The sequence below is a fragment of the Acanthochromis polyacanthus genome, chromosome 6, assembly GCF_021347895.1.
Source record: "Acanthochromis polyacanthus isolate Apoly-LR-REF ecotype Palm Island chromosome 6, KAUST_Apoly_ChrSc, whole genome shotgun sequence".
NCBI lineage: Eukaryota > Metazoa > Chordata > Actinopteri > Pomacentridae > Acanthochromis > Acanthochromis polyacanthus.
Window position 1 is genome coordinate 37044205 of NC_067118.1, and position 137759 is coordinate 37181963.

Genomic DNA, 137759 nt, shown 5'->3' on the forward strand with positions numbered 1-137759 from the left:
ATGGAGAGGCTAGTGTAACACCTCGTGGTAACTGTACCTCACGTATTTAGTTTTTTAACAGGAACAGGAACAGAAAGTAAATCAGCTGGCGTGCAGCATAGTGGTCTGCCATTATCATTCCCCCTCACACACAAAGCAGAGGAGACAGAGTTAAGCCAGACCGGCCACACTAAAATGTTGTCTGCATATGGATCTACTGTTTATTGATTCAGTAAACACTTTTGGAAATCATGGTCAGTCGGGACATTTAATGACGATGCATTTGTATAAAATGTAGGGTAAATCACAAGGCAAACTCTTCCTCAGGACATTGAGAATGCCAGGTCGGGATGTTTTCAGACCGGCAGCAACAACAGTTCCATCAACAGCTGCATAGAGAGGGATATTATAGTAGGGCAGCACATAAACATCCTCATTATAAAGATTAATGCATATTTGAGAGTTCAGTAGTGCAAAAACCGGAGGCACTGGACTACTAGAGATGCGCAAGAAAGTGGCACGGTCAGATTAATCATCTTTCTCCATATTCTCAAGACGTGGTTGACTGCATGTGTGGTGTCCACCAGTAGGACAGTAAGGGCCTGAAATTCCTGACCTCTATTGTGACATGATGTGGGGAACATTGTGCTGGCATGATTAGGGTCCACTTATCCTTTTAGAGAGGACAGTCAGTGTAAATCAGTACAAAGTTATTCTGAATGATCACCTCTTTTTTTTCTATGGTGCAACATTTCTATCCTGATGGGAGCGGCCTCTTTCAGGATGGCAACGAACCCCATCCATACGGCATGCATTGTACAGCACCTTTTAAAACTGGATTTACAAAGTGGTTTATGAAACATTAAAGATGCAAAGTACTGACAAGCAATAGTAAAACAGTATAATGAAACAACGGAATAGCAGTAGAGACAGTAAAACAATAAAAAGAGCAATAAAAACTGTATCTAAAACATCAAAATATTTTGCAAATGTCAGTCTGTGCAGGTGGGTTTTTAAAAGCTTTGAGAATTGATGCACTGTTTGAGCTTTTTTGATTGCAAGGTGGAGATCATTACCAGACGTCTGGCAAAACAGTAAAACGTGTTTCCTTTTTATTTTTAGCTTTGATGCTGGAATTTTTGAACAGAAACTGATTCTCTGATCTGAAGGGTTTCAGTTGCAGAATAAGGAGTTAAAGATGTAGAGCGGAGCCAAACCATGTAGAGATGTAAACAACAATAAGGAATAAGGAGAACTGCTCTCAAATTCAATTCCATAATCAGTGACGATCCATCCTTTTAGTTCCAGAGATTCCAAGGTGTTCTAGCAGCACATGGTGGCTCAACACCTCACTAAGACACAGCATGTTTTCCTTTAATTTGTCACCCCTCTGTACTGTATATGAAAGAAGTATACTGTTTATTCATCTCAAACCACTGAAGCTCGTAGCGCCTTTAGAGGAGTCATAGGTGTCTTGGTGGCCTCATTTACTGGTGTCTGTCTTGCCTAATCACTTAGGCCCCGTCCACACGAAGACGAAACGCTGAACAGTTTCAAAAACGATCGCCGTAAAGACGAAGGCGTCTCAGAAAATGTATGCGTCTACACGAATGCACTCGATACGCATGGAAACGCTATAAAACACATGCCAGACCTTTAGGGGCGCTGTAACGAATATGACGGAAACACGCGCAAACAGAAGAAAAAAACTGGGCATGCGCACTTGCGGCAAAAGTTGTAAACAGAGAGCTTCATCAGCACATTTGCTACACTGTACGCCGCCATTGTTGTTGTCGTGGCCGCGTGTGGCGCATGCGTGTCAATGAAGATACGAAACTATGACGCAAGCGTTTCTGAAAAGCAGCGGATCGCCCGTACACACGGAGCTGCGTAAACGGCGTTTCAAAATCTTTCCACTCTGGAACCCGTTTTCAAAAATGATCGTTTACAGACCCCCAAAACGCCGTCTTCATGTGGATGATACGCAGATTCGGCAAGAAACTTATGCGTTTAGACCTCATTTCGTCTTCGTGTGGACGGGGCCTTAGTTTTTGAGGACAACTTGGGCTAGGCAGATTTGCGTATATACCCTATCCCTTCGGCTTCTTGATTATAGATTTAAATATACTCCAAGAGATATTCAACAACTTCTTCTTTGTTGATTTTCTTGTATTTATCTCCTGACCTGTGATTTTCAAGAGTCTTTTCGCTAAGTTGTTTGGAATATTGCGTTGTCTTCTAGGTAGTTCTAGGCAGTGGTACTGATTCACCAGTGAATGGACTTACTGATACAGATGCATAAGTACTACAGTCATTGGCACATTTCCTGCACTCACATGATCCCCATTTCACTGATCGTTTGACTTGTTGCACCATTTGGCTGCGCATCAACTTAAAGTGGATGGATTCTTGTGCAGCCATTTATTTTACATTTTGTATATTTATTTAGTAGGGCTGCCCCGAGTAGTGGTTTCTGGCCTCCGGATATTCGGGCCCTATTAAAGACGAATATCCGGATACCGCCGTAGCGAACGAATATTCGGATATTCGGGATATTCGGGTCCAGCCCTATTATTTAGTTGACATTGCTTTGTAGAAATCTGGTTTCAGAGTCTTTTTTTTGTAAATTATTATCACAAATTAAACTGACAAAGAGTCAAGCGGGTTAAATAGTTTATATAGGAGCTGTATTTGACACTATGTGTGCAATCAGGAAACTCATGTTGAGAAAATCTTGCTTGAGGCGGAGATTTTCATGTTGCAACTGCTTCTACTTTTTGCCCCTGTGTCCTGCATTTCGAGGATAATTGTTTGCTTATTCATAATGCTATTTTTGAGTTTTCATCAAGACTCACTTATTTCTTTTCATACCTTGTAATTTTTATGATGTTTGAGTACTTCATCAGTGTGCAAGTGAGATATTGCTTTGGACCTTAAGGAAAGGGAAGGCGCATGTGTCGGAGGACAGAAGGATAATTAGTGACTGGCTGTCACAACAGGATACTGCTGAATGACAACATTATTTGTTTCCGTTCGTCAGTAACTCATCTTCTAATTAAAGGTGGCATCCTATCTTTCACGTTACATCCACTGTCTGACCATCAAGCCTCAGTGTCACTATTTCTCTCATCTCCCTCTCGCCCCAACATCATTTTCATCACCATCATTTCCTGAAATGCTTCAGGGTTTATTGTTTTCATGTATTATGGGTGATTTAAATAGCACACTCTTTGAAGGACATCTGTGACTCACTGTGCCTTTTGGGTGATCAAACAGCGAGCAGCAGTACAGTATGGACAGTAGTAGAGTGCTAGTGTGTAAAGTGATACCTTATCACAATCTAAATGTTTTTTGTTAATTGTAGATTTTTAAAAATAGATTAGAATACAGTTGAACTTATGGAAATAATTTGAGATGCTTTTGTGCTCTTTGTTCTGCCTCTGTTTTCTCTCTGCATTTGTTTCCAAACTGCCACTTATCCAGTCTGAAATCCATTGTGCTGTCACGTACTGCCAAAGCTGTTTTCCATTTGTCTTATGTATCTGTGTATATATATATATATATATATATATAGTACTGCAGTCCAGGCCAGGGGATTTGTTTACTTCATTCCGACTGCCTTCTAGTTGCTGACTTCATGTCTCTTGATGGGCCTTTTTCCACAGAAGACATTTTGACATGTCGCAGTAGGAAAAGCACAAATGAATTTAATAAGACTGATTGATGGCTGGATCACATTTAGATGCTTCAGTTCCATGTTGGCTAACTGTCACACCGTCATGTCCTACTGTGACGTCTTACTAATGTGCAAAAAGTACAGCGTGTGCTTTCTTTGGGGTGATCACTTTCCCATTATCATTTTTTTGCAGTCAACATAGGCAAACACAACACTCACAAAGCATTTGAGGTTTTATTTACCAATTTACCAGTTAATAAAAATATGAACACAAAGACTAAGAAAGCAGATAAACAGTAGAGGGTTAGCAAAGTTCTTAACAGGCAATGAACAAGTTTGTTATTTTCTGATTTCTGAGTTAAAGTTAATGAAGTTTATATTTTTGTGCCACCATGCTTTCATAGCAAGAATAGCATAGATGTCAGCCACTTTATGAAACTGAATAGATATACATTGAAAGAAATTAATGAGGAAATATAATTTTTTTTATATAATATTTTTAATAGAGAGACTGCCTAAACATTCACAGATCATGTTTTCAAGGGAGCTCATGTGTTTTTTTATAGTTCTTCTATAATTCTGACCCTGCACTTGACTACAACAAAGCCATTTATAATGTTAATATTTACACCCAGACAAACTGTCTAACTTGAAAAGGGCACAAAACAAAGATTGTTTAACCTTTCGAATTCTAAAACAGGAATTAAATCATATGTTTTAAAACTAAAGATAACTACACTTGTTTTCCTAATTTTAATTTAAATTAACTAATGTCTAGTTTTTATCTCCGTTTTAGTGCTTATGAAGAAGCACCTCTTTCTTGATGTCTTACATGGAAATAATCCACTGACTGAATGCAGTGCAAAGAGATCACTAAGCTCAAAAATAGGCCACTGAAAATTCATTCAAAGTCATTCATACATGTTACGATAAGTCATGGTTGTTTCTTTTAACAATATAAAGGGCAAAATTTCTTTCATCTAAATGGTATGCAGTGTGTGGCACTGGTCAGATTTTTATTATGTGTTAATTCACAGAATTACTTTCCTTTTTTTAAGTCACAATCTCACTCCAGGGCAAACATCAGTGTAGACACACCATGTAAATGTTTTTATCTGCCACGCATTTTTGTTGAAATGTCTCATTTCATTGCTTGAAAACGGTTAATTAAATTCGCTGGTGCCATGGCCTGTATAGTACAGAAGACAGTTTGACTGGACCACCCACTCCTGCATGAAGGACTCCAGACCATTCATTCACAATTATGGCTTTTGTCTCAAGATGCTGCTGTGCCAACACAACTGAGCCACCGAGCTGCAAGCTTCAAACTGCTGAGGAAAATATTGGACATCTGTCACTTTAGAGCATAGTAGACTCAGGATTTAGCTCCTAAATGAATGTTGGATGACATGGTCCGCTCGTGTCCACAGATTACATGAGGGAGTGTTATTTTGTGTGACTCTGAGTGGTAGTTTGGTTATTGTGTGCATTGTTGAGAATCGACTTAATTTCCCTGAAGAGAACAAGATATTAGTCAGACAACTGATCCCTCTATCTCATGTCTCACTCAGATGCCTGCGGTGTGGCTGGAGGTTTTAGGAATGATGAATGTTGGAGGATGTTGCATGTGGTGGTAGCATGAATGTAGAAAGAACACGTACGAGGTAGACGTGACACAGGTGGACAAAATGGAGAAGGAAAGTCAGGTCTTTCAAACCAACAAGAAACAGATGTTTTCTTCTGGGACGGTGAAGCTAACACAGGTGTAGCAGCACAAACGTCGATAATGACGTCCAACATTTGAAAAAAACACCAAGTTGCATTGAAAAGAGCACAAGCTCCAATCAGTCTCAACACAATTTTGCAACTACTCAAGGAAATGAGATAATAGGCTCATTTGCACCACTGTGTCCTCTGTCTCTCCTCCCAGACTGTCTATGGAGCCTGGACTAATTATCTCCTCACTGATGCACCTGAACCTGCCATCTCATGTTTGTCGAGGCAGACAGTACAGCGTACGCTTGAATTAACCTTAGCCGCAACACTGAGAGCTATCTCTTTTCATGCTGATGATGTCCTGTTCCACTCACTTTGTCTGATACGGTATCATTTGGGGTTCTGAAAATTTTCATTTTGATCGCTCGATTGAGTTTAATCACCCTGTAACTGAAATGCATCACAGACTGTGCAGCAGTTTGAGGTTAGTATACGTTTTCATTTTAAAACTGTGTTTAAATGGAGACTTTAGGCTATGTGTACCTGCTCCAGATGTTAGCAGCCCATTAAATGACCATTATCAATGCATATCATCCCAATAAATATTGGCCTGTAGGGTTCTCCTCCTCCTTTTATTAGGCTCAGTAGACCGTTATCACCCTGTATAATGGTGTTCTGTTCTTACCTCATTTAACGACAATGGAGCTTTGATTCTGTACTTCTTAAAGTATACATCTGGAGGTTGGATGGGTTGGTGGTGGTGTGAGCAGGCTTTCAGTTAGGACACTTAAATGCAGATCCCATCTCGGAGCATTAATGCAGTATTAATTTCTGACTTAAATTTCATTTTCACAGTTTTTGTTTTTGTTTTTTTGCAAGTACCAGCAAAGTTTCATTGCAGAAATGCATTGACAGTAAATATCCTTGAATCTTTGAATCCTTTTTCAACCAGTGTTTACTGAAGTCTTCCCCTTTGGTTGGGTCACATGAAAGCACCAAAGCTGCTTTGTTAGTTTTAGAAAAGACCCATAATATGGATTGAAATACACCCAGTCACTATATTTACCACATGATGACTGCTTTTTGTACATTTTCATGGTGATAAAGATTTTATATGCACTTATTCACACGACAAGTAATGGTCACCTACATTTCTTAGGTTGCTTTCTGTTTATTTATGATCACAATGGATGATAAGTTGCCCTTTGGCCTTCTAGATGGTGGAAAAGGTCCCTGCTGATACTGACCATTGACTGTGCTGATAATGTCCACAATCAGGTGGCTACATAATGATGTGATGGATGGATGGTGGGTGTTGATGACGTGGGTGTGACGTGGGTCCGACATGGGTTCTGCGTCACTTTGAATGATGCTGGAATTGTAGGAAGGATTTATCTCATTTCCTTTGTAAAGGACACACTACTGTATTCTTTGCTAAAGGAGATAAGAAAAAGGAGGCATTGAAGCACCTTCTTCTTTGCATTTAGAGAATTTGACCAGCTCTTATCGTGGCTGCCATTTAGACACTTCCAAGTTAAGAACCTTCCGAAGCAAAATAGACTAATTAACTACAGCATTAGTGACTGAAAAGACCCAATCAGGAAGCCCAGATAGCTGCGTCATCATTTACAAAAGTCTCAGATTCTCCCTGTACATACTAATTCTGCAACAGAATTTCTGAAAATCTTCCCCTTGAATTGAGTTCTTGCAAAACATCCTATTTTCAGTGGCCTAAATGTGTGTTTGGTCAGAACACAAAACAGTATGTAAAAATATGCAAAAGATTTGTGTACGCAGCTATAATACTTAGATTTATGTGTGTGTGTTATAGCTGTCACGACCTTTTTCTAACTCACACATTTTTGCTTATATTTATGTAGCTTGAAGACTTAACTTCATCTGAACTCTTCTTTATTTTCTGCATTCAGCATAGAGACTAATATCCTAGATGATTCATTCAGAGCTTGTTTTTTCTAGTTTCAATGTCTCTCACCAATTTAACACCTACACTCCAATATTCTGTGTAAGGATTCAGTCAGAGGTGTAATACTCATTCTTTCCATTAGGCAGCTACGCCCTGGATAATTCGCCATGTCCTTCTCAAGGCCAACAAAAAGAGACCGAAAACCATACACTTTCTCACTCTTTTGGCTGATTTGGAATCATTTACTAGTCCACCATTCATGTCCTTGGCTTGTAGGAAGAAGCCAAAGCATCCACAGAAAACTATGAGGACATGCAAAACTGTGCACAGAAACGCCTCAAACCATCCAGCAGGTTCAAACCCACAACCTTCTTGTTGTGACACAGCAGTGCCAACAACTGGCACCACTGTGCGGTTGTAATTCTAATGCAAATTTTCTGAGCTTATTCCAACCTGAAAAGACTGGAATGTTGATTAGATTGGCAGTGTGTGCACAGCATACAATGATAACATTATTTGTGCCGCACTAAATTGTATATTGAGTATTTTTGTCCTCGTGTCTGGCCAAAATTCATTTGGATCCTGTTGGAAAACAAGAATCATATTTCACTCAAGAAGAAAAGAGACTGTTGCTGTCAGGTCAGCACCAAACATCACGCATACAACGTGTGATGAAAAACTCTTTAAAGTAAACTCTGGGAAATAAGAAGACAGTGAGGATGGAAGAAAGGCAGAGCAAAAAAGCATGCCTCATCCACTCAGGTGCACACTTCCATTTTGAGAGAAGTGCAGCTACATATCTGTACCTCTTCAGATTCCATTTGAAGACCCCTGTCTGACCAGCTCATTGTGTTACTGCCACATCTCAGTGCTTGGAGCTCTCAAGAAAAGAGCTGCCGGGTGTGCCTCTTACAGCTGTCTAGTATAAAACTAACTCATGCCATTATGCTTTGACTTAAAAAAAAAAAAAGAGTGAAACAAACAGGAACAGTGTGAGGGCTCTGTCTTCTTTCTGTCTAACAGTAAACTAATTAGTGCTACAAATGTCTTGCAAAATATGATTCAGTGGTGAAGATATTGAAATTAGACATTAAGAACTATGATTTGAGGATGTAAAAATATAGCACGAGTCAGTTAACTGTAAAGCAGTCCAACTATAGACATTGAATTATATAACTAGATTAAATATAGACTAGAATCTTTTTCCTCAAATTGAATAAAGTCACCACATCTTTATTTTTTCCTTTTAGTCTTTTCATTTTCAAGACGGAATACAAATTTGCAAGACTTGCCTGTAAATGCCTATGTCAACAGGCTAAGAACTTTATAAGTACGCGACATTGTGGCAATTAAGATAACCACATGAAGGGGCCTTTTTGAGGGGTGGCATTAAGTTGCTGCAAAATGCTATGGATCATTTAGTTTTACAGTGTCACTGACAAGCACGGCAATAAAAAGACCGATAGCATGGCGGCCATCTGTCCCACTGAGCCGTGGCCTTTTCTCTGCAATATAGTTTTATATTATTTCTTGAAGTGATGAAAGGGCTGCTCTATGTATGTAGGCTAGTCAGAATAATTGGTGCTTATGAATGCTGGCATTATATATAATAAATATTTTTCATCCTTGGTTCTTATTATATCAAAAGCACTGCAGTGTTACACAAGCTTCACGTGTAAACACTTCTGAGTGCTTATATATGTAGAAAGAAACAGCTCTTTTCAAACACACTGCATTCTCCAAGGGGATCCAATTCCCAGTCATCACAGTGGGACCATCTAGTGGCTAAACTGTGTATTGATGCAAAAATTAGAGAACTGCTGCCAAGCTGTCGTTCAGTTTAGGAATGCTTGGAGGAAAGAAAAAACCCCAGGGGAACAACATGGGGGCTGTCTTCTACAGGAAATCAGCACTGCTCTCCAGACAGTACAATCCTGCTCTTCATCAGTCAGTACAATGCAGCACCAGTCAGCTGCTCCTCCTCCTCCTCCTCCTCCTCCTCCTCCTCCTCCTCGCTGCTTCGACGGCTCACAAAGGAGGCTCAGCGATGCCCGATAGCAGCTGAGATGAATGACTCGCTAAAAAGTTGCATGTTTGTGCTCATGTGGAACAAATGCTCAATTCAAACTCAAAGAAATGCGTTTTGAATAGTAGTTTTACAGATTAAAAATACACTCAGATGACGCAAGTAGAAACAAATCTACTTTTTGGAGGCCTAGAATGTTCTGTTTTTTACACTGTCATTGAATTGATGATTATATGTTTTAGATCAGAGCAGTGGTGTACATTCTGTTCAGTCTATCGGCTTGGTTTTAGGCTTCCTATGTACTATCATGATGAGTGTGTGAGTGTGTGTGTGTGTGTGTGTGTGGGGGGGGGGGGCGGCCACTGAGTTTATTAGGATGCATTATGGAGAAAAAATGTGTATTTCATGCTCAGAGGAGCAGATAGTGGAATTACCAAAGACTCTGTGGAGAAAAAAAAAAGTGCTTCCGGGCAGTAATTTTCACACATTTTCGCTGGTGGCCTTTATAAAAGAGGTCTCTCTGTGCTTGTGACCCCTTCACACAGGTTAATGCATAAGATATGAGTTCATTTAGGTGCGTTTTACAGGCCTGAACAGCTAAAGCTATCTCGCATTTTACAGTACATTAGCAACATTTAAATAAAAAAACCTGAAAAAGAATCTAAAATTGAATAAGAAAACCTTTTTTCCTCCTGTTCCGTCTAATCAGTGATCTTCTAAGCCCTCAGATTTGTCTTGTGGCACCTTGGAGGGAACCAAACCTGAATACTGGGAACCATTTTAAAAGGAAAAATCGTGGGAATAATCAGGGTGAATTCTAATCTGAAGAAGTTTGCCAAAAGCAGAAAAAAAAAAGATTGCAACTCTGATCTCATCTTTGAAAACCCTGCAGCAGGGCAAGATAATAACAGGGCAACTCCTAATTTATGAGCGTAGTGATTTTACTGCAAGAAATATCTATGTAATATATCATTTTATGAGGCACAGCTCGAAGCGCTGCATTTACAGCCTTCAACTCTTCTTTGAGACACTCAGAAACAGCACGTTCATGAATTGCAGATGAGATATTTATAGTATTTCTCTGATGACAGAAGGAACTGGACCACACGGATTGATTCATTAAAACTCTGCAGACAGTATCATTTAATGATTTATTGACATTTACTTTTTTCCACCATGGTTTCTCTTGATACCAATAGTATTTACCATAAAGTTTCTTTTTCATTTAAATTACATTTATAATGTTTTACTCACATACACATTTATTGTTTAATTTTCTTATTGCAATAAACAAGAGTAGCCAGAATGAGTCAGGTATTGCTACAATTCGCCATACAAACTCTTTTCCCCCTCTGATAATGGAGTTCAAAAATAACTTTATTGGCAAGACAAAAGTACACCATAGCCTCTCCATCTCTCTCGCTCTCTGCTCTGAGAGAGACTGAGGGCAAAATAAGGCTAAGGCTAGTAGCCTAAACACAGCTAACTTGAAACACCTGCCCAGAAAGTAGGAATCTAACATTTATTTCCCAAATGTGAAAAATGAGGATGACTCGATGGGAGTTACCACTTTATGAACATATCAAGGACAATATGAACATATCCGTGGTGCTACTTGACTGACCTACCAGGGACAGCATTGCAGTACTTTAGTTCGGTGGGTTATTGATCAAGTCTCTGAGAGAATCCAGTATGATTGATCACCCAGAACCAAACCCACGCAGGCTCTTGTCTCCATTATTATGTTTTAGGCCACTTTATAGCTCCAGGTTGCCTCTGTTTCTGATTGGTGGGAGGTGGAGGAGAGAGCAGATCCCAACACACACTAGAATACATATGGTACACACACCAACAGGAAGGAGAGCACGGATCCTGGAATAGTATCTCACTCACAAAATGAAATCGTAGATTACGTTCAGCAACAGAAAAAAGAGCACAATGGTGGAAGCCGACTCCAAGCCAGCCTCTTCTTTAAGTAATGGCATTGATAATGTTCCTCAGGATTTTCACTTAGACACATTTCTCACACAGAAAAAAAAAAATAATGCAACTCTGTAAATCCAAATGAACAACAAAAAAAGCCAGATCTAGCTTTATTCCCTTGATACCTGGTGTTGTACCCTGTTCCCCAAGCAGAGATAACCATAGTAAAAAGGCCCTTTAATATGAAGGGTCGGTCCCTATGCCCAGCTACACCTCTGTCTCTCTTTACCCCTCTCTCAATCCCCTAAAGGACTTGACTCCTCGTGGAAGAACAGGAAAGTCTGTCAGCTGGCGTGCTCCCAGTTTACACATGACTCCAGACAATATGTCACAACATGTCACAATGATAACAAGTCACTCTGATAAAAATTGCTCATTGCATTGCAATATTCAGACAAAGGTAAGACATTAGAGCTCATTGCTTCTCAATGAAAGGGCACAGTGTACATCTCGTTCAGAAAAGGGTTTTAGTTTCAAGCTGTCAGGCAAGATAGGTCTGCTGCTGCTTAGCTAGCTTTTTGTGGCTCCCCACTGAGTCAGTTCTTCTGCCTGTTTATCAGTCTGTCTAAGTCACTTATATGATCCACAGTCCCCTTTCTTTGTTTCCCTTCATGGATGAAGTTAACATTTTCCTACCTACAAAAATATTTTTTATTGTTTTCTGTTTTGCTGATTTTTAATGTGTGATATAAACGCAAACCAACAGTCCGAACCAACCAAAACAAAGTGCTCACCAGTCTTTGTAAAAGAAAACAAATCATGGTGCGTTTCATGGCTTTCAGTTGTAAGACAGGAAGTATCAATAGATGCCTTGGGCTGGACGTCTTGGCTCCCGCTCCGGGCGGCTTCCCTACGGTTCTGGCTCGGTTGTCACTCCAGCTCAAGATCATTTCTCCAAGAATGTGTTTGGCTTTCATCTTCCTCTGTTTAATTTGTTCCCTTTCAGCCTTATGGTCGCCAGTATCGATGTGGCTTCCACAATACACCCATACGAACCTTTGGATCTCAGGGAGGTGAGGAGGAGGAGGAGGAGGAGGACCGAGCAGGAATGGAGGAGGTCAACTCAGTGATGCAAAAGCCTGTCCCTGCAAGACCTTATTGTGAGGTTGCATGCAGAAATAACATTAATACATCAGTACACAGGGTCACACCAAGGTCGTAACCACCCGCCTACACAGTGAATCAGCCAGGGAATGAAGACCAGGGAGATGTGAGTGTGCCGGTAACCTTTTTGGCGTCTTAATCTAAACAGAAGTCTGATCGAATATCACCTGTGCTCTCTACAGTACAGTATTTCTATATTACTGCATGTAAAGGCACAGGATTTTTTTCCATAAACACCAATCTCTGCTACAGATTGTGGGCTTGTATTAAACAGCAGTACGGTATGTTCCAATGTGTGACTTCCGCTGCTTCTCCCATCCCCTCTCCCCTTTGGTGTGGCCGATGTCTGACTGTTATGCAGGTTGGCAGATGTGCCCCGGAGCAATTTTTGTTGGTACAGTCTATTTTGAAACGCAGATTTGCTTGGGCTTGCGTGTCTGCATGCTGCCTGTGGTCAACCCATCCGCTGACCCATGCCAGCCCTCCTCTCACCTCAGACTCTCAGGAAATGACAGGGGAGAGCAATCCCCCACAGTCACTTTTCTGTTCTCCTCCCCCTCCTCCTCCCCCTTCCTCAACAACCATCAGACGTGTTCAGATGCGGCTACCACCTGCCTGTCAGCCGAAGTCATGTTGTATCTAGCGAGGACCTAGTGTCACAAATTGAAGAGCTGCTGGCCTCCGGCGCAGCGCAGGCCGTGTACAGTACCGTGGAGGCCGCCACAGCTACATGTGGCGCACAGAGCAAAGACCAATGGAAGCAGCTACCCTACTGACATTACATTATTGTCTTGGTTTTTGAGGTGCATAGGATGAGAAGAGCATGTTGAGCCACGATGACGGGAGAAAAACCAACCTGGCCCGCGGTAATAATGGAACACTACATGTGGCTTAATGTTTCTAGAAAGATCTGTACGTGTTTCTTCTGTAGCTATTGAGGCGGCCAAGACCATAGGCCACAGTGCAAGGGAACAGGGGAGGTGAGAAATGTACAAGGGAGTTCAATGCATAATGAAAACCTCTCCTGTGCTCGTTCCATCTGCAGAAGTCTTTTGAAATGGAGGGCGAGTGAATGGAGAGTTTCAGGTAAAGGGGAAAAAGAGAGACATACACTCCTTTCCGCTATCCCTTTCCCTTGCTATTCTCTCAGTCAGATATTTAAATGATTGGATTTTTTACCCCCCCCCTTTGTCAATTGCTGTTTGTTGATCGTGTTTGTAGCTTCACAGTGTGCTTTTTGGAGTGGATGCTTCTGACTGGCTGAAGTCAGAGGGTGATGTGTCAGTAGGGAGAGAAGAGGATGGGCCCGTGGGTGGTGCGGATGGGCCCCGGGGCGGGTCTCAGGATGGCGTGGCTGAGAGGCGGGCCTTGCAAGAGGTGATGGTGTGGGTGAGGCGCAGGAGCAGCTGCACGGAGAGCCAGCTGGTTCGAGGACGCCGCAGCGGCCATTGCTGCGGCAACAGCCAAGGGGTTGGGCAAGAGGCCGGCACCCAAAGCTTTGGTAAGATCCTTGGAAAAGGTCAAAGAAGACTGAAAACAGAAGAGATAAGAGGAGGAGGAAGGAGAGAGGTTATACATGATTAGTTTAAGAAGGTCAAAACAGGCAGGAGAAGCAGATATAGACTCCTGTAACCTGTCATAATGCAGAGGGTTCAGTTCAGCCGCGTTAAAATTTTCAAGAGGAAGACTCGGCCAAAAACAAAGCTAAGGTTTTGTGAGGCTCGAGTCACACATGCTCTGACTCCAGGGCCTTGCAGACGTCACGTTCTCGGGTATCACCGTCTATCTGATCCGTGGATCTCAGGTTAACTAACTGTGTCATAGGAGCCAGAATGCAGCAGTGAAAGGTTACCGTCAGATCAGCTCCCCTGTGCTTCTTGTGTCGGCTGAGGAGGGGGTTAGGCTTGCCTGCCATGCCATCCCGGTGCCTTCGACTTGATATGTGCTGAAAATAAAGAACACAGGAGGATGAATTATTCACTTTTTCTGTAAGTGAACATAAGCTATTAAGTGAGCATAAGATATTTGGACAGGCTTTGGTTGAACAAGTGTGAACAGTAAGACTTAAATTAACAAAACAGACTAAGTGTGCTTTAGCTCTTGTGTTGTCCTGTAGGTGAAAACTGACCCGTTTTAAAGTTTGAAAATGTGGGAAAAAATATACATTTTCACAGTGAAACTTCTGATGTCCACATTTTCAACATTTCTGGGAAATCTTTGAACATTTATTTGGTGGAAAAAAAAAGTTAATGTTTCTTAAGAACATTCACATAAAAATCAACCAAAATCCAGCGAAATTCGCTGGATTTTGGTTGATTTTTATGTGAATATTCTTAAAGAAAATATTAGAAGTTTTACTGATATATATGCAATCACTTTAGATATTTTTTAGGATTTTTTGGGAAGATTTTTACTCATTTTTTCAAAATATTTACAAGCATTTTCCTTCCAAATTTGGGAGATTTTTTAAATAATAAAACTTTCAAGGAATTTTTGCAATTTTCTTCCTGAAGGTTTTTTACAAGTTTTCCGAAATTTGGGGAATTTTTTTTGCTGAATTTTTGGATTTTTTTCAGACAAGGAAACAATATTTTTTGGTGCGGGTAAATGAGGACAGCAGGAGGGTTAAGTCTCAGTCTAAGTGTGCTTGTTCTACAGTTAAACAGTTATTGTTTGGGAGGAAATGCTTAACATGAAATAGGTCCGTTTCCCTCTTCTCTTATCATAATGTTTTGGGTATTAGAATGGTTTCGTGTTCCTCTTCCTCCTACCTGTTTGAGTTGCAGTTCAGAGTTGACCCGCACATTGCAGATCTCACAGTGGAAGGTTCGTTCCTGAGTGTTGGGGTCCACTGGCCCCCCTCCCTGCTCTCCGCTGGGCTTCGGGCCCAGGCGAGGATATGCCTTGATGGGTCCCAACCCGCTCCGTGCCTCCAGGATAGTTTTGTGTTTCGTACCTGCAGGCGGACACACAGACACGAGCGAGCAGAACAGCGGGTCAGCAGTGCCATTAGCTCAAGACAAAATTACAAATTTAGAAGCTAATAGAATAGAATGAAATAATACGGTGGAGATGAATCACTATTTATAACATCTGAGTCACGCTGCTTCCACCTGTATGAAGTAAAATGAGATTGGACGGCGTTTCTCCGTAGCTCGCATTACTGCTGGAGGAACAATGACATTGACAAATGTCAGAGGATGATAGAAAAGAATATGTAGCGCGGGCTGGATTCTGTGATGAAGGACCACACGTGCACACCATGATCTACTACATATAGAAGGTTGTACAGCTGAGCTTTCACCACAAGATGGCAGCAGTCAGACAGCTGTGCAGGCACTAATCTGTAAGATGAATTCTATTGTGAGGATAAGTAATTCACTAAAGTGTAAGTGTTTTCATTTTATGCTGTGTTTTATACACTTACACTCCACTGCATTTCAGAGAGAAAGTATTGTCCACTCCACTCCACTCCATTTATTTGACAGTTTCAGTTACTTTTTGAGATTGACGTTTTACACGCCGGATAATATAACAAGCTTTTAAAATTCTACCCACTTTGTCAAAGATTAAAGCAGCAGTTTCCAGCCCTTTTTGGATTCTGTTGTCTTACTAAAAACCACTGTGTAGTTGGGATCACATTTCACATGTCTTAACAGCTCCACAAATAGTGGTTTTCCTCTTTAAACTTCGCACATGGTTTGCTTTAAGTAAATGCTCACATGATCCACTATCTTGCCAGATATAAAAGATTACAAAAAAAGTCAATAAACAGAAACAGATTTGTCTACCAGAGCTTGTTTTTCTTCTTTCCTCTCATTAATTGTCTGACAAAACCTCAGATTTATCTGTTGTCCCTGCATATAAAACTGCATGCAAACTTGTTCACACTAGCTCCACCTGCAGCAGAAACAACATAACATGCTGCTTACATGCAAACACTTTAGTATTAATAATTCATCATCATATATTAATCAGACTACATTTTGCTGCTAACACTTAAGTACTTTTACTTAAGCGGGATTCTTCTTTCTGCCCTTTCACCTGTACTGGATTATTACATAGCTCTTCTACAAAAAAGAAGGATCTGATTACTTCTTCTACACTTTTGATTTACAATGTTTGAATTAGTGGAGTGGGGAGGATAAGGCCATACAGTATGCACTGTGAAATATTATATCCACCATATGTGCCAATATCAATAATAACGCTGGATGACTGAACCTTCACCTTCACTATCAATAAATTAGACTGTAAATGCCAAAGTTTGGAAATTTAAGGACATCTTATTATGAGATGCAGGTTTTATCTGGTCTTGGAATGGATTTACAGTCAACATTTGCTATTGTGCTGTGTGAGAATAAAAGCCTGTCTCCCTAGATATTTATGTGATAAAACAGTGCTATTTTACAAGCTAATAACCGCTGTTTTAACATACTGGGAGCAAATCAAAATGTCTCCAATCTGATTTTGAAAGAGCTTTATGCATATCTGTGGTGAATCAGGAATTCTTTCTGTTGCCAATTAACACTACTGAGTAATTAAATAGGCCCTGTTCTATTGGAGATGACACTAGACACAAAACACCCAAATTCAATGCACAATAAATTTGTTGTCTTAAATATAAAACAATACCAAGTAATGACACATCTAGACATGAACTCAGGGGTCTTAATTGTTTGATTTCCCCCATGATTCTAAAAAGAAGAGCAACCCAAATTCATCTGAACCTTAAAGCTGCTGTCCGGAGTTTCCGTTTGTTTTCAATTTATGTATCATTTTTTAACAAAGCTTAAATGTGTTAGTCTAGTTCGATACTATAATATAAAGTTAGTATAACGCGATATGAAAATTTATTCCTGAGCTCCGCCTTCCTCTCATAGAGCCCCATGTTATTCCAAAAAGCACCGGTCGCTGCCGACCAATCAAGTTCGAGCTTCAGCTTTGTCATGCTGTCAATCAACGGTTACGCGCACAGCAAACAAGCCCATGCAGAGGTGTGCGAGCTACGCACTACGCAACCGCGCGCACATTTGTTTTGCTTGTGGAGGAGAGAGCATCAGGGATCAGCAACTTCCAGAAAAGTTACCAATCCCACGGCTTGTCAGGCCAAGAGACTGCAGGACGTTTTTTGGCTCGGGGTGCTCGCGTCGCTCCCCGACCACGGCCTCCATAGCCCGCCTGACGGCTTCGTTTAGATGCCCGACCTCTGGAGGAAGATGTTGGGGCGTCTGGGACATACTCTTCGTCAGAGGAGTCATGCAATTCTGAACTCTAGATAGAAATAAATAAACAATGTAACACATATACACGCGTAAATGCACTAAGTTTGATAAACAACGTCATCCAGAGGGATACACGAGTGTAATCACATATTGAAACTTTACTCGTTCGTCCTAGCAGATTCATGTTATTTTGGTATTAGGACAGGTTAGACTCAATACAGCATTCTAACGTAATTCCTTTATTATTTACTAAATGTACTAAATGTAGAAGAGTGGAAAACAGCAAAACAGGCAAGATGCTGCAGCACTCCGGGCACTTCTCTCATGTACTGCGCGCGTGCACAAATAAAGGGGCGAAATCAGAGGGAGGGAGGGTGGGACCAACAGTGTTTTGGGAGACGCTGTGATTCAAACTCCGGACAGCAGCTTTAATTCTGTGTGCAATATTTCACATATATCCTTAACTTGGCATTTCTCCAAGCACCATATGGCTGCATTTGCATAGAGGAATGTGTTCTTGCATGCTGCATATTATTAAGAGTGAGCCCGAATAGTTTCTCATTGAAGAATCAAATTTTGTTCTGTAAAAAAAAAAAAAAAAAAAAAAAAATCATCCCACTCCTCCCCCCACATGCTTCTTTACACTCAGTGGGGAAAAAAAACACACACACATTCCACCGTCATTGGCTCTGACTTTGAGATATGAATTTGAGTCACTCTCTGAAATCCCTTTGAATAGAGTTAAGGTTACAGAAGAGCGAGGAATCATGGGGGTTGTTGGTGGTGGGGGGGACATGTAGGCTGCGGGCTACACTGGGGAGGAAGGGGGCTACAATGACAGGTTTTGCTTGTGGCCAAAAATGTGCTCTTGGGTGTCTGTTTTTTGCCTTTGTTCTATTTTGGTCTGACAATGGATGGCCCGGTGGATTTTGTGCCTTTGTGAGGTTGACTCACAGCGTTAAAACTCACACACAGGCAGACAACATACATTCAAAAACAGAAAAACAGGCGACGGGTTGACAGGAAACGGTTGTGTAAATGTTTAAACTACATTACATCATTTTTTTCCCCCTTTTCTTTCCCATCTTTGCAGTTTATTCTATGCCACGCACGCTGCTCACGTCTGTGTCTGCGTGACATATGCTTTTATTTTTGAACCCTGCTAATATGCACAGTTTTGATTTTGAGAATGAGTGAGGGTGATTGCTTCCAGATTGTGTTCCTCTTGGAGTTTCAGCTGTTTCGGCTTTTAGTCATCCAGAGGTTGAACTGTGGAGCTGACAGCAGGCTGTGACCCAGGATCTTGTTTAGACGCTGTAATGTACCATGTGTAATCTTTCTTTTACACGTGTATGTACATTGTAAGAAGTGTGCTGGTAGGAAGATACAACATAAATTTATGTGCCATTGTAAGACTGATAAACCATTAATCAGAGCAAGAAAACGCATGATTGTTAAAAGCCTTACAGAGGTTAATCTAGCTATAATAGTGACAGTGATTGCACTGTTATTGATTAAGACTTCATCTCACATTAAGAGGTATTTGTTGGCTGCTTTCATGTCTGGCTGAGCTGGCTGGAGCTAAAATCACTCAAGGCAAATAGGATACAGTTACACTGATAAGGAGTCGGTACTACTTTATGTTTAGTGAATGTATGCTTAAGAGAATTCATACATCTCCCAAAAACAGCAGCAGCAGCTCAGCAGATGAAGCTATCTCAGAGAGGTTAGGGCCAAATGAAAGGATTAAGACAACCGTGAGAATGTGTTATCATATGTAAAATCTGCCTCACAGAATGTTTAAGCTGGTATTGTGGTGAATTCACCCACATAACAGCTCCTTTTTCTCTCTTTTATTTCCCCATTTAAATCCCCCATGCTGCGGTTGCACGCCTTAACCGTCCTCCTCTGCAAATTCTGCAAACCGAAGGCCTCGGGGCATGGGAAATATTGTTCATTGCTGTGTGCAGCGAATGACAAGACAAATCATGAATCTTTGAGTGGGTGAGAGTTTTCTTTTAAGCAATTATGTCTTGTGCAATGGAAGAAAGTGGGCTGAGGTGTGGGTTCGTTCGCCGTGTAAGATAGTGGACGAGTGAGGCGCATTGACGGAACTCTGGAAACCAGGAGAGCAGTGCACAGTTACAGAGGTCAAGCGTGTCGGTGTCAAACAGATCGTTTATCTGCTGATCAGTGTTTCTCTTTGTGCCCTCGACTGAATCATGCTCCTACCAGGAGGCATCTTTTTTCAAAGTCTCGAGACGGGTACACTTACAGCGAATGTAGTCAGGTTTGATCAGAAGCACAGTGTATATATCAAATATATATACAAATCTTGCATATTTTTGTGTGTGTGCAACTGTGAGGAGCCCAAAGTAAGTTGAATAAATGATAAATAATTTCAAACACAGCTTCCAGTAGAAATTTCAGGATAGTTTTAAGCATGTTCTATTGAAATAATCCTCAGATACTGTAATAATTTAACTTAATGTAATCTTAGTATTCCACTTAAATATTTGTAGTTCACATTAAGACTAATTATTGCACAAATTCCTACATACAGTGTGAAAATATACAAAGTGTATGTAAAAGATAATGTAATGGCAAGTTTTAAAACTACCATGTTAATATATTGCATTATTTATGCGGCTGTATTTTGTTTTTATGGCAAAAAACTGAAATATCTCACATGACCTCACAGTACAGCTGTTAAACTTTCCAAGCTGTAAACTGGAGTTGATAAATGTCTTTGTCTTTGCATAACCTAGAAGGGTGTCACTGAGCAAGACAAATTTAGAGTCATTTTTTTGTATTCTATTTTAAAAAGTTATGACAGCATCTTCAGGAGTGCTTGCATGCGTCTCTCTTGGCAAAATTCCTTGAACTCACAGAATGTGATTTAGTCTCTAACGGCAACCGTGTGGTTTGAATAAACAGAGAGGAATCCAACCATAGCTGCAAAGATGAGGGACAAAGTTCCAGAAACTTCACCTTTATCAAAACAAAATCTATGGAGGATGATGTCACAGTTAATCCCAGCTGGTAGCTTTGCCAGCTACTTTCTGGAAAGTGCAGCCGTTTTAAAAGTATGACAGCTCACAGATTACCCACCTTTGTTGTGAGCTTCCAGCTGTGACAAGGAATTGACAGCCACCTTGCACAGTGAGCAGTACAGCAGTTTCTTGGCTTTATCCTCCTCCGTCTCCGGGTTGGACGGGCTGCTGGACGCCGAGGTGCCAGCGGCTCCTGAAACCGGAGGTCCGGACCCGGGCTGCTCCGAGCTGGTGCTGCCGCAGCCCGGGGAGGAGGAGGCCGGGGGGATGAGGGGAGGTGTGGGAGTGGGAAGGAGTGGGCACACCGAGGGCACGGGGGAGTCCATGGGCGGGGTAGGTGGGGTCGGAAGAGGTGGAAGGGGCCCCGGGGCCAGCAGGGGCCCATTTAACTGTGGCAGAGGCCGTGTTTCATCTGGAAAAAACAAAGAGAAACAACATAAAAGTTGATTTTATAGTGCAAAAAGTTCATAACTCAAGCAGCAGTTTTATGTTTTATTATTCATTGTCTTTAAACAGTGAAGCAAAATGCCCCTAAAATTAAAACAACCACATCGCTAACCACTCCCACTTGGATATAAGCGGCATGGTCTGCTCCATAGATCAGACAGACCAACATAAAGCGTTCAGAAGTGCTTTTTACAACCTATACTATAGGCCATAATTGGTTCATTTAAGTAGATCAGAGGAAGAAAACATACGACCCATGTGTACAAAGAGATGGCCACGTGTGTTTCTTAGCTTTATGAAGTTTTCCTGCCAATCTTTCACTGATGTGGTCTCATCTGACTAAAATCTTTCCGAGTGAAACAGGAAACAGATACCTCAGTGTGTTTTGATTCCTTCCCACACACCTGTTGTTTTTGGCCAGAGTTAAAGCAATAATGGCACTTGGTTTGTCACCAAGCAACGCATGAAGTCCAAAGAAAATATCATTAGCTCTCCCCCCTACTCTATTCTCGCATCTCCCGTTGCGTGCTCTCTAGTTTCTTCTTTCTAAATGCTCATTGTTGCGTGAGTTTGAATATATGATGTTCTGTTTTCAGCACAGATTATGTTTATACATACATTTCCAGACACATGTTTCTGGTCAGCCACTCCCATACGCAAGGCCTGCGGTATTCACTAAGCAGTGGGTGTTGGCTGAAAAAAGACCCCCTAAATTTGGGTGGGGTATTCAGAACTCCCCCCATCAGCAGAGACTCAGAGGCCCTTCTCCAAACTGTACAGGATGTAGCGCCAAAGGCAGGCAGCAGAAAAAGCCTCACTGGATTATTGTATTAAAGGGATAACATGCAGTATTTCTGGGAAGAAAACAAATATTGACCTTAACTGCTTAATATCCTTTTCAGGATTCCCACATGTCATTTTGTCATATGACAGGGACTGGAGATTAATTTTTAGTTTTTGTTCCACTCTGAATCCCATTTGACAACATAATAATTTGTATATTTTGGTTGAGCTTCTCCATTGCATCATCTCTGATGAAGATGACATCGTGAGTGCTTTCCATTCCACTGCTTTCCAAGATCAGAAATCCCTCTCTTTCCATATTGGAAGTTTCCAACTGCAGAGCTGCTCGCTGCATAGAGCATTTGTCAAACAGATGCTTTGTTAAAAAAGAAAAAAAGAAGAATCTTACTGAGTCGACATGGCATTGAAGAGTCCATAAAGCGTTCCTGGATCAAAGTGCTTTTTGAGGGTATGTGCTCTTTGCAGTGCTTTATGACTCATAATATGTCTACTTTTTAGCTGCACCGACTGAGCTGGTTAAGTGAAGTGCGGAGCTTGTATCTGTGAGTGCAGAAAGGCTGAGTTACTCTTGCTGGTGTTGTTGATGAATTTTACCCACACGCAGGCATGCACGTACACAACAACAAGCCCATGACTTCTTTGCAAAACAGAAAAACAAACCCTGAATCCGCAACATTCTTAACATGTGGTTTGAGTTAAAATCCAGTGAGAGGGAACAGAGGTGGTCCGCCAAATAGTAATGAAGGATTTCATGATCCACGATGGCCTGGAGGTCTGCCACACCAAACCACCAACCATCACCTCATACAATACCACAGTGAATGTCTACACTCATCCCCCCTTTAGAACAAGTTCAGTGTGGGGCTGAACCCACAGGGCCTTTGTAGCCACAATAATTCACAATCTGTCTCAGCAAGTTAGCAACACAAATGTCACACATAGTTTTTCTTTTTGTCATACTTACTGATGAAAATTAATCGCACAAAGTATTCATTCCATACTAGCTATTCTGCGAGAAATAAATTATTTTATTTTCGGCATACTGTCAGAGATACTTGGTTCTCCAAACGCTCAGGCTGTTCTGTAAGTCTCATTAAACACTGATGAAGCAGTTAACTGACCTTTCTCTCTGCTATAGATGACCTCATAGCCAAAACAGAAGAAGGTATCATTTATGGGGAGAGGTCAGCAGAGGGAGATAACTCAGTCCAGATGCTTTACACTATAGTGTGGTGTGTATGTATGACCCTAATCCACTTCAGGAAATTAAAGTTATGTACAGTATGCAGTCCTGGGGAAAAGTTTTGTTGATCGAGCTACGAGAAAAGAGACTAATTCCGACCTGAAAAAGTTGTTTGCTGCAAAACATATATATACAATAGCAAATTCTGTATAATTGTGGGAGAGATTAGGGCCTCCTATATAAGCAGAGTTTCTTGTTGTACACAAAACGAAGTTTTGTTTTATGAATCCTGCGTGTAGGTGGAACATTACACAGAGATGCATGTGTTTTGTTTATACGTCCAATGAAAGCAGTGCAATTTAAACTGAAGTAAACACATTATAGAAGGTTGCAATGTTTTGAGATACATGCATTTATCCTGCAGTTTCAGCAGGAATACCAGGAGGTTCACCAACGGACCGGTGTATTCACTAGGTGTGGGAATGTCAGTTGTAGATGAGCTTGTTTCTGTGTATGTGTGACAGGGTCCAGCAGGATGACTCCGTCTGCCACCAGCGCCCCCACTGTGCCCATTCTTAATGATTAACAAGCTACGAAACCCAATGCTGGCCTTACAATAGCCGAGCCACATTCATAATGCATTTGGGTGCCTTTTCCCAGTCTGGCCTGCATCCGAACCCTGACTCATGCATTTACACACAAGCACAATCACGCAAATTGTGTTTACCAGGTCCTATTATCTCGAGCTGATTTTTGCAAATAGCCTACTAAAAAGACTGAAAAAATGGTAAATTCCCAAATTTCAGCTCCAAGACTGAACAATACATAGACAGAGCAAAAAAAAACAAAAAACAAAAAAAAGGCATTTCAGCTCTGTGTAACTTGATACTGGAGTCACCTCATAGCCATGCAACCCAAACCCTCACATGAAAGTCATCTATTTAATTGACCTTGGGTGTGTGCGCGCCTGTGAGTGTTTGTGTGGACTAAAGAGTGCTATAATATCAGGGTGGTTTTAACAGGGCCCTTCATTAGAGTGGGAGTGTCAGCAGACAGCAGAGGGATAAGGAGGGAGGGAAGAGCTTCTCTCCAGCCTAACAGCTGCCTCTCCATCACTCGCAGGCCTGGCCAAACCCTCAGCTCACCAGTCCAAATCCCCCAAAGCCAACGGCCTCCTCTCTGGGGGCAACTCTAACTGCGAACCCTTTGAGGGCTGTTAAACCCTCATGACCTGCTCTGAGACCCGTAAGGTTGAAGAAGCAACAACATCCAAACAGCCTTCCATAACCTTTCACTGTTTTAGCTCCCAGCAAGGTCTTGGAATGTCCAGTTGATGCTCATCACTGGTGACTGCGTTTGATATGTTTATGAGATATGATGCCGTATAAAACTGAAGGTCAGTGATAAACTGGGCTATGGCTGTATTATATCTGAACGTTTCATAAGACTTGGATTCTGCGTAAAATCCGATATCAGCAATCAGCCCATTAACAGGAAAAATGACTCAAAAACAACAACAAATGCTGATCTGTGTTGTAAGAGAAAACATCTCCTCGTTCTTCCATTTGCGTGCTTTCATGTGTCTGACCACACTGTTGCGTACGTGTTTATATGTGTGTATAGCTCAATCTGTCTTAGTCATTTTCACAGGAACTAAGTTGCGTTAGGCTCCACAGTCCAAACCACAGGGTCTGTCCCCCAGACACTGCTTTCCCAGTCGAGGAAACACACAGCTGCCTGCTCCCAGAGATCTGTCGCCCTGCCATGGAGCACGGGATCACACTGAGGACATGCATACACACACGCACGCACACACACTTCAAAATCAGGAAGAGACGAGGCTCCAGGGTCACGAGAAAGACATTTGGACGGAAAAAGGCATTCTTTCACATGTTGCTACTTTCAGATCTCGATCATGGCAGCCTTGTTTTGGCTCCACATGCTCCTTGACTTTGCCACAGGAAGTCTTACTAATGGGGTTCTGGAGCTGACCTCAGATCCCCCACGAGGGAAGAAAGTAAAAAGGACTGGCCCTGGTACTTTTCTGGCACCAGCTAGAAGTAAATCTTGAGTGTCATTTTTATGCAGAGAAAAAGACAGTACAATGCAACAGCCTTTGCTCTGACATGTTGCATTCTGGCTTCTATTGGACCTGAGTTTCATCTTTTCATTCATGGTGTTTGCCGTGTGCTCTCCCATCAATAAGGTGGAAATGTCTAGTAAACAGTCATCTACAGAAACCTTTGTAAATGTCACCAAAACATGGCGGGTCTATTCATTGCCCGGTGCTTGAGCCAAGGACGGAGTGGTGACACTGAGGGAATGGAAAATTCTGGGAGGACAAAGGAGAAGGGCAGACGCACACAGTAGCCAGCCTCTGAATTATAGCTTCAAGTATGAGGACAAGCCAAAGAAGGAGAGATGAATTAAGACAGCGCTGAAGACGTTCTGCTAAAGAAAGACCTACTGCGATCGTCCCTTGCATCCGTACCAACTAATAAATTAAATCTGCCGACAGTACATTACTTTTCATTAAAGTCAGATCAGCGGCTGTCTCTGTGCTCTCAGATGCTGGCTTAGGTTCTGGTCTATCAGGCTCCACAGTGGTGTCATCTTTATTTTTCGCAATCAGTCTTAGCACTCATTACCGCCATGCAGGGGCTCAGGCAACGCGGTCTATTTTGATTCTGTGGTAAATGATGTGGTACCTTCAAAGTAACTCACTCAGGAGTTTGTAGAGACACACACACAGTGGGAAAGCTGCCAAGAAACTGCCATGTTGTGTGGCAGCTCATCTCCTTACAGTCGAAATGCTTGGACACCAATCCTGTTGTACATTGCTTGGATGAACGATGCATAGCTGTGGTTAATCTGGACGAATACAAAGGATTTTCTCTGGCACGTTAATCATGTTTCCTCCTTGATCAACCTGTCATTCACACTCCTGATGTCTCCTTCTCCTCGCACTAGTATTTTCTCAGAAAATACAAGCAGTTGCAATGAAGAAATACTTCATAAAAAGTAAAATATTGGGTCAATTTTATGCTGAGATTTTTAATTTACAGTGAAATTCTCATTCTTCCAACTTCTCAACCTTAGTGGAAAATGGGGTCAGATTTCAAGTCGAGTGATCTTTGGCCGTTTCCATCAAACACTTTCCAGCACTGAACTGCAGCTGCATTCAGATGGAGGCACTGCTTTGAAGTGAAGGCTCAACTTAATTTAATATAATAATGCAATTTAGTGTGTCCAGGGCTAAGGAGGGATTATTTGTCTCCTTACAGTCCTGGTATCAACTAGTTGTAGTCAGCTGTCAGTCTACCAAACAGAAGTTTTAATTTTCCAATACAATAATAAACAGCCCTGTCATAACTAACTTCTGCAGTTTGTGGGACAGTGTTTTCTGTTACAGTGCAGCCAAATCAGACCACACAGAGAGCTGAGAGTCTCACAAGAACAGCAACATACTGCAGCGCCACTGTGATTAGATGCCTTTGTTATTCTGGCATATTTTCCATTTAATTTTCCAGCCAAACCTGAAGCCTCTGAACATCCTGCATGGATTGAAATGATTATTTATGCAAGACTAGCGCGAGCACTGTTTTTGTTTTTACTCCTGGTAGTATTTTGTGTTCTCTCACCCGCTTTGCTGGGCTCACTGTCTGGGGCCGTGCCAGGGGCTCCAGGCGGAGATGGTGAGGAGGTGGGGGGCAGAGCATGAGGCTTGTCCCCCTCCTGAGGGCGACTCTTTGAGGTCTCGATGCCTTTGACTCTCCTGGCATGGCGGTTCCCTTTGTAATGGGCTTCTGCCTGGCTCTGAGGAAGGACATGGAAAATAAAACAAGTTCATGTTGCAAGCAAAGACCAATGCCAACAGGTAGACAACAGGTTGGATTAGTCCCACCGTGACAGCTGCACGACCATGCATGCATGTCATTATGATAGCATGGCATTCAATATACTCTGGGGACTGGAACAGGCAGCAGGCAGGTTTACAGTGGACAGATAGATGGATTACATGCAAAAAAAGGTGCAGTGATGGACATATCTGAGACAAAGACGTGTCCCTTAACGATCATATAGTCAAGTTTTCAAATTAGCGTTATCTACATTGGAGTGCCTGGCTTAAAGTTCTCGAGTATCGTAGAATTTAAGTGGTATTGGTATCGACTACTAAATTTCTGGTATCGTGACAAGCCTAGTTCTGACATACGTCTTCTGCAGTCTAAACCTCACATCGCACATGCACTCTGACAGCACTTGGCTCTAGCTTTTATTACTACAACCATTTTAACAGTCATTCCAAGGGGAGTTGAACTGGGGGTCAGTGGGATGCCACATCTGCCTGGAGGGCCCATTATTCCATCCCTGACAACACCCTCCCTCCTAGAACAAACACACGTCATTTCAGTATACACATTATCAATGAGAAACTGGCATAGGTGGGTTCTTGGAACATAAATTGCTTTCAGCTGCTGGCTGGACGGGGTCGAGATTTCACACAATCTCTGCTTTAAGTCCGTATCCGTGGAGTGGTGAAAATCTAAATATACATGCTACCAGGCAGCAAAGTCCCTGCCTGGTGTATCTCATTGTATAGATAAAATGGGGATCCACACTGTGAGTCTGGAAGTTTTGGGGGACTGAAAATCGGTCTGCATTCCAGGGTAGCGGGAGAGTGAGAGAGAAATGGTGCAGAGATCAATTGCAGAAGCCAGTGTGGCTAATCTCCTGATGAAAGGCTTGCTACTAGCTAATGTGTTTGTTCAGAGAGTAAACAACAGAGGTGAGTCATTTGTCAGGAGAGGCTACTGGGACATCGGGGAGTCTGTCTCTAGTCTCTGTGTTTCTGCTCAGAGGTATGTGAGCCAGGGACAATATGGCGGAGGAGATGCAGCGTTGCTATACTGAGCTGTCACCAAGTGTCTGGCTTCACAGTTTGCATGGTCACTACAAAGCAGAACATTTCACTGGCACAAACAAGTGAGTAGGGGAATTTGTGTAACCCTGTTTAATAATTGTTCATCTTTGTTATCTCCCCTTTATTTACAGTTTACATGCCCCTCAATGAAAATGTCAATGTTATGTTTTGTCAGTACTGCTCTCGACTCCATGAGTGTGTTAAATGAGCTGTTAGGCTGTGACACGTGATGCTTTGGCCAAATAATTGTATCAAGGGGCCAGTGACAAAGATATTTATTAAGTGGCTGGATTACAGTTAGTTGCCAGAGAGCGATTCTGTCTCGATGAGTGGCTGACAGCTGCCATAGGTGCTGAAAGGCTTAGGGACTTTGACTGACACTTAGGACATTGCACTGACCACAGGCTCAAGTGTGGATATAAACCAGCTGGGCATAGCAGACAGCGGGTGATGAGTAATGTTACTGAGCCCGGTTATGTATGTTTGTGTTATGTGTATGTGTCTGATAGCATCTGGGACGTGAGCTGGCACGGTAAACATGGGGGAACTGGCTGCAGCGGGAGATCACGTTTCACGTAAATCGCGGTGACACTTCGGGCTGCAACTGTACCCCGTCAAAGGGCTCTTAAGGAGCTGCTCTAGCAAAGCCTGCAGATCAAGGTGGAGAGAGCCAAGGGAGGAGGGGAAGGAGAGAAAGAGAAATGATCTCTCAGGTGAAGGAGGTAATGTGCAAAGATAGAAAGGTATATTTTGGTGAAAAGAGCAGAGGGGATCAAGTGCAAGCAGCTGAGTGTCAGTGTGAGGTCCTGGATGGAGAATGAGAGAATGAAAGGAGGATGTAGCAGACATGGTGGAACAAGACAAGGAAGGTGGTGTAAAGAGCTGTACTGAGAATGGGAATGGTGTATAAGAGACAAAAATCACAGAGAGATGCCTCTGTTTCATTATGCAGAGGGTTCCAACTAAACAAGCGCCACATGAATCTGAGGGGGAGGCTGCGATGTTAAAGATCGCTACTGTACAGCTGGAGCTTCACATGACACAAAGGGAGAGAAAAAAGGACAAGCAGGAAGCAGAGTGAAGGGGGTTGGGGGAAAAAAGAGGGGAGAAAAGCAGTAAGGGAGCGAGGAAGAGGTTGAAAATAAGAGATGCATATCATCTGCTGCAGCTGTGACGCTGTTCAATGCAGCGCCACAGAGCCTGTGATGTCACTAATGCAGCATGCCACCAAGGTTATTCTGCATAAACCACAATTTAGCACCTCACACTGTCACACAATGCAGGGACAGGGGGTGGAAACCTACCCTCCCTCACCCACCCTTTCCTCCTGTCCTTCCCCTCCAAGTCCCCTCTATACCACTTTCCCAAGATGCACTGGGGCTGTCAGAGCCAGACACTAATCCATGTCCTTGACGAATGCATCTTATAATAAGTAGTGGCAGGCAATTTTAGGCATTTCCACACTGTAAATAATGCAGCATGAGAGAGGAAGACAGATAGAAATAAGGGGAGAGGGCTGCCAAGAGAGAGGGAGTCAGAGAAACAGAGAGAGGCGCAGTAGCGAAAGATCAAATGGGATGAATGAATGATGGCAAAATGATGTGTGAAATGAGGGGAGCACTGGGTGGGAGCAGGAAGGCAAAGCTGGAGCTTTTGAAGACAAACGCAATGATGACATTACATAGTAAGACCCCACTGCTTTCTCTGACCTACGGGGAACCCAATCAGCTCACAGATGGCAGATAAAGACCGAGAATGTCAACATCAAGGGCAATGCGTGAACTGCAAATTGAGGTTGTAAATGCAGTGCAGACTTTCTTGGAAGTGTTTCTCACTGTATTATTGTTTGATCCATGAAATATTCACCCTTACTCAACATTATGCAAAAGAAAACAATGTGGGTGAGTAGTGATTCTATGGCAGTAAGGGGGACACTTTCTCTCTGGCCAAGCTTAGCAGATGAGCGCAAACAACAAACAGCTGCAAGTCTGACATTCTGATATACTGCTGCATGTTTTCTTTCCTGTGTTTGCTGGAAGTAGAAGTGACAATGACAGCAGAGAGTCGGTGCCGTCTTACGATCACAATCCGAATGATTCACAGGCTTGAATGCAAAATGAGCGTCAATGAGGTGACCAAATGCTCATAAATATCTTTATGTAATACCTTCTACATTTATTTCTCTGCCAAGGAACGGTGGAGTTCTGTGACGATTGGCGTATTTTTCTGTTTGTCTGTCTGTCTGTTCGCAACATTACTCAAAAACTGACTATTGGATTTGAATGAAATTTTTAGGGAAGGTCAGAAATGACAGGGACCAACTGATTAGATTTTAGCAGTGGTGTGGCTTATAGTCTGGATCCACAGATTTGTAGCATTTCTGTAGCATTGCAAGCTAGCGGTACAGCGTCACTGTAACTATGACTACAAGTGAGCACTACATCAGCTGCCTACTGACGATCACATGATTGCGATTCTACTACAAATTGACCATTCTGGACTTACCTGGACTTATCCATTTGAAATGAAACAAGGAACAACTGATTAAATTGTAGGGGTGTTTCCGAGTCCCATCAGTTCCCACCGCCCGCTACATATTTAGGTCACCCGATTCAGTATGCGTACATAACATACGAATGCATAACACACAACTGTGCTCAGCGCAAGGTGTTTTTGTTCGTGAGTAAATCTACATTAAATGGCCACATTCTATAGTGCCGTGATTTCTGCCACGATTTTTTCAAGATTTCAGCCGTCGGAAATGATAGAACGACTAAGCAGCCTGGGCGAGTACTGCACTCTCTGAGTGCTTTCTTGTTGATTTACTTTATTTATATTGTCTTGGAAAACCAAGCCTTTTACATCTATGCATCTTACACTAACCAGTTTACTTGTGTCTACTGTATGTTTTTATGCTGCCCCTGTGGCCAGGTCTTGAAATAAGAGGTTTAACTGTTAAAAAGAGAAAGCTTCGCTTGAATATATCAAGCCATCAAGTCACAGCTTGAATCCCTTTCCTGATGATTCATACTGTTAATGGCTCCATGAGGAAGAGTCACCTCTCTGAGAAGGGAGCAGACCACAGCCAGATATCCCTCTCAGGTTCGTGTCAGTGAGTGATAAATAAAGGGAAGTATTCTCTGACATGTACAGCATAGCCAAATGCAGTAAATAGTATTTCTTTTTTCACTCTGCATATACTCTCCAGATATATTCCTCTATGTATGGACAAAATAGTGCTTGTTTTAGTTTTAATATTTTGGCGTGATGTGGAAAAAAACACTACATTCTGTTCTGTACACTTAAGGTGCTTCTTCTGTAGCTTGATGCAATTTCCTTTCAGCTGTCATCATAAAAGCACAATTTTAAGCATGAAATCTAATATTTAAAGTCTTTAAACTCTTCACTGATTTACTGTCCTTACTTGATCCAGCAGAACACGTCTTCGTTAAAGCAGCCGGTATTTGATCGCTAGCCGTAGGTCTCAAAGTATTTCATTATCTAAACATTTCTGTCTAACGGTTTCCTGTTGCCTGTGAAGATATACAGCAGAGAACCCTGCAAAGAGGAGGCTGAAGATTACAGCCCTACAGCTCCCTGACCACATGGAAACCATGATTGTAGATGTGAGGAGTATATATAGCGCTGGTCCACTCCTTAATGTTGTGTATTGTGGATGGATGCACGCCCTGGCCCTCAAGTCTGTACCACTGAATACGGAGAATCACAGCCAAATTATACACTCCACACATGACATTTGGCGCTGACGCTGTCATGTGTCTATCCTATTTGTCTGTGCAACAAAGAAAAGACTGGGAATAGTTTGGCATCGCTAATCATAAAACACTTCCATATGATTTTTGCTTTCATTAAATTGTCATCAGTCATGTATGCAAGTTGCCCAAGGGTATAATGTGCCATTAAACTCCAATTATGAGCTTAGATAAACTACACCATCTGGGCTAACAGATGAAACTGCTGTTATAATTAATTGACAGCTCTATACAACATCTTGAAAAGAATAACTTGCTGCATTTAATTCTAAAGAGATTCTGACTTCATGGCATGCTAATGTCAGCAAGTTCGAGATCTTCGTCAGATTTATCGCGTTCTTATCAATCTGGCTCTCGCTGCAGCGATTATTACTTCTGCTAAACTCTACACTGTTTTGAAATAAACTAAAGTCCACCGGGGTCCGTCGCCAAAACAGAGCCCAAACAAATGCACCACGTCCTCTGGGTCAATATCCGCTTTCAGTAGAGCAAACCAGGACAGAGAGGCCTCCAACACATTCCCGAGGAGAATGTGTATAAAGAGAAAAATGCAGCGTATTTAATGCCACATGGGAAATGAAGAGAACATGAGCGATGGAGGGAGAGCGGAGCAGTGTTTGTGTTGCTGCACTGTACCTCTGAGTTGAAGCGGATCTGGCAGACGTTACAGGAGATGACGGGCCGCTTGGTCTTGACCAGAGGAACTCCGAAGGTGTGGTTGATCACGGCCTTCTGCACTGGATCCATCTGCCAGAGTGAATGACATGAGAGAGAGTAGAAATGTGTGAGCTATGATTCATACTCTGCAGGATGGGCTCTCGAAGTCCTGCTGCTACAACATGATAGGTCAGTCTATCATACTGATGAAAGAGGTGAAAGTGCTCCGACCTTCACCCCTGACTGTAGAGGTCAGCGTGGGGTCAAGCGTGCACAGTTTTTCTATACAAGAGACTGATTTTGAAAGTCTAAAAGGCCTCATGCAGGGTGGATAAAGTGCACAGACAAGAGTGTTTACAGAGTCCGTCCAGTGTTTACCCCATGTCTGTGTTTATGTTCAGCAAACAGTGGTGTTGACAGCATGTTGCTACAACTGGAACACCTGTTGCACCCCTGAGCTCAGGCATCTGATTGTTCTGATCCGGACCAGATTGTGGCATCATCAGGCCCCCGTGCTAATTGTTTCAGCTGGGATGTCCATCATCTGTGTGGTGTTAAGCACCTTGTACAAATTTAACTAACTCGCTTAGCGGCCATCCAACATGTCGGCGCTTAATCCTCCCAATATAAACTGTGTCCCAGACACAAAAGACCCTGCCTGTACTGATCTAAAAGGGTTCCATTCCAATTGTTTGTCTGTGTTTGAAGCTGAATTGATCTGGTAATCACTGTTAGTTGACCTTAGCATTAGTCTGGATTCAGTGGCTGGCACAGATCTTCACCACAGGCAACTGTCTGGCACATTTCAGTGGCTAAAGCAGGCTATGGTGATGAAAATGATGTGGTAAAGTGTGGTTTCGCAAAAAAGAACAAAGAAATCGAAAACTTGTAGCCTGAAAAACAAAATTGCGAAGATGTTTTGTTTTGAATTCATAAGGCACTGAGGGAATGTTCCAGTTAGTCCTCCAAGTTTAATGCAAGCCTGTTGGTTTGAAGCCTGACACACTCCCAGTGATTCAGTTTGCTTCATGCGTTTAATTTGGCTAATCACCAACCTCTCCCTAAAGCTGTCTTACACTCAGACACATAGTCTCATCTAATATACAAATGGCTCAATGGCCTGAGGCGTGACCGAGAAAAATAAAGTCGCAGAAATGAATAGTCTCAAGAACTAGAATTTTTGCACAGTGCTTGTTACTTGGCAACTCCAAAATAATGGTTAAAAAGAAAGAAAGATATGGGGAGGAGCCCCAGGACATTTAGCTGGGTGGCAGAACAGTAGAGAAACACACCATCTGGAGTAGTGGATGAACTGGGATGAAAAGAAAAGGAAGGAGAAATGGGAGAGAGTCCAGTTAGAGACAGAAAGAGAGCAAGAGGCCCAACCCGGACATCCTCACATCGCACATTCTTATCTTATTTGGCTCTCTTTCCCGTACTCCACGTTCCACAACTCCCTCTATTTCTCTCCCCAGAAACAGCCTAAAGCAAGCTCTGCGGCTGCTGCTGTGAATTCAGATGGAATAGGGAGTTTGGGGGTGGAGGAGATACCGAGCAGTGACGACTGATAAGTGTCTATGCAGCTACACAGCAAGAACTGCTCAACAAGAACATGCATTAGCCAATCCAAACCAACAAAAAAATTAAACACAAGGACTAAAATAAACCACCCTCATCCCAAATCCTTCTAATATCTGTCATATGTTACCGCAACTCCATGCTCTGGGTGTCCGTAATGTGACCCGCTAGCCAGTCTCTGAAGCAGGTTTAACGAGAGGCTGAACAGGCCTGCTGGAGTAACTGTACACATGAATCATGGGCTTCTCATCAGCCAGTCAGTCCAGTGTTCTGGGTGTGGGTCAGCTATGATCCTTCCAGTTGATTCAGCTGTTAAAAACACAGTCCATCTGCCAACGAGGCTTTTTGGAAGGCAGCTCACATGGCCCCTCACTCAGATACTCTCCAAAACATGTTCTCATGAAATCGGAGCAACGCACGATGATGTAACTGCAGGGGGATTTTCCAAAACTCACTCACATTTTTTGAGAACACCAGCGACTGTACTCCAAATTGACTTTGTCCAGTAATATCCCTAAAATCCAATAAGCAAATGAAATATATATATAGTCATCTTGAAAAATAATGGAAATTTCCTGTCACTTGAAGTTTGAATGCGGTGAGAGCACTGGCAGATTTAAGCAAACCACACAGACCGCTGACTTTTGAATCACTCAGTGAACATGTCAACAGCTTTAAGAGCATCCAAGTATCAGCTGGCAGTGCACACAGACATTCACCTAAACTCACCAGCATCCTCTTTTATGGAGCTAACTTTGAACCTTAAACTATTTTCACCCACTCTTTATTGCTTACCAGCCTTTCTGCTTTCGCGTTTGATCAGTTCTCCGAAACAAAATGTTTGGAATGGTTGATTTCCACCCGTGAAGAATGCACCACTCTGTGATTCTCAGTAGAACCACTCTGGCAGTCACAGTGAGCTCGACGCTGTGCCAGATAAAAAGCAGCCTTTGAAGCACAAGTTCTGCAGAGCTTTTGAGTTGTGCCCAGATGAAGGCACAGTTGGGTGGAAAATAAAGAGGGGGGGGGGGGGGGGGACTGCAAAGAGCTCCAAGAATTGATGCTACTCACCTTCTTCTCCTCCGTGTCTGTAGAAGCTTGAAGCTGCATTGGTCCTCCTGTGTGTGTGCTGCGGGCCGAGGTGTGTGTTTGGGTCCCAGCATATGCGAGGCTGAGAGTGAGTGGTGCACCTTCCTCACTCATTCAGCTAACTGGTGGGTTGTATATGCTGAATACAGACTAGCTTACAAAAAGAAAAGAGAAAAAAAACACCACTTGTGCCTAGTGATGCATTGCAAACTGAGGTTTCTTTGCTTTTCCTCCTTTAAGCACACTCTGCTTCTCTTTAAGATGCTGCAACAGAAAGCTCTCCCTTACTTACTCCCTTACTTACTTTTTTTTTCAGCACATGATCATCGAGTGCCTTCCCTTTTTGTCCAACCTCCTCCTCCTCTACTCTCAACTATTTTCTCTCTGTCTCACACTTCCCTATAGTGCATTTCCTCTCATTGCTTTCCAGTTTTCTCCTCCCCTTCTCTCTTTCTCCCCCTCTCTCTCCCCTTTCTTCATGCATACTCAATCTTCCCCAGATGCAGCCAGGATCGTGTGTCCTACTGTCCTCCTGCTTGACTCTCACTCTTCTTATCAAATGTCATTATCAGCCACCGGAGCCTTTGCATTGCCCACCAACCCCCCCTTCAGTCACAAATGAATAAAATGAGATGCTTTACTTGCAACAGCAGTTGAAAGGCTTACATATTCAGCCAGGCCTACCTGCACGAAAGAGGTGTTATGACTAAGGAACTGGATCGAATACATTCTAAATGGTTGATTGCTCGTGCTGCTGAAACCTGCAGAGATGATCAGTCAGTTGGTCTGGGGAAAAGTGAGTGCCGCAAAAATCAAGTCTTTCAGAAAGAGATTGGAAAAAGAGATAAACGGAGGCTGGATGACAGATGAGATTCAACAGGTGTGCTTTGCATGATTAGACTCGATGGAAATTCCTGATTTTGCAGCCTTGTAGTAGCAGGCCTACGTCAATGCAGGCGTCCAGAGGTGTGCGAGCATGCGTCTATACCCGAACCAACTGCTGCAGATAAATAATTCAGCCTCGTCACTGTCTACGGGCACATTGAGCGAGACAGGCAGGTAGAGGACAAATCACATTAGAGGACTATTAAAGCTGCATACGGCTTTAGGAGAGACCATTCCTCTGCTACGGGGCTAATAACCCTCCATGTGAAGTGGAGTCTCATTAAGACTAGACAAACTCAGCACAGATCACTTATTAAGACTGAATGAAGGAATAACTAGCTGCCAGTGCAGCGCAGGCTCATTTCTCAGTGTTATTGCTGCTATAATGCTGCATCTTTATGGAAATATTATGCGTATTAGATTTGACACAGTGTGTTGGTGCAGTAAAGGCAGTAGGAAGCATCTAAGACACCGGAAATGGTATGTAAAATAACCCTAGCTCGCCCTCTGTTCAAGTCTAACAAGCCATAAAAACACAGTCTGCGATGTAAACAGAGCCGCAGAAGCTTTCTCTCTTACACAAGGTCTTCCTCTATAAACACACTCAACTACACAACACTAAATTAAACATAAAGCATCTCTGGGAAAAAGCTGATGGCTATCACTTCCTCCATAGCAAAGACATTGAGACGGAGCCTTCATTTGCAGCATCCAAAGTAGTTTCCTTTTATTCTCCATTTTTACAGCATACTCTACACGCCGCAGATTCAGAACAGCTGAAATTGTACACTTCAGGCACCGAACGATCTTTTCCTAGACCTTTAAATCAAATACCAACTGTACTATTAGGGTGGGTGTCCCAGTCTATCATTTCTCTATTGTTTTTAATGCATTGCAGTAAAATCGTTGAGTCCCGTTTACGTTTGTGGTAGTGTGGAATGAAGCTGTAAGGTCAGAATGTCCTCCAAGCCACTCCTATGGCCCCATCTCCTGGCCACAGAGCTGTAAAACACCAGTCACTGGGGGCTGCCTCGCAGTCTTCGGCAGCAACAGCTATTAACATTCACAGCGTCCCTGTGGACCTTCAGACATAGTTAACGTTCTGAAGAGGAGGATGGGGAGCGGAGGCATGTTACAGAATGAGCGAGACAGAGATCCAGAGGGAGCGTTGCGGAAGCAGCAAGACAGAATAGAGAAAGAGCAAGCAAGAATGATTTTAGGGCTGTGCTAACAGAGGAAAGAGTGGAAACCGAGTGCCTGCCTAATTTCAGCATCTCCATTAATCCCTGTCTGCTGGGTGTAGTGCAGTTTGGTGGAAATGCTCCCACTTATGTCATGGCCCACCGAGGGCTATTAAAATGACTTTTATTGTTCGAATGTGTTTAACAGTGTCTGGACTCATGTTACTGTAGCACTATGCATGGTCAAAGCACACGCCAGATATTTCTAATTAGTAGAAGGAGGGTTGCTATTTTGCCCTTTTGGAAACTGCAGCCAAATATACCAGTCTGAGACACGCAGAGGATAAAACTCTGCTGCAGACGTGGCCCAGGAATAGCACTGCCCCAAAGAATACATACAAAGTTTACATGTATTGCTGACGAGAAGTGTGCCAACAACGGTCAACAGAGTCTGGAGGGGAAAGCCCCACATTACGCTGAGCTGGTGAAATAGTAAAAGTCTCTACGGTCTAATCTGAATGATCAGATGTTAGTTAGAGCCTGAGGAAGAAGGAACAGGAAGATCCCGCTCTGTTAAAATAAATACCACATCAAGCAAACTGTGGTGTTTGAAGTACACACAGTTATAAGGATGGCCTTAAAACTGCTCTTTAATTCTTAAAGCTTTGATTTAAGGAAGTCCAGAGTGTGTGCACATGAAATAATGCAGTCTTGGGAATGCCCTGCCTCCCCAGTATAAAGGCCTGACTGGCTCAGCATGCATTTTTAATGCAGCTGTAGCAGCAAAACTCAACAATTTAAAGGCACACTTAAAAGCCAGCTAATGTATTTAAAACTAAATGTTACACACATTTAAATATAGTACTGAATGTGGAGTCATAAAGGAGGTAATAATAGTGTAACCTCCTGCACGTAGTAGGCTGCAAGGTTCCTACATTTTGTGGTGGAAGAGGTCTCTCATGTGCTTTCCTTACTGCAGTGGATGACTTAAAAGACTGCAGTGTGTGTGTTTGTTTCTGTGTCTGTGTCGACTCTCACCGTGTTGAAGTTGTGGAAGAGGCTCATGCTGTGCGGAGGAGGGGGGGTTTCTATGGGGAACTGCAGGAAGGGCTTCATGTCCAGGTGGGGCTGGATCACCGTAGGGGTCCGCAGGAACGTCGGCACTGCTGCCCCAGCCCGGTTGATGCCTCCTATACAGAGAACAAGACAGAGGCAGAGATACATAACTATGCAAGCTATTTACTCATAGGTATGGATCATAAATAAAACAGACAGAAAAAACGTCATGTGTAGCTTATGGCAGATCAGGTGTTGTTGTTTCCCGACACATGCGGCTGAATTCCAAAAAGCACAATGGGCTATAATTGCGCTGCAAAAAGCAATTACTTCTCTGCGGACAGAGCGAAGCTATGTGACACCCCAGAGCAACATGCAATCTCCTAACTGTGAGAAAAAGCTTGAGCTGTTGAGGACGTTCCAATGATTGCTGTGGACAGACAGTCTGGTTTTCCTGACAAGCTGACAAGACTGAAGCGTCAAAGTGTGGCATTACTGCGCACAAAAAAAACGGTGCGGCTTTGCGGACTCTGTAGAAATCACCTCGCTGGAACATTTCATTATAGTAAAACATTCACATCAAATGAAGCAGGAATGCCGAGGAGAAGAAAAGAATGGCACAGAGGCAGTGGGGATTCCTCTTATCCACCTGCCTGCCAGTCTGCTCCTCTCTCCTCTCCTCTCCTCTCCTGGGAGGCATCTGCAGCTTGATGATAATGACTTTCATCTCAGCATGTGTTGCTTTATGTCATCCCGACTTGTGCACTACAGTTGGATCTCTTAGTTGTTTCTAATTATGCTACGAATGAATCATAGACTCTGATTCCTCTACTCGTGCCTGACACATGCTCCCCGGCTTTGACTGTGCCTAACATGATGGTGACTTTTGAGTTGAGAAACACATTACTGCAAGAGTACCCTGCACACACTCACCCACAAGCACACAAACATGCACTAAGCTAATGTTTAATTCTCCTTTAAAAGCACGTGAGGCTGTCTTAATGATACACGGCTCCCTATTCTCGTCATTGCTCCCATCTGCCTCCTCTTCCTTCCCTTCTCCTTATCCTCCCTCGTCTCCTCTCTAACCTCTGTCAAGGATGATAGTGATGGGGCCCACACAGCAAAACTCAGCCTCAGCAAGCTCTTAGATTAAGCCTCTTAATATCCGCAACTGGATTTCTATGGCTTTCAAATTCCTCCGAGACTTAAAGCTCTGCCGCTCTCCTTTTTGGGATTGCTCTAAGCTGCTCCCTCGCTCCGTTACTTGCTGTCCCTCGCTCTGCTGCCTACTGCAATGCAATTCTACCTGCCTCCACACTTTCACATGGTAATTTGGGCGTTATTTGACACCTCTGCATTTTCATCAAGCTTTGCGTCAACTGAATATGATCAGAGAGGAATGTTGTGCCTGCCACATGGAAGAATTTGATGTTAGCAGATGGTGTCTTGAAAAAGTTTGGATTAAAGAAAACAGTGAGCGAAAGGGACAGAGAGAGAGAGAGAGACTTTGACAGGCTGGAGTTGGAAGTGCTGCCTCAGCTGCCTTCTGCTGCGCATCTGTAAGCCTCGAGGTAGGGAGGACTTCATCATTATGTCTAGTTTGTCGTGTAAGTTTCCCCCACTGAACAAGCCACAAACGTACACATGCATGAATACACAAACTCATGTTCACACACACAGTTATTCTTCCACCATGAGAAACAAGTTAGAGGCATTATGCCTGTTGGTTTTCCAGCTGGTGCACTGTACTTATCGTAGCAACACAGGATGACTCTGCAATCTTAAACCCTGCGTTGTCGCACAAGAGCAGTTATGCGTGCATTTGAATAAAATATTTTTAAAAATCAGTGTTGTTGGGATGTTTAAAATATGCAGTTTCTCAGAGGTACAAACATGCAGTTTCCAGTCTGTTAAGCTCCTTCTAAGAGTAGCTTATTGTGATGACAGAGAGTGGGAGGTCCTGTAGCTCTTCTCTCTTCCACCTCTACCTCCATGACTGATGAAAGCAGCTCATCCTCTGGGATTGCGCCACTAAAAACATGACTAATACACCACCTCCTGACTACATTTATCATAAGTCTGTACAATGCCTTGCTACTTGGATGCAGTCTTGGTGCAGGCGTGTGTGTGTGTGCGCTTCTTTTGAAAGCAGTGACACTCTGTTAGCTGAAATTGCACAGTAGTAATACTAGCAGCTCCCCAATGAGTCTGCACTTGAACATGGAGACTGTTGCTGGCAGCGGGTCAGGGAGTGTCTGGCAGGCAGACAGAGAGATTGGCTGACCGGAGAACTGAACGTGTCTCCGCAGCAGCAGGAGGAGCTGAAATGTGAGGAAGTGAATGGAGCTGAGGAGCAGACAGGAGTGAGGAGCAGTCGTCCTTCGAGCAAAGGCAGAATCTGTTCCATCGGGGATGTATGAGTGTGTGTGTGTCCGTGTTTGGAGGCGTGTGCGTTTGTCAGTGTGCATAAATCAGCATGTGGCTGCAGCGTATAATTACCCCATTAATTTAATCTCTCTTTGGGGATCTTCTCAGAGTGTAAATCAGACAAACGGTTGTATGGTGCAGGAGTGCAGCTGTGTGACCTCCACTGCATTGTGCGCATTGTTTGTGCAGCGTGTGATGCAACGTATGTTGGTTTGTAATCTCACTTGGCTTGATTCTGTGTAATGAAAAAATCCTGCATTAAAAATGACAAAAGATTAAAATGATCCATTGACATGCAACAGCAGAACAAGACAAGTGCATGACACAATAAACCACCGCTAGTGTTTACATAACACTGCTGCTGTAGTCAGACTACATGTGCAGCTTCAACAGAAGTGCTGAGTTTATCCACTGATTTTTGATGCACTTGCTCCAGCTACTTGAATGTGAGGATTTGCTGCTTTTCTCTCTTTGGCAAAATTGATAATTTTTTGGGTTTGTAGGCTGTTGGACAAACAAAGCAAGCAATTTGAAATCACAGCTGTTGGCTTCAGGAAAGCGTAATTAGTATTTTACTGGAATTTGTGGCAATTTTAAGGACTAACTTTCCTGATTAACTGATAAATCCAAACCATTAAAGAACAGAAATCCTTGACAATCGACAATGAAATAACGGTAAGCTGCAGCCCTGAGTAATGCTAAAGCTAACTACTGCATGCAGAATTAAGTGAAGATAAAACAGTGTCTTTACTCTGTGTATTCAGATATTCTCTTCCTCTGCTCTGCCTACTGGCGGTTGGATCCTGATCTGTGTGAACGTCTGTATGAGACAAATTGACAGACAGGCCAGTCTGGAAGAGCTGAGAGGGCTTGGACAGTGATTTGGATGTTGTTAAACCTCCTGACATGCCAGGAATCCTACCAGGCTCACATGGGCCATAATCAGAGCTCTTAAACTGCCTGCGGGACATCGTCAGGAGGCTCGGTGTTGCAGCCAGTGGCTTGTTTGAAGTGAGTGTCTCTGCCTGAGCTTTTATGTTCGGTCTTTGTCAGGACCGTTATGGACCTTGATTCGAATTTTGATTTAGGTTTCGGCTAGAATCAGCAGTGAGAGCTGCGGACTGCATGTTAATAATGGTCTCCCCAAGAATAGAAGACGTAACAGGAAGAAAAAGCGACTAATAAGGGACAAGACATGCTCACTGCAAGTGGAGGCAGGGAGGAAACGGTTAAAAATGAAAAGTGCTGCAGCATAGACGGAGTGTAGCGAAGGAAAGAAGGAGGGTTAAAATTAGAGAGCAGGGAGAAGAGAGATCAAAGGCGAAAAGCGACTGATTCTCCTATTTGGAATAATTCGCAAGCCTGCGTTGCCCTGATAAATCTGCTATTGGCCACTTTCCCGCCTCTACTTCAGAAATACATGTACACACAGACACACACAGACACACACAAGTAAATTCTCCCCAGTCCTATTTCTCCATGTGGCACATTTAATTCCCTAACTTTATGTGTGTGTCTGTGTTTGGGATTGAGCAAGTGGAGGCAATATATAAAATACAAGCAAAGTGCAAATAGCCGATGGGCTACAGAACGTTTTCATATGGTCACTACCTGTTCCTGTGCCGATGTTTCCCATCTAATACAAGAATTATGAACCAGTGCACTAAAGATAGAGAAAAGAACAGCTAACTCATGCATAATCAATCCATTCAATCGAGGGAAAACAAAATGCTTAAGGAGGTTTCACGTGACACATGAGGGGCAATGTGCTGTTTTGTAAATCATAAAATATAATTCCATCAATATATGCATATAAGGTTATTATGCTCATGCAGGGCTTTGTTCACTTTAGTGAATGTCTAACTCCTGAAAAAGCTGATGTGGGGAAAATCTACTGACAAAACACCATGGGGTGTTTTCCTTGCCGATGCTGCAAGACAAAAAGCTGTTTCTAGAATCTAGGCTAAGAGAATCTTTTCATGTCTTGAGATTATCTAACAGGCTGTGTAGGTTGTGCCACACTGTGTTCAGCCTTCTTTCCCATGGGCGTTCGGTGCATTCAGGAGAGAACAATGGGAGCAGGGGAGCTGGCAACAGCCATGCTGGACAGGCACAGATGTGCCAGGGTTGTTGGCAGTGGAGGCAGGGAGAAGGAGGAGGTAACAGTGAGGCTGCCAACTTGCCTTTCTGCGTGCTGTGAAGCGGGCACCTGTCCTCCTCATGGCCCAGAGGGAAGAGAGACACTGGGACTACATACTAGATTTATAGTCAGAGCTGCTCATATGTTCCATGTTGGAAAATTACCTTCAGACACGCTGATGAGATTCAACACACAGCACCTGACTGGGATTAGCATAATAAAAGAGCAACTCACAAAGATTTTTTGCCATCTTTAACTTCTGTGCCAAGCAGTAGCTGTGGTGATTAACAGTGCAGCGTCCATAATTTACTTTATCGACCGAGTGTGTGGGGCACTTTGAGATTTCTGACTAACTGTTGGCTCTAAATCCTATGAAAAACCTGCCCTCGGCTTATGTATACATTATTGAGAGAACTCTAAGTCAGTGAGATGATTTAAAGAGACTTGGAGCGGCGCTGAGAGTTTCCTAAACATAACCCCAACATAGTTTCTCATCAAACCTTCTTTTTCACTTCCTTTCTCACACATGCACCCTCGCACCAGACTCGAACTGTAGAAACATTCCCTCAGTCCTAGTCTGACAGTGCAGAGGATGATTGCTGCTTGCACATCGACTAACCCATTGCAGAGACGCATACTGGAGCTGACAGACTATTTCATAACCAATAAAAAAGAACTCTAGTGACCTAAAATGACTGTCTCATTATAATTACAGCAGTCGTGGTCTTGCATGCCTGTTTTGTCCTTTCTAGTCTGCTATTTCATATTTGTCAGAGTGTGAAACCGATGGCTGGCCATCTGTCCGTCCATCTTCATTTCTCTTGCCATCTCTCTGTCTCACCTCTCTGATTCCTTTCCTGGTCTCCCTCATGATCAGTTCGGTGTGGATTCTGTGCCGTACACAGCTGTGCCCAGGTCTACAAGAATAGCCAATTCATTTCAGCCGTGGACGCAGCATGATAGAATGTGAACACAGAGAAGAAGAGGAGGGAGAGAGAGAAAATTTGACCCTTTTTCCATTCCTCATTCCCTTCAAACCTCTCTCTCAGGACACCGTGTCTCCCTTTCACCTGACTACAAGCGCAATCAACAGGATCATAGGCCTGGCCAAAAGCCCTGCACAAATGCACAGAGAAAAAAGCAGCGACACACTGAGGTCGGCTGATTCACAGCAGAGAAATGCACGCACATCAAAGACACGAGTATACGCACGCACACACTCTTCCGAAAGACTGAATTTACTTTTTCCCTAACACCCACTTTCACCTCAGTGCACCCACTTTTACAGATATAGAGGACTCTGCAGCCAGGCCCATGAAAGGAAACATTCCCCTGACTCACACGTCTCTTTGGCTTTATAGCTGTGCCCATCATAAAGCAGGTTCTGTTTTAAGTTTACCTCCACACACACACACACACACACACACACACGCACACACACTCTTTCGCATTCATTTAAAGCGCCAGATCAGCCTGATGTCTCACCTGTCACCGCAAGATCTTGCAGCACAAAGTACTGTGCAGGTCATTAGCCCCGAGAGTTCGTCTTCTGGCTGTATCCTGAGCTGCTTACCTGCCTGGATGCTCCCTTCACAGAGAGAGCTGTGGCAGCAGCATCCTAACTCCAGATAGCTGCCTCTGCTTCCACTAGGAATTAATTATAGACCCACAGGTAGTGATGTGGTACATCTGAGAAAGCACAGAGTGTAACGCGCCTCGCACAGTGCAACGAGTCGCACGGTGAAGTTTTCCACCTTCATGTCGACCCTAAGTGACCACAAGAGTGTGCTGCTGTACCCCTCTGTCACTTTCAAAGGAGTCACTTCCAGTTCTTATTTTTAGCCCCTCAATGTGATTATGAACTGCGAGTTCCCATCAAACTTTATCTTCCCCATCTTTTCTAATCACGGTATGCTAATTTCTAGCATCCTATGAAGGTTAATACATGCAGACAAGGCAGGTGGATGGAGATAAAGATCTGTTTGATTTGCTGCCTGAAACGGCTGCTGTTATGCTTTAATGGGAGGATTATGCAGGGAAAAGCCGGGAAAGCTGAAACTTGTTTCGTTGCCACAAATGCGAGTTGGCTTCCCCTTTTTGCATTCGTGTTGCGTGTAAGGTATGTGTGTGCGTGTGTGTGTTTGTCTTGCTGACGGTATGTGTGTTTGTGTATATTCGGTGGTGTAAAAAGGTTATGAGCGCTTAGTCACAGTAAAATGATACAGTGGTTGCTGCTCAAGACTTCAACACAGTGCTAAGTATTAGTTGGAACATGCCCCAAGTCCTTAATCCAAAATACTGTGCATGTCCTGCAATGAGACTTAAGAACACACACACACACACACACACACATTCTCAACTCCCATATAGTGGATGCCAGCGGTGAAATATTTTGGGATATCCAAATGGCGAAGAAAGCTGTTTCCGAATTCTTTTGCTCGCGTCAGTGCAGAGAAACTACACAGCTTTTAAGCGTGTGCACATATTTCTGCATTGGTGGTGGGGGGTTAAACTTTCTCCAGTAATTGCAGGTCTTTTGGATTTTACCAAACCTACCAATTTGGAGAACAGCTATTTCACTAATTTACTGCACTGTAAAGTACAGGCTGCAGCATGTATGGTATTATGCTAACTTGCTGGTATAAAGAAAAAGAATAATGCCACTAACATGAAGGTCAAGCAGAGTTGAAACAGCTTCTAATGAGTCTTACATGAATAGTTTACATCTTTTTACAAACAAATGCAAGTTCATCACCCCTTTCCCGATAATGTAAACACACAAAGGAAGCTCAAGCTGTTCTCTTTTGCCATCTTAATTCTACAGTAGTCCATTTTGAAAGTAGATTTTCCACATTTAACAAGTAAAACCAGGCACACATTGCTTCATCAAAACACACACAATCATACTTGCACTAGATATACTTCAAGGTAAACCTTCCGTCTCTCCCAGGAGGGAATATTGTGCTTAATGACAGACTGGATGGAGTTGTAATGACACCCTGGTGAGATAATATGACAGTGGCAGGCCTTAAAAAGCCCCCCCAAAAGATCCTACCTTGATCTCTCTTAAGTAGCTGAATCACGGCTGGGAGGATTTAATTGCCAGTCTGTCTCTTTGGTAGACACAGAGGAGCTGACTGGGGATTCCAAGAGAGATGGAAAGAAGAAAGACAGGCGCAGAGGAGAGGAGGTATAATGCAAAAATAATGGGATGGAATGAGGTGAGGACAGCCTGCCATTGATACCCCTGCCTTCCTACCGACCCCTGGCTGTCAAACCCACGGCCTTACAATCCACACTGTCCACAATTGTCCAGAATGTACACAAGGGCAAATGCATGTGCTTGAGCCACAGAAACAGATGCACACCCCTTTAATCCTTCAGATAAATCTCCCACTGGCTTCTTGTCAACCAGCGACTGAACTTTTGGAGGCTGTTTTTTTTTTTCTTATGAGACGAGGGATTGTTTGCTGGTGCAAAAAGAGGCACCCATACGCCGACGTGCACATACATGCACAAAGATGTAGGAAGCTGATCTCTAGAGTCACTTACAATCCATACTGTAAATGTATTTTGCAAAATCCAACCCTTCAGCTCAGACTTTTCCTTTCTTCTTATTTACACTGGATGCGTGTTACTGCGTCTGTCCATCCAGGGGCAGTAAAGGTGGGCTGGTAAAATGATACATCTCTATTATATCCCTCATACTGATATACAGTTTTTCTCTGGTTCCACCTTAAATCAATGACAGCGCTGATAATAATGATGCTTTGGTGGAGTAGCCCTGTGCTGGGCTTCGTGTTACAACTAGCACCGACCTGTTCAGGACAGGATTAATAGGCTTAATGAAAATATGTCTGAATTCTCCTCACACTCATTACATTTCAACATGATATTTATCTCCATGGCACCTTGAGTGATGCATACCATGTAATTAAGTTTGAACTATAGCGCAGGCACAAAAATGATTTTTGCAGGGCAAGGTTTGGCAAGTGTGCAGCCTCTTTATGTGTGTGTGTGTGTGTGTGTGTGTGTGTGTGTGTGTGTGTGTGTGTGTGTGTGTGTGTGTGTGTGCGGTGACGGTGAGTGTTTGTGCTGTTTTGAGGTCAATAATGACAGACAAATAGCTGTCAGGGTTAATGGGTGGGGACAGCCAGGGATGATGAGAACACGGAGAGAACAGCGCTGCCCAGCTGAACGCAGGCAGAAGCCGGAGACGAGGCGCTGCTACACTGTTCACACTGAGAGAGGGTCACAACGAGAGCACAAAACAAACACACAAATATGAGCAAACACACACCCCTCTGCGGCTGCCCTTGTCAGGATTTGTGTTTGCATTCATTCCCGTAGCTACAAACCCTAGCACCGACCCTGACCTACGTGGGTAAATAATATTATGTAGCCTTAATTTTCCATAAAAACCTGTTTCACGTAACGAATGAGCAACCAAAAAGCTGTCATCTTTTTGAGCATCTAATACGCCTGTGTGCTTGAAAGGTGGTTCTGTAAATTCTGAAGCATTCTTTTCACAGAGAATGAAAGCTACACACAGCAGGAATGCAGCTTTTTCTGTATCACTGAGAGGTACAACAAGGCTGGCACTTTTAACTGCAACTTGCCATTAACTGCGGTGAATTTAACCTGACAATAAAAGCTGAAAAACCTCTGTGAAGTAGCGTCTTTTCAGAGATGCCTTTGAAGAAAACAGGCAACAAGTATTTCATAATCAAAAGGTTTTTTCAGTGGAGTATTCCTTTCATGCCTTTAAGGTGAAACAAAAAAAATGCACAGATAAATAAGCAGACAAAATCAAACTCTGCAAGACTATCATACTAAATGTACTGTATGTGTTTGATAAACTGTAGCTGTAGGGAATAAATGACGGGCATAAGGAAGCCTAAAAGACAAACACCTTCACAGCAGACTCCATGTTCCTCCCCTGTCCTCTTTTAAATTCCCTGCTGTCTTCTCAGGTTTCTGTCTTTTTATGTATTTTCCTTTTGTAATGAATGCTCCTCCCTTGGCGAAAAGCCATTCAAGTTGGTAAGATGATCACAGATGCTGTCCAGAGGAGATGTGTCTGAATATCGCTGGCTGTAGGCAATGTCTGAGTCAGTGATGGATGGACCGTTGGAATGCTACAGAGGGGGAAGCGGGGCATTGCTTTGTTGTGTCTGTTGAAAGACAGTGATCCACCGCAGCAGCGAGAGCTTAGACCTGAGCAGAGAGGGGAGCAAATACATATTTTGTACATCACTGCACTGCAACAGGAGTGTAAAAAGACAGAGAGGGAAAAAATAGAAAAAGACACAGAAGGAAAGAGGACAAGGTGACATTCTTCGTCTGAGAATGCAGAACACCGGAACATGTACTCTTCCTTTTTTTTCTCCCTTCCCCTGCAGCCTGTTCGGATCTGCTCCCACTTGTTCCCGGCCACCCAGCCCCCACCCAAAACCCTCATTTCTCCCACGTCTCCTCCCCTTCTTCCCTTGTTCATCGCAGTGGTCACACACCCAGGTGGAACAATAGCCGGTGACTTTATTCCCATGCACCTCCCACACGCTGCTGCCCTCAGGTATGGAATTCTATCACTCAACAACAACAGGTGGATCAACCCAAATACACTTCGGAGGAGCCCAACAAAGGCGCCAGATTCTCTCTGAGATTAGACCCCCCAGCCTGAAGGGAAGTGAAAAAGTGGAGGTATGGTGGGTGAAGGTAGAGGGGGAGGTTGGGATTTTAAAAAAAAGACAAAAGTATATATACACATAAGTATATATAAACATAAAAATCTCAGGTCTCTCTCTATATATAGCTGTGCTGTTTAAAGAGCAGCGGCTATAATGTGCCTCTACCAATGTTTGCCAGTGTATTTTATTGACTTCCATTTCCCAAGGAGGGTGGACGGCGATATGCTATCAACCAAATAGAAAGGGGGAGGAGACTTTATGTGCTTGAAAACCACTGCTTTTATTTCAGCCCTGCAGTGTATTGTCTATGAATATGGTGTGCCCGAGCAAACGTCCATGTCCTCTAACACGCTGCTCTCTCGCCCTCCCTGGGCAATCCTACAACAGCCCAATCTCTTTAATTGCTGGGGAGGGGAGGCTCCTCTGTAATGTCACTTGTCATTGGTGTGACCACAAATGACACTTCAGTTTAAATCAGCACCCACCACCTCGCCTCCGAGAGCTGCGCGCTCAGAGAATCAAGCCCAGCCATCGAGCATTTTTAAAGGTTAAAGCAAGAACGGAAATGTAAAAATGCTACGGCTGTAATAGTTTGCCAACACGTTGTAGTTTGTGAGTTTGAACACATGCAAAAGGTCTCCCTACTGAGGCTGATTACCCAGGCAGAGCATTAAATGAAAGGGGGAAACCTCCTTGAACTGCATATGAGCTCATTTGTCAAAGCAGAGAGCAATGTTTTCCTTCGGTCGTCTCATGCAGAAGCAAAGTCGAGAACAAGCTTTCTGCTTTTTCACACCATCTCCCCACACCTTTGAGCTCAGCTGAGGCATATTCAGCATATTTTTCCATGATAGCGAATGATGCATTATTCAGTGACTCTGGTTGATCTTGACTGTAATAAATCTCAGGTCTATAGACACATGAACCACAATACACACACACACACACTCTCACACACACACACACACACATGTTTGTACTTCTATCTTAGTGAGGACATCCATAAGCATAATGCATTTCCTAGAGCCTTACCCTAACCTTAACTATCACAACTGATTGCCTAAACTTAATCCTTACCCTAACCAAACCTCAATTCATACCTGTTCTCTAAAAACAAGTCTTCACCCTCAAACATGGCTGTTTCAAAGTGAGGACCGGCCAAAATGTCCTCACTTTGATAGTTAAATGCAGAAAATGGTCCTCACAATGTAGCAAGTACAAGAACATACACACACACACACACACACTATGTTTTTCTATCATTGTGGGGACTTACCATTGACTCCCATTCATATCTAACCCCTAACCCTTACCCTAACCCTAACCTTAACCAAACCCTAACCAAAACAATGGCTAACCCTAAAAAAACGTTTTTGCACTTTTACTTTTTTCAGTAACAACAACATGGCCAAGAAAACGCTGTTTAAACTTGTGGGGCCCAAAAGATGTCCCCACAAGTGACATAGTTTTTGGTTTCCCTACAGTTGTGAGGACATTTGGTCCCCACAATGTAGCAAATGCTAAAACACTCTCTCTCTCTCTCACACACACACACACACACACACACACACACACACACACACACACACACACACACACACACACACACACACACACACACACACACACACACAGACAGACTTGCCTTCTCCAGTGTTGATGCATGATGAATAAAGAGAAGCTGAGCATCCATGAATCACACCTCCATGGAGAGATCTTAAACAAAGCGCACCGTGGATGAAAGGAGTGCTTGCCTTTTGAAAAGCTATCCAAAGCAGCATGGTAATGAGAGTAATGAGGATATCAGACGCCGAACGTGGTGCAATATGCTTGTTAAATGTGACAGCTGAATTACATCAGAGCTTCACCCCTGTGAAGCAAAACACCGCCGAGCCTAATATTCTGTCCTCAGTTTCCTGAGCTTGGATCGACATTTAAGGACACTTTACTGTAGTTCACTCATTATATCATCTACAGCAAGGTAGCAGAGACACCTGGTGATGTGCAACACGGCTTCAAACTGGAGAGTCATAGGATCAGGAAAGGGCAGCTGCACAGAATGTCTGCATCAAAACCACTTGACAAGCTGCAGGGAGTATCTGTACAGCCTGAGGGAACAGTTGTGTAATGTCTTGTGTAGCTCTGGAGGGAGTCTGAGGGGACAGAGTTATCTCATTTGGGTTTGGGAGGCTTGAATTAGGTTTTCACCAAGTATGCTTACGAATATCTAAAGAATTAAAATGTGGAAATGAAGAAATGTGGAAAGTAAATGAAATTGTCCATCATTAAACATCAGGAAAAACACTTATGCAATATCTAAAGCAAGTTTTAGTTAAAATGTTGACCAAACATCTGTTATACATTTTTGGGTGCTTTAACCCTCCTGTTGTCCTCATTTACAGGCACCAAAAAGTATTGTTTCCTAGTCTCAAAAAAATCCATAAATTCAGCAAAAAAATTCCCCAAATTTCTGAAAATTTGCAAAACCTTCAGGAAGAAAATTCCAATAATTCCTTAAGTTTCCCTTCACAGTTTTATTTTTTAAAAATCCCCCAAATTTGGCAAGAAAATTCTTGTAAATATTTTCAAAAAATGTGTAAAAATCTTCCATAAAGATCCTAAAAATATCTAAAGTGATTACATACATATCAGTAAAACTTCGAATATTTTCTTTAAGAATATTCCTAAAAAATAAGCGAATTTCGCTGGATTTTGGTTGATTTTTTTGGTGACCGTTCTTAAAGAAAGATTTTTAACATTTCTTTTTCACCAAAAAATGTTCAAATGTTTCCCAAAAATGTTGAAAATGTGGACATCACAGGTCTCACTGTGAAAATATATATATTTTTTCCCACATTTTCAAACTTTAAACTGGGTCAGTTTTGACCCGCAGGATGACACGAGCGTAGAGATGGAAGCACGCTGCTGTTTCAGAGCTTATTCGTAAACCGGCTTCCTCCAGGGACATCTTGAGGTTAATTGATGACTCTAAATTATCTCTAGGTGTGGATGTGATTATACTTATTTGTCTCTGTGTGGTCCTGTGATAGACTGGCAACCTGTCTAGCTTGTAACCCTGCCTTCACCCTAAGTCAGCTGGGATAGACTCCAGCCCCCTGTGACCCTACAGAGGATTAAGCGGTGTGCAGATAATGGATGGATTGAGTCTTGACTTAGAGACTTTAGCGTGGAGGTTGAAAGAATGAGCTGCATTAGAGGAAAAATATATTTTCTCCTCACTGCTACATCAATTGTGACGTTTCTTTTTAAGCTCATCGAAGTGAAGCACAAAGTCAGCAGAGAACTATCTTTAACAACATGCTGAACTTAAAGCAAGAAATTTGTAAAGATGTGAAATATGCTTGGTTGGTTTTTGGCGAGGAGTTAAATGAAAAGGTCAGTACCTCTCACATATCTGTCTTCAGGCTCCCATCAGCAGCCAGCTTGCTTACCTAAGCACAAAGACTGGAACTGGGAAAAGGGACAGCTTGCCTGGCTGTGTCAAACTGTAACAAAATCCATCTACCAGCGCATCTAAAGCTAACTAATTAACATTGTACCTTTATTCAACGCCAAAAACAAAGTCAAAGCAGCAGTTTGTCATTTCACAGGAGGTCGTGTGGACCACTTCCTGGCAGCAGACACTGGAGTTAATGGTTGCGCATTGTTGTTGACTTTCCTACTGAATAAACACACAAAATAGTAGTTGCTAGATTGGGGCATTCTTTTTGCTGAACCGAACTAAAAAGCTCCTGGCTGAGATCAATTTTCTCATCCAACTCCACACCAGAATGTGAGTAAGTATATTTCACAACATGTCAAACTATTCTTTTCACCTTGAGCAACAGCTGCTGAATCCTCTTATTAAGCGTTTACAGACATAAGATAAAGCGACTAGGCACAAGGGTAAACAAATCATATTTCTTGCTAATAAATCCTTGAAAAAATTCATGCCGGAACGCCTCTGACCTTACGTGAGACTTGAAGGTGACGAGGTAAGACCTCAGATAAGCCGCAGCATGTAGAGGTTGTGTGAATGGCTGTGTAAAGGTCTTGCTGGGGAGCGAGAACAGAGACAGAAAGATTGAGAAAGCGTGATAGGACAGAGTGCTGACTTGACATAATCTCTTTTGTTTGTCAGATGATTCAGAGAGTCCGCGCCCTCACGCACCCCTGCCAGTCCTCCACCTCCTCCTCACTCGCATCCAACACCGTCAACGCAGCCACTCGCCGACTTAGTGAGTCTGAAAATTGAGGCGGGGGGAAGAGAAGGTTGAAAAGAGGTAAGCTTTCTAACGGGGCAGGGAGGAAGAGAAGAGTCCAATTCTGTGACTCAGGTGATGCTTGCGTTTGCAGCCCGGGCCTCACTGTTATGATTTATTTTTTAATGAGCAGCGCTGCCCTCCCCTCTGCCATACAAAGCCCTGATTGAATCTGGCGTTCCATTAGCATGTTAAAGAGGCCCAGCTTCATCTGTGAGCCGCTGACTGACAGTGGATATCATCTCTGTAATTGCTCCATATACTGGACCAAGAGTCAGCCAAAGAGGGAGAGAGGGGGGGGGTTGAAGGGAGGGGGGAGGTTGAAGCGAGATAAGGAGGGAGGGATTATGATTTAACAGTGGGGATGCAGGAAAGAAGGGGGGAGAGCTGATGAGAGGGGCTGGTGGATCGCTGTATATCTCAATTTGGTACGGTTGGGACCCCATGCAGAGAGCTGGAAATGGTCTGTTTGAATATGTTCTGTTTTTTTTTTTTAAAGCTGCACTCTCAGCTCATGACACTTATCAAAGCAGAAACAGCGGCGGTGTTTCATAACAGAGGCTCTGCACACACGGCACCGTTACACCAGAAAAAAATGACGTTGCATGGATTTTTATGTTTTTTAATGTGCAAATCTGAGGAAAACACACGTGAGATTTGTCACGTCGTGCGCTGTAAGGACACGACACTGCACCTGACACATCTAGGTGACGACCACACCAAATCTCACCCCGTGTCCTCTGCTCTCTCTGAACGCTCTCCTCTCTCCCTCTATTTTTGCACTTGTCTCCAACTCTTCCCCGTCTACTTCCTCATCCCCTGCATCAGTGAGCACCTCCTCCTCCATCACCCTCGCTATTCTCTTTCACCCTCGCCTCTCGCTCTCTCTCTTCCACCGAGTCCCTCTCTTTCTCTGCAGTAAATGGTAATTGAACAAACAGTGTGGTGGAGGAGAGCTGCAGAAAAGATGGTTATCCTAACTCCACATGCCATGCATCCAAAATTACTCCCTCCCTCCCTTTCGCTTTCTCCCCCGTTCTCGTCTCCTTTGCTCTGCAGTGACAGGGTGACAAGCATACAGTCCCACACCATCATCAGCCTTGTGTATTAATATTGGAAGACAGCCCAACGGTACCGTGGTGAGCGGGTGTGGAAGTGCGTGTATGCGTAAGGCTAGCATGTGCGGTGCCAGCACATTTCCAATCCTAAGGAGGCCAGGTGACAATGAGAGATGTCAAGCACACAGAAGTATCCGAAACCTGCGCAACATTTCAAACGAGGCTGCCAACATGCCACATAAAATCCTGAGTCATTAGATTACGATGCTATAAACTGCTACTGTTTGTCCTGTTATCAAATCATGATAAGCGGTGCATTGATTTCCCAGATATAGCCGCTGTATAAAGGTAGTTTTATTGGTTTGCAGTCTTAGCATTCATGTAAATGTAGTGTAATGTGTCAGGAATGGGCCTTCCACATCTCAAATGCACATTGCACATTATGTCGCAGTCTGTTTTAACCCTCGTGTCGTCCTGCAGGTCAAAAGTGACCCGGTTTAAAGTTTGAAAATATGGGGAAAAAAATATATTTTCACAGTGCAACTTCTAATGTCCACATTTTCAACATTTTTGGGAAAACTTTGAACATTTTTTGGTGGGAAAAAAGAAGTGTTAAGAATGTTTCTTTAAGAACATTCACCAAAAAATCAACCAAAATTTTTGGTGAATGTTCTTAAAGAAAATAATAGAAGTTTTACTGATATATATGTAATCATTTTCGATATTTTTAGGATTTTTTTTAGGAAGATTTAGAATAGAATAGAATCACTTAATTCATCCCCAAAGGGAAATATTTTTACTTAATAATTTTAAATAAACTTTAAATAATTTTTACTCATTTTTTTGAAAATATTTACAAGAATTTTCCTGCCACATTTGGGGGAATTTTTTAAAATAAAACTTTTAAGGGAATTTTTTAAGGAATTATTGGATATTGCAAATTTTCAGAAATTTGGGGAATTTTTTTTTTGCTGAATTTTTGGATTTTTTTTTTTTCAGACAAGGAAACAATATTTTTCGGTGCCCGTAAATGAGGACAACAGGAGGGTTGAACACCCTGTATAGATTTATTAAAGACATAATTGATGTGCTAGGTTAATGCTTTCAAGGTGTACTGTCAAACAAAACAGCTTAATCCAGGCTTCATTTGAATGAGAATGTGGTTTATGTAAACAAGAACCACAAAAGCATCTTAACCAACCTCATTCTAGCAGATACTTATAGCCATATGACGGATTTACTTAAATGTATTTATTTATTTCTGCCAGGTCCTCTTCTGAGTATGTAGAAGTATCTAATTCTGGGTCCCTAGACAGAATTTAAAGCTCCAACAAACTAGAAATTAACTTGTACTCCGTCTTTGGATTTAAAAATATCTGTTGGCTTTTAGTTCCAGAGCCAAATGGACATGCTTCCTAAACTTGCATCCAAAGTGCTCGGCTAGCTTCACATGTAAACCCAGGGAAAGCTTAAAGTGCTCTTGAAGATGAAGAGAAAAACTGAAGTGCTCTTAGTGGAAGAGAAAAGTTAAATTGGATGTAAGTATTGAGACAGACATATTTAGAACCGTCTCAACCCCTTACGCTTTTTATTGTGTTTATCCAGTGCCAGGGTTTAATTCTATACTACATGTTGCTTGCTTTTTATGCTCTTTATAGTTTGTTCTAAATGATCTTATTCTGTGTTTGTGCATGCCCACATTTCGTGCTAGCTTTAATTAGTGTCTCTTTTTATTTGGAAGAGTGAATCATTTTGTTTTATGACTAAATAAACCCAAGTTAACCTCATAGCATCACATTCCATTCCTAAATTAGTTTAGCTTTGGCCACAAAAACTGGATCAATATCCTGCCAATATCAATATCTGTCTTACACAAGAAGAACTCAGACAAGCACTGCGACATGTTCAGTTGAGAACAACAAACGGTCTCGTGACAATGATGTATTTTCATATGGATTTGGAAAACCAGGATGCTATATTATTCAATGGGCACACTGCCACTGCATCCTAAATGTGAGTTTGAGCCATCACTGGAAAAATGCCCCTCTCAAAACAAGAAAAAAATCATTTATTTCAAGGAACTTTTACTTTGAAATAAGTAAAAAAAATCTGCCAATAGAGCAGGTGATAAAATGGCTTGGTAAGATTTCTTGAAATAAGATATGATATTTAGAATATTGAGGTCTTAAAATTAGCTGGGAAAACCTATGTTAAGCTCTATTTTACCAGGATTGTCAAGTTTAGGTGTCTTTAAATAAGCCAGATATGCTAAAAAAAAAAAAAAAAAAATTATAGTTTTTCACTCAAAAATAGATTTATGCTTTCATGTAACCTCCTAATTTGAGATGTATTAAACTTATTTTGAGTTTTCTTGTAAAATATAATTAAAAACAAGATAATTTCAAGATTGTTTGACTTAACAAGATATTTTAGATGCATTGTCTGAAAACAAGTCCGTCCATCTGCTGAAATGTTACTAGTTAAATGAATTTATCTTTAATCAAGTGGGATGAAACATTTTGACTAAAAATAAGACAAACAGACTTGGTAAGTTTTAGAGTTTTTGCGGTGATTAAATTCATGCAAATATCTTCTGAAAAATCACCATCCCAACACTGACCATCCCTCCTTTCTGTTTTTCTCACTGTCATCATATGCAATCATTATACTCATCATCTGTTATGATAAAAAATATATATATTAAACACGCTAGATGAAGGACTCACTGCAAAGAGTGCAGAACACCTGAACACTGCACCCTGCACAAACCCGCCGTCGTGCGCACACACACACACAAACACACACACACACACACACACACACACACACACACACACACACACACACACACACACACACACACACACACACACACACACACACAGTGCACACACCACAGTCCCCTTGTGCCCTCCAGGCACTCCCTGCTCCACTAACACACCATGAAGTCTCTAACACTCACAACACATTTACATGACATTACTGCTGAAGTGCTATAAAATTGGTGCCAGAATAGCAACTGCTGCGATGCATTGTTTGTTTCTGCATATGTGTGTGTGCACCAAAGCACAATGGGAGTTACAGCACCCGTTTACATTGCGCTGATTGTCACAAACATCATTTTAGCCACGGCACGCACAATAATGAATATTAGTATGAGTGTGTTTGTAAAGCTGAAATTCGAGGTTGAGGCTACGTTCAAGTGTGCTCGTCTGATTGCAATGATCTCCTTCGGTCTCCGGCGTGTTGCTCTTGGATTAGCATGGTAATCATGGAGCATGTTGACACACACTGTTAGTCAGATTGATGTGTTTGTTTGAATGGTGCAGGGCCACACAGCTCTACACAGCCACTGACTACATTAGCCACTTGCTACTAATCTGAGAGTTAATGGCTTTCCACAATGATGTTGTTCCCATGCACGATGTTTTATTCAAATGCTCGCTGGGTCTGTTCGTGAAGTGTGGAGATCTATCACTGCTACGTTCCCTTACACAAACACTCTGTCCAAATCAATGTAGCCATGTCTGAAGAGGTAGTTTATCACCAGCAATTATCCTTTCTCGTCTGTCTCACACCAGGCAAATGGGACGAGTCAGTTTCAGATTCAATGAATATTGATGCAGCCCCTTAGGCCAATGTTGACATATGTATGTGTGTGTGACCATGTTGGGGAATTTGTCCAAAAGAAGAGGACAAAGAGGATCAGCTGGTAGACAACCATGCACAGGGGTTTGTACTGAAGTGTGTATCGAAGGCTGCACACTGGAAAAAATGCCCCTATCAAAACAAGGAAAAAAAAAACCTTATTTCAAAGAATTTTTACTTTGAAATAAGTGAAAAAATCTGCCAAGAACAAGTGAAAAATAGCTTGATAAGATTTCTAGAAATAAGATCTGATATTTAGAATATTGAGATCTTAAAACGAGCTGGGGAAACTTATTATAAGCTCTATTTTACCAGGATTGTCAAGCTTAGGTGTCTTCACCCTCCTGTTGTCCTCATTTATGGCACCAAAAAATATGCAAAAAAAAATCCAAAAATTCAGCAAAAAAGTCTCCAAATTTATAAGAATATGCAAAATCTTCAGGAAGAAAATTCCTTCAAAGTTTTTTTTACAGTCCCCAAATTTGGCAAGAAATAAATATTTAAAAATATATATATTTTTTAAAATTGTAAATATTTTCAAAAAATGAGTAAAAATCTTAAAAATATCTAAAGTGATTCCATATATAACAGTAAAAGTCCTAATATTTTCTTGGTTGATTTTTTTCTGAATATTCTTTAAGAAACTTTTTTTAACATTTCTTTTTTTTTCCACAAAAAATGTTCAAAAATTTCACCAAAAAATTTTGAAAATGTGAAAGTTTCACTGTGAAAATTTTTTTTTCCACATTTTTGTACTTTAAAACAGGTCAATTTTGACCCACACCAGGGTTAAACTTATTTTGAATTTTCAAAACAAGACCATTTCAAGATTGTTTGACTTAACAAGATATTTAAGATGCGTTGTCTTAAAACAAGTCCTTCTATCTTGCTGAAATGTCACTTATTAACTGATTTTATCTTAAATCAAGTGGGATGATAGCCTAGCCATGCTACACCCATGTTTCTGACGGCACAAGGGTCTAGGGAAGCTCGACAGGGAGGGAGGCGGGCTAAAAGGTTGTCTATCAAATCCCTCTGCAGCAATTGGGTAGGTATACAACCAATCAACGCAATCAATAGGCTGACGTAGTTCTGAGAGCACCGGCGGATTGTGGCTAAGTCCCATTAGCTTCCCAACCAGCGGAGCCGCAGAGCCAACTGGTATATTAAGGATTTGCCATATCCCGTTGGCATAAGTCCAAATACGTCTTTCTTCTCAATGAAACACTTCAGTGTCGTCCTTTGTTTATCTTTCAAGTTGAATTTTAGCTTCAAATCTTTAAGGGCTGTGGCCAAAGCCGAGTCGAAAGATAACTGTTTATTGTGCGCCGGTTGTTTGTGTCAGAATCGTCGCACCTCTGTCGTCACTCCGTTACGCCCGCCTTCTGACTCTACACTTCATGGTGATTCGTCCGGCCAGTTTTAGGAGAATCCAGCCTCGAGCCTTGTGGAGGATAACTAGACCCACCCTAGCAGAGAATTAAATTCGTTGCCGTGGGTTGTCTAGCGCGGCTAGGCTCGTGGGATGAGACATTTGACTAAAAACAAGACAAATAGACGTGGTAAGTTTTTCCAGTGTAATTGCAGGTCTTGGATGGATTCTTGGTTCAACCACAGTTTTATACAGCACAGGGATCAGTTATGATTTACTCCTGGTTTTTTGGCCTCACTCTTTACGCTCCTATTCTGGGTAGCGATGGCACGTAAAACCAAAGGCGGCGTGACAGCAAATCAGTAGCTGCGATGCACAATGCATATGCAGCTCGCACACTTGTTCATGTCACCGTGCATGTGTCTGCGAGGCCACTGACACCGATGATGCAGACAGTGTTCGCTTGTGTGCTGGCTGCCGCTAAGGGGACGGACAGATGTGACGCTACAGTGACGACGACAGCAAACCATTATGTAGCCTTTCCTGTTTGTGCCCTGCCTGCTGCACACCTCCCGCACCCAGCCCTCCCCCTTTTACTCCCAGCTCCCTCCATGCTGCTATCAGAGTCTCAGACTGCGGCAGCGCAGGGCAGTGAGACGGAAAATACAGTGATTGTTTCTGACGAAAATAGAGGGGCTCGGCGAGAGGGAGACTCTAAAAGAGAGGAGGAGCGAGAACGAGGGGGGGACTCAAAGGATGACAGAGCAAGGGGAGAGAGGAATGATGGGAAGGCAGGGAGAGAGAAAGGTCACTGTGTGGCAATCCAGGCACGGGGGAGACTGGGGAGAGTAATAGCTCCACTGAGAGCTCCTCATTTTGTGTATATTTGTGAGGGAGTGGGTAAGAGAAAGTGAAGGAGGAGAAGGAAAAGCGAGGGAGAGAGTGAGGGAGAGCGCTGGGCGGCACCATAAAGACTCTCACCTTGTTCTGCACCATGCACACACAGCACCCCAGCTGTCATCCAGCTTCACTCTCTTTCTCCATCAGGGCCGGTGGGGACATGCATCATTCATGAGCAGAGACTTATTTGGCTGCGTCATCTCCTCACATAACTGTCAATAACTTTTTCTGGCTCTGGCTTCACCTTTGCTCCAGCAGCTGGGCACACAGGATGCAGACAGCAAATATTAAATGACAAATCATTTTGTTGAACACACAGAGCAAACAAAAGAAAGTTTCTTCAGCGCTGAACAGAGGACGCTCTCTTAAGATAAAGCTCTTCCATTAGAATCCAAGACACAGAATGAGTGATACAGGACTTTTCTATCTATGTTTATCCCTCCTGTTGTCTTCATTTACAGGCACCAAAAATATTGTTTCCTTGTCTGAAAAAAATCCAAAAATTCAGCAATAAAATCCCCCAAATTTCTAAAAATTTGCAAAACCTTTAGGAAGAAAATTCCAATAATTCCTTAAGTTTCCCTTAAAAGTTTTATTTTTGAAAAAAAAATCCCTCAAATTTGGCAAGAAAATTCTTGTGAATATTTTCAAAAAATGAGTAAAATTCTTCCAAAAAATCCTAAAAATATCTAAAGTGATTACGTATATATCAGTAAAACTTCCAATATTTTCTTTGAGAACATTCACATTAAAATCAACCAAAATCCAGCGAAATTCGCTGGATTTTGGTTGATTTTAATGTGAACATTCTTGAAGAAACATTTTTAACATTTCTTTTTCTCCACCAAAAAATGTTCAAATATTTCCCAAAAATGTTGAAAATGTGGACATCAGAAGTTTCACTGTGAAAATACATTTTCAAACATTAAAATGGGTCAATTTTGACCCGCAGGACGACACGAGGGTTAAGTGACAAAACACTTTCTCAAAAAACTAAATTAGCTGCAGTTTAGAGGAATTGTGCTTATGATCGCTTGCTTTTTTTTGCCATCCGACCACATGTTTTTTATCAAAAAAACGCTTAAATATTCATCAGGATCTGCTGCATTTGGAAGAGAGCAACCACATGTAGGAAGTGTAATATGAAAGGGTAATTATCTAAGAACTGCCGTGTCCTGCCCCCAGCACCCTTTTTGTCCGGCCTGTCCTCTTCCCTGAGTGCATGCGTCGCAGCCTGCTGCCAGGCTGCCTGCTGTGAAGGTCACCCTCCCTGCAGCTATGGATTACACAGCCGCGCACACTCAGGCAGAATACGATACTGCCCTTGAGGGGAGGTCTGAGGCTCGTTCTGGCAGAGACGAGTCCTCTGGAACTTCTGGGCCCACCAGGACCAGACAGTGTGACAATGAAGATACCGCTAGTCAAGTGTTGAAAGGGAATCAAGCAGGGAACAAGCAGCAAGACATCTTTCTATTCATCCATCTGTTCAGTGGTGGAAGGCAGCTTCGTATATTTTTAACTATTATGACTGTTTAGTTTAAAAATATCTCTATTTTATTCGTGTAAATTTAAATTCATGTTATATGTCTACTTCATTGGAAACTAAATGAAAGCTAGTAAATAAAAACAGAGCAAAGCAAAAATCCAATTCTCATAAAATCCTCAGGAAGGGAGTTCCAAGGCTGAGGGGTCTTAACAGCCAAAGCTCAGCCTCCTTTAGTCTTGAGCTCAGTTCTGAGGACATCCACCAGAGGCTTGCTGTGAGGATGTGAGGCCACTCTTTGGCTCATAAGCCTGCAGCAATTCAACAGTATAACCAGGAGCCGAGCCATGAAGGGCTTTAAAAGTGATCAGCAAAATCTTAAAATCAGTCCCGAAACTGACTGGCATCCCGCAGAGATGAGAGGCTGAAACATGAGTTATGGGATCACATCTTTTTGAGCATTTCAAAGCTGAGCTGCAGCATTTTGTTGCCATGATTAAAGTATCCCCACATAAAAGCACCATAACCTTAAGATGAGCGTGAAAAAGGAACAACGGGGTTTTAGAGACGCTTCTCAGCTGGAGGAGGCACAGATGAACAAATATCAACCGCCAAGAAGGTTCTGTTTGATGAATAAGCTCCAGACCAGTCAAAAACCAGCATCCCCTAAATAATTGCTCTTGGTTGTCCAACAAAACTGCACGATTTACCGTGTCAAATCCTAAGCTAAGGTCATTTAAAATTAAAACTGTTGCCTGCATCAGTTGTTGGTAAAACCTCATTTGTTGCTTTGATGAAGACTATTTTAATGATTTGATAGGTGCAAAACTCTGAGGTTTATTACAATCATTTAAACAAAAAATCAGTCCTGGCAAAATGAAGTTTTCTAAAACCTTTGATGAAAATGGAAATTTGGAGATCAGTGCAAAAATATTAAAATCTACACTGACTAAAAGCAGTAATTTAACAAAATCTTTCAGAAAACTGTGAATAACAAACAACAAAATAATCAAAAATGACATTTTCATCCAATGTAATGTAATCTAATGTGGTAATTGAGAAATTTCTATTACTTCAGAAAGTTTTTTCACATAAAAAGACAGCTTAAATACATTCACGTTTTTAAAATTGAAATGCAAATTAGTGACAAGAAAAACAGGCATTGGTTCTGTAATTTTACATACATTTGTTAAATTAAAGATGTCTTGTATAGTTACAGAAATTAAATGTTGAATGAATTTGTTTTTAGTCCGTGTATAAAGTAAGTGCTGTGAAACATACTTTTATGAAATCAATGAAAACACTGATAATTAGTGCAGCAGCTGGTTAACGCCAGTGAACAAATCACTTCATCTTGTAGATCAGCAAGAGGATTATTTTTGATATCAAACTGCTGTGAGAAGATTAACAACATTACAGGTTTTTATTTACTGTCTGCCGCCTATTTGTTGTGTTTGATTTTGTCGTGATTAGAAAAGCCCGACGCTCAGACCATGACTGGTGAAAAAGCATCTAACCAGCTGAGTTCGGACTGGGGAACCACGGTGGTCTGTAGTTACAAGACACTGACAGATCGGCAGTCTAATATCAGTGATGACAGACGAGGTTTCAATTTCTTGCTTCAACTGGCACAAGCAGCATCTCCTTTTTCCCATTTCCTTTCAGCTGTCTTCATTTTTTTCTTTGTTTCTTTGGTTTATTCATTTAGCAAGAGCAACTTTTTATCCGCTGGCACTGCTTTGAAAGTGATAAATTTCAATTTCAATAAAGTAATTTCTCAATAGAGGTACAAGGTAACAACCCTGGATGAGGCGCAACAATCCCAGCCACAAGAAGGAATCTAATACGAGATATCAAATAGCCTTCAGATAAACATTTATCACTCTGTTCTGTGGTCTGAATTCAAAGGAGGAGCACGGCACCTTTTATCCTGCAAAATGGTGCAATGAGGGTCAGTGTCCTTTGAGTGGGACAGGAGCCATTTGACAACGGCTCTCTCTGGAGTCGTGCCACTGTTTAGAGGTCGGAGGAGACAAAAAAAAAATACCCGCACACATAGATGCAAACACGCTTGGCAGATCGTGTTGTCCTTTGCTGGCTTGGCTCTCCCTGCTGTGACCTTAATTTGTTCTGTCTTGAGTATGAGTGCCCACCGGGCGGCTGATGCACCTCAAGGGAACAAACTGACAGCATGTGTGAGCATTATATGGGTTTGAGCATATGTGGGAAAAGGACAGAGATAGACGAAGGAGAGTAAAGACTGAGACAAATAAAACCGGAAACAGAGAGCGTGCATGTGTGACTCGCAGGTGAGCTGTGGCCATGTTCACAAGTTTAAACAGAGGAGACAGGAGGGGGGAGAGAGACGGAGGCTGAAAGCGGTGGAGGCAAGGCCACCAATAAAAGCAAAAGAACACAAGCTGTCTCCCTGCAGGCTAATCCTCTAATGAAGATTTGTGGCAGTGGCTGGCTGGTGATTATTGGCCCAGCACAGAGACAAAAACCATCTTCGGTGATACTGTAAATACAATCTCTCACATTTACACAAGCCATCACCGGCGCAAATGAGAAAATTTAGCATGGAGGCAGGAACACTGCTGCAGTGTTTATGGGCTGGCGACTGTTGTGCTCTGACATGCTGTCAAACTCCTGATGCTAAATTAATCAGCAAAACCCACAACAAGCCCAAATATTACCAACATTATTCAGATGTGAAGAATGCGATGTGAAGTCGCTGTTTGTGCTGTTATTCCTGTCTCATTGGGCCAATCGCACCAATCTCGACTATGCTAATTTTATGGAAATGCTTGTTTCCATCTTTCCTCTCTGGCTCCCTTTTGTATTTCATCAGTCCTCTTCTGAACCACTAACAACCCCTGTCTGAGTTTCAGTGTTAGTCGAGAGCAGTGCTGAACATAGAAGCAGGTGTTCATCCATCCGTGCATCCCATAACAGAGGCTGCTACTGCATTAGGCGAAGCTGACAGTGGGAGATTGAAAATTCAGCCCAGGCTTCCATCTCCACACATCCCTTAAAGATTTGCACTTCACATATCATAGACTCAAAAATTGCTCCACTAAAGTCGCTTGAGGGGAAAAGATTGGAAAAATCCAGCATGCGGCAAACACCTGCAACAACATCAACATGCATTCAGACATGAATCAATGACCTCAGGTACCTTATTACCCTTGTGTCCCTTACAGCCTTCTAATCCACACCTCTGGCACTTCGCCCTCCCAATCCTCCCTTTCTCCTCCCCTTTCTCCCCCCAGGTCGGGGCAGGGAGCTGTGGTGCAGGTCCTGGCAGAGTCCCTTCTCCTCCCTCCTTCTCCTTCTCTCTGTAACTGAGGGGTAGGGCCACTTGTTCAGGGGAGAACTTGTTTGTGAGACAGGTGTGCATACCAGACGCCTGCGTTAAGCCCTACGCCACGCAGATCCCATAACTACCTGCTAGAGAGGCTTCCCCGGCTTTCATCCAAGACTCAACTAAACCTGTTTTATAGAATCCTTGTGCTTGCTGCAGCTACAGTAGCTGTCAATGGGCAGGACGCCACCGAGGGCAGGTCTGAGCTGCCACCTTTTTATCACCAGACCTTCCTGCATCTATTATACACACCATTAAAACACACTGGAAAAGATTCAGTTGGAAGGCGTCAGAGGTGGAGATTTAGGCTATTTTGAGCTCTTCATGTAACATTAAAGATTAAAAGCTAGCTTAAGGCTTCTTGGAAGCAAAAACGAGTACTATTCATTCAGGCTGTGCGCCTGGCAGCAAAGCAGTAGTAAAGTGAGAGCTGTTTGGATGGATGAGGTCACATAGTGAAGAGACGTCCTTGTGGCTATAAGTAAAGTTCAGGCAATGTTGTAGGATGACATCCCCAGCAGTGTTTCAGATATACTGCTCATGTTTCCTCTTTGCATGAGTCAGATGATACAAAGAGACTACAGTTCAATGCATGCAGTCGGAAGAAAAGCATAGATTTCTCCCTGTAGCTCTGCTGCAACCAAAAAGAAATTGCCACCCCATATCCAGTCTCTCTCGTCTCACTATTTGTTCATTTCCTCCCTCTCTTTATCCCTTAAGTCTCTGTCCTCCTACACTTTTTGCTCGATCCTGCTCTCCCATTCTATGGTTGCTTCATAGACTTCCTCCTCCTCCCTTTTTGCTTCCTCCTCGCTAACCATGCCCTTATGAATTGACCTTGCTGCAACTCAAGGAGAATTGATTTCTCTTTTGGTCTTTGTGCGAAACCCTATCTCAACAGCACTCAGAGGAATTTCCTCTTCCCCCCAAGAGCTGGATGGAGCTAATTCTCTGTCATGAGGACACTTTTCACTCCATTTTATCTTCCTGCCTTCCTCTCTCTCTTTCTATCCCCTCTACTCCTCTTCTCTTGTGAGCACACAGAAATAGAGCAGGCATGATTAATGCAACATCTATCGCCGCCAAACGTTAGCTTTGCTCAACCTTTTTACGCTTGGCTGCTGCTTGAGAAATTGTTATTCGTGCACCTTCCAGCACTGTTACTGAATTATCACATTAGCTTATCAATAAAACAGCTTGACTTTTTTACTTTTGATTAGCGTGAATAAAATAGCATAAAAAAGACACAACGGGCTGGCTGAGGCTTTGACTGAACATGTATTATTATCACGTATTCAGAATTCTAATAGAAAGAATAGTAAAATGCGACCGGAAAAAAACAACAATGTGAAAACCAGGTGAAACTTTTAGAAGTGGCCGAATGAGCTGGCTTGGAAGCTAAGCGATCTTTGCAGTGCACCTGCACTTGGATAACAGGCCCTTCTGAGTCAACAGAAACAGGCAATGAGGATTAAATTGACCTTATAATGCAGTTATTGTCCTTCCTGTCCAGGTTTGTATCATTTTGTTGTACTATGAAAAGAAAAGAAAGTTTGCACACTTGGGCACAGTTCAAGTATTTGATAAGAAAGCCGGGCTTTTAGTCTCCAGAATTTCATCAGGACAAATGTTTGGCACAACGTAATTTAATACCGATATGGGTTAAAGAGTGCACCTGTGCAATGTCATGCAAGGACGCTCATCCGTGGTTCCTTAGATCCGAAGAATGACAGCAAAATACAATGCATGAACATTCATCAAAGCAAAAGGAAACTGAAAATCAATAAGATGGATCAGAATTAAAGATTAGAAGTATTGCAGAGACACCAGAACAATAGAAGACGGTGAGTGTTCCGCATGATAAAGGCGATAGAGGCTCTTTGCAAACACCAGAGAGCTGCAGCGTGAAGAATCATCTGTTCCTCTTTCCACTCTGTGATCAGACTGACTGTTGAAGCATACACAACATTTTCCAGGCTTCAGCTCCCAGGTGTCTTGTAGCCCCAGGATTCCCAGTAAGTAGTGAGCCAGGCTGCCTTGGTGAATGCACTAATGTGACACCATAATCACACACAGGTGCATTTTTGTGCTTCAGAGCAGCAGCAGCAGCAGCCACACCAGGCTTTTGGTGGCGGCAGGTGCTCGCCCCGGTCTGTGTGTCGTAAACAGTACATTTTATTCAAGTGTAAAAATGAGCCGTGTTTACATCCGAATTTAAAAAGACATCATCACGCTAATTCATGACATGAAATGGTGCGTGCTCTTGCGTCATTCGAGCCTTTACGTTCTGGTGAGCAGTCTTTGATGGAGGGCACTGCAGTGAGACCGGTGGAGCTGTGGGAGTCAGAGGACCAGACCCCTCCACCTCCCTCTGTTCTGCAGTGCTACACACACCGATGGACACACAAACACACACACACGCACACAGATGCATTTACAGACACAATAGGTTGCCTTCCCACCAGTCCAATAACAGGCCTATTCATTAGAGTCTCTTACAGACAGTATTGACAGCCTGCTGACACACAGTCACTCCAGCATAAACAAATGGAGCAATAGAGAAAAGTAAGGGAGGGTGAGGAAGAAGGGAAGAGACCTGTTATAGTGGCTTTTTGACTGAGGAGGGATCTCCACAAACCAGCGGTGAGCCACACTTAAAAGAAATAGGAGAGAAGGGAAAGAGAGCTGCCATTTCTGCTCCTTCTACCCTCAGATCAACCCACATCTTCTTGCTCTCACACACATAATGCAGTCTCCCTACAGATGACTGTCACATTAATCTTACATCCTGGGTCACTCCTGACCTCTTCTAATTATGATCATGGGAGTAAGTCTTTCGTTCAGAGGCTTCCCACACAGAGCAGCTACTGAAAGGTGAACTGGGTCAAGTGCCGTGAGCTGCTCATCACACACACACATCACGCAGCACTATGTCACAGCCACCCTGGTGCTTGCCAGAAAAAATATTCCCACTGAGAGGAATTGGGATATTCTGCAAAACATCACGGTGAAATTTGAAGCCAGTGGCGCACTTGCTGGAAAATGTGCAGAATGTTACAAAATGGCCCTGCAGAATTCTCAGGTTTCAGCTGAACCGAAGCATTCCAGTTCTAACTTGGAGTTGCAACGAAGCCTAAAGGGACAAACTCTGCTGCGCATACCAAATATCTGCCTCATTAAAGAATTATAATTTAGCGTGTCACTTTGACATAAACAAAGAGAGTAGAGCAGTCATGGAGAAAATGGGAGGAAAAGTGCTGATCTGCTTAAAGGCGTATTCCCCTGGTGTCTCTTTGGGTTGACCTCTGCAGCCAGGTGAGTGTGTGCAGACTGTCAGAGGAAGGTGGGGGCTGGAGAGCCAGGTGAATGGAATGAGCAATAGCTATGCAGACAGGTCAACTGAGAGACAGACTTTATGAAGACAGATGAGGCCAGAGCGGGCCCACAAACACAAAGACAAAGAGACAGATAGACTGCACGGCCCTGAGCTCGGGAGGTCAGGCCTGACTCAAAGAGACAAGACAGATGAGACATGAAACCACTTCCAAACATGAACTGATGGTGACATTACTGAGACTTCCCCCAAAAACTTTGAGACGAAGCTCACAAAATTGATTTTTCATGAAGCACTTCGGGTGACAGGAAAAGGACGTTACAGACGCATCTTATCTAAAAGTGGATCCTACACCATGGGCTCCCTGCAGGCTTCAGGGAGCTGAAAGGATTGTTTTTTTTAGACAACATGGCGGCCGATCACAATGACACCATAGACGATCGAGAGGCTGTACGTCAGCAGGAGCCCAGTGATCATGTTCTCTATTAGCTTGCCATTGTTCTCTCGCTGCTTCACTCTGTTCTCTGTCCAGACACACACACTTTAATACACAAACGCTCACAGCAGCAGCAGCCCCATACCCATAACTTGGTGCAGAGCCCATGTCAGGCTGCCCGTGGCTTTGTGTAGCACACACTGTACAGCACAGCCACACATCCACTGCCATTATCGGCGTCAGGACTGTCATCGCCATCACGTCGGCCAAAGACCTCTGCCAGGGCCAGAGAATGCTTACAAAGCTGGTTACCACGGACTTGTGATCACAACATGAAGGACAGAGCAGCACTGTAAAAGGTTATTTGCTCAAGGTCATTGTAAACAAAGCATAGGAAGAGGCTCAAAGCCGTGCAGACACAGTTGGTGAAGCATGCGGATTACACACGGATACTCGTGCTGTACACGTATCGCACAGGCATTTTGTTTAAATCGCATTTTTTAATAACAATATATACCGCCATCTGTCAGAGACATGTTATCACAACCTAGCAGATGTGTATCAGCGAGCCGAATCAGGAAATTTGCTGATTGGAGGTCGAGATCAACCAGCGCCAGAATCGTAAAGGTCATTACAATGACATTACCCTTTTCAGACGAGGAAAGCAAGAAATGTCAAATCACTCAGTGGTCACATCATCATGCAAATGGAGCAGAATGTTCGGTGGTGGAAAATCTCAATGTTCAGACAGAAATAATGGAAGATACCTATCCGAGTGACAACTTAATAAGGAAACGTCTAGGTCAGCTTTGTTGGCAGGTGTGAAGGGGGAAAATTTAACAGCCCAGTAGATGTGATGAAAAACACACAGATTTGGTATTTCTGCGCTACAGTCATTATCACTGTTTAAACACCAAGTCAGTCTGATATTTAAAAAATCTGCCATGCATGCAGCAAACACTGACAGCATTCAGTGTTTCTGCAAAGGCATAATTCACGGCGCTGCACAACAGAAGTTGCATTCCTTGTTTTATTACTTCTAGCGCAACCGTAGTGTCAAACATTCAAAATAAACACACTGAAATAGCTATCCTGAAGTCAAACCACTGGGTGAGTTCATCTGTGACAGCAGAAGAGCAGTGAATGAGGATAAATGCTGGTGTTAACACATCCTGGCCAAATATCATTTACAGCTGCTGCTACCACCTACAACCTGATCAAGACAGTACTTGTCTAACTGTTTAATGAGGCTCAAGGCAGGTGATTGCTCACTTTGGGCCAGCTGCAAAAACTGGAAAAATACAGCATGCAAAAGCAAAAAAATGAATCGTCAGTGTAATGCAACAAGAAACAAGCTTGAAAGTAAAAAACTTCTGTATTTTACAGTCATCCTGACAGACGTGAACTTCACTTTACTTTTAGCTTACAGGTATACATACTCGTCGACGCACACGCTTCAAACTTGAACACACAGACTACATGACTCCCCATAATCATTAAAGATGTCTGCTTGAAAAACATGCCTGCCGGGAGAGCAGAGGAGCAGAGCTGCGCCTGAATCAGCCCAGGCATGCGTTAAAACAAAGTGGCCTCTCCGGCAGAGCACATAGCAACACACACACACACACACACACATTTAGAACAAATACACACACAAAAACCACACACAGTCTCACAGACACGGCGGTACACAAATTAGAAGTCTCTAGAACACTTTCACTAGCTGGCACGCACCGCGTTGCCTGTTAAACACACACACATTCCTCATATTCTATTGAAAGAGCAGCACACCCATGGCTGGTCATATCACTAGACTTATAGTGGCAACAGCGCATTCTCTGTATGAGTGTACAACCTCACTGTGTAGACCACACAGAATCCCCTCTCTCAGACATGACCACTATGAGACCAGCATACTAAAGAAGAAAGCGTGAGCCGACTCAGAACAATGTTTAATAACTGGAAACTATACTGTCCTGCATGCTAATACTGGATCTTGTTCTTTTAAAATGCCATTCATTTGATGGTGCGTTTGCAATTACGGGAGTTATAAGGACAGGTTAGTGAGAAACTCGGTATTACCACAACAGATCCATATGTACTTGTGTATATGTAGCATTAACTAACTGTGTAAAACTACATTTCATCAGTTATCAGTCAGTTGAACTGGAGCCATCGCTATCCCTTCACCTCTTCTGACAGAACATGGGAATGGTTGCGTCTGGTCATGTGACCAAACAGCCAATAATGACACAGTCCAGCTCCAAACACTTTGACCTTCCTATCATCATTCACACCTGCCATATTAATGGCACACTATTGTCATAATTACACGCACTAACTATGATTTAAAGGTTCGTCCAAGCGCCCGCTATTGACAGATGTCTGTGTGGAATGGAAACCAAGCAGAGTACACTATTAATAAAGAGCTGCTGGTGGCCAAGTTTAAGTAGAGATTAGTGATACAACAACATGATTGACCTCTCCAAAATCTCATGCACCGAGAAAAGCGACAACTCACCCAAAATCATGCTGTGGGTTGCCTTTGGTGTCCCTGGGTTGACAAGTGTTCCCTCACTGTCCCCGTCTCTCCTGCTTTCGACAAGGGACAATGGCTCCAAAATCTCTTTTCAGAGTTCCTCTCCACTCTCCAGAAAGAGGCAACTCAGAGAGGCAGCGCTAGATGAGAGACGAGACTGCTGCTGCTGCTGCTGCTGCTGCTGCTGCTGCTGCTGCACATGCCATCCCTTGCGCCTGCCCTCTCCAGGTGAAAAACTGAATGTGTGTGAGAGAGAGAGAGAGAGAAGGAGAGAGAGAGAGAGAGAGAGAGGGAGTGTGTGTGTATGTGGAGGAGGGGGTCCAGTGTTTCTGCAGTGGTGGCTCAGGTAAGCCTGAGGACAGTATGGAGGTGGTTAGTAGCAGAGGAGAGAGAGAGGCAGACAGAAGAGGGGAGAAAGAGAGAGAAGGGGGAGCCTAAAGTGTGACAGCCAATCACAGCGGGAGGCTACAAAGCCAAGATCTTCTTCTCCACAGCAGCCAGGAGGAATTGCAGTGGTCTCCAGCAAACAGCTGACAGGCAGTTTCAACTGTATCATTTCATGAGGAGCTTCAAATGGAAGGTCTTCAGTGTGCTCTAAAGTCAGCGCCTTCTTTGGTCTCTGTGAAAAACACACTCCCTTCCCCACTCTGGCTTACTCTCTCTCTCTCTCTGCTTCTTGTTTTTGGGGTTGGCTATAACCTAAAGGCACCTTACATGCCTCTGCTCTGATTGGTGGCAGGCTCGACCAATGGGAACAGCGGCAGACACTTGTCATCATGCAGAGTGGAAGTCATGAAGGAGAGACAGAGCTTGACTGAAAATTCCGTCTCCCCAACCACTGTTTCTGCCTTTCATTCTCCTCATCAGTCTCCCCCTCACCGAAAGCCCGACTGGCACATCTGTATATTGTTGTTTATCACCCCTCCTCCCCTCTCTGTCCTTTGACTCCATGTGTGTGTGGACTTGTTAGAGGGTTAACCTTTTCTCTGTGTGGCTTTGTCCTTCTCCCCTTCTCTCCCTCCGTCTCTTAACCCGAGCAAGGTTACACGTTTCATCAACCTCTGCGTTTTCTTCAAAAGGATGGAATTTAGACTGGGAGTGGGGGTCGGGGAGGGGAGAGAGGATGGCAAGCAAAAAGAGGAGAGATGAAATGGAAAGCGACAGAGCGGAGGAAGCATAAGAAGGAGGGGCAGAGATTAAACTAAATACAAACTGACAGAGGGATGAAGAGACATGGAGTGACAAGAGGAGACGACCAGAAGGACGGAACGCAGAGACGGACAGAGTCAGACACGGGAGATGTGCTGCAGAGAATTAAACTGTGGACCACAGCAATGCAGTCACTAAGTGAAGAGCAGCTTCACGGCCAGCTTCTTATGGTCCACTTCCTCCACACCAAGAAGCCATTCAAACAGTGTCTGCTGTCATGTTCGAGCACCAGTCCCTCTCCCTCTCTCTCTCTCTCTCTCTCTCTCTCTCTCCAGTTCCCCGTGTGAAGAGGAATCAGAGGGTAGCTAGAGAGAGACGTTTTGAAAATCACACAGCCGCGATGTTATTGAGAAGCTCAGCGCTTAAGAGAAGGCTTAACAAAGCTGTCAAAAAATTAATCCCCTTGGGCGGGCATGCTTGCAAACACACAGATGCAAACACGTGAGCCCGGGGCTACAGAAAACGCTGCCTGATGTTCACAGTGCCTCCTGTTGTCCTGCTCTCTCTTCCCCTTTTTCTTTTCTATCTCTACCTCCCCACCACCCTTCTCACGCTCTCAGGCTGAGGCTGTGAGTCACAGGGTGTTGGAGTGAATACTAAGGAGGCTGGCTGACACCTCCAATACCTCTCTGCAAGGCAACTCCACTGCATACGTTTAAGCCACTGTGTGTAAACACCGGCAGGCTTCAGGGCCACAAACACCCACACAGAGTCTCACAGATTGTAAGTTTGGATAAAATCCATTAACTAAAAGCTGCTGGTATTATGGAGCATATGGTAGCTCTTACCAAAGGTGCACACAAAATCCTCCTCCTTACATGACTTCACTAAGATGCAACACATGCAATGGCAATCAAACTAATTACTTAGCATAATGAGCAGATATTTTAAGGTGCAAAAGACTAAACAGAAAGATTAGGAAAAGGAATTTGAGCCTGCGGGTCTTTGGATCAAACGTAAAATGTGTCTGCAGGAAATGGACTGCAAACTGAGTATATTATTTTTTGAAAATGTGACTAGCAACTGGAATAATAGTTATTATTAACCCTCCTGTTTTCCTGTGGGTCAAAATTGACCCGTTTTAAAGTTTGAAAATGTGGGAAAAAAAAAAAAAATTTCACAGTGAAACTTCTGATGTCCACATTTTCGATATTTTTGGAAGTTTTTTGAACATTATTTGGTGGGGAAAAAAATGTGAAAAATGTTTCTTAAGAACATTCACAAAAAATGTATGTAATCATTTTAGATATTTTTAGGAATTTTTTGGAAGATTTTCACTCATTTTTTGAAAATATTTACAAAAATTCTCTTGCCAAATTATTATTTTTTAAATATATAACTTTTAAGGGAAACGTTAAAGGAATTAGTGGAATTTTGTTCCTGAAAGTTTCGCAAATTTTCAGAAATTTGGGGATTTTTTTTTGAGAATTTTGGGATTTTTTTCAGAGAAGGAAACAATATTTTTTTGGTTTCTGTAAATGAGGACAACAGGAGGGTTAATAAAGCTGTGCGTGCAAGTTGTTCCTTGAGCATTTGTGTGTTGGCAAAAGAGCTGAGATAGGGTTTCCTCATTAGTTGTGTTGGTATCAATAATTCAGAGTCGGTCCTTGTTGGCGTTCAATGGGCCGAGTGCTAATGTGCTGTCGGGCCAACCGGGGCCCGGGGCCCAGCGCCACTTTAATGGATGTCATGATGAGAGGGTGAAATCGGAGCATGGAGATCCCGTATCATCTATAGGCAAGATGAAGAAGGAAGGACGAGGCATGGGAGAGGAGTGAGGGGACGGGGGTGAGGGCCACTGGGGAGAGGACAGATGGCCTTACTGGACAGGTACGTGAGCAGGAGGGGAGGAAAACTGGGCTATTAGGTTCCTCTGTGTGCCAGCGGTTACAGATCATCATACTGAAGATGACCTCAGCTGATCTCGGTCACCTCTGGACAGGAAGCCATCATGGCCACTGTGGGACCAGGATGAAAGAATAATGAACTGACATTATTTCATTTGCCATCCACTTGATTTGCTAGAGGTATTATACTCAACCGGGTCCCTTTAAAAGTGATGAGAGAAATAGAATATAGTGCTTTATTGTACATAATTTTCTAAGAACATTTCTTTAAAACAGTGTGCCGTTTAATGCAGTAAAAAAATTACAAGGGAAGGGGGATTTTCCTTCAAAGAGCTGCTTCATTTAAATGCTTCATTTATTTTTAATCTTTATTCTTTATGTATGTGAGTAGAAGATGCACATTCAGCTGATTTGCAAAGAAAAAAATCTGTTTATTACACCGGCAATTATATGAAATTAATTGGAAGTGTAGTACATGAACGCTGCTTCTATTTTTCAAAATAAAAGTACCAATTTACAAACACATTTTTAGGAAGATTTTAGAGCAGTTATTATGTTATTCACACATTTGACCAATAACAAAATATTTCATATTTTTCTATAACAATTTTGTCGTATATATGTGTGCATTTTTTATAAAGTTGTATGCATTTTTTGGCCAAGAAATTAAACTTAAATTTCTAGGCTAAATGGACTGATCACTGGACAGACAACAAAAACAAGAACAGGTTAATAGACACCAACAGTAACACTGTGAGAAAAAGCAATGTTGTGTTACGTTTTCCAGTTTGTTAATATGCTCTCTTTTTAGTTGAGTTTCATTAGTGCGTATGAAACAAATAACATCTCAGTTAGTGGTTGTGCTTTCTACTATGTTACATTTTCAGTTGTGTTGTTTTGCCCGATGGGTTTTTACCTGCCATTTCATGAGATGACAGCGAGTTTGTGGAAGATTAGTGGGTGTCACCAACATGTATTACCTGTGAGTCACCTCTGAATTCACCTGCACATACACATACTTGTTTTTGTCACCTGTTAGGGCAAGTTGTTTACTCAAATTCACACCACGGATACTTATCCCAGTGTTCACCTTAACCCTCCTGTTGTCCTAAAAAATTTAAAAAGAAAATCCAAAAAATATCTAAAGTGATTACATATATATCAGTAAAACTTCTAATATTCTCTTAAGAAACATTTTTAAAATTTATTTTTTTCCACCAAAAAATGTTTAGAGATTTCACAAAAATGTTGGAAATGTGGACATCAGCAGTTTCACCATGAAAATATTTTTTTTCACTAATTTTCAAACCTTTAAACGGGTCAATTTTGACCCGCAGGACGACACGAGGGTTAAGTATCAACTGTTAACTTTAAAAGTTTTAAAGTGAGCCAAATTCTGATACTGAAACAAAGTTTTACCCCAAAATAAATGAGAAACATGTGAGGACCTGCGTTTTTTTCCCCAGAGATTAAAAGTGAATTTGGTGCTGGAGAGAGAACAGATGGTATTAAGTGGTTAGCTTATGCTGCCCCCTGTTGGTGTCTCCCTGTCAACACAGGATCCACCTGTCAAAGCGACGGATTCCCGACTGTGCTACAAAACAGCGGTGCGGAAAGCTTCCATAATGTAAGACGATCCCATGTAAAGTGAGGGGGTAATATCTTCTTTGAGTCATGCCAACGCACACAGGATTAAATACGGAACCCAAACCAGACAGGAGACACAGCTGGTTACAGTATTGATGGGCTGCCAAACATAATCACGTTTACCTTACTCGAGCGGAAAACTATCTATACAAAAGACAGAGCTGCTGAGGCCGGTATTCTTACTGACACCGTTTTTATCGGCAGAATGATGAATTTGGCAAAGTGCTCCGAGGCTGAGTGCAGCAGGTCAAACACAAAATGAATGACTGCTGAGTATGAAAGACGCACGAGAATTTGTCCGTCTGATGTCCAGCAATAGCCTGAGAGAGATATATCAAACCTGAAGCAGAGAGCACTTAAAACTCGCCAATTCAAATATCGCTAAGATATTTCCTCTTTATTCTTTGCTGCAGGGAAAATACACAGTAAATCTGCACTTATTGAAATTTGCCAGACTGACTGTAACTCACTTCCTTACAAGAGCTCAAACTCTGTCAAAATACAACTTTTGTTGATCATAAATTCTAGTCATATTTCATGAGCCTGGGCCTGCAGGCACTGTGTGACTTTCCAGAAATAATAGTTTGCCCTTTTTCCTTTTAGATTTTCCTTGCATGGTGAAATGAAAAAGGTTTCCGCTGATGCACAGTCCTGCACCTGGGTCATATATTATTCTTTGGTTGTCTCCTGGCACTGTGGTGGTGAATTTAGAGGCTGCCTATTAAAAGGTCAAAGGTGCATTGGTCAGGCATGAACCAGGTGTCAACGCAATAAATCACAGCTTAATATTTTTTTGAGATGTTACAGAAAAGCAGTCATTCATCTGTACTGAATAATGAGCTGAATGCACATCACAAAACAGGCCAGTCTGTTCAGTATGAACTCGTTACCTCTACACTCCCCTTGAACCGGCCTGAGCCTGCAAGTCCGACAAGCATATCACTTTGCAACTGTGAGGGAGAATCATCACACTAAATTTAGATTATTGATCAAGAGTCGGATATGTGCAGGAAATGTGAACAGCAGCATAGTGTGGTTCTTGCATATTTTTCCCATCAGAAAACACTTAAATAATTCAGGAAGGATACGATTTTTGAATGGTTGGTAGGAACAACAGTGTGGGGAATTTGACACAGTAAAGTTTTCCTGTCAATCGCTAAAGATACAGCATGTAAAAAAGAAGTCTAATATTTTCCATTTCAGAAGAAGAGATTATACTCCAACTCCAGCTTATCATAATGAACACATGCCTTGTCTTTATTTTTTTAGTTTAACCCTCCTGTTGTCTTCATTTATGAGGACCAAAAATATTGTTTCCTTGTCTGAAAAAAATCCAAAAATTCCTCAAAAAATTCCCCAAATTTCTGAAAATTTGCAAAACCTTCAGGAAGAAAATTCAAATAATTCTTTCAAAGTTTTATTTTAAAAAATCGCCTAAATTTGGCAAAAAAAAAAGTCTTGTAAATATTTCCAAAAAATGAGTGAGAATCTTAAAAAAAATCCTAAAAATATCTAAAGTGATTACATATATATCAATAAAACTCCTGATATTTTCTTTAAGAACATTCACAAAAAATCATTTTTTTGTGAATGTTCTTAAGAAACATTTTCAACATTTTTCCACCAAAAATGTTCAGAGATTTTCCAAAAATGTTGAAAATGTGGACATCACAAGTTTCACTGTGAAAATATTTCTTTTTTTCCCCACATTTTCAAACTTTAAAACGGGTCAATTTTGACCTGCAGGACAACACCAGGGTTAAAAAACTGCAAGTTTCCCAATTTTTCCAATTTTAGGTGTTGAAAACTAAAAACAACTTTATTGAGCCACTGGTTATCACTTCTTTTGCATGTACTTATTGCACGCGTGATTCATTGTTTCTGTTTTGGCACCATGTTTTAGATCTAACCATCTATTCGAAAAATGCTCTCAAAGAAGGATTTGGAAATGGTTATCCATGCTTTTATATCTTCTCGGTTGGACTATTGTAACTCTGTTTTTTCTTGTTTAAATCAGACCTATCTTGAAAAGTTACAACTAGTCCAAAATTCGGCTGCCAGACTGTTGACTGGAACTTCCAAAATGTCTCATATCACTCCTGTGTTATCAGCCTTACATTGGCTCCCTGTCAAATTCAGGATTGATTTTAAGATTTTAGTTGTCACCTTCAGGGCTTTGCATGGTCAAGCTCCACATTATATCCTGGAGATGTTGACTCCTTACTCTCCTGGTCGTGCTCTTCGTTCCTCAGGTCAGAACCTGCTTGTAATCCCTCGTGTAAACTTCAGAACTCGAGGACAGAGATCTTTTCAGTTTGTGGCCCCCACGTTGTGGAATGCTTTGCCTTTGTCTCTGCGTTTTGCAGAATCTGTGATCTCTTTTAAAAGTGGACTGAAGACACTGTTGTTTAGAAGAGCATTTGGTTGACATTTTTCTTATTCTGTTTAATATATCCCTTTAAACTTCAGTGTACCGCCGGCGGTACACCTACTAATTTGCATAGGAATTTCAAGAATGTCCGACGGGTGCAAACGCGATTATACAAACACTATACACCGATGGAAAGCTTAGATTCTCATGAATCCGCCGGTATAAACCACTTTCAGATGCGATTACCACAGCGGGTGAGAAAAACACATTTGTCCGACAAAAACAAATATTCATCCATCCGTTCTCTATACACGGCTTCAACGCACACAGCGCGACTCACATTTCCGGGTTTATTATTACACACAAAAAAAGATTCCACAAAAAACGGCCATAATCCAACCTTTTACATCCAGACAACACAAGCCAGTGAACTATTTTGTCCAAAACATGTCCTGAAGTCGGTATAAAATCCCCGAATCGGTCGTTTTCAAGGAAATGCACCTCCCGATGCGCGTCCAATATTCCCCGTATTTTTCGTAATTTTTTTTATTTAAAAATAGAATATTAGCGATTTTTTGTACTGAAAACGGCTGGAATTGACTGAAGCTTAAAGGGATATGTATTTTATTGTTTTATATTTCATTTAAAATTGTTTGTTTTTTCTAGTATTTTATTCTAAAGCACTTTGTGATTTTTATCTGTGAAAAGCGCTTAAGAAATAAACTTTACTTACTTACATCGTGTCAATAAATCTTTACGGGTTTTTAATTGAATTTACAGACAGACAAAGCGAGACTTTGCATTCCGCGGGGATCTGTGGATGTGTGTGCACAGGTGGGTGTGCCTGCGCTGTGAATCCACACTTTTCTACAGAGATGGAGAATGTTGATGTTGACTGTCACACTCTCACACATCCCTGACATTTTAACACCAGCACCAGAGGACAGGATGTCTTTCTTTCCACCCATGTTCAAATCCCACATTTGCACCTTAACCGGCTGCAGTTCGTACTTGTTGAAACTTGGCTATGACCCGTCCCATTATTCTGCAGCAAACTGACACGTTTCCACTTATTATCACAAAGAGTGCTTTAGAACGCAGCAATTCGAAGTAATCATCTTCTCTCCAGATCAGAGTCTATTTCTGCAGCTCAGACATTCCTCGGCTGGGAGTGAAAATAAAAAAGGGTCAACCGCATCCCTGCCCCGAAATTTAGACTTCATTTTAACAGCGTGTCATTTTCATTCTGTTTTATTCTAACAAACAACTTTAACACAAACATTCATTTATCATGCCTGCACGCACACGCAGAATAAGATCAGCTTTGCCTGAACGGGTGATGTGGCAGAAGACAGGTGGAGCTGTCAGGACACTTTCAGCTCCACAAATGCATGTATAGTTGAGCCAAGAACGAGTATCACTGACTTTCATGCACATGCACACACATATTAGCCAATTCTTCCTCCAAACTAAATCAAAACTCGCACAATAATCACATGGGAATCAGGAAAAAAAACAAAGAATCCAGCGTACAGGATGTAATTTACTCCCCACAAAGAACATAACTGCATCCTTTTAAATGGAAGCACACAGATGCAGCAGCAGATGGTAATAGGTTCATTTCCTACCTGTGCTCCACATTGACTACACCTCTTCTCCTGCTGATCTTTTCACCGAGTCCAATCTCCAACACTGGCTAATGGGAAGTTACTATTTCCTCTGTTAAATCCTCCCCAACAGGAAACTAGCTGCTGCTTCTCAGGTGAAAGAAAAAGGATTATATTCTCATTTTTGAGTCCAAGAGCAGCAAACAGCACAACTGCAACGTAAAGGACATGTGGACATGGAGACTGCTTGCACCTCTGTCACCTCCCTTCCACCTCTCCACATCATATCTCCTCCCTCCTCCCTCGCAGTCTCAGACCCGTGTGAAAACAAAGCTAGAGCAGGAGATTCCAGCAGCTAATCTTGGCAGGCCTTAATAAGCGAGGGCAGCGGTGTCATAAGAAGGCAAGACTGTTGAATGCTGTAACAGGGAGGGCAGGAAAAAGGAGTCAGATGTCAATGAAGGCATGAGGAGTAATATGTGATGTTCAGTACACAGAGGGGAGAGAAACATTAGCCTATGAAGAGATGATCTCACTGGAAAAACTCAAAATCTTACCAAGTCTATTCGTCGTAATTTTAGTCAAAATGTCTCAACGCACTTGATTTAAAATAGATTCATTTAACAAGTGACATTTCAGCAAGATAGAGGGACTTGTTTTAAGGCAACGCAGCGTAAATATCTTAAGACAATCTTAAATTTATCTTGTTTTAACCCTTGTGTCGTCCTGTGGGTCAAATTGACCTGGTTTTTAGTTTGAAAGGGGGGGGGGGACAAATCTTTTCACAGTGAAAACTTCCACATTTTCAAATTTTGGGGGGAAATTTTTGAACATTTTTTGATGGAAAAAAAGATGTTAAAAAATATGTTTCTTTAAGAACATTCAGAAAAAAATCAACCAAAATCCAGCGAAATCCAGCAAATTTTTTTTCTGAATGTTCTTAAAGAAAATAGTTTACCATTACATATGTAATCACTTTAGATATTTTTAAGATTTTTTTCAAGATTTTTTGAAAATATTTACAATTTCCTTTTTTTAAATTATTTTTTAAATTTTTATTTCTTGCCAAATTTGGGAATTTTTTTTAAAACAAAATTTTAAGGGAAATTTGTGGGAAATTTTCTTCCTGAAGATTTTGCAAATTTTTATAAATTTGGGGAATTTTTAGCTGAATTTTGGGATTTTTTTCAGACATTGCAACAATTTTTTTTGCTGCCGTAAATGAAGACAACAGGAGGGTTTAGACACCTAAGCTTGACAATCCTGGTAAAATAGAGCTTAAAATAAGTTTTCCTAGCTAATTTTAAGATCTCAATATTCTAAATATCATATCTTATTTTGAAGAAATCTTACCAAGCCATTTTTCACTTGTTCTATTGGCAGATTTCTTCACTTATTTCAAAGTAAAAGTTCCTTGAAATAGGTTTTTGTTCTTGTTTTGAGAGGGGCATTTTTTTCCAGTGCTGGGGTGCAGCACATGGAGAAAATTCTCTAACTCTCTCTCTTGAAATGGAAAAAAAAAAAATTCCTAATCCTCTGCAGACACAGCAACTGCTATGCGCCTTTATTGTTGAATCTCGGTGCAGCGATGTCAAGAGAAAGTGTGGAAAAACAGCGAAAATTTTGAACGTATGGAAAAATGCTGAGTGACAACAGTAGCACGCACATGCGGAAATTCATGGGCAAATGCTAGTCTGCAGTAAGCAGCCACCCACCATGCAGACGACTTGGAGCTGCTACAGCGTGACACGAGATGAACAGAGGACGTACAGCTCGCTCCAGGCCTGTTCCTTACACAACATCACCTCCCAGAGTGCAGCTAACCATTACTGTATGATGCACTTGCAGTAAAAAAAACAAAAAAACACGCTCTCTCAGCCTTACACGCGGGCACAGTGCGCTTTAGCACCCCCTCCCTGGACCTGGCAGTCTGCAGAAAGATAGGTTAGAAGGGGAAAAGGACAGCAGTTTACAGCTGTAAGCACATTTCAGCACTCAGGGCCTGAGGAGTCGAGTTAGAGACACACTAAGGACCAGAGCTGTCCCTCGCAGTAATAAACATGCCAGTAAAGGTTACATGACAAAAACCATTAAGCTTGGCAGTTAGATTTGTGCTTTTTATAAGATAAGGTAATCTTTTTATTACTCCCCATGTCGGGAAATTTCCAATGTTACAGCAGCAAAATACAGTAAAGATAATAATTACAATAATATATACAAGAATGAAGGATGGAAAATGAATAAATAGAGTATTACTGCACTATAAATAAATGACATCAGCAAAAAGTGGCTTGTGGAATAAATGTAAAAGTGCAGAAAATGCCAGCAGTGCAAGGAATTGTTGTGCTGATGTGCTTATGTTAACATCAGTCCGTGATGCTGATGTTGTAAAGTCTGACAGCAGATGAGATGAAGGACCTGCGATGGCGCTCCTTCTTGCAGGGTGGATGTCTCAGTCTGCTGCTGAAGGAGCTGCTTAGAGACACCACAGTGTCCTGCAGTGGCTGAGAGGGATCGTCCATGATGGATGTGAGCTTTGCCAACATCCTTCAAAGCCACATCTGGCATCTTCAGCCACTAGTACTGCATGGATGTGTGGAAGTTTCCCTCTATTTTTGTCTTTGATTGCTTCAAACATTTGAGTTTTTGTGGACAGACATATAAGGATTTATAGCATATAGTTATGCGACAAACAGGAGAAACTAATTGGTTTCTATGAAATTATAATTAAAAATAATAAACATTTTTTCTGTAGCACCTTTAAAACTGTACTTACAAAGTGCTTCACAGAGCATTAAAATACACTAAGCATCAGATAAAACATCAACAGAAAACATTAGTAAAAAAATATTCACAAACTTGAAAAGACCTATTTCCAAGCATCAGAGCAGGACTAAAAACTTCTGTAATTGCTTGTCTGTAGTGGTGTGTTTTAAAAGCAGTAGCTGCGTTTCAGATCTCAGGGCTCCAGGTGCAGAATATGGTGATAAAAGCTGTGATATAAAAAGTGAGGCCAGGCTGTGTAGAGATTTAAAAGTGATCAACAGAATCTTGCAGTGAATTGTATTTTGTAGGGAGAGCCAATGTCGTTTAATTTCATTTGATCTATCTCAATAATTGTGCCAGAACCGGAGTAACATGTTCCCTTCCCCGAGTGTTTGTGAGAAGTCTTGCTGCAGAGCTTTGAACCAACTGTAACTGGGTGATGTTGAGTTGTTGAGGCAGGTGAATAAGTATTTACAATAGAGTGTGTAAGAAAATGAGGGTGTGTATAAATTGCTCAGTTGTGTTTCTGCAGGGAACTGGTGAAATCTTTTTAATATTTCTTTCTAAGTTGTATTTGGTATGAATGGACCAGAGTCTTGATGTGATCGATAAGCTGAGGCTGTGATCGAGGATGATGCCCAAGTTTCTTGCTGCATGTGTTATATTGGTTGACAGTGGTCCAAAGTGAGGGGTGATGTTGTGGGAAATGTGTTTGGGACCATTGTTTAGCTAAAGGAAGTTAGCTGCCATCTAGTTCTTGACTGCAGTGAGGAAATACTGCATAGAGGTCAGTAACAGTTTCCCCATGTAGAGAGCAGAATGGATTTGTGTCTTTCTGTATGTTTCATTTCTCATTCGGTTACATTGCTACCTTTTTAGTCTGTCAACTTCTTAATGTTGCATTGTGAACAGTGAAGAGAGCACAGTATCATATCGGCAGGTTGTCCAGGGAAGGCCTGACATGTCTGTACCAGTAAGAGCCTGCAACAAAAGCATACAAATGACTAAAACAGGTCCGATGCAAAGAATACACGGACATCTCTCCCCAAAACCATGTACTGCAAATTACTAATACTGGATAGTATCATTTCCTGTATCTGCTGATGAAAATTCCTTCCTGCATATAAGGATTTTATTAAAAAGAGATTCTGAATTTATAGCTTTCATGTCAAATCAGAATTTCATGTTTTTAATACCAATGTATAATCTGAAAAATTACTTTATAGCTCCTTATTTCGAATTGGGAGAACAACAAGTCTTGTTTTGCCCCATGCAACAGAAAAGCAATTAACTGAAAACATGTAAATCAAGAGAATGCATTTTTTAATAATTAAATATGGCTACAGATTAGCCCAGCTGCACTTTTCCTGACCATGACCTTATAGTGAATGGAGTCTCCTGACCTCATACTCCAGTCGTGGCCCTGCCCACCTTTAACCTGAGCAACGAATAATCAGCCCCAACCAAAATCACCCAAGTGCAAGTGTGCAAGGCGTTCTGGGTCGTCAGCACATTTCTATATAAACACGGACACTGTGATTTAGACACATGGTGGGTTGAGGCTGTTTGTGTTGAAAGCATGGCAAGCATAGCTGTACTGGCAAGCAGATATAGCTCATTTGATAAAATGTACTGCTATGACTTGCGCAGAGAAAGCTTTGCAGACTGGCCGTTTAGAGAGGAATGTAACTGCACACCTGAAAAGGTAAGACGGTCATTGTCTAGTAAATTCCTGATGCGTCAGAACATTATTCAAATATAGAATGATTTCAAAAATGTGTGATGCTTCATTTTGACTGTGTAGCGGCACAAAGGACTGAATCAAGATAGTGGATTTATGGGTGAGACAGAATGTGTCAGAGAGCTCTTAGACACTTAAGAATGCAGCCACACTTATGCATTTTTATGCACTTTGAAGTAGTTAACAGCAGCTTATGAACATTTTATTGGTGTTATATCTCAACTATGTTTACACAGGAATGATATCACAGCCTCTTATCCAAGGCAGTGACAGCCTGTGATTTACAACTAAACAGGTGTCCTGTCCCAGTCCTGTCATGATGAATGGGCTGCTGATAAGTTAATTGTTGAGCAACACAAAGTGCCCTGTTACCAGCTCATAATCCTCCCAAGAGCCAAAAGCAGATCATTGTCTGGTTTCGTTCTCACCGATATTCACTCTGTCATATGCAAACTTCCTCAGTTTGGTGTTTTGTTTTCCTTCATCAAAGGTTTCGGACGTTATTGATTGCTGTTTCTTTGCAGATGGCCAAGGCTGGCTTTGTCCATTGCCCCAGTGAGAATGAGCCTGATGTAGTGTGTTGTTTTTTCTGTCTGATTGAGCTGGAGGGCTGGGAGCCAGAGGACCATCCCTGGTAGGAAAAAAACAAACAATCTTAACTTCCTCAGGCCTTAATTTTTAGATACAAGCTAAGGGTCACTAAAACACTAGCAATGGAAGGGTATGTAGTAGTGTCAGATCTGATCATTTTATCAATATAACTCAGAATTAAGAATGGAACCGAACCATTAGGGGACAGATTTGATCCACAACACATCATCGTAGAGCATGAAAGGAAAGACCTCAGTCACATAAAAATACAAAATACATTCTACAGCTGTCTTTACATCTTGATCCACATGATAATATTTTTTTTTTTACAACAGACTGTTGATTAAACTGTTATTGAAGGAGAACATAGTACTTGTTTGCACTCGGCTGTTTTGTCTTTTACATTTGTGTTGTTGCACATACATCAGGTCAGAGCATGAAAAACGCTCCCCTAACTGTGGATTCTTAAATATGAAGAAAGACTTCATGGATCTAACTGTGGCTCAGTACCTTGGAATGGAAAAAGAGAGGCTGAAGATCTATCTCGTAAGGGACCTGTACACTGTATGCAGTGAAGAGACATTTTGCTTTAATACTTGCACAGTGGTTGTTCAACATTCAGCTTTGTGTTTTGTTTTGTCTTTTTTCCTCTAGAGAAAAATAGTTTATAAGAAGATGGCGTTAATGCGGGAAGCCATAGACTACAAGCTTGAGACGCTTAAATCTCTGAACTTGTTGTGATTTTTATGAAAGGATGCATCAAGAGCCCATAGTCTTTACTAAATACTTTTAAAATATCAATAAAGTTTTGAAGATTACTCTGTAATACTGCTTTTAACCACAAGATGGTGCTTTTGTGCTAAAGCTCTAGTTTTCCCACTGCAGACGCACTTTCTGGAATCTCTCACTCTAAACCTTCACAAATGATTCATCTAAAATGAAAGCGCACATTGAGAAGGATTACAATGTGGGGCTATATTCCCTCTTTTCAACCAAATACTTACCATTTTCCTGAACGTGCCACCACCTCTACCACCCCTTTTCAAACCTTGACCCTGGACAGATGGCCTGAAGCCCCTCCTTTTCAATACCAACTGTTGCCCCAGTAACATCTGTTACATATAGGGGGACAGTGTGCGCTGAGAGGGCTTGCCAGGACACTGTGTCTAACCCTGCGAGGAGGACTGGGATTTCAAGGAAAAAGTGCAGGATGCTGCAGCTGACAATGGAAATTGTGGGAAAGGTGCTCATGCAATAACACCCCAAGTAAACTCCCTCACCTTTTGATGCTTCAAGAGGTGATTTAGCATTTCAAGCACAAAGGTTTAAGTGGGTGTAAAGTCTTGAGATTTTCTTGTTTTGTTTTGTTTTTATAGCAGAAACAAAAGTGTATGTGTTTCATGGGAGGGTTGGCTGGATGGAGAGCAGGATTAAAAGATGTGATCCCTTCTCCAACCTTCCACTGGTCTGGATTAATGTCTAATGTAACACTCTGGCCACTGAGCCCAGATCAGCTGCTTAATTCTCTTTTATCCGCTCACTGCAGAGCAAATTGAAGGGAATATTTTTAGATTTAAAAAAAAAAAAGTAAAATATCCCTAGGTGATGTAACATTTCTAATGATGCTGTTTTGCTTTAGGTTTTCTGGACTTTATTTTCCAATGCAGTTGTGAAATATTTCCACAATCACTCAAACGGTAATCATTTTGTATGTGGAGAGGAACATTCACAATAAAGTACAAGCTAAAAAAAATCCAAAGAGTTTATTGATGAGATGGTTGGGTTAGTTAAGTAAATGGTGAGGTTTTGCATAAGTACACAGATCATAAAGAGCCTAGTTACAGTAATTGCTAATGTAACTCTAATCAGGGCTTATACCCTCATCCAGTGTCAATCCACTTATACATGTGTGCTCCAGAAAATGAACAAAGGGAATAGTATGGCGTGACTTCTATTCCTGTGCAGCACAGATGTGATGGACGGGCTTATGTGTGGGAACGTTGAACTGTTTTCATTTTATTGGATCATAACTGAGGTGGGGGCCAGGCCTTATGTTTGCTCTCACCCCACTTTTTAATAGTAATCAGTATAAGCCTGAAATCAGTCATTAAAATAGCAGGATTCTGCATTTCATCACCATACATTTGATTAGGTTTCTCTCAGATCTAATTAATAACCTGTGAAAGGGTTTTACACCAATGACCTCGACTGCAGTTTCCTAATGAGTCTGCTAAACAAACTGTAAACAGTGAGTGTAGCAGATGGACAAATGGACAGATGTTGCTAACAGAAACTTTACAACCTGAGCTTTCCATCAGGCCCCATCTGTTGCTTCTGCAACCGGTACCTCCCTCTACCCTCCTCCAATGCTTCTCCTCATCCGCATCCATCACAGAACACTGATGCTCTGTACGCTGCGCTGAATTAATGACATCAGCATTTACCTTCTCGAATGACCTGGCCTAACCCTTCATAAACAAAGCCAGACTCGAGCAACATGTTATCGCATCGGAGCAAAAAACGCAGAACTTTCCCACTATTTATCTAACGGTTATTCTTTAAGCTTCACTCACTTATGTACTCATGAGAATCTACTAAGCAAGATAAATGACTGGCATCTATAGAGGCCGGCTGACAGAGACTCCAGCGATGCACCAAAGCCATGTCAGTGTGTCTAAATCATGATGAATTTACTGATTGATTGCCAGAAGAAAAAGGACACTGAGTTGCACAGTTCCTTGCATCCTAATTAGACAAAAACTAAAGTCCTGTTTTAGTTCCTCCACCTCTAATGTTCTCCCACGTCTCCGGCTGTAGGGCATGCTGGCTGCCTGCTCTCTCAGACACCACGGCCCTCCTACCTTGGCAGTTTTTTTTTTTTTTTTTTTTTTTTTTGTGCCCTGTTCCAAAGAGACCTCCATCTGTCCCTGCACTTGGCTCATTGTGGTGTCCCTCAGCCCAGCAACTTCCACAATGCAGTGGGCGTGCAGAGGGGGGCCAGGGTAAACACGACAGCATCCAGATCCCATTAGAAGCTCTTTAACTCCTGCACCCTAATACTCCGAGAGAGCTCTGGGAGGGGAAGGTCCACCCCTCATCGTCCCGCACACAATGTCACCTTTTACACCCACTTCCATAGGTAATGAACCTGCAAGCTGCCCTCTTTCCTCCCCTTCCATGTACGGCTTCATTTTTTAACAAGTCATTATTTCTCAAATCAAATCAATAAGAAAAGTTTAACTTTATTTGAATGTTTTACAGGTGACTCAGTGAATCAGAGATACTGATGTAGTGAAACCATCCTTGAATATTTATGTCAAGCTAGATTTATTTTATTCAGTACATGAATCAGATGTGATAAGATAGAAGTGAATCTCATCCTGTTAACCCTCCTGTTGTCTTCATTTACGGGCACCAAATAATATTGTTCTCTTGTCTGAAAAAAAAATCCAAAAATTCAGCAAAAAAATTCCACAAATTTCTGAAAATTTGCAAAACCTTCAGTAATTCCTTAAGTTTTATTTTTTTTAAATCCCCCAAATTTGGCAAGAAAATTCTTGTAAATATTTTCAAAAAATTAGTTGAAATCTTCAAAAAAAAATCCTAAAAATATCTAAAGTGATTCCATATATATATCAGTAAAACTAAGATTTTCTTTAAGAACTTTCCCAAAAAAATCAGCCAAAATCCAACGAATTTTGCTGGATTTTGGTTGATTTTTTTTTTTTTTTTTGTGAATGTTCTTAAACATTTTTAGCATTTCCTTTTTTTCCACCAAAAATGTTCAAAGATTTCCTAAAAATGTGTACATCAGAAGTGTCACTGTAAAATTATATTTTTTTTCCACCTTTGAACTGCCTCAATTTTGACCCGCAGGATGACACGGGGGTTAATAAAGTTTTATTTATTTTTACTGAATTTCTTCCACTGTGTTGTCAATGACCATCTCTAATCATGAGTGTTTTGAGTTACCCCGCCTCCAACCCTGCCATCGTCTCACCACCCCAGCCTTGGCATCTTCCATTGTGTTTCTCTGTCTTTACCCACGTTTCTTTCTCTGTCATCTCCTTGGTCTTTCTTCTACCAGCTGCTCTTCTAGGTTGTCTCCATTTCTGGGTGCTCCACCTTTCAACCTGGGCACCCGTATCTCTATACACCCTACAGAGGCAAATGTGTGTGTGTGTGTGTGTGTGTGTGTGTACATGTGCTGAGGCCCAATAGGAGGAGGGGGGGATCACTGTGTTCGCCCCAGCTTAAAGGCAGAGGGATTATCGGCACACAGACACTGATTAAAGCCTTCCAACCTCCCATGGCCCCATTAATACAATCTTAATCACAATGCTTTATCCTTCCATCTAGCTCCTATGGATCAGGACCTTTTTCATTTTAGTGTGAGCCACTCTTGTTTGGCCAGTGGATTAAGTGTGCTGTGCACAGAAACTAAAATATAGGCACAAGAGAATGAGAGAAAAAGAGAGACCAGGCTTCATTTTGCACTTTAAAAACTCGGATTTAGTGTTTTTCTGTTTCTATCTGTGACGTCGGCCTGGATGAAGCAAAGTAATCACCTTTATGTTGCCACTAGGACTCCTGTCAGCAGTATGAATGTCTGCTGTATAGTGTCTGCAAACATTAAAACCAAATAAAAGTTTAGGAGTCAGGAGGTGGACTGCAGCACCATTAAATCTCTGGGCTGATATCTGATTTGACCTCACTCTCTTAGGGATTGAGCTACAGGTTGTACTCTGCTGCCTTCTGCTTCAGCCAAGATGACATTATTGAGCATGTGTTCTTTCCCATTAGGAGACCCTCATGCACTTCTTATAGATAAGATAAACACTTGATATGTTTGATCAAATCTGTATTAAAAGGTACCATAAAGTTAGAGTCATGCTGAAGTATGGTTTTTAACAATTTATTCTTTGCATCGACAAACAAGTTTAATAGAAAATACTAAACCCTAAAAGCTTCTGACATGAAAACTATTTGTAGATTATCTGAAATTACTCCATGTAACTACCAAACCCTCCACCATACCACAATCTGTGAGGCTGCCCTGCATCTCTCTGTGTTTTGTAATCTTGTATCCAAAGTCAATTTACAGGGATTATTTCCATATCCACCCACTCATGTATTTGGACTCGGGAGGATAATTCACATTCCCTGCCCCCCACCGTTTTTTGTGGCAACAAAAAAGCAAAGACACAAAGAGGGTGTGCGCCAGCAAACTCTGCCAATACTTTCTCACAGGCCAAGTGTCGGCCTGTGTGTAAAGCTATGTGTCGTTCCCGTGCCAAGGCCGACACACAAGAGCAGAGAGGACAAACTTGTGAATGAGAAGCTGGACCTCCGTCACCTCTCTTGGCCTTTCCTTCTCTTTCCCGAACACGCTAATTCCCCTCTCCCTTTTCCCTCTCTCATCCCTCTCTCTCATGCTCTCACTCTCTTTGCTCTCTCTCTTTTTCTCCCCAAATTGGCCCAGCTGTCCGTCAGCCCCCCGCAGTTCCCCCAGCTGTCTGCCCTCCCCGAACGAGAAGCCCCACAACAATGCAGGTCACAGGTCAAGAGAAAGAACAGGCTGCGTTCACAATAGACCAGTGGCGCCCACTAAAACAATTGTCCCATTTTGTCCTCCGGTCTTTCTCCACTGTTGCCAGGACTGGAAAAGACAAACCTTTTGGAGAGGTAGCTGAAGAGGGGGGAAGTCCTCCTGGACAATAACCTCCAAAGCACCTTCCCCTTCTTACAATCGGCTAAAGGACCACGAGGATACACGCACTTGTACACACCAGCCCTTGCTCTCACCACTCCACCTTTGCTTTCTGCCACCCCGTTGTTTTTGTTTCAAGAGCAATGATGTCCTTGAACGCAGTCATTAAAGTCAAGACCGATTCTTTAGTCATTAGTTGAGTGATATAAATGTGTTAGGATCCCTGCCAGCTTGAGCTAATCTGAAAATAGACATTACTTATCTGTAGCTTATTCTCACTTTGCTGAAATTTTAATTTAAACAGACTTTGGCATATAGTGTGTGTTACATTTTTCTCAACAATAATAAAAAGACACGTAATCTTCTGAACTAACTTAACTGATGTGTCTTTGAACAGAAATTTCAGGCTTGTCTTTCTTTCAGTAAACGTGGATGAATTATTGGAAAATGAGTTCTTGCCCTACAGTGTTTTGGCATGAGCTAGATGGGAAAGTGGGACATGTGTGAGTGAAAGCGAACGATGGAGACTCAGAAAAGCCTCTGTGACATATTCACCTGTTCCCCAGAGCTGTTTTCCCATGGCCCACAACAGCCTCCCGCCTGACCTGATAGAAACCCCAGAGCAAGCCTTTGAATGACATCATACACACACTCTCTACACACACAGACACACACAGAGACACACTCACAGATCTCTATTATCAGACCACAAAGTATTCTTTTTGTGTATAATTCAACTTTGTCTTGTACATTTTCATTTGTTTTGATATTAGTGTGTATGTTTGCAAGTGTGAAATGATTTGAAGCCACAAGGAGCATAATTCATTTCCTTGGGTGTCAAATACCATTTCTGCTTATTGTTGTCTTTGCGCACTGGGGATTATTTTTAAAACTATTCATATAAAGCTACTAAGAAATGTTCTTAACATACTTGTCAAAAACCTGCATGTAATAGTTACAATATTATTTCCACATTCTGTAAAAGAGCTGAAACTGAGCAAAAAGTAAGCCTTAGTATGAGGCAAGATTTTGTTGATTCGCTTGTTAAAATGACTGCCACAACTGGGGCTTTATTAGGATTTTGTTATGAAATTAACATAATTATAATTAATCTTCTTGTTTGTGGATTACTAGGGGAAAAAAGTCATTTTGGCTGAAACTAGCAATATGGCAAATGCAATTTGAAAATGCAAAAAGTCCATTTTTGGTGTCTTTGAGTTCTTTTTTTATTAAGTCTGCTGAGAAATATTAAGATACTTGTTAGGAACCTGCACGTAATAATGGCAATATTATGTGCACATTCAGTAAAAAAATAAAGCTGAAACTGTGAGCGAACAGAAGTCTTACTATAATTAAAAATATGGCAAATGCTAAAAGAAGTCATTTTTTGAAGATAACCTCACTGCAACTGAATATTCAACTAGTATCCTCGTTAACTAATGTAGTGTAACTGCATCTTTCTGTCGAGCTCCAATTTAAGTGAAGGATGTTGACAGGATAAAAGACATGGCACACATTTTTACTATGGAAATAGCATATAATATAAGAATATTTATTCAATTAAGTGCGAAACAGCAAAATATTAACAGTACAGTATGACAAAAAAGTTGTGATGCCAAATGAACAAGTACCTGAAAGATCTCAAATAAATAAATTAAATACAGTACAGCTACCAGTGACTGGCAACAATCCAAGAAGACAGTGAACAAAAAAATGTGCTGAGAAAAATATATAAAAAGGACAGGACATTATCAAAATAAATATTAAATACAGATATAAATAAATGCATTGCTTTTCTTCAAATGAGGAGGGCATTGGCTGCAGGCCTCTGTGCACAATTTAGGATGGATGACATTTTGATCAGTTTTTTTCTGGTATGTAGACCAATGTTCTCATGTTATTGTTCAAACACAAACCCTCTAAACATCGGAGTGATGCTTCAGGATGGATGTCTGATTTGGTAAACTAATCTTTAATTCCACTCTTTAACAACTGAGGGGGCAACATGTTCAGAAATAATTACAATCCAAATATCAACATGTAATCATGACAAAAAAAGAGAATAAATAATAAATGTTATGGGTGCATGTTTGTATCAGGTAGATTGAGTTGAGGTGATGAGTCTCTCTCTCTCTCTGAGCGTTCAGTGCTCTCCCAGAGTACTAGACAACATAAATGCAAACAGTTTTCTCTATACAGTCAGTACTGTAGTCATCGTTTTTATAGCAGTTTATACAAGAGCGGTGCTTCTCCTCTGGCCAGTTTCAGAGGAGTCATTGGTTCGGTCTCATTTCAGATGGCGCCCATCTGAGAGGTGACCAGGTGAGAGGGAGCAAAGGAGTCAAAGGCCACATCCAGGGGCAGCTCATAACGAGAAGCCTGAAAGAGAGGGTGGCCCTGAGGCCCCCCTGGTAGGCTGCCAGTCATTGTAGTGGGGTAATGGTGGGACGAGAGGTAGTGGGCATGGTGGCTAGTGTGGGGTGTGTAGTTCCTCTCTGACTCATGGGGAGAAGGCTCCTGCTTCAGGGCAAAGTTGCCACTGATGCTGAGAGGGGGAGTGAGCGGGCCGTCGTATGGTGGGGTGCCGCTGCTGCACTCGTTAGGGGAGGGGTTGTCGTATACAGGCCCCTTGAATCCCTTCATGTGAAGGAGGTGGGATGCCTCCAGGGAGCCGTAAGGAGGGCTGGGGAGGCCTGGGGATGGGTAGCTGAGGGGATGGCCAGCCACCACACCACCCACTCCCGGGCCTCCACACTTGTCCTCCAGCTTGTTAAGAATCATCGGAGAAGGTCCCAGCTGCAGGCAGCCAGCCACAAGGTTACTGGTGGGCTGAGACAGGCCTTTACACAGCATCTCCACAAACCCGTGGCTCTCTGGGGACTGGCCGCTCTCAAGCACCTCTGACAGAGCCCAGATGTAATTGCGGGCCAGTCGTAGAGTCTCAATCTTTGACAGCTTCTGTGTCTTGGAGTAGCAGGGCATCACTCTGCGCAGATTGTCCAGGGCGTCGTTCAGCCCGTGCATACGAGAGCGTTCTCTGGCGTTGGCTTTGACCCGCCGGGCACGAAACCTCTCCTGTCTAGCTTTGGTCATTTTCTTCTTCTTGGGACCTCTCCTTTTGGGAGCGTTTTCACCATTCGGCCCAATCTCCTCCTCATCTTCCTCCTCCTCTTCCTCCATGTCCTCACTACCCAGTTCTGTGCAGGAGTGGATGCGGCCCCCTACGGTCAGGCCACTGCGCCCTCTCATCTCTGGGCTTTCATCTCCATCCTGTGAGCTGCCATCCTCCTCCAGCCAGCCGAGGGAGCTCACCAGCTCACTCACATCCTCGCTTTTCCCAAACGGTTTGGTCATCATTTTGATCTGAGGGAGAGAAGAGAAAAATGATCAGCAACTAAAAACCTCATCCAGTGTCTAAATGCACAAGGCTGCTCCATTAAATGTGCACATACACATTTTTATTTATCATGACTATTGAGTGTCATCAATTAGAAGCAGCACTGACAACACATGAAATACAGAGTGAGATCTCATTTCAGCACTGCATCATGGACAGCTCACCTAAGAGCCAGTTCCTCTGTTAAATCAAATATTTGAAAGAGAGGGTGCAATTATTTAGAATTACATTGTGATTTTAAAGCATTCTTGGATATTTTTAGCATGACATGCATGAATGGTCCCCTGCTGTTATGCTGCAGTCCTTGCAGAGACGCTGTCAATCTGGGACACGATGGGATTTACTCAGCATATAAAGCTCAAAGATTAAATAGACAACATACAAATCAACAAACATGTGGACAAGCCGCCCACATACTGTTCATAATGCTACAAAGCAGTAGATTTGTCATTTTAATGATAATTTTACCTCTTGTAGAATAAATGTATAGACTCACAGTCAAAATTCTAATGAAATAAATGAACATATTGCTGTTTTTAAATCTTCTTTTAAAGTGAAACAGGGACTCTGGACAGAAAAATTGCTTTTGTTTTGGAAAAAAAACCCAAACCCAAACTGCCCTAGTTAATTATTGTGCACTAGTGCGTAAAAGTGGGACAGATTACTGTAATTTATGAATTGAGAAGTTTGGGCAAGCAATTCTGTTGGGACTTTAAATGCTACTGAGTATAGTAACGAGATCACTGCCAATTTAAGACATTAAGTGTTTTGAAAATGCTAATATTAAGTGAAAATGTATTCTTCAATTTGAGGACGTTTTCCCATCCGTTCAAAGGAATGCAAGTGAATGTGCTGGACTAAGTGATCCAGATGTGTTTCGCAATTAAAATAGATTTTAAAAGGATTCTTTTAACTTTTTAATTAAGCTGGACTCTCAAATGAACAAATCTGCAAACTCACCTGTTCGGATTTAACGCTCGCTTTGCGCAAAGAAAGAGAAAACCTGGCCAATTTTCTTTTTTTAAAAAATAAAAGACTACAGCAAACTGAGTGATAAGTCCAGAATCGCCGGGTGTCTTTCTTCGCGCATCTGCCAGTGTCCCCAAACTGCTGTGCTCCTTCAGAAAGCCATGAGCGCGCCTGGAACTTTCATCTCCAAATGGCACGACTGGGCAGATTTTTTTTTCTTTTAGCCGGACAGGCCCCTCCCTCTGCAGCCCCACCCACCATCAGCTCATCCTAAACGCGCGTGGCGGGCTCGTGACCATAAACCACCCCCCCACCCCTCACCAACAGCAAATGCGTAAGGAACAGATTTAGTGTGCGCCACCGGGTGCACGTGTGGGGCAATTCTGTATTTGTAAATCAAGGGGGTCTTAAGCACTGAGAGGGTGCGCACACATGGCGAACGTAAATAAAGCTGAGGACACTGGGGGTCTATGTAGGAAGCATGTACTGTAGCCTGGAAGCTTAGAATGAAGACGCCCACTGTGGGACTTGCCTGTTTTCCTGCCCAAACTTGCTTAGCTTAGCTGCAGGTCTTGCAGTTATCATCAGCCCAAAATATACATATATATTTTAACATGAGTAACACATATCATCTTCTCACCAAGCTCACCTTATCTTTGGTGACACATTATTTGATAGAAATTCCAGCTGTGTTGCCATAATACCACCAACTTACACACGTTTTTGCAATTTTTGGTGGATGGATGGATTCATTATTTATCTCCTTGCAAAGGTGGCCAGTAGCTCACACATGTTGATCTTCAGAAAAATAAGATGCAAAATTGTGCTGGTAGAAGTTAAATTGCAAGGAAAACGTGTGGTACTGGTCCGAAGAAGTATTATAAAGTCTAAACAATAAAAATAAATAAGCATATATGCATTACCTTGCAGCTGAAACTGGACTCTCACTTCTGCCATTTAACTCAATATTTTTATTTATTTTTTTACTGTCGACTTCTAGCCACAGAATCTGGCTGACCACAGACGCCAAACTGTTTTAATGCTACAGAAATCTGATCTTGTAGTCAAATGTGTACTCATTAAAACTTTGTTCATGTGTATGACCTACATGCTCACACTTGGAAATTAATAAATAATAATAATACAATACTGTAGCGTGTGTTAACCATGTTAATCGATTGTCTATCTCTTCATTAGTCGGTTGGATTAGGCATTTTCTACTTAATTAAACCCAGTGTAGGCCTGATCCTCGCTGACTTAAGAGACGCTTTTCCTTGTGTGCGCATTTAAGTGATTTTGACAGCTTGGTGTGCAGAGAGCAGGTGTGTGCGTTGTTCAACCAGTCTCTCAGTTGTTTGCTTCCATTTTTAGCGTCATATTCTGCCCCCGAGGACTATGGGCTATCTGATTATTAAATCGATTGGCGCAATGATGGAGACACAAGTTGGGGCTACTTTTTTTCTTGGTAAATGACAGTTATATTGTAAAAGAAATGTGCTGCAGTGCAATATTTCTAGAGTTGGTTCCCTTACAGTTACATTTTTCTGTCAAGTAGGAGGAGTTTAGATAAATTATTGCTTTTTTTGTTATGCATTTTGTTTTTCTTCAGTGTCATGAAGGTTCATCAGCGCATGAAGAGTTAACGCTTCCACTCAATAGGACCTTTAAACAGCTTTATATGGTCTTTGTCTTTTAATTCTCTAATCGTGCGACAATATTGGTGATTTTTGCGCACTTTGGACTACAAATGCCGCGGCATAATAAACGGCCGCCGGTCCTCGTGCGTGGCGCGCCGCGGCTCAGTGGGGGTCTTTTGTCATCACTGCCCACTGACAGCCGGGGTCTCGCGAGCCGCACGTGCCCCCGCATTGATCCCATTGTGCGCGCGATTGCGCACAGCTGTGCTCGCGACTGAACTTTTTGGCAACCGCTCCGTGGGCTTCTGCGCCTCTCTCTCTCTCTCTCTCTCTCTCTCTCTCTCTCTCTCTCTCTCTCTCTCTCTCTCTCTCTTAAGCGCGCGATATCGAGGCTGTTGTTGCGCGTCGAGGAAATCAGATACAGTCGCGTGGCCCGATCGGCATCCTCGCGTAAAAAGCAGCATTTATCTAACGATTTATTGGACGCAGCCGATAACAGATGGTTGAATATAGGAAGCGTTGGGGCGTCGAAAGGGGGGCATCTGTTGCTTGGAAGCTCACGCGTCACTCGCCTCATCGTGCGGAAAACGGTATTCGTGCACCTCTCCAACGGTCCTCATCAAGTCCTGGTCAGCGCACTGGCCATGAAGGCATGTGGACACAGACAGGATGAGCCCTGTCCGTTGTTTGTGTGTGTGGGTGACTAATATGATGCCCCCAAAGCTCTCCCAGGTACATGCACTCCCACCCCACGAGCAGATCCACTCCCCCTTCTGTCCCATGAGTGTGAGCCTGGCCTCACCACACCTGCAGCCTGCGTGGGGAATTGGAGCCTGGCAGTCTCCCACAATCACCATGGGTTTCCCAAATGACCGAGTGACTAACGGAAAGGGAATTGCCCTGCTCTCATTTAGGCAGTAACATAGATAGGCAACCTTCTGGAAGAGGTCTTGGTGAACACATCTGCGCTGAACCAACTTTTGCTGAGATCAACCCAAAAATATTTCTGTTTGAGCAAAGTTACACAGTCTGTTAGTGACTTGATTCCCCCCCCCCCCCCAAGAACAAGCGTAAATGGGAAAATGTGTTGTATAAAAGTTGTTAGTGTGATTCAGCTTGTGTTGAAGAATAGATGACCCAATCTGTCTAAAAGACACGTCTGTTCAAAGATATGACCAAAAAAGTACCAGTCTTACATCCTCTCTTTAAGTGCTGTTGTTGCTGTTGATGGGGGTAACCACTCGCCTCACAAAAAACACTGCCACAAGTGAGTTGTCTAGCGCTCTTGTCCCCTGGGACTCGGAGTGGAATGGGAGGGATTCGTGCACTGTGCTGACAGATGGGTCCTTGTTCCTGTCTTTTTCTTCATCTCTATCTCCCTCTCCCTCTTTTGCTGCAGCACAGACACACTCACACACACACCAAGACTGCACGAATACAATAGGAATTAAAGCTCTACACACATGCTCCCTGGTCCGCTCCTGAAAGCTGAGCCCCTTGTAGTGATCATAAAAGATGGAGGGAGCTTGGATTTGCGAGAGAGCTTGGCGTGCTAAGGAGTGGAGGGGGGTGATGTGGCTCAGGGTGGTGAGGGTACACAGATAAAACTGTATTGTTGCCAACTAGAAATACAAGTTTGGCACCGTGCAGAATGTGCATTTACTTGAATGTATTTTAATGTCTTATCTCTAATGCTTTTGATCTTTTTTTTTTTTTTTTTTAGCAAATACTTCCCATGCATATGCACTTCATCTGTTTGGAAGTTATGTTTTTGCTGCGCTTTGTCATAATCATATGTGTGTGTTAAGAAGTCCCAGGGCTCACTTCTCTCCATTTGCTGTTCATTGAGGCTGAATATGGTTGCATACACAGTAGGCTTTCCTGAGGGAGGGACTGACAGACCTACTGTCTTACACACACCACACACACACATGCCACACACACACCACACATGGTCATAGCAGAGTATGACCTTTTAACCTCAAATCTTTTAATGAAACATGACTCTTTGCCATTTGCTCAATTTTCTATCAGCGTATAAGAAGATCGTTTCCACAACTCAAAACTCTTCTTCTCTAAATCAAACCATATTATAAACGTAGACTGATGTGTAAATGGAAGCAGAACAGCCCACTCAGGATACATTACACCACATGATGGCTTTAGACTCAAGGTGTGTGTCTAAGTCAGTGCCCTACAAACAAGTGGACTGTTATCTTTATCTGCTTGTGTGAGAATATAATCCCTTGTTTGACTTCACGCCACCATATTTTCTGTGTGGGGTAGTGGTTTGTCGTATCCATAAAACTATGATGTCAACAACTAAAGAGTCAGCCGAATCGCAAAGTGAATGTTGATAAGATCTAGCAGCATTTCGTCTCGGCAATACGAGCAGATTGTCCGCAGCTTATTCCTCTTCCTTTGGGCTAATGGATTTGGAAAACATTCCAATCGAGCAGAAATGTGGCTACAGAATGGGAATCAGGCCTGAGGGCAATTCTCACTAAGTGGGGAGAGAGCCATTAAACAAAGGTGCCTGTGGTTTCATATTCAGGATACTTTACAACCTCCGTCCCAGGACATCAACAGTGTTTTTGGGTGTGCTGTTAGAGGGGGCAGAAGAGGGGGAGGAGGATCCATCTGCCATGCTGCCGGTCCTCGGGGAGATGGGCATATCCCAGGGGTGTTTTGGAGAGAGAGGGTCTGAAAGGATTACACCCAACCACTAATCAAGGACGGTAATCTGTGGGCCCCCGTACAAAATCCCCTCCGATCCAAACAACAATTTGGGATAGAAGATAAAATCTCAGCATACAGGGACAACTAACTGACACTGAACAACCTGGCAAACACAAGGACAAGTACAGGTGATTATATTTCTTTTGATTGGGAGAATCAACTGCAAAGGTGTGATTGGCAAAGAGCCATAGTGTCTGTGATCAGGTGCAAGTGTCCCACAAGTGGCCTAGTCTGAATCCCAGTGTGACCATTATGCAAATACAGCAACTAGACAAGCAACATAAATTTGTCTAACGGATAGAAGCACTTTTAATCAAATCCAAAAGCAAAAAGCTTTTCTTAAATTGCATTTGGTGATCATGACCCAAAATAACAGAAATTTGGTCAATTTCTCCATTTCAAAAAATACGTTGAGTTTACAGCATTAGATTTTGTTTAATTTTTTTTTAAGAAACTGGGGTTTGTATATCCTTCAAGATGAACTTCTAACTGCTGGTTTGTCATAAGGTGAGCCCTGCAGAGTAGTTGTCCCTCATCCTAATACTTTGTCACAGCAGGAAGCCACACAAGGTGCAGCTGCTGAGCCGTAGTCCTGGCAGGTTTCTCCATCCGGTGAAAGAATAGCAGGGAATCAAGTTGCCGCTACTTTCATGGTCCCCCATCAGTGTACCGTTTGATGTACCAGGTCTGGGTGGGGTTGTTGATCTGCTAGTGGTGGGTTTAAAGCTCCACAGGACTATAGGAGAAGCTGCCTAATGATGGTGCCAGTCCTCCAGGGCATAGGGAACAGGAGCATCCTGGCCTGCACCTCCTCTACCTCCTGCAGAATACCCACTGGCTAGGCAGCCTCTAAGCTCCCTATCCCCATAGCCTCATTGTTTAGTGGGCCCGGCACTGTCAATATTAAGCCTCACTAATGTGATCTAGAGGCAGCTGGAGCAGCCCCGATTATTACCATGACACAGCCGACAGAGGGGTGTAATATCATTAAAAATAAATCAGGTGGTTTGGAGATTTGCTGTAGCAGGGGGGACTTTGAATGGCATTAGGTGGGAGAACTGCCATAATTTCATTAGTCAGTTGAGGAACCTCAGTGAATCTGTTGAAACGTTTCCTTTAAGTTGGAGTAACTGAATTTGCTTTCACAACACTCCATGCAAAGAGGAAGACAGAGGAATTAACCATGGTACATTTTTCAATTAAGTGTCTTATAATTTAGAAAATTAATTTCAGTCATGCATGCAGATAACTGGATATCATGATAAGGCTATATATCAGTTTCTTAATCACATCATATACTACTGTAGTCTTGATAACCTGATTCAAAGAAGACTGGCATTTCTGAAGTTATTATTAGCCTCTTGCGGTGGATTATTGTTGGAAATGATGAGGAAAACGTGAGGCCCTGGTAATCTTCTTAAACTGTTTGACACTGCTGTCTGCTCGGCAGACTCATCAGCAATCAGCTGGCTGCTGAATAGACTGACAGAATCTATTAACATTTCAAAAAGATTAAGAAGAAACAACTATTTTAAATTCTTCCCTTTATTGTTTGATCAAAATCTGCCAAAATATTTCTTATTTTATACATAGTTGGCTTGATCACTTTGTTGTTGGCGTGTTTTTTCTCTCGTTTTGCATGTTCGATCCGCTATTAAAGCACCAGCAGTGCCGTTGGTCTCGCAGCGAGGGTCTTACGTTTCTATTGTTTTGACGCACAAGACGCATAAACGGCGATTTCAAGGCCCATTGGGCGCGCGATGGATTGTGCCCGAAATCTGCAGACGAGCGGAGCGCAAAGATTATTGGATGAGCGGGTGGGGTGACGCCAGAAGTTGTAAATCTGTCTTCCGATTGTGCGCAATGACACTGAATAATTTAACATTAAACAAATATCACTCCTAAAGTCCGATAAATAGATAGATAGAAAGAAATTTGTCTTGAAATTGAAATCTGTCTTCTGTATCAAAATGTGCTGCTTTTGTTTGATCTGTAGTTCAATTAACTGAACGTTTTGAGTTTTTTTGTATTCATTTGAGGGGAAAAGCTGGATGAAGTGGTATGTCAAGCCTCGCAGTTGTTGTGCAACAGTGACACCTAGTGTTTCCCTTTAGCACAGCATGCAGTATAAACTAGATGTCCTATAAAAAGTAATCATCCCCTTGGAATGTTTAACCTTTTACTGCTTTTCCAATTCTGAATTATAGTCAGTTTATATCCAATCGAGAATTTATAGGTGGATTAAAAAAAGGGTTGCTCATCCACGATCCCTGCTTAACCTGACAGAACGTGAGCAGTTTCATAAAGAAAAATGGGGTGAAATTGAAGTGCCTCGATGTGCAAGACTGATTAAGATCTGTCCACACAGGCTCAATGCTGTAATTGTGGCTAAAGGTGCATCTACTAAATACTGACTTCAAGAGGGTGAGTGCTTATTCGGTGGCTTATTTTTGATATATAGTCAATATCACTTTGTAGAAATTAATTTCCACTATGACATTAGTCCTTATTTGTAAATTCTCATAGGGAAGCTTAACTAAATTGACAGTGATTCAGTGTTAAACAGCAATAAAAGGGTAAATCTTTCAAGAGGGGTGAATATTTTTCATTGGAACTGAATGCGTATTAAACAGTAGGGAAAGAAGTTGCTACTTGATCTGCCTCTCTTCTTACTGTGAATCACCCATCACTTTGGAACAGGGAAAGTCTGGAATAATCAGACCACATAACCAGCCACATTTGGTCCTGGAAGATGCTGGTTCAACACTATGCTTCAAGTTTTAATAATGCATTGGATGGTTCTTAACCTGATTTTAGTAGTTTCAGAAATCTCCTTGTTTCTTTGCTTGATTCAGGCCAATAATTTGACCCTTCTGAGACAGATTAACATCCTTTCCATGACCACAAGATATGTCTTCCAACATTTAAGAAATGAGAAGCTCCTCACTGCATCAGCTAGAGTTAAATAAGTTGTTGTAGCTGAAACATATTTATCACTGCAGTAATTGTCCAATGGAAGGCTCTTGAAAGGTGGAGACTTTTCTTTGGCCAGTTAATGTATCTACATGATGGACTATTAATGAGAGACAATATTAGTTATTCATGATCTAATACTAAAATGATAGAATAGAAGAAGTTTGATAACATCTGTGTGACGTGCCACAGAAACCCTCTCATTGCTGCCATTTTCTATTCACACACACACACACACACACACACACACACACACACACACACACACACACACACACACACACACACACACACACACACACACGCACACTGACCCAAATAAAGCATGTGCAGGGAGTCAGCAGAGCCTGGTTATTTCTATATCTGTCCTCTTTTCATTCAGCACTCCAGCTTTCATCTTGACTACTCCCACGATTTGCTTCACAAATTCACTCACAACTCCATACATCCACCTCTGCCTCATGCACCTGCCGGTCCCTGAGCATCATCAGCATCATAAACCTGCCCTCCTCCTCTTTTTCCTGCACACGATACCAATAACCAGCACACATTCCTTCATAGTTTCACATTTCCGTTCAGCAGCCAGCCTGTGCAGAGGTGTGACGAAGTGTTTAGGTTGTTCAGGACATTAGGAATGGCTCCCAAAAGAGAACCCTCAATTAAAAAGTCTCCTTCACCAGTGGCCCAGCCCAGACTGGGTCCTCCTTACCCCTGCCTGCCTGCAGCTCCAAAACCGACTCCAGAGCAGAAACCCAGGATGCTGCGTCCTTCGGATTCACCGTTTGACCCAAGCACTTTGGAGGTAAGTGGCTTAACTGCAGTATATGTTTGTATGAAAAACATTATGTGGTGCATTCATAAATTCTGACCATATTTAGAGATAATTAGTCATATCTATCCAGTCTTATTTTATGTCTAACATATCACTTGTTACTCTTAGACAACAGAGAAAGATGATTTGTAACGTAGCTCTCTCTATTTATGGAAATAACTAAACAGATCAAATTGTCAGGATCAGTCTGAAAGTGAATCTAAGCTAAGCAGAGAAATGGGGCACTGAGGATACAGCTGGATGTCAGTGAGTGGCCTCCTTAGGGAGAGAGAGGCTGCTTCCTGCCATGCTATGTGCTGTTTCTTTCATTGGTATCTAACAAATTAATTGCCTGCTCCTTGAGACCGGCACACTAGTGATTTTTACCAGACATAAATCAACACAACTAAAACTCCAATTTAAAACTCAAAGTGAGCAAATTTTTATATTTCACTAGAATAGAAATGTCAAGGTTTTACTTGCCCCCATATTTCAAAAACGTTTAAGTGCTTGCAAATACTATTGTCATATGAATTTGCAGATTTACTACAATATTCTCTGTCTTGCCAATTCCAAATGCTAGTTTCTTACCTCACACAAACAAAATGTTTATTTCAATAAGGCCTTGAGCTTAGAGCATGAGGTCATTTAAAAGCTACCATTTGTTCGTCCTACAAATTCTAGACTGAGTTGTTTACAGTATTCTCTATCAACTATTTTTGTGCAATAGCATATCACAGCTAATTCAATGCAGAGGTTGCAAAGAAATGTCTAAGTAAAAAAAAAAGAGCCAACATTACTATTAGTTATTTGATATATTTTGGATTTATAATACTTTTGTGTCCTCTTAATTTTCCTCCCACTTCATCAAACCTTTGAATAACTACATATCACATCATAGGAAATGTAAAATACCAGCAAAGATTGGAATTCAGTAAACCAAGTTCAGCACTATGGAAATTCAAAAACCTCATTAGTCCAAACCATCACAATGTTATCAAATCAAATGTAAGAATATAATGTGGGCTGAAGAATACTGACATCTCAAATTAACGATGCCCCACATTACAGTTTGCAATAATCTGTCTTAGTCTGGTTGTTGCCTATGCTTTGCTGCCATCCTCGTGTGCTTTGCTGCATCTACTGCATGGTTCCATGGAGTGAGACTGTCCCATTTAGCCTGTGAGGATATGTGGGCCATGGTAAGACACCCTCTTCTGCTCACAGTGGGATTACAGACATGACAGTAGGCCAGACCTCCTTCTGGGCAAAGACATTACTTTGGCCGGGCTCTAAAGAGACGTGGCATCAGTCCCTGATCTCGCTGGCCTCAAAGTAATCCATCATTCCTGCATGGCCAGACAGCCACCTCCTTAATGCAAAGCCCTAGCACATTCACTCAGTGCAATCATGCATTCATTTTGGGGTCAAAATCACCAAAATCAGACATACACTACAAAGAGACAAAAATCCTTTGAAGCGTCTTAAAATGAATCTGTCAGAACGCGCATCCTTAAGAAAGAGTGCACCGAGTCACGGACTACACCGGTAATGGCAGTCTGCTTAAAGTAACTTACATTACAATAACAAAATGTAATGCGTATACAATACTTTAAATGCTATGTAAACTAAAATATGATGGCAAATTTTGGTAATTTGAAAAGGAAAGTAAAATAAAAGTAGCATGTCTTCTAAAATTCTGAAAAAGTCAGTTCTCGGTCTGTGTGTAGGATTCAATGTTTCCATACCTCATTTGTGTGAGCTCAATAATAAACAAAAACAATAGGTTAATGGCACAAAACAATGCTTGAGGGTACACATCTTAAACTCAGATTTGAGCTGAGCACAGAAAAAAAATTCCTTCTTCTGCAGACAAAATGTGAAACAATCATCTCTTAAAGTTCGAACACATTATTCTACACAATGTGAGGTCTGCATGTGCGATAGATTTCCTCCTGCTTTTAACAGCTTAAAAGTAACTTTAAACCATTTCTTCCTATAGAACATGTAGATCAATGAAGTTGTTGCCTCTTTCTCCACGTATCCCTCCTTCGCTCGCTGCAGCTCTAACACACCAGCTCAACTAGGACTTTGCTCAGACATTGTAAAATTACTCCATGTGGCACAATGACAAACTGTAATGTTTTAGTGATTCAACCAAACATATCTGGACTGGAAACCAACTACAAAGAAAAATAATGAGATGGAAACCCCGACTCCACAAATTGACAGAATTAGTTCCCGTTGTTTATTTTATATGAAATGTGAATATGTGTATTCGAGACTGTCACTGTCTTACACCATTTAAAAAAAAAAAAAAACAGTGTATGGACATGTTAATTGGGTAAAAATCTTGATTTTCACAGGAGTAGTCTTTAACCCTCTGAACTCAAAAACCTGCTGGTGTATTCAAAAGACATGTTGTCTTTTTGGAAATAAAATGTCAAAATCACACCATTTATCAACCAAAAACTGTAAAACCAAAAATAATAGTTTATCCTTTTCACTTAATTGTCTGTGGCATGCTGTTCCGTCAAGAAACTTAAGCAAATCGAAGGTTAAAATTGCGATATTACATCAAAATAATTTTGTTCTTAATTTGCAAAAATGTCTCTTTTATAAAGTTGCCAAAAATAAGATTCAGACCATGAACTTATTAGTGACTCAACTGCAACCAAAGAAATTTGGCAAAAATTCAGGAACTTTTCAGCTGAACTGCAACTGAGCCAATAGGAGACAAATATGTAAAAAAAAAAAAAAAAAAGTTTCAAATATAAATAGTGAAATATCTACAGTGTGTAGAAGTCTTTTTTTCAGAATTGGTAAACGTGGGTTCTTTAAATTGTTGGACATGTTGATTCCATTTTTTTCTTTTTTGTTAAAAAATAATCAAATCATTTAAAGTTACTTATGCCATTATGGCTGTGTCCTACTGCACAATAGGCATATTTGAGATGCCTCTACTTCTAGACATGGTTGTGCTGTTTTCATAGAGGTGCAGGACTCCACCTTAGAAAGTTTATTTTGTTCATTCCTACTGCTACCAAGTGCCCACTTAAAGGGAATACAAAGAAAATGCCAATTTACTATGTGAACTGCTATGACATGGCATGTGTTGTTAATTGGCTCTATATAAACAAAGTCACCTATATAAAAATAAGTCACTCTTAGGCCTCCCCTCTTGCTCTACGTGGATTAAACTCAAATTTTTACCGCTAAAGTAATACTGACATTTCCATCTCAATCATAAAATGAATAGCGGAGAGGTTTTCAGGCATACAATCCAAGTATTGTATGTCACAAAACATACCTTGAGCTTTGTTTCTATATATGGAGTTGTGCCTACGCTTCTGCTGGGACGTCGGCTGTACGTGCTGTACGTTATGACGTAGGCTGCGAGGGTTTCCCCACCCTGCCTTCTGCTCGAGCCGTCACATTCTTCGGTCTGCCGTAACCTCGGACACACCTCAGCCAACACAACCATGGTGGGTTTTTTCGTTGCACTCGACTTAGCTAGTATTACCACCGTTGTTGTGCAATCAAATCTGAGATTCAGTTTTTTCCAGAATATTGTTTAGCATTGCAAAAATGTTCAAATGAGCTGAGTGATCTGAATTGTCTCGGCGGACGCTAGCGGAAGTGTAACTTTTGATAAGCTAACGTTAGCTTGTACGATACATTAAGTTAACAATCGCACACTAATCTTATTTATGTCACCAAAGTATCTTCGTGTACATTGAACACTGCTGAATGTGTTATAGTTGGAGAATGTATGCTTGGAGTAAGTCTAACTGAAGGAAAATGTATCCAGGATCCATTGAAGTTAACCCAAGCTAGCCTTGCGCACCAAAAGGAACCATTTTCATGTAGCCTAATTTCTTTCTGAACAGTCTGACTTCTCAGAAGATCAAATCCTCGGTGAGTTTTGATTTTGTGTTGTGACATTACCTTTCTATCCCGCCTGTTTGGCATGCTTTCATTCTTGCTTCTCTCAGATGACACTTTGCCCCGTATCTTTCACTATCTCTGCTCTATACTGGCCTGTCGCAGTAGTCGTAGTTTTAGGCTGTAGGGTTTCCTTCTTTGTTTCTTTACTGTTTCATCACTTTCCCACTTGCAACTGCTTGTCCTTTCCAGATTGAGTTTAACCTGGATCAGATTCATGGTAAGTCAGTGAGAAGGGGCCGCCTTGCACAGAACTGTTGGCTATCTCGGAGTGTTTAGGGTGTGATCTGCATGTCGGTTTTGGAGCCAAACTTGTTGTAAATGTGAATGCGAGCCGCTTTGCATCGTTGTTTTAAAACGTCAAAATCAGTTACATTGTGCACATAACGTTATAATAATAGCTTTGATGTGTGTTGCAGTGTCTTTTGTATGTTTTCAGTTCGCAGTTTTAAGCCAAACATAGCCAAACCTCACATCTGTTCCCACAAGTCTCGTCCTGTTAGCCTGTAGGCATTCCTGGTTTTGTCAGTTTTCCATAAACTTTGCCTGTTATCTTCCCAGTAGCTCATCTCCAGTGTGACCATTTTTGGTGCTGGATAAAGCGATGGATGGTTTCTGTCCAGGGACTCGTTTGTTTAATCACCGCTGACATAATGGGCCATAGCTCGTCTCACTCTCCTCCTACTTTCCTCCACTCCTCTAACACCAAATATGGTGCTGGAAAAAGTGCTCACAGGCCAGAAGGGAAGAGGCACATTCCTCAGAACAGGAAAAACTCCACAACAGTGCCTGAGCTTTTTTTTTTTGGTGAATAGTTAGTCCCATAGCATTAGGAACAGACTGCCGCCTGGATATTGTGTAACCCACGTCCAGGTCTCCCTGATTGCTAGATCTGAGCTGAGCTTGTCTGTTGAGCGAAACGAGCATGGCCGCTGTTCGATCAAAACAATCTTGCTTATTGACACTTGGTAAAGCCCAGGTAAACTCCACATTAACAGCAAGGGAGAAAAAAGCTCAATACTTGTTAATACAAACGCTTCAGAAGGCTCGGGTACCTCGCAGGCTTATTGACTATGCAACAGTAGTGTAAAATATTGATGTGTGAAGTTGGTGTCAGATGAAGCTTTGAATAGAAGAAAGAAAATGTTCCGAGCCACCTTCCAGACCATTCTGAATGAGAGACTGTTGCTGAATCTGGTAAAACTAAGAACTAATACACTTGCCCCTGCTAACACACTAATCTTTTGGGTATTTATTTTTTACAACAACGACAAGTTATTACTAGTAGTGCTTGACTGACATCAACTTCAACTCAGAAAGATAGTTACATAACTATCATATGTTTGATATTTTTTTCAAATAATGTAAAATTGCCTAAAATTTTACAGGTTGCAGCTTGTCAAAACTGCTTTTCTACATCTTATGTCAGTGTCCTATGGGTTCTGTTCAACGTTTGGCAACATTAAATAAGCATTAAGAACAACGGCAACTTTTGAGTGTCAAGTATGCATCCCTTACTGTTATCTAGAAGTTTAAAACCCATATAATAACTGTCATTGATTAATCCTGTGTTAAATAAAGTACTGCAAATGACTTTTTGAAGCATGTCAGTGTTTATGTTAGAGGAAGTTTAGATTTCAGTAATTTACTCTTTCATTTTTGTCTGTCTCTTAAAACAGTTCGATTTCCTGTGCTTTCACTCTAATTTGTAGAGCTTTATAAACATTTTTTCATGATATATCCTGTTTTCTTCTGGGACATGGACATTTATATATAATCTAATGCATTTGCGGCACATTTCCCTATAATATGGACTTGCTTGATATATTTACAAACTAATTCTATAAACTTTGCACGCCTAAACTACAGCAGAGATGACAGTATGGATTGTCTTAATGGTGAAGCTGTTGTTGAAGTGTAATAAAAAGATAAGGCTAGCAAGATTGCGACCATAAACGTATTTGCTGAATTGAGGAAGTTAGAGGGATGTTTGCAGCGTCTGCCAGCAGATAGCGAGCTGTTTTTGGTGGGTCCATCACACTTCACCATACATATCGAAATGGTCATTTTATTTTTATTAAAATAATGTTAGATTTCAGCTTTCATATGTAGTTAGGTTAGCCCTGCCTGTTCAGATCATTTTTAAGCTTAAGGTTACTTAGCAAAATCCAAGCTTTGACTAATCTGCTTCCTCTCATTTTCTGCACATTATGTCTTTTCTGTTTCCATTCAGTCTCTATATTACTATTGCTCCATACTGGTTGTCTCCTCACTTCTTCAGTAATTCATGTTCCTGCTCTAATTTGTCACTTATCTGTGTATCTTGCAGAGTTTAAGGAGGCATTCCTGCTGTTCGACAGGACAGGAGATGGGAAGATCGGCTACAACCAGTGTGGGGACGTCATGCGGGCCCTGGGACAGAACCCTGTCAACGCCGAAGTGCTCAAAGTCCTGGGCAACCCCAAGGCTGAGGGTGAGATAAAAATATCGAGCGTACAAGGTGTAACTTTAGTATAAACTGTTAGATCATGTTGACAAAAACATCTGTTGACAAAGAGGGTCTGACTTGTCTCAGATGTTGTTTTATTTGTCTTTTTGCAGAGATGAACACCAAGATGCTAGACTTTGAGCAGTTCCTGCCCATGTTCCAGGCCATTGCTAAGAATAAAGATCAGGGCTCCATGGAGGATTTTGTGGAGGGACTGCGTGTCTTTGACAAGGAGGGCAACGGCACAGTAATGGGAGCAGAACTACGTCACGTGCTCACCACGCTAGGCAAGCTACATTTTATCACCCTATTAAAAGATATCTGTGTTGAAAGACTATTTTGGGTTTGCACTGCATTACTTTCACTTCCAGGAAAATACTGTGGACTGAAAATACTTTCCTGCAAATGTACAACACATGAAAGAAAATGATGTTCTTGATGTGCAAATGTGTTTCTGATGTTGCTATCATTACTTCTTTACCAGTCTTTTACTTCCTGTACTGTTATTTGTTTGGTGAAATGTCTTATCCTATTAAAAAAAAATGCAAATTGAGTAAATGTTTTTATTTTCATTTTCAGGTGAGAAAATGACAGAGGAGGAGGTGGAGACGCTCTTGGCAGGACATGAAGATGCAAATGGATGCATCAATTATGAAGGTGAGAGCAAAATGTGTAGACAAGGTCAAGATGGGATGCCAACTATCAGGTTAATGTAAGGCTATTTAATGTGATCATCTTACCAAGTTTTGGAAATGTGATAATAGCACTCCAGTCATGTACAACACTGTGTGCACACCATGACTTGAAATGTTCTGGAATTACTAAGAGAAGTTATTTGAAAGGGAAGACATGTAGTTTGGGTTTTCTGTCGATGCAAATGTTCAGTTTTACAGTAAATCATAGTGCTTTAAGTTCTAAACAAACTGTTGTTATATTTGATTTAGTGTTGTGATGAGTTGAGTGTTTGTATTGCAGAGCCATCAAAAGGTCGCATTAAAAATTTGTGTTACCTTCCAATAACATTTGCTTTTCCTCTGACACATTGAGAATCACTGAGGTTATGATGCAGTATTATGTAGAAGACTGCTGCTGGTTGTGACCACTGTACATATCAGTGCTCCTTTAGTTGTGACTGCTCAGACACAAGTCTTTGCATTTAGAAAAAAATTAGGGATGGACCCGATATGGTCATAAAAATGTAAAATCAGTCAATACTGTTAGCGTTTTTTTTTGTTTGTTTTTTACCAAAGACCAAACCAAAACAATAATGCCTGGATTTCGCCCACATTTACTAGACTCATAGAGGGAGGCAGGGAGGGAGAGTGTCAACTGTTGTTTGAGACCGTTAAAAACATTTGGCATATATGCGGCATTTTTTCCATAACTTAAGTTGAAGTAGTTTTCTTATTTTGTACAGACGGTGTTTACATTTGGAAAGTCTTGTTGCATTTGAGAATACATCCATTGAGGCATCACAGTAAAATCAGGCATGATGTGTTAATTCCACGACAGGCGATATGTGATGTTACCTAAAATTAGTTCAACAGCCCACATAAATCAGCATCGGTTGATCTCAGAATCAGAAATTGAGAGTTGGACAATATCGGCATATCAGTTATCGGCCAAAAAGCCAATATTGGACATCAGTAACAAAAACTAAAGGAGTTTGATCACCGGCTGTCTTACTGGCTGCTGCTTAGACAAACTGTAACCCTGGGATGATGTGGTTGTCACTCATATTACAGCTGTAGCTGTGGATATGCTGCGATTGTTCCAATGATGGCTGTTAAAGGGTGTAACACTGACTACATGCAGTGACGGCAGAGCTTGGTAATGAAGCTGCTGTATCTCTTTTGGTGTTTTGTTAACGTATTGGTCCTTGAAGCATCGCAGACTGAGATTGTGAACAGCTGGCTCTATCCATAGCACCACAGACTGAACCTCAGTCGGATTCTGAACAATAACAACACATCCAGTTAGAGCTTCACCCATCACAGCCAGACAGAGCAGCTGCTCATAGCCTGCAGCTTTATACTGTCAGAGATCAGCCTTTTAAAAGAAGTAATAAGGACTTAATCCAATATGTAAAGTGGCACGAAATCTTGTCTTTCCGTAGTATCTGTTTTTCCTTTAATCATCCTGTTGCCCTCATTTACGAGCACCGAAAAATATTGTTTCCTTGTCTGAAAAAAATCCAAAAAAAATCAACAAAAAAACTCCCCAAATTTATGAAAATTTATAAAAGCTTCAGGAAAGAAATTACAACAGTTCTTTAAAAATTTCCCTTAAAAGTTTTATTTAAAAAAGAAAAAAAAACAAATGTAGCAACAAAATTCTTGTAAATATTTTCAAAAAATGAGTAAAAATCTTCCTAAAAATTTCTGAAATTATTACGTATATATCAGTAAAACTTCTAATATTTTCTTTAAGAACATTCATTAAAAAATCAACCAAAATCCAGCAAAATTCACTGGATTTTGGTTGATTTTTTTTTAATGAATATTCTTGAAAATTTTCTTTAACATTTCTTTTTTTTGCTCCCAAAAAATGTTAAAAATGTGTACATCAGAAGTTTCACTGTGAAAATTTTTTTCCCCCCCACATTTTCAGACTTTAAAATGGGTCAATTTTGACCCCCAGGACGACACGAGAGATAACTGACAGAGTATTATAATTGGACAAGGAAAGCATAAGTATTGCAAAGTAACACAAAACTTATTGTGAGATAAAAGCAGAATTTTTCCTGAAAAAAAATTCCTGGTCATGACCTTTTGGCTGCTCTGTGCGATTCATGTTGTCATCGTCTGCCTAATACCTCTTCTTACCGCTTCTGTTTAATAGACTTTTTTAAGAGGCCCTGTGTAAAGGTCAGCTGCTGACGGTGTGTTAACTGTTCTTCTTCCACAGCATTTGTTCGTCACATCATGTCAGGCTGAGGGCCGGTACGGGCATTGTGTATACCGTGGGATAGCACCTCCAGGCTTTCCTGCTTTTTAGCTGCTAAACGATCCACCCACATATGGTCACTCTAACACTAGTCAGCTGTAGTTGCCCCAGTAATCGTTTGCAAACAGCAATAATTTGCTGTTGCAAAGCAGATTTAACCTGTAGGTATGTGTGGGAAAGCCTGGTGGTCTCCCTGCTCTTCAGAGCTGAGGGTCTGACCCATGTTAGCCTCCTGCTGTTCTGTCTCTCTCTCCTGCAGCCCTCTGTCTTGGCCCCTGGCTGCAGCATGCCCCTCTGCATGTGTCAGTGGCTCCCCTCAGTTAAACGGGGATATGGTGGACACACAGGGAAGAGACTGGTCTCATTCAGGGAAAGCCTGGTGGCATTTGAACTAAGTGGTGTGGTGGTTATGAGGCAGCTTTTCTAATTTCATTTGCATGTCATTTGGTGCTGTTATAACAGGCCTTTTTCTGTGTTGGTGCTGGAGACGCTGTTCCTTTCAAAGCCACTACACACAGTAGATGTACCTGTTCTTAATAGATTTGTTTTACATCTGTACATAGCGTAGCCACCAGCTTTGGGAGAGTGAACCAGTCCCTTTTTTTTACTAACCAGAGAACTGCAATGAGTCGCTCTTGTGCTGATTGTTTTCTCCTCTGTACTGACGGAAGCTGAATTTTTAGCTGACCTCTCTCTGACTGGACTGTAGCTCCCCTGATCTTCTCCCCTTTTCTCTGCTGCTCAGCTAGAGGAAGGCAAACAACGAGGATGGCTTCTCTAACCAGCTCTCTTTGGATCATAGAGGGCCAACTGCTTTGGCTTAATAGGAGATAGAGATGATTACCTCACCTCTTCCTCTCCGTAAACTCTTCAACCCCCTCTGAGCAGAACACGGGGGACCTGCCTCCAAATGCAGCATCTCCCAGCCAGGCTCACCAGTGCCGGATGAGGAGGGGGGCCTTAGCTCCACATGCTGCAGTTGGGGTAGGTCTCTGTCAAGATTTAGACCATGAAACTCACATTTGTCTCTCTCTCGTTTCTTTTTTACAGAACTGGTCAGAATGGTTATGAGCGGGTGAAGACGGAGACCATCCCACTTTAATTTTTACCGTTTCACACGCACCCTGTTTTTGGCATTTAGCTTCTACAGTCCCCTCAAACATTTTCATGAATTAGTTTGTCACATTTTATTTAAGAAGTGCCTTTACATTCCTGCAAAAGACCACACATGATCCTTGACATGTACGACCAACTTGTATTCACTGAGTCTCGGTGCTTGCAATATTTGCTGCGGCGTTTAAAGGTGGACCATTTAAGACAACAGAAATTGCTAAAGATATGCGACACTTGTTGATGCTAGTGTGTCAATGCTGGATGGGACATTAATATATATATATATCTACAGTATGTAGACACAATACTATCGGCAGCCTGCTGTGTCATTGGCTAAGACTTTTTGGTTAAAATAACGTTCCTTATTGTGCTGTAAACCAGTAAAGCCATATATCATGAGACAAAAAGAAACATTTCAAAGCGGTTCCTGTGTTTTTAATTCACCCCAATTCATTTGCAACATTTAAATAAATGTTTTTCCTGAAAACCTATTGAAGTTATCGGTGAATTTGTTTGATTCAGTAGAATAGTGAGACAACAACAGGTCTTGCAAAGCGCCGGTCTACTACATCTGTGCTGTTTTTCCACTGACACAAGAGGGCAGTGTTGCCAGTGGAATCTATATTTAAGGCACCATTTTATCACCAGAATATATGGTTTGTACTGCGAGGATATCCTGATCTGCTCTTTATGATTAGCTGAGCAAATTAATAGTAAATTATAAGTGTAGATTAGTTGTTCATGTCAAAATCAGCCATTTTGGTTCCAAGTTAGAATCCCTTTAGTTTGCAGCAGATGTTTACAAATATTACAGTAGGACACGTAAATGTAATTTTCTTCAAGGTTGTGGCTATACATTTTTAGAGAATGAGAGTGACAAATTCGTGAGGTATGCGCAGCCGTTTGGTGGCTTCCTGACCTTTTCTTCATTTTCCTCACAAGCAGCCACAACTATTTCCCCTCATTAGGCGCCACAGCTATGGGAGTGTGAAGCTTGTGTGTGTGGGGTGAGGTTCAGGAGGGTGTCATAGTACACTGCTGAATAGGTTGTCCACTAATTACTCGGTGTGTGTATGTGTGTGGTCGATGGAAGTCAAGGCTATTGATTATTTTAATCCTCCTATTTGTGAGTCTGTGATCCTCGTGGCTCTGCATTCGACAGGGGAATCGCTAATGGGCCTCAGCGCAGCCCGTCTCAGACCTCTCCCCATCCAATTAACTTTCAACTGGAATCTGCCAGGAGAGAGCCGGGGGCTGGGCCCAGGCATGGCGCAGCTACATCCCCCTTCTTCTGCTCGGGAGCAACAGATTCACCAAATCCTCTACGTCAAGAATGTCATCAGCTCTCCACTCTAATTAGACACTTTACTTTCTGCCGATAATCTGAGAGTTATTCGAGATTCCTTCTCTTTAACATGGAGATGATGTTTGCTCTCTCGCAGGTTTAGAAACTGTTGAAGTGGTTGTACTGGAAATGATGGCGCCTTGGATAAAGCGGTGAAATTCAGTGTGTAGAAAACAACAAATTAGTAGGGGAAATATTCACCAATTAGTTTTACATCACACATAAAAATTGTGAAATATAATAAGGCTGGATCGTTGTACAATTGATTACATATCATTTGAAATAACACCCACAGTTCCAGTAAGAATAATGTCTGTCTCGGTCATTTCATGCCAGGTTTAACATCAATTAGAGCTTATAGAGCATCCATAAACTCAGAGCCTGTCAATAAATCACACAAATTCTTCCTTTAAGCAAAGATCTGTCTGTTCTTCTAAATCATTAGCTGAAATAACAAAAAATTCTGCAATTCCTATTACTTTTCTTTGAGGTGATTAACTAGAAATAGCATATCGGATGATTCTTATGGTTAAAAATGGAGAATAATGGGATTGATTTAGACAGTCATTCAGTCAATAGACAGAAAATTCTGAGACTGTTTTGAAAATCATGTAAGTAATTTTAAATCCAAGAATGAGCAGAATCTACTCGTACCAGCTTTTCTGTTATAAGCACTGCTGTGTTTGTTTTTGCATAATATTTAACGGCAGATCTGTAGGTATTGGGCTGACAGGGAAACAAGAAGGCTCCTTTGGCTTTGGGAAATTTGAGGTGGTTATGTTGGGGATTCTGTCTGGCGATGTTTGCTGTAACATTCTGCATGCATTTAGAAATATAGATTCACATAAAGAGGATACATGTGAGTGAGAGATTTAGAAAGAGTCCATAAAATTATCAATGAACTGATGGAATTCCAGCAATATTATTTAAGGAAAATGTAACCATTTTTTCTGGATGTATTTCTTGTTATTGGTCAGCTTTACCACAAATGATCTGGGTTCAGAACCCTAATAAATAATGTCAAGCCATATCGAACGCTGAGACAGTTGGTTTTGTTTGTACGATTGATCACTATATTGTTACATTTAAAATGTATACATTGCCTGGATTTTGTGGAGCCTGGGTGTATTATAAGCTGAGGTCAATGTAGCTGTATTAATGTTTGTGTCTTAGACAGAGTCTTAAGACATATTGGAAATCCATTCTGTAGCAGGCAGCGGCTGTGGTCAGCCCCTGTTGCTTCGATCTCAGCTGTAACTCCACGTAGCCGCGTCATATATCCAATTCTCCGAAGCCTGTCCAAGTGGTCCCATCAAATGTAACTGAACGAGGGTCTGCGTGTGTTTCTGACTGTTGAACGTCCCTGACCTTCACCAGGCCAAAACAACATGCAAGACCACACACAAGGTAGGTATAGATATTTTAATAGCAATTGTATACTCAACCTTTTCATTATACCAGATTGCCCGTCCCGAAATCACTGTGTTCACACATAATGATACTTTTGACAGAATCTCTCAAAAATAAAGTACTAACCAGATATGGCAGTGTAATTCTAGTCACATGTTTTGTAATGCATTGCACAACATTTAGTGTAGGTAAAACACTGAACCTGTCCCTTTTTCACTGCCCCAGTATCTTACAGTGTATTCCACTCAAAACACGCACACACATGCGCTCACACACACACACACACACACACACACACACACACACACACACACACACAAAATATTGTCAATAATGCACTTGGCAATTAAAACTTCATTACACACGAGTTCCATCCATGAAATGCATTGTGATATGTTGCCTTGCATTGTTCGCACGTTTTCTTTTATCTTGCCAAGTGACGTTCTGTGCCAGGATGAAAACAGGAGAGGACAGTCAAACATCTGTCTATTCAAATGACCGTATTTTAATCAGCACCGTGCCAGTGCAGGGTGAATCACAACAGGGATTTAATTCATTTCAGTTGGCGTAATTCACTTTGAAGCAGAGAGGGAAAAAAATATTTTACAATGACAAGTTGCAAAATATATGCAGGCCATTTGATCAGAGGTCACCAGAATGGAGAGCAGAAATGTAAATACTGGAATACATTAAGTGTGCATTTGTCTCCGCTTTGTAATCTTAATTAATGGCACCCTCGACACCATTATTGCAATAAAAAGATCAGAGTTATGGTGGTATTTTTTAATATTCTATTTCTCATAATGTCAGTTAATATAGAACACATCATAATACCGTAGATATTTCAGAGCCACAATGTGGAGTTGTTATGTGCACTGATACTATACATATTCTGAAATTCATATTTGCACACACAGGGTGCCAATGAAGGCAGTTGCTCATGATGGTTGGCTCAATATCACACAGTTTTCACTTCATTCCACTTATCTCTGATTTTCACTCGATCCTTTTGTAGTCTACTGTGATCTCACGATGTCTGTATGCAGGTATGTGCATGTGTGTGCTTGCTTGCATGCATGTGTGTGCATATATTTGTGTGAGCACTGCATGTCTGTGTGTGTGCGTTAATCTGCATACATACATGTCGGTGTAGGTGTGTTTCTGTGTATGCGTGTTGGTGTTTTTCTGACCACTTCTCTCTCCACGAGTGAGGATGAGGTTCAGTCTGGGTAGATGAGGAAGCCGGAGAAGGTGCTGTACTTGTTTGTGTTTCCTCCGTGGACCTTCCCTCCGTCCAGCTGCACGCACACCTCATCGCCTACATCCAAATGCAGGATCACACTGTTGGAGGCGTAGTCGTAATTCTGATCAGCGTCCTGAGCGATGGCGCTCGCTCTTACCTGTCACCGACAGAGGACAGACATGTTGACAATTAGAAGATGGACGAAACTGCGCAAACACTTGGTGAGCAGCTCTTTACAACAAAACAAAAGCAAATTGTCATTCTCTGACTTTAGCACATTTCTTTCTTTTTTTTTTTTTTCAGGGTGGGTCAGAATCTGGTATTACAGCCTCTCAGATGAGACACCGAGGAGTGTGACATCACCTCCACAGTGATGCTGGTTTAAAAGATGAATGGGAAAGTGACCCGCGACCCCAGAGGTGAACACAGCCACTCTGTCTCTTATTGATCAGTTGTGGATGGGACTCAGAGCAAAACACGGGGGGATGGAGACCTGATTGGGTCGTGGAGATAAGCAGAATCACCGGGGACAACAGGTTGTCTGTGGGGAAACAGACTCAGCCGAGAAACACCATCACTATCCACATCAGCTATTGACCTGTTGCTTATGATGCTGGGCCAGCTCAATATGCATGATATTGAGTGACTATGCCTAAGCTAGACAGTTTCACATTTGCATGCTGTGTGTGAGTTTGGTCTTATTGACCCAGCAGCAGTGGATCTTTACTTGTTTGTTAACACATTTAATTGGGTTTACTCAGTGTGGACATAAATACACATGCCAAGACTGAAATACTGTTGTACAGAAAACTGGATTTCACCACCTGTGACTGTACCTTTAGTCTGTCATATCAAGCACATATCATTGCATCATTTCATGTTTTAACTCTCCTATTGTCCTCATTTACAGGCACCAAAAAATACTGTTTCCTTGTCTGAGAAGAATCCAAAAATGCAGCCAAAAAAAAATAAAAAATCAGTAAAGTTCTGAAAATTTGCAAAAGCTTCAGGAAGAAAATTCCAACAATTCCTTAAAAAAAGTCCCTTAAAAATTTATTTTAAAAAATCCCCTAAATTTGCCAATAAAATTCTTGTAAATATTTTTAAAAAATGAGTAAAAATCATCCTCAAAAAATTTGTGAAAAAATATCTAAAGTGATTACATTCATATCAGTAAAATTTCTAATGTTTTCTTAAGAACACTGACAAAAGAAAATCAACCAAAATCCTGCGAATTTCACAGGATTTTGATTGATTTTTTTTGTCAGTGTTCTTAAGAAACATTTTTAACATTTCTATTTTTCCACCAAAAAATTGTCAAATATTTCCCAAAAAATGTCGAAAATGTAGACGTCATAAGTTTCGCTGTTTTCCCCACATTTTCAAACTTTAGAACGGGTCAGTTTGACCCGCAGGACGACACAAGGGTTAAACTTGCTTGTACGTGTCAGAAGCCTGATGAAAATACCTTGTTTAAATCTCACAATCTGAAATAACATGCAACCCTTTTAGATTCTAGTTTGAATGTTATTAAAGTGTCTCAAATGTCTCCTTAGAAATCCACAAACAGTAGCATTCTTTTAAAAAAAATCTCATAAGTAGGACGTATCAATAATTCTGGTGTAGCCGCTCCAATCATAAGACATATGTCAGCCATCAGTGGCCTTGTGTCTGGCTCAGTGTCCATCTACGATATGAGCACTCAATCTATGTCAGCAGCCAGACGAGCCACGCACGTCTGCATGACAGCCACAGAATATGATCTGCAACTCAACTACCATCATGTCATTCCCATCACCGGGGCCTCTTTCTCCCCAATGAGCACGCATCAATTTGAAAACAGTCAATCGCTGACTAGCAGAGCCTGAATTACTGTAACTAAAAAAATATGCTCTTTTCCCTCTGCACCAATCCATTTTGCCCTTGTCTGAACAGCCTTTTCACCATCTATCAACCCCGGAGTTGTGTTTCATTGCACGAACAGCATCCGTAGGTGTCCTTAAATAAGATGCAGGACAGTGAAACATGCAGCATGCTGGTGATCAGTGGCTAACCACGTCCCTGTCCACTCTAAACCAGACTGATTGAGGGAGCAGAGAAATCAATCTCGTGGGGTTCACAGCTCAACAACCACTCAGTAAAACTGATCACAGCTATTGTTACACTACTACAACAGTCTTGTTTCTTTACATTTCGGATTCTGCAATCCACAGGGGCATTTGTAAGTTTAGATAATCCTGGAAGCCTCGCGATTACAGTTCTATTCAGTTTTTCTCATTTTAATGTAGGAAAAGAGTGCACTTTAAGCTATTTATGAGTGATTTGCTTATGGCAAAGTATTCCAATGTACATGTAACTGCTCATTTTATCTTCTTCATTATTTTTAATGGTATTTAAGTAGTTAGTCTGCTGCTGTAATATGTGAACTGACCTCTAACACTAATGTAGTCTAATCTTAAACATCTCTAATAACCATTTTACTGCAAATTCCATGCAAATACTATGTCCTATTATCATAAGGCTCACTGAAAAACTATCTGATTATCCCTTATAATTTAATCTATGCTTTTCTTTGTTCCTCAGAGCAGTATAAACTGAAGAAAATACACCTTTTTCCTACTTTTTGATCATCATTTGACAGCAATTGCAGCTTTGCTACTTGTGTGCAAATTTCACGCTCTTGAAATATATATTTCATATGTAAAAATCTGTTTTTATTTTGTTATAAAATCGGAATGTTCCATTTTTATTTTCCATTTGGGGACATTTGTTTGACCCAGACTGCCCAATTAGTATACCGTAATTAATCACTGGGCAATTTCTAGCCTTTCTTAGGTCTTTATAAGACCATCTCTCAAACAACAACAACAACAACAACATATTGTCATCTATAAAGGTTATATTGTTCTGCTTGACATGTGTAGTGACAGCCAATATCACATTTGCATGTTTGGCTGCTTCTGACAGTGATGCTGTTGTTGTGACTTCCTATCGACATCAGGCATATGCCATCCTGCTCATTATTTTGGCCAAACCGTGCTGTGGAGGGAGGTGGAGGGAGATGGAGGCAGATCTTTCTCCCTTCAGCCCCTCTCAGATTTGAATGGCTTTAATGGAAGTGCTGTTTAATTCTGAACAATAGAATAATATAAATCGCTCAGTATATGTCACTTTCACAATATATGATATATGAATTAGGGCTTCCAGTGGTGTTCCCGTGTTTGAAGGAATAATGCGAGCCATCCATTAATGCAGATAGCAGACAGAGAGGCATGAGGGAGTCGTGGTGGGATTAGGACAGGAAGCCGACAGAGGAGATGGATACGGCTGGAGGACACAGACTGATCCATGTGAACCAGGCGGCATACAGCGCTGATCCTGGAGTTGGAAGGGTTGTGAGCCGTGAGGCAGGGGCCCCTCAGGGCTTGCCTGTGGCTGTCTCTGCCTCCGCCTAGCCCTTTCATTATAGGGCCTCCAGTAAACACGCCTGGGAGCAGAGGGCCACAAGGAGGAGGAAGGAGGAGATGGGCTCGTGGTGTGAGGAGCAGCTGCGCTGTCATTTTCTATACAGGCGGAGCGGCTGCGCAAAAAATGGACAAGGATAGACAAAATGAAGCGGGAGGCGGGGTGAAAAGGGCCGGAGAGTTGAGGAAGGGGGGCCTAGAGTAACAGACTGATCAAGCGAGGCTATTTTGTGAGGCCGGGGAGATGTGGGGGTATATGAAGTCTTGTTTTTATCTGTGGTGCTTTGCTCCACTGGTAATAAAACTGACAGGATTCATTCACTGTGATATACTGACCTCTTAGAGCGGAGACAATAGAAAAGTAGCTGTTAAACTTACCTAAGGGACTCCAGCACATGGCAGGAGGGTTGTGGAGGGGTGGGGAGGGCGATGTTGTGGAAATAGAATATTTATTGAATAGGTTTTCCCTCTCCTCAGGGAGCCCAGGGATTACATGGCGACAAGCCACTTAAGCATTGAACCGTGCCTTAGATTGCTATTACCTGCCATTCAGTATTATAGTCTGTGTTCTGTGGCACCTGTGCACAACACAGATGGGAAACACTTATCTTAATTATTGTTTCATCAGAGGCACACAATCATATCTTATTTAGATCTCCCATTACCTAAAGAGACAACATTTGTCTTGTCTTCTCGGAACAAAATTCTGCCGTGTGTCTACCGCTTTGCCTCTCTGAGGCTAATTATATTTCACCTGTAGCATATCTGTGTCTCCTTACTGGAGAAGTTAATACAGGTACTGGTCATTACAGCAAGTGATGACATTTTAACACCACTGTGTGAGATAACTTGACCTTTCTCTGAGCTATTAAAAGAGACCGTGACAGGTGAAAAAACAAGGGAGAGATTAAATGGGAGCTGAGAAAGTATCTATTTGCCTACGTAGCATCAGGAATATTTAATATAGATATACAGTGTAGCATTATAGAAATGTAAATGAGTGGGTGAACACTTCGCATGCTAGTTAATGAGGAGAAGGGGAGATGTTCTGTTGAGAAGGTATGCATGACGTATTACCAGCCTTCACAGCATGCCAGCATTAGCATAGACTGTCTTCATAACATTTGCTTCCAGTTTGGAATATTAAGTAGCATACAACTCATATATTCTTGACAGTGAATTAGAAACAGAATGATTAAAGATATTTATAATAGCAATGGCAGCCATGAGAAAGGCATTTGTAATTTTTTATTATGAGTAAAGCTAAATCAATATTGAATCATTAAGCATCATAATGATACAATATGGATCCATCATCTTTCCAATCTTCGTAATCAGATTTGTGTCTTGTCTCTGTGAAAACAGCACTCGTGGTGATTAATCCGCTGTATGGCGTAACAGCACTGATCAGACCTCCAGATCATGTGTTGGAATGTAACTCTATGTCAATTACAAACATGGAAGCAGCTGAAGTGTGACCCGCTTCAATCACAAATCCCCTGGCTCTGAAGCGATGTCATGCTGCAATGATTTGTTGAAGTTAGATTGAGGTGTGAGCAGGTAGGATTTACAGGGTGGGGATTTAGTGAAGGTAATAGGTATTGGATCTATAGGAATCTCGTGGAAGCCTTGCCACAGTCAGCACATCCTCCTGAGATCTGGGCATCGCATCACACGTCACATGACACAAGTCACTGTCCAACAAGCAGATAAAGGTGTAGGTGTGTGTTCAGCCCTGCCAGAGGAAATCTTTTGTCATCCAGAATTAATGTCTTTGTCGAGTTGAAATTGCCTCTAATGAGCGTCTGCACTTGTTCAACCGGTGCATAAACAGAGTTTGCAAAAACAGTTTTTTCTCTTTCTCTAGCCGACCTTGATCACTTGTCAAGCCGAGACGTGTTGCGTGGGTGTCCATTGGTCATCATGCCTGATCTCATCCTGGCCTTCACCGCCAGCCTCCCAGATGCCTCGTCTACCAGCCCACTGTCTCCACACCTCCATTAAGTCATCTATCTTCCTCTGCTCCACCCCTGATCTTCCATCAACTCACTTGTCTTGTTTTGCTCTCGCTTTCTGCGTCTTCAGCTGGACATCTCAGCATGTCCCTGTCATGTCGAGTCTCTTGTGTTTCATTCATTCTCGTTGAATGTGTCTGAGCTGAGTCTGTTGGACTGGCTGCCGAACAGACAACAGGTTACAAATTACCTCATCGCTGAAGGTATAAAAGTTGCAAAAACACGGGGAAAGGGAAAGAGGCAAATTTGTGGTTACGGCAGTCCTTTTTAGGGGGTATAAAAAAGAAAAAAAGAAGCAGGCGGACAAAATATCCAATAAAGCTTCAGCACCTACGGCTATAGTAAAACAGGTTGTTTGAATCTATGGTCCGCAATGCAACCTGTCGAACACAGTGTCCATTTAGTAAACCCCATCCACTGACTGGCCTCAGGCTGCGTACCTGCCTGCCTCGGGGCTTCAGTAACTCCAAACATGATCAGGCATTCTGCAGAATTCCATTTACACTCCATTTTCATCTAGCAGTGGCACTGTTTGGGTAGATTCCTGTTAGGTGAGCGCTCTATTTAACAGAACTATTTAAAGAGGCCACCTGACGGGTGTCAGATGGACCTTGGTGAGGTTAAATAATTGAGTTGAGTGAAAAGATAATTAATGGAGAATCAATGAACAAGCTGGGAAGGGGTTAGGAGAGGAAAGTATAGCGGGTGTTCAGGGGATCTAATCTAAGATGTATAAATTATTTAGCAGGCTAAAATGACTGGAATGACAATATAGGACATTAGGCAAGCAGCCTTAAACACATATTCACCTTTGTGGTCTCATGCATATACAATCAAACAATGGTAAATGAGGAATTATTTTAAACATTTAGTTACACATTTTGAAAAAAGAAAGCAAGTCTATATGAGGCTATTTCATTACTACTGTGGTGATAAACTATATTGTATGCGTGAGCCTGCATTAGTGTCTGACCAGCCCTCGGCGCGCTGCATGTCTGGAGAGTGAGGTCTGAGCGGAGGGCATTTGCATTTAGAGTCCTTGATGAATGAATGAATGTAAAAAGCAACTTGAAGAATGTTTCCTGAATTTGGAGCCCTCTGATGAAATCCCTGTGATTTATCCCACCTCTCCTCTCCTCTCCCCCCCATCAGCCCCTCTGTCTTTAATTAGTGTCTGGGGAATGAGGGAGTGGATGAGTGGACTGTCAATTTTACATTCATTATTTATTTAGCAAAGGTGTAAACTGACTGGTCCACATACTGACAGACATTTCTCCTGTGCTCTTTTGCACTTCTGTTTAGGCGATAATCAAGCTCTGTGTATGATACTTACTAATTAGACTGTTCCTTTTGGCGGCAGCGGCTGTATTCTGCCACTTGTCATTTAGCCACAGTACATGTGGGAATGCAAATATCTGCAGCTGCAAGTTTAGACTCTATAGCAAGAATTTCCCTTAATGAGGAGAAAGATTGCAGTTTCATTCTTTGGCTGTCATGTTGCCACTTGCTAAGTGGAATGTGCTCTGAATCTGAAGAGCTCAATGTTGCAGAGGTGAATGTGAGTCAATGGTAAAACAGGATGGTCAACTGTGAAAGGAATCTGTGTACGTACGAATCATTTTATATACACCTTATTGCACACACGCCTTCATGCATGCACATATTCAGACAGACACACAGACACGCATGTACTAACCAGTCCATTCTTCTTCAGGTCAGCCCACATGCTCGTCCCGTCACCACCTCTCATTAGGACGTGGTAGGTGAAGAAATAGATGCCAGGCAGAGGGCAGGTGAACTTGCCGGTGCTGGGCTCATAGTAGTTACCTACATTGGTCACCACATCATCAAACTTCAGTATTTCACTGCCCTCGTGTTGCTTGCGTAGCCCTGCATAAAAGGCAATTTTGGGAGTGTAGACTGAGGGAGAATAGCCACCAGGGCCTGGGCCTGGGGGCCCCTGTGGCCCTGGTTTGCCTGGCTCTCCAGGTGGTCCACGTGCTCCTGGAGGGCCAGGGATCCCTGGAGGTCCTCGAAGCCCAGATTTGATCTTCTTTCCAGAATAATCCTGCGGAGGTGGAGACACAGCTGTCAGCTCCTGGCCTGGCTGAGATGTAGCATAGGGATCACATACCATCCTGCAGCTTCCAAGCATTTCATAATGGCTCCCTGTGTTTCTGCTGTTCCCTCCTTTGGTTGTGTGGACCAGCAGGGGAATGGCCACCAACAGAATAAGAACCATTGCCACACCTACAGCAGCTCCAATGACACGTTTCCTGCGGCTGAACCGCGAGGCGGCCAGCGTCAGGAAGTCCTCTTCCCCCTTTGCTGGAATAGTGCCGGCCAGGATGAAGCCTCTTAGAGAACCAGTACGGTGTGAAAAGTTGAAGAAAGATATTGAGAGGAGTGGGGGGGCAGTGTATCACTGGGTCAAGTATAAGAGAGAAGACAAAATGGCAGACAGCCAGGAAGGAAACACCAGAAGACAAGATCCAAGGGAAATTATAAAAATGTTTTGGTGGCCCAAAACAAGATATTTAAAAAAAACCTATATGGGTTCAAAGATAAAAGCTTCACACACCACAATTTTCCAAAAAAATCTGAAAAATCTGAGCTGTCTCAGGTTTGTGGTGACACAAAAAACATAATTTAATTGATCAAGTCTGGTTGGCCTTTTTCTGACTCCTCCTGTCGTCCTGCAGTTCTGTTCAATTTTCAGCATCAAACAGAAACCATAACTGGCACCGAGGCGGTTATTGTGAAAGCAGAGCTTATTAAAAGTATGCTGAAGTGAGAGCTGGTGCCAAATTCAGCTCAGTGAGGAGGGTGTGGAGGTATTGTTTGTTGTGTTGGATGAAGTATAATTTACAGTTTTTTTCAAAGATAAATCTTCTTTCAAGCCCCCCCTACAAACCACAGGGTTTCACTTCATGTGGATGTATCACTTAATGCCATGGCTGTAAGTTAAAAAAGAGTCCATCACAAATCTTTTTCTGACCCAATCATCTTATGACCCCGACTTTTATCTGTCCAAAAGGGTCTCTCGCTCTCTCTTTTTTTTTTCCAGAAAACCACAAAAAAATTTGTCAACTTGGGTGTGCTTTTGACAGAGTCCTTGTCTGATATGCCTGGATCTGGAAAGGACAGTAAAAAGAGCAAAAGCACTCAATAATTAACTTGTCCTTATTTACCACATACATGCTTATAATTTAACTGCACTGAATTGTTAAATCATTAATTGCATTAAATCAGCTATTTATAAAGACTCCTCAGGTGATACAAAATTATTAACTTTTTAAAAATAAATGATAACAATACTATATTTTAGAAATAAGAAAACTATATATATTTTCTATAGTTGATATAAATGACATCAATTATATGTGAATTAAATTTGCTGAATAAAAATCAAAACAAAAAATCCAAGCAGAAACTCACCTCTTTCTCTTTATAATCCAGAAATATTTATGGGGAATAAAGTCTTGTGAGCACCAGTCTTCTCCGCGTCCCACCACAATGACTGAAGGACTTCGGAACGCTGGAGCGCCAAATGGAGAGCTGGAGAGCCGACGGGCGCGCAGGAGATGCCAGGAAAGTGGTGCGAGTTTCTTTAATCACAGCGTAATCCCCTCTTCTCTCTCCAGGTAGAAAATGAAGTCTAAAAGCCGATAACTTGTAAAGGAAATGAAGCCCAGAAAAACACCTGCTTGAACACTTTTTTTGACGCAATTCCAAAAAAGCGGAGCGCACGACAGTCTGACGCTCCTCTCCAGTTTATCTGTTCACTGTATCGCTTTTCGCAGCGTTTGGTCCATAGGCTGTCCTCGTCTTCACCTGTTAGATTTCTCTCTCTCTCTCTCCCTTTCTCCCTCCCTCCCTCTCTTTCTGTCTCTGTTATGCAGGCATATATGCTCCTCTATATACACCATTGCCAAAACGGTAATTTATTTAACTCCACATCTTATTTATTCCTGATCTGATTTGTTGCTTTCCCTTTTAAATTAGTTATGTGTTGTTGTTGACATAATCATTAAGGTGCATTGACTTCACTGTGTACTGATACAGATGCAGACCTGACTGCACTGATGCTCCCCATCTGTATCTTGTTAGTCTGACATTCACTTGTTGTTAGAGGCAAACTCTTTGCAAGCAAAAATGTTTGATAAAGTGCTGCAGAACGAAGGCAGATGTTTTCATCTTCTGTGTGCCGGGCAAGGGAGGACAAAGGATGGTGACTAAGTAAAAGCTGCCTCGGCGTGATGCGTGAGGAATGGAGAGGAGACACTAAATGTTCCCCAGACCATTGCCTGTATGTGTGACTCGCATCCCACAGCTATAAAGCCTCATTAGTGAGACATCCTGCCCCAGACATTGTGCTGCTCTTTTTCTTGTATCTAAAATGTTACACAAGAACATACAATGCCTGAACTCTGGTGTATACACGCACGCATGCACGTAGACCCATCCAGGAATGCACAGAAAAAGATCTTTTACACCATTACATGTGGAATGTTTTGCATTCTTGTACCAGCATTTGCAAGGATTCTACCACACCGCCTTCACCAATGATCACATTTCATTGCAGAAGCATCTTGGGAGGATTTTTAGTTCATATCATCATTTCCTTGGAGTCTTGAGTCACCTGTCTGACAGGCACAATCGCCGAGTTTAAAGTTTAATGGCCGAAGCGGTGGCAGCGAGGGGAATAGGTCGACATACAGTATTGATGGCTCCCTTTGACCTCTCCCTCCTCAGATATGATGACCACTGTCTGGTAATGTAGGGAACATCCGACCTGATCCCAGCAGACATGGAAAGGCGGATAATCGCTAGTTTTAAGGTGGTTTTCCAAGGATGGATTGGATTTGCTGGGAAATTGAGGTGGAGGGCTCTCAAGGTTTGGGGAGCAATTGCCTGTGGTATTTCCACTGGTGTTGGTGTAGCTGAGCGGCGTTGGGAGGAGTTTAATGCTGTGTCACTCCCAGTTTTCAGGTCAGTCAGGCTGGCCCGCTAGAACAGTGCTCAGAGGTCCTAAGCAGCATGGGGCAGATAATCATTGCCAACAGTCAGAGGCAATATGCTCAGGATTGGATTTTTAAAGCCTGTTAAAATATTACTGAGGTGATTAATATTGAAATATGCGCGTGTCTCTCTGCTGTCTGTCTCCCGCTCTCCCTATTCTCTTCTTGATTTGTTCCCCTTAGTATTCGCACTCACCTGAAATTTCAATATTATGCATGATGTTGATGAAATGTGTCTTCTTTTCATGCGGTGCAATTGCATTGCTGTGTCACTTGTTCTGACTAACATAGACTCCACTGTCACCAGTAGCAGAACAGCCATAGGAGAATCTCTACTGAGCTTTTTGAGTTATTAGTCTGTTTAATAATTAATTTTATATATTATAACACACCAAGAATAAATCTCAGTCTTTTGTGCACACGCCTGCACAATTCAAGCTCTGGCTTTTTTATTCTCTGTTCTGTGTAAACAAATAAGAGAGGAGCAGGAACTTATTTACGGCCACATTACTCATGTTATATTTTGTCTGCACCGTTTCTTACAGACATACTAATTCTTCCGTTCAGCCATCCGCAGCATTATTTAAATAAAGTTAAACAAACCAAATCTTTCTTGCAAGCTGATTAGTAATCAGTGGAACTAGCTCAGCTGTCTCAGTGATATATGCCACACATCGTATACAGGTTTACTGTACGAGACGTGTTTTGTGTGTGGAAAGCTGCACTATCAGACAATTCACACGGTGAGACCAACACATACCGAGCACCAAGCCTGACCTGGATGAAGACATATCGTCCCCAAGAGCTGCTGAGCTGACGGAGGACCACCACTCCCAGGAGGACCACTGTTCACGTTTTCACATACCAGGAAACCAGCTATCAAACTCCCATTCTTTGCCATGTAGACTACGCTCTTGTAAATCAATTTAGAGGTCATTGGGGATATGAAAGGTGGTTTGGGACAAGTCTGAAACAGAGAAGGAAAAGAGATGTAGAAAGATATTCACACTGCTCCATTTAGTCACTGGTATACATACTGTGTGATGCATGTATTTGACTTGACTCTTGATAAAGGCTACTGTGGGATGATTCAGGGTGCAGAGAGAAAAGTAATGGACGTCTTGCCGCAGAGAAAATATGTCACATTGTTAGCAAGATAATTCAAAGCAGAAAACGACATTTGTTTATTTAGGTTCACAGGTTCATATACCACATTGTGTGATAAGAAATGCATCATTTGCTCCCTCGCCTACCTGAGCATGTGTGTTTACTGTACCGTAAGTGCAGACTTGGAAGTGGAGCACATGGGTGTGGATGTGTCTACATCCTGGTGCTGTGCTGTTTCATTAGGCTCTGATTATGGGGCCTGATGCAGAGTGACAGTGTGCAGATTGAGTTGCACAGCCACTCTAATTCTCTCTATTAATAACAACCCTCCACACTGCCGTCCTGAACCACATTTATTAATCACAATTTGTCATCTGTCCGATGCTCCACCCTCTCCTTCTCCCTTTCTCTTTCCCTCCCTCTCGTCGGGTTTCGCTCACCTCCTCCCTCCCAGCAGGGCCAGTTATCCCCTGCACCTCTCCACCTCCACCTCCTCCCACCCTCAGCACCAGCTTCAGCTCAGAGACATGGTCCAGCATACAGAGGGATGTTCTCGCTCTCCTCACACACACATACACTCTCCCACTCACTTTAACTGCACTCTGGAAGGAGTCTGATTCATCAAATGTTCTCCGGCTTTAATTGGCCAAATAACAGTTAACTGCTTGGATTGTGTGGACTGTTTCGTTCGCAATCCACCCAAGATTGTAATAAATTACAATAAAACAAACTTCAATTTGCAATTACAGCACCGTTATGATGCACGTCTCTGGCCTTGCAACACGTCCAGAGCTTGTAGGGCCTAATGCATCATTATGGGGATGTTCAAACATTCACTGAGATAGCATGCAATGGCCTTTTGGAGCACATTGATTCTTTTTAGCATTAATCCAAGCCATCTGGAATTTCTATGTTCACAAATGATGGCATTTAATCAATATGTATGCTGGGATAAGTGCAATATGTTATTGCATTATTGGTGAGAAAATATCCCCATAGCTAAAATCACATTTCTGCTCATGTCTCATTCAAATGGCCCTTGACCCTACTAAGAAAGATGATTTATGAGTCAGCTAGTCCCTGAGGTCTTGCTCTGCCACTCTAATTTTCAGGCTACGTTTATGCTCATTATATTGACACTTTAAGGATATCCATTTACCCTGAACTGCAGTTTAATCACACAGCAGAAGTTTTCTCCTAGCTTGTTTCCCCCAACTATGCAAAAATCTGTGTGATTGCTCGCTGCAGCAGATCTAAAACGGCCAACGTTTCCACGGCGGTGCAGCAGTGTTCTTCTAATTACACTATCACCAACCAACCCTCCACTCCTCAGCGCTACCCTCCACCACCCTCAGCCACAGAACCAGGGTCCCTCTACTGTTTTCTTTGAGCAAGACCGCTGTTTGGGGGGAAACAGAGGCGATTTTCATGTGCAAATGTCAGTCAGTCCGCTCACAGCAATCACAGGCCTGTCTTCTCCAGAGATCGGGGCTTGAGACACAGCCTGAATAATTTAGCAGCTCTGTGCCACCGTGCTTTAGGGTCGCAACCTTCTAAAGTGATGACAGAAAGACGTTGGCTGACTTCCCCTCCCATTCACTCCCATTACCACTTATTTACCGTTCATGATTCCAGGCAGACAAAGCAGAAGGCCACGCTTGGGGAAGAGAAATCATTGGCGTTGTATAAACTGTGTCATAAAGCAGAGCACAACCAAACAATGACATTTTCAGAGCATCCCCAAGTCGGAGGCAATCCCCTCCTGTGCTGCGCTGCGAAATAAACACACGCCGCACACATGATCACCCAAGCCAGCAGTCACAGACAAAAGAGTTGATGGACGCACACACAGAGAAAAGGTCGAGAAGTGACACACAGCGGGGACAGATGTCAGAGAGAAAACCTTAACGATGCATAGGTGTGGATTAGGATTCAGATAGAGACGAAGGGGGGGAAAAAAGACACAAAAAAAACAACACCCAAATCTTCTATTTCAGAGCAGGAGAGATTACAGTGATTTTCAAGGTATGGCAGAGGAAAAGAACAGAGACGTAGAGGACAGTGTGAAAGAAATTGATCCGTCCTTCCGCACAGACACATTCTACATTTCTATCATTCAAAGGGAGACCGACAGCGCTTGGTCTGACAAGGGTGGTCATCACTCGTCTGCAGCGGGGCTCTGACAGCAACATGACGAGGATGAATGGACTGTCCAGTTATCCCAACCAAAACACATGCTGCTGGAGAAATTATACATTTATCTTCCTCACATTTTCTCTCAGTCATTTCGAGTCCTTCGTATCCTTCGCTCAATTATCCCCCACTTCTTGTATTCCGCACATTTCACGAGTCACAAATGCTCGACGTTCACCTCTATATCTGTGACATCTTTTTCAGAATTTGAATTCGCAGGCAACGCTGCACATGTGGCAACCCAAGACACAGGAAAAAAATAAAAGCAGCTTCCTGTCAGTGTCTTTGCGGTGAATATGATGTTATTGGAATGTAAGGAAGCAGCAGTGAATTGTGTATTAGTGATACACGGTAGGATGTTCCCATGGAGATGCCAGTTGTGATAGCCTATTAGTGGAGACGGTGGGATGCAGGATTGCTAAGAAACACTTGGAGGAATGAGCGACACATCCTGCTTTTCTCCTCCAGCCCTCCCTCTAACCTGTTGTCATGCACTGCAGCAATACAGTCAGTCAAGTTAAACGCTGTCTGGTCAAACTGCACTCACGGTGAGCTTAAAATGTCAGTGGGCATGCGGTTTGACCTCATGTCATGGGAAAGCGTTACAAGGGCAGGCGGAGGGGAAGGGAGGACACGAGAGATCCCTCTGAATTATTGAGAGTGATTATTTGGTGACTTATGGTTGGTGGCTGTCAAGTACGGTAGGATAAATTGTGCCTGGCAAGAATTACACTTTCTCATTTCTCCCCTGTCTATTTGTCTGCCTTTCTCTGCCTGACCACCCCTTCTCTATTGAACACTTATCTCACTACCTCCTCTGTCCTTGCACTAGTAAGTTTGCAGACTGACTTTGAGGGCATGTCCTCAAAAGTAACGCAATAAAGGAGCGTGAAGAGTGTAGTGTTCACTTTAGGTTCGGTCTGTGGCAACACCCGTATGTCGGGCAGTAAGTCCACTAGTTTGGGGTAGACCGAAATGTCTCCTCCACGAGATTGCAGTAACTTTTATAATGCACCTACATGCAACTTGATGAATCCTGTGGACTGTGGCATTCCCTTTAAATTTCATCTCGTGCCAGTGTATGTCTTTGTGTTTAGAGACAGCTTGTCATAAAAGAAGCTCCACCAGTTGGTCAAAGTTTCATTTATCTTGTGAAATATGTAAACATGTGACTTGACTAAATCATTTAATCATTTTTGGAATTCAGCGAAGAGCACAACTATGCCTAACAGGGGTCTTGTTGACAGCTTCACATGACTACTAGCATTGCAATAGACTCTTAGATTAGACCAAACTTTATTGTCATTGCATAGGATACAAGTACTAACACAATGAAGTGCAGCTTTGCATCCAACCAGAAGTGCAAAAGCAGCAGTAAAGTTCATAACTGACAGTATGATTATACAGTAGTATAAACAATATGGACAGAGCATTATGAACACACTAATATATAGATGTGGGTGCATCATAAAATAGATTATCTAATGCTACTGTTAGAAATAAACAGTGGTATGAGCAGGATGAACAGTATAGTTATGGATTGTATAGATCAAATCCATAACTTAACTTTTTGACTAAAAATCTGATTCAGAACAAACCAAAATAATGTTCATCTGTCATCTTACAATGAAATCAATGATTGTGAGCGCTGGGATCTTTCTATACTGTCTAATATCAGAGGCCAACATCCTGAACAACCAAATATGAGCTGAGAAGTCAACAGGAAATACATTGATGGGGAAATGGAGATGGTTGTACAGACATTTTAGACGGTAAACAATGATTGGCTGTGACAGACCACAGAGGAAAAGCCATTTCCTCTTTGTGGAACCCAGCGGCGAGAAGGCCGGTGTTCATGTAAAGAAGTCCAGGGAAGCTAAAGGGCTGCCAGTGGCTGGTGCATATATTCTGGCCTTGAGGCACAGGACTGTGGGCTCTTACCCAAGCACCAGGGTTTTAATCTAGCTGCAAAACAACCTGCGGCAACCGGCGAAAGAACTGCAAAAAGAAAGGGACAACAGTGATTAGGCATCCGCATCATTCTGGACAAGCCGCGGGGGCTGCGAGAAGTGTTTTTGACAGAGCAGGAGGAGGGAGTTGCTACAAAAAATGATTAAAGCTTTAACATGGAGCTGGGCTGAATCCCCGGTCTGGTGCAGCGCACACTGTAGGTGGAGCTCACTTAGTGAATAGATAAACTGATGGATGATGAGTAGACACAGCGTAGGGACAATCTTGACTTTGACCGAGCCCATTAAAAGCTGAGAACTCCTTTCACAATGAATAATAATTTCCCAAGAATATGAAGTTTGGGGTTCTTGAAGACTTTTCTTCTTCTTATGTTCTCATCTTGCTTCTCCGTGAGTGGCTTTGTTTTCCTTTTTATTGTGCACATACCAGGAGACCCATTTCCCTATTTCTAATTGACATTCCCTGTTGCATAATGTTTCTAACTGACTGATCAGGTATCAGAGATGGAGTTCTTTGTGTAAATGCAGTCTGAATAATTCATACAGGGCTGTCAGAGAAAGAGAGAAGGGGCATTTTAGAAATCAGCTCACTAGGCCCCTGACCATGAATAATTGATCTGAACTGATTAAAGTTTGCCGTGATTACCCCTCACCTCCCCAGCAGATAAAACGCCACACCTGTGTTTGCTGTCTCTTGACTAATTCTCCTCTTCCTCTCTTTCCTCTCACTCAAACATGTTTCAATTAACCACATGTGGTCAGACTGCGCATCGAGGAATGCGCCACACTTCAGTATTGCTGCCATCTCATATTGTCAGTTGGATTTCCAGCAACAAGCTCAATTTCCTCCCCTTGATGGGCATTCAAAGGTGTGCTTAAGCAGAATTCAGTTCATTACATGTGTTTATATAAGGAGAACAGTATTGTTCTACAGTTCTCCATGTCCCTGATGAAAAATGTAATTAGTCTATTCGCTAACAGCAACTCCAAATATTAGACCTTGATTAGCTGCGCTTGAAGTGCCGAAAAACACACTTTTTCTCCTCCTCTTCCCTCAGGCAGTGAATCCTCAGATAGCCGGAGCTAGTCTGTCTCAGATGCAAGTGTAATTGCAACAGGCATGGTGTCTGATGCGCTGTAACACTTAAACATACCGTGGTCCCAGCAGAGCTACCTTCATCAACTTGACTTCACTGGCTGCACATCTGCTCTGCAAACGACACACAGACACAGTGACACAAAGCAGGCTCACTTTGCATCGGGATCGCTTCTCACTTCTCTTAACCTTCAAAGTCCAACTAAGGATGGCACTTTGATCCGTGTCCCATAGTCAAAGAAAGAAATGCGTGACAGAGAGCGACATGAAGGAGGGGAGAAGCAGGGAACGGGAAGCAGTGTGGGAGAGTGACAGCTAATGACAGTAGCTACAAGCTGTGACCTTTAGAGCAATCACACAAGCATGACGAACCCGGCTCAAGGTGACAGTGAAACCCGCTACTTTGGTGGAAGATATTAAAGACAACAAAGCTTTGTGTGTCTGTGGTTTAGCAGTCATGCTGCAGCAGGTGCTAATGGAGATTATGGCTACACAGGTGAACAATAGCACTGTACGTTTTTGTCAAAGAACCACGGTTAACTGTGACAGAATAAGCAGACAAGGCAAAGTAAGGCCAAAAGTGCACATATGCTGCTTTACATGGTAATACACACATTCAAACACGCACACTTTGATTGGGATTGAGTTGGTAAGGAATTATGTGCCATGCTAAAGGTAAGAGGTTTTACCTTTAACCCTTTGATGCGCAGTGTGGGTCAAGAGATACCCATTTTCCATTGGATTTGGGTCACTTTTGATCCATTTTGTGCATCAAAGGGTCAATTTCGAGCACCCTAAACGTTTGAGTGTGGCTGGGGAATTCCAACCAGTAAGCTTAACATCTTCTTCTTTGCATGTTTAAGCCCACGTCCTGCACAATGCATGTTGCCTTGTTTACAATAAATCATTTTCTGAGATATTTTATATTGAATCCCCACTTCTGAACGTGAGTGTGATTGTTTGTCTGTATCTGTAGCCCTGTAACAGACTGGTGACCTGTTCCAAGGTGTCTTCACCCTAAGTCAGCTGAGATAAGCTCCAGCCCCCCGCGACCCTAATGAGAATTAAGCAATGTATAGATAATGGATGGATTATTTACCCACTTCCCAGGTAGTTTCTGTTTTTCCTGTAATTTTTACAGGAAAAAAATACAGGAAATTTACAGGAAAAATTTTCTTGTTTTACCTGTAAATTTATTACCATTGGAGATTTGCTTCAGTCCATCTGTGGACTGTGGACTTGTCTTTTCTGTGTAAGATCTTACTGTGTAGAGATGCATTTGCATGCAGGTAGTCTACAGTGATGCAAACAGGCCTATGACTGTTTATTTGGCACAGTAGTACATTAGCCAAATTGCTACAATTAGCATTTTCCAACACGGTCTCACGGGGATTCGTGAAACTGTTACGTAAATTTTTTGTTTCTTTTTCGTGCGCACCAACACGATTTCGTCATGTTTTTCGTGCCACTCACCATGAAATGTTTTTCGTGTTGCTCACAACGAAACCCGCTGTGGTAATCACAGCTGAAAGTGGTTTATACCAGCGGATTCATGACGATCTAAGCTGTCCATCGGCGTATACTGCTTGTGTGATCGCGTTTGCGGCCGCCGGCCGCCGGACATTCTTTAAATTCCTATGCAAATTGGTAAGTGTACCACCGGGTTATGGTTAGGTTATGGTTAGGTTATGGTTAGGGTTATGGTTAGGGTTATGGTTAGGGACGATGTCATGCAAAATATAGCGTTGGATTCGCCATGGTTTTACATTAAAAATATAATACACACATTCGTTTGAAATACGTTCTGGGTGGCACGAAAAGTCCGCCGTTTAAAATACATTGGTGCGCATTTCGTGGTGAGCGGCACGAAAAACATGACGAAATCGTGTTGGTGCGCACGAAACCGAAACAAAAATTTACGTAACAGTTTCACGAATCCTCGTGAGATCGGGCTGCATTTTCACATGCTGTCAATGACAAAGCAAAGCAGATATAATGTTATCATGTTTGACATACAATATGAGTTTTAGCATGTTAACATTTGTTAATTAACACAAAACCTAAAGCATAGCTAGAGGTATGTGGTCAGAAACCAAAGTCTCAACTTAACATTTACCAGATGATTACTTGTATCAACATGTAAATTCTGCAATTTGAACTTAGTGAAACACACACAGAACCCACATACACACAAGTGGTGCCAGGCCCGGGGTGGCTAATCGGGAGGACCGGGACAATTCCCGGTGGGCCGGTCTAATGTTTGGGCCGCGAGGGCCGGTGTTGTACAATTTTCACACTCCCCAGAAAAATCTGACTCCCCCTTGGCGTGAACGCGCGCGACTTGCGTTTCACTTTGTGGCCACTTGACGGGTTTTCTGTTGTACGTTTACTGTTTTTGCTGTTGTTTTCGGGTTAAATGGGATTAAGTACCAAACTGCAGACATGTTTTCCTGTTAAATATGATTAGGTGACATGTTTCTCCCATAGACTGTATATAAAGTGGAAGTAGCATCTGGCTCCAAAATTGAAGCCCACCCGGAAGTGTCAAAAACTTGCAATATCACGCCGTCCGCTAGGGCTGGCTCCAAGAAGCTTTTTCTACATAGACCCCAATTCATTTTTGGAAAAAATAAAATTTGATAGACTGATTTTCTACAGCTCAGGATTTTTTTCCATTAGTTTTCATGGTCGAAATGAGAGATCAGGTGGCTGATCTTAAAATAAATCAATACTGAATTTTAAATAAATCGTTAAAGTTGATGGAGCCAGGGGGCGTGGCTATACTTGATAGACAGCAACAGAAGCCTCTGCAGTAAAATGTGGGCGGGATAAGAGAGGCTTCAGCCAATCCTGCCCCGAGTTGCTCTCCGGTCCAGCCTGTTTGATGACGCTTTTTATGTCACTGGCTCCAAAAAATCCAAAATGCCAACCAGGAAGTAGCAAAATCCAGCCTTCTTTTTCTCGGCGTTGAAACCAACGGGTGACGTCACGGTTAGTTCACACCTGTTACCGACCAAACAGTCTTTTCAGTGTCTGCTGGTAGAATCAGCCGGAGGTAGAAAACTGGTTAAAACAAGCCAACAGGCAGAAAAACTGTTTGTGGAAGAGGTTCTGCTGCTCCACTGATAAATAAACCAACAGTTATTATATCAGAATTAATCCAAACAAGGAGAGCAGAGTCTGGGCTGTCTCCTCCATAGGACCTGTCAATAATTCCAGACCGGACTGTAAATGAAGTAGCCCCACCCCCTGGCTTCGCAAAACTTTAACGCTCTATAAAAAATTCCATATTGATTTAATTTAAGATCGGCCACCTGATCTCTCATTATGACCATGACAACTAATGGAAAAAAATATATACAGTCTATGCACAGTACTCTGTTTGGCTCCACAGTTGCTGATGACCACTTCCGGTCTCAGAAAATGAAAAAACAGACCTTTTTTCGTTTCTGCCTCTTACTGATTCTATTTT

General features: G+C 42.1%; 5 protein-coding genes across 12 annotated transcripts; 2 read left to right on the forward strand and 3 right to left on the reverse strand.

The window, feature by feature from the left end:
- Positions 1-10458: 10458 nt before the first annotated feature.
- znf385a (zinc finger protein 385A) lies at positions 10459-71589 on the reverse strand. Of its 4 annotated transcripts, none has more exons than XM_022199272.2 (8): positions 70899-71589; positions 38243-38394; positions 32451-32561; positions 26762-26936; positions 20745-21098; positions 15180-15364; positions 14261-14353; positions 10459-13938 (listed from the first exon to the last, which is right to left on the reverse strand). In XM_022199272.2, the coding sequence occupies exons 1-8, from the start codon at positions 70906-70908 to the stop codon at positions 13690-13692; spliced, it is 1329 nt and encodes a 442-aa protein (XP_022054964.1). In that variant the 5' UTR covers positions 70909-71589; the 3' UTR covers positions 10459-13689. The 4 variants fall into 4 exon arrangements, with proteins under 4 accessions (XP_022054964.1, XP_051805733.1, XP_022054965.1 ...); XM_051949773.1 differs by lacking the exon at positions 70899-71589 and adding an exon at positions 44316-44334; XM_022199273.2 differs by lacking the exons at positions 38243-38394; positions 70899-71589 and adding an exon at positions 35121-35539.
- A 12353-nt stretch (positions 71590-83942) lies between these two features.
- On the forward strand, positions 83943-85436 carry birc5b (baculoviral IAP repeat containing 5b). Its single transcript, XM_022199240.1, has 4 exons — positions 83943-84068; positions 84629-84738; positions 85124-85241; positions 85350-85436. Exons 1-4 carry the CDS (start codon positions 83943-83945, stop codon positions 85434-85436), a joined length of 441 nt encoding a protein of 146 aa, XP_022054932.1.
- A 6500-nt stretch (positions 85437-91936) lies between these two features.
- neurod4 (neuronal differentiation 4) lies at positions 91937-94954 on the reverse strand. Its single transcript, XM_022199239.2, has 2 exons — positions 94763-94954; positions 91937-93768 (listed from the first exon to the last, which is right to left on the reverse strand). The coding sequence occupies exon 2, from the start codon at positions 93760-93762 to the stop codon at positions 92698-92700; it is 1065 nt and encodes a 354-aa protein (XP_022054931.1). The 5' UTR covers positions 93763-93768; positions 94763-94954; the 3' UTR covers positions 91937-92697.
- Positions 94955-102535: 7581 nt separating this feature from the next.
- On the forward strand, positions 102536-113914 carry zgc:153867 (uncharacterized protein LOC337226 homolog). 5 transcript variants are annotated; one of them, XM_022199267.2, is made up of 7 exons: positions 102536-102922; positions 107069-107096; positions 109206-109349; positions 109478-109651; positions 109944-110021; positions 112272-112306; positions 113361-113914. In XM_022199267.2, exons 1-6 carry the CDS (start codon positions 102755-102757, stop codon positions 112298-112300), a joined length of 621 nt encoding a protein of 206 aa, XP_022054959.1. In that variant the 5' UTR covers positions 102536-102754; the 3' UTR covers positions 112301-112306; positions 113361-113914. The 5 variants fall into 5 exon arrangements, with proteins under 5 accessions (XP_022054959.1, XP_022054958.1, XP_022054963.1 ...); XM_022199269.2 differs by lacking the exons at positions 102536-102922; positions 107069-107096 and adding exons at positions 106302-106416; positions 106822-106849; XM_022199266.2 differs by lacking the exon at positions 112272-112306 and having other exon boundaries at positions 102545-102922.
- Positions 113915-116175: 2261 nt separating this feature from the next.
- On the reverse strand, positions 116176-126755 carry c1ql4a (complement component 1, q subcomponent-like 4). Its single transcript, XM_022199265.2, has 3 exons — positions 126339-126755; positions 124597-126034; positions 116176-117578 (listed from the first exon to the last, which is right to left on the reverse strand). Exons 2-3 carry the CDS (start codon positions 125140-125142, stop codon positions 117399-117401), a joined length of 726 nt encoding a protein of 241 aa, XP_022054957.1. The 5' UTR covers positions 125143-126034; positions 126339-126755; the 3' UTR covers positions 116176-117398.
- Between the last annotated feature and the right edge of the window lie 11004 nt (positions 126756-137759).

Coding starts and splice junctions, on each gene's coding strand:
- c1ql4a (XM_022199265.2), bottom strand. CDS start 125,142: ATGGTTCTTATTCTGTTGGTGGCCATTCCCCTGCTGGTCCACACAACC. Junction 117,579..124,596: donor ACCTGAAGAAGAATGGACTG/GTTAGTACATGC, acceptor TGTCGGTGACAG/GTAAGAGCGAGCGCCATCGC.
- neurod4 (XM_022199239.2), bottom strand. CDS start 93,762: ATGATGACCAAACCGTTTGGGAAAAGCGAGGATGTGAGTGAGCTGGTG.
- zgc:153867 (XM_022199267.2), top strand. CDS start 102,755: ATGGCTCCCAAAAGAGAACCCTCAATTAAAAAGTCTCCTTCACCAGTG. Junction 109,652..109,943: donor TCACGTGCTCACCACGCTAG/GCAAGCTACATT, acceptor TTTCATTTTCAG/GTGAGAAAATGACAGAGGAG. Junction 110,022..112,271: donor TGGATGCATCAATTATGAAG/GTGAGAGCAAAA, acceptor CTTCTTCCACAG/CATTTGTTCGTCACATCATG.
- znf385a (XM_022199272.2), bottom strand. Junction 26,937..32,450: donor AGATCCGCTTCAACTCAGAG/GTACAGTGCAGC, acceptor GTCCTTCCTCAG/AGCCAGGCAGAAGCCCATTA. Junction 14,354..15,179: donor CTGAACTGCAACTCAAACAG/GTAGGAGGAAGA, acceptor CTTTATTTTCAG/CACATATCAAGTCGAAGGCA.
- birc5b (XM_022199240.1), top strand. CDS start 83,943: ATGGCAAGCATAGCTGTACTGGCAAGCAGATATAGCTCATTTGATAAA. Junction 84,739..85,123: donor GAGCCAGAGGACCATCCCTG/GTAGGAAAAAAA, acceptor CACATACATCAG/GTCAGAGCATGAAAAACGCT. Junction 85,242..85,349: donor AGAGGCTGAAGATCTATCTC/GTAAGGGACCTG, acceptor TTTTTCCTCTAG/AGAAAAATAGTTTATAAGAA.